The sequence below is a fragment of the Lynx canadensis genome, chromosome C1 (assembly GCF_007474595.2).
Source record: "Lynx canadensis isolate LIC74 chromosome C1, mLynCan4.pri.v2, whole genome shotgun sequence".
Taxonomy (NCBI): domain Eukaryota; kingdom Metazoa; phylum Chordata; class Mammalia; order Carnivora; family Felidae; genus Lynx; species Lynx canadensis.
Window position 1 is genome coordinate 1,030,809 of NC_044310.1, and position 137,016 is coordinate 1,167,824.

The window sequence follows — 137,016 nt, forward strand, 5'->3', positions numbered from 1 at the left end:
ACCAGGATGTGTGTTCTCAGTGTGCTCACGGCTGTTGGGGTGTCACTCCTCTCAGGCCCTCTCACTAGACAGAGCTGCGAATTATATGGATGTTTGTACAAACACACGTTTACATCTACAATTTTTCTCTTTGTTTATAAACATTGCAACTTATCGGTTCACGGAAGTCTTGCTGATTCCAATTCAACACACGATTCATTTATTCCTCTCCATATTAAAAACAATGTTTATTTTTGAGAGAGAGAGAGAGTGTGTGTGTGTGTGTGTGTGTGTGTGTGTGAGCTTGAGCGTGGGAGGGGTAAAAATAGGGGGAGAGAAAGAATCCCAAGCAGGATCGAAGTTTTCAGCGCGTGAAGCCCAATGCGGGACTTAATCCCATGACCCTGGGATCATGACTTGAGCCGAAATCAGAGTCAGATGCTCAACCGACTGAGCCACGCAGGTGCCTCATCCAGGTTAAGGTTTTAAAATGTCATCTTAGCACTTTCTTAACAATGACAGTTTGTGCCTGGCTTCAACCAGGTGTTTTCTTCCACTTCCCAGGGGGCAGGGGGCAGGGAGCAGGGGGCAGGGGGCAGGCAGTAGGGGGCAGGGGGCAGGTGGGAGCTGGGGAGGACTGGGCTGGTCCACTCAGGGAAGCAGGAAGCCGTCTGTTGGGGTCTCTTTGTCGGGGCTGCTGCCTCGAGCCTTCCAGCCCTTTTCCCCCATTGGGCCTGTGAGCGTCCCCCTCCCCCCCATCACTGCCAGTGCCCTCACCTCTGACCCTGAACACTGCTGGCTCCAAGGCCAGCTCCCAGCCTCTCAAGCCCTCCTCAGGACCCGAATGATGTCGCTCCTCTGCCGGCCGATGTGTCAATCCTTGGCCACAGGAGGTGGAAGCCACGTGGGGCAGAACTTGCTCTCCTTCCCTGTTGGTCCCAGCACTCAGCCCTGTGCCTGCAGGGGTACAAGTCCCACAGATATGAACACACACAGCCCGCTGCCCACACCGTGAGCCGGGGCGGGGGCGCAGGTGTAGTGGGTCCCTGCCCTCCGATGTGGCCTTGCCCGTGGACTGGACCTTCTGCCTGCCAGCCTGGTGCCTGGCCAGCGGCAGGGGGACAGGGGGAGGAGTGAGCCACCCCACCATCCAGCTGTGGGGGTGGGGTGGAGGGAGAAAGGCCAGCAGGGCTGAGACACCCCACTGGGTCAGAGAGAAGACAGGGAGCCTGGCGGGCTCTGTCTAGGCATGGCTGGCCTGGCCTTTGGTGGGCGAGGTGGGCTTGGCTGCTCCAGAAACGCCAACATCTTTCGGGGAGGAGGCCTCAAAGGCCAATGAGGAGGAGTTTTAGAGGTGATCCGGGCCCTTTCTGCTTCTCAGGGCTCTTCACCCCTCACCTGTCCCCTACTATGTACCTCCTGCAACTTGGGAAAAATGTTGGGCCCCCTGCCTGGCCCCTTCCTGGGACCCCTTCCCAGATGCACGCGAAGCCAGAGGATGTACAGGGAAGTGGTCCATTGGATCTGGGCGCTGCCTATCAAGGGGACCAAGGGCTTGGGGCCCCTCTGGGGGTGTCTGCTTGGCCAAAAGAACAGGAGAAATTCTGTGCTTGGCTGGAACCCCTTCCCAGACAGCCCTCTGGTGCCCCAACCGTCTCCTTTGGATTACAGGTTGCCCGAGCTGCATAGAATTCAAACCCACATGGAAGGAACTAACCTTCTCAGGTAAAATAGAAACGTTTTTGGTCCAAATGTGGAGCAAGAAAATGATATCCCAAAACAAGAGGTGCCTTTTCTTTGTTTTTGAAACACTCCTTTGGAGCTTCATGTTTGCACACATAGAGACGCGTCCTATCGGGGCTGCTGTTGCTGGGGGAATCCGAGAGAAGGGTGGGAGGGACAGCCCTAGGACACAGGCGAGGGGGGGGGGTCGTGTCCATGGAGGGGAGTGATCAGGTGTCCAGACTTGGGGCCACTGCACCCTGAATCTCAAGCCCCTCCCTGGCCCCCCCCCCGTGCCCGCCCGTCCTAGCTGCCTCCCCAGACACCTGCCGGCACCTCAGGGGTGACAAGGGCCATAGAGATGCCTGGTCGGCTCCCCGGGGCAGGTGCCACCCCCTAGGAGCGCTGGACTGGGGCCACTTTCAGCCTCCACTGGGGAGGTAGGAGCAGGAGGTGACAAGCTGAAGTCAACTGAAGGTCACTCAGGCTGGAGCGAGCATGGTCCTCACATGTCACCTAGTGCCCAGGTCAGCTTGGGTGCCCTTGTCCTGTGGAGGAAAAGGTGTTGCTGTGTAGCTTGGCCGGACTGTCCTGCACTGGGGTTGAGCACAGATAGAGCCGCCTCTTTGACTTCCAGTGCCTACCCGCTAGGCCTCAGCTAACATGCTGCCTCCTCTGGGGGCCATCTAGCCAGCCTGTCCAACTTGGAGCCCCTGGTCTTTTCCTGTCCTGCACTTTCTGGTTTGTCTCTCCCCCTTGACAGCCAGTCATGGAAGGACACACAGTGAAGTGTCTCCCTGGGGCTGCCTCAGGCGCCCTCCAGACGTGGAAGGGGCTCTCCAGCCGGGGGGGAGGGGCGGGGGAGCGGGCTGCAGCATAAGGGTCAGGCCACCTGTCTACGGACCGACCCCGGCCGGGCCCGGGCAGTGACCTGGCCTGTGCGCGCAGGGCACAGTTCCCGACTCAGGGTTGTGCATCGGAGGCACAAAGCCCCTGCCCCAGGGAGCAGGCAGTTCTGCACTGGGACCAGTGGGAGGCGAAGCTGCTGGCTGCCACGCGACCAGGGTGCACGATCGTGGGGTGGTCGGTGCAGCCGGTCAATCATCCGGGGGACAGGGGCGGGGGGGGGGCGTGCTGGGCCGCGCCTGCACGTGTGTGGGGGGGTCCCTGGGCCACGCTGCACCGTGTCTCTTGTGTGGCCTCCCTCGGGTGGGGCAATCCTAACGTGGAGTAACCCCCTAGACGTCCTCGTCATTCTATGGGACCCGGGTCGTGCTCTGCGGCGTCCCCGCCGATCGTGGGGTCCCCGTGGACTTGACGGCGTGGCGGGCGGCGGAGGCCGCGCCGCCCTCGACCTGCCCGCCCCTCCGCGAGTCTGCGGTTGTGGCGGGGGCCGCGTGTGGGTTTCGGGGCCCCGGCGGCGGCGGCGGTGTCGGCGGCGGAACCGGCGCCTTCCCAGCGGCGCAGGAAGCGGCCTCGGCCGGAAGGGGGGGCCCCGGGCGCCGCCGCTGCCCCCGCCGAGCGCCCTTCCGGAGGGCGGGGCCGAGCGGGGCCGAGGAGGCGGGGGGGGGTGGGGGAGGTGGGGGGGGTGGGGGGGCCCGAGGGGGAACCGAGCGGGGCCGAGTCCGGGGCGGGCGGGGCCGAGCGGAGCCGAGTCCCCGGCGGACGGGCCCGAGCGCGGCCGAGCAGGCCCGAGCCCGGGCGGGGTGGCGGCGGGGGGGAGGGCGCGTTCTTGGAAGAGCCGGGCCGGGAGGCGGTCGCATTCCTGGCCGGCGCTGGGCTGAGGCGGACGCGCGGCTCCAGACGGCGCGAGGGGCGGGGCGGCGGCGGCGCGGGGCGGGGCGGCGCGGGGCGGGGCGGCGGCGTGAGCTCAGCGCTCGGCGCTCAGTCCGAGCCGGAGCGAGCCGCCGGGAGGATGTGCGCCGAGCCCCGCGCCGCCGCCGCCGCCGCCGCCGCCGCCGCCGCGCTCTGAGGGCCGCCGCCACAGGCGCTCCCGCCGCCCCGGAAGCCGCGCGCGCGCAGGCGGGCGGGCGGGCCGCGGAGCCGGGCGCGGGCGGCGGGGTGGGGAGGGCCGGGCCGGGGCGGCCGGCTGCGGGCGCGACGCGGCCGGCCAGCGCCGCCGGGACGAGCAGGGAGGGGCGCCGCGCGGTGGGAGGAGCGGGGCGGCGGCGGCGGCGCGGCGCGCCGCGCGAGGACGGCCGGGGGCCCCGCGCCCCCGCTCCTCCCGGGCCCCTCGGCCCGGGCCGCCGCGGCGATTCGCGCCTCGCGGGCCGGCACCCTGCCCGCGCGCCCCCCGCGAGCCCCGGGCCCGCGAGCGTTGGCGTTGGCGTTGGCGGCGCGCGCAGGGTCATGCACCGCGCCTAGGGCCCGGGGGGCGCGCGGGGGGCGCGCGGGGGCCCGGGCGGCGGCGGCGGCGGCGGGCGGCGGCGGGGCGGGGGAGCGGGGCGCGTGGATGTGGCGCCGGGCCCGGGCGCCGGCGGGCTCCAGCGGCGGGACCCCTTCGCCCCCGCCCGCCTACCCCTTCGCGCCCCCGGGCGAGGCCGAGGCCGCGGACGTGATCGGTCGGGAGCAGGCGGCGGCGGGGGGAGGGGGCCGGGGCAGGGGCCGGGGGCGCCGCCGGGGCGCCCGGGGCGGCGGCGGGGGCCGCGGGGGCCCGGGCGCGCGGGAGCGGGAGCGGCCCGGGGAGCCGGAGCGCACCATGGAGGCGGCGGCGGGCGGCCGCGGCGGTTTCCAGCCGCACCCGGGGCTGCAGAAGACGCTGGAGCAGTTCCACCTGAGCTCTATGAGCTCGCTGGGCGGCCCGGCCGCCTTCTCGGCGCGCTGGGCGCAGGAGGCCTACAAGAAGGAGAGCGCCAAGGAGGCAAGCGCGGCTGCGGTGCCGGCGCCGGTGCCCGCGGCCGCGGAGCCGCCGCCCGTGCTGCACCTGCCAGCCATCCAGCCGCCGCCGCCGGTGCTCCCCGGGCCTTTCTTCATGCCATCCGACCGTTCCACGGAGCGCTGCGAGACCGTGCTGGAGGGCGAGACCATCTCGTGCTTCGTGGTGGGCGGCGAGAAGCGCCTGTGCCTGCCGCAGATCCTCAACTCGGTGCTGCGCGACTTCTCGCTGCAGCAGATCAACTCGGTGTGCGACGAGCTGCACATCTATTGCTCGCGCTGCACGGCGGACCAGCTGGAGATCCTCAAAGTCATGGGCATCCTGCCCTTCTCGGCGCCCTCGTGCGGGCTCATCACCAAGACGGACGCCGAGCGCCTGTGCAACGCGCTGCTGTACGGCGGCGCCTACCCGCCGCCCTGCAAGAAGGAGCTGGCCGCCAGTCTGGCGCTGGGCCTGGAGCTCAGCGAGCGCAGCGTGCGTGTGTACCACGAGTGCTTCGGCAAGTGCAAGGGGCTGCTGGTGCCCGAGCTCTACAGCAGCCCGAGCGCCGCCTGCATCCAGTGCCTCGACTGCCGCCTCATGTACCCGCCGCACAAGTTCGTGGTGCATTCACACAAGGCGCTGGAGAACCGGACCTGCCACTGGGGCTTCGACTCGGCCAACTGGCGGGCCTACATCCTGCTGAGCCAGGACTACACGGGCAAGGAGGAGCAGGCGCGCCTCGGCCGCTGCCTGGACGACGTGAAGGAGAAGTTTGATTATGGCAACAAGTACAAGCGGCGGGTGCCCCGGGTGAGTGTCCCTGCTGGCCGTGGGAGGAGGCTGGGTGTGCCGGGCCCCAGGGCCTGGAAGCTGGGAGGGCCGGGGAAAGGCTGGGGGGCCGTCCCGGGGCCAGGCAGGGGCTCTGTCCTTGCAGGCCGGGACTTGTCTTAGGGTTTGTTTTTGAGGAAATTCAGGGTGGCGTCAGTGTCCCCATCGACGGCTGCGTAGGAAGGTCCTCCGGCTCGATCCCCATGATGAGCCGGCTTGCTAGGGGTGGGGGTGGGGGGGTCCTCGTGTTCTGTGGCCTGGCGGGCACAGAAGCCATCGCTCAGATGGGCTGCGAAGGGCAGGCTTCAGGACTCAGATGCTCTCGTCCCGAGTCCTGGGAAGTTAGATGTGGGCCGAGCCCAGGCTGCAGCCTCAGGCCCTGGGGCCTGCCTTGGGGCCCTGAGGAGGTGTCCAGACCGAGTGGGCTCCCAGGCTCGCAGACAGAGAGGGCTGCCTGCCCATGGACCTCAGCAGACAGAACTGGGCCAGGCAGCGCCTGTTTGTGCCTTGAAGTCTTGGGAGACAGACTCAGAAACGAAGCCAGGTGTCCAGGCCGCGGTGGCAGGGGGCCGAGACACGGCGACTCCAGCTCTGTGCGTCTCCGTGGGCCTGCCAGGGTGTGAATCCTTGAGTCCCCCGTGTGGCGGCAAGGGCCACTTGGCCCTGGGCTTGGGGCCCTGGTCAGTGGGCACCTGGGGCCCTGAGTAGGAGTAGCTCGTGGCCCGCGATTTGTTTTGGACACGCCTGGTTCCTTGTCTCCCTCTCCCTGAAACGCTGAAGGGCGGGGGAGGCCACTGGCTGAGGCTCTGTTGTCTGCCCGGTGGAGGATCTCTGATCCGGCCGGGCAGCTTCTGGGCCACTGGACGCCAGAACCATTCACTGGGGTCCTCGTCAGCTCTTCATGCTGCCTTCCCCTCCCCAAGTGTTTGTAACTTTTCTTTTAAATATCCAGGCTTATTAAACTGCACGCTCGGAATGCTGCACTGGCTTAGCTATTCTTAGGAGGCCTAATTAATTCAGCTATTGCATCAAACTTTTCTTTTTCTAAATCTGTGAATAGATGCTCCCGCCCGGTTTTCTCTGGGCGCCCCTCCAGCGCAGTGTCAGAGTCTCGGTGAGCAGAGAGGAGGGGCTAGGGATGTAGGGGCCTGTTTGCCTGTGCTTGGGGAGAGGGCTGCCGTGTGCGCGCGCACACGTGCACGAGCGTTCGGTGGCATTTCTGCCCTCAGCTATGCCGGTGCCCAGGTGGCAGCCGTCCGCTGACTGTAGGGCAGGGGTTGTGCACGAGAGATGCTTTGAATCGGGGAGGATGCTGGCAGGAAAGGCCGGCTCGAGCCCTCGATTTCAGATGAGTCTGTGATGGGCGGCGTGATAAGCACCCCGTGTGAACTGGGGGCTTTTCTGTTTGGGGCGCCCGCTCCTTCCACCGCCGGTGTGGCCTAGGGGAGTCCTGTGTGCAGGGCTGTGGTAGGTGCGGGCTGTAGACGGTGGGTGAGGCCGTGGCAGGTCCCCCACCTCCAGAGCAGGTGGCAGAGGGCCTTGTCCGGTGGGGTGTGCCTGTGTTGGTGTCCAAGTTGCGGGGTGGGGGCTCGCCGGGGCTGGCCTTTTGTCACAGCTACAGTCCTGGTCCAGGGGTCCCTTGTAGCAGGCCCTGTGCTCCTGGGCGCGGCCGTCCCCAGGCTCAGGGAAGGCCCAGCCTGGGCTCCCGGGCCGGAGCGCTGCCTGGGGAGGAGGCAGGACTGTTTCCTGGCGCCACCGTCCGTGGAGCTGAGGCCAGACCCCATTTCTGCTCTGGCCTTTTCGACAGATGACCAGCGCCCTGTCTCCTTCCGTGCTTTCCCCCATGCTGCTTTAAATTTTACGTACCGATTAAACGGAAATTTCCCAAGATGAGGAGGACGCGCTTATCGTAAGTGGGTGGGGTCTCCAGGTCAGTGTCAGCCCCCGCTGTCCCGTGTGGTGGTGGCCTGGGCGTCTGCCCACGAGCTCTCGTGCCGGCTCTGCCACCTCGTGGGGTGCTCTTCCTGCTGGCTTTTTCTGCCTGTCCTGTTCTTGGGGCTCTGCCTGCTGTCTTGGCTCTGTGACCACGCAGTTGGGAGTCCTGGGGTGTGTCGTTCTCTTTAAATCCCTTAGCAGAGCCATGTGCTCGTCTGTCTGCGTGCCGAGGGCACCACGTGAGGAGGAAGGTCTCGGCCTCAGGGAGGGATGGGACCCCCCAGCTGCCTAGACCCCACTTGCTATGGAAGGAGCTGCCTGGGAAGAGCCCCCCCCCCCCCCATGCCCCGCCTATCTCCGATCGCTCCTTCCGGTCGCCTCTGACGGCTCATTTGTGGAATATGTTTTGATTTCTTCAATTACTTTATAGCTTAGTTTAATATTTTTGACTTAGCAGGGTTGAGGACAGCAGGGAACAAAGAATGTGCTAGAATTCCTCTCTGTAGGGGACATGACTCCCCTGGGGCCTTGGGTTCTGGTGAGGCAGTGGGAGCTGAGGCACGTTCCCGTGTTGTGGGGCTCGAGCCGCCCAGCTCTCCTGCCAGCCGGAGACTCGGCACCGTTCGCGCTCAGTGCCAGGAGGGCCGCTGGTCTCTGGGGGTCTCGGAGACCCGCTCACCTTTGCCCACCCTGCTTTGCCTGTGGCCGTGGCCGTGGTGGGTTGTCTGTGGTTGCCCCAGTGTGGAAATGAGCGTGGGGTGGGGCTCCGACCTCGAACCCGGAAACCCTGTGAAGGCGGCCTGTCTGCGAGTGTGGGTTGGCAGGCCTCCTTAGGGATGCCCCCTCACGTCACGGGGGCCTGCAGGAAGTGCTGTCGGCCGTGCTGGGGCCGTGGGGAGCCGTCTCCCGGCCTCTCCCCCCCCCCCCCCCACGGGGTGCTGCCCTGGGCGCCCTGTGGTAGGCTAGCCCAGCTGCGGGACCCCAGGGGATGGCTCCCACGTCCTCATTGCGTCTCTCCTGCTATGTGACCTCGAGCCAGTTGGCTTAACCTGTGTGGGTCTCCGTTTTCTTGTGTATGAGATGGGGACCGTAGCAAGTGGTGACTGGTGATGTTTTATTTCTCTAGGGTGTTTAGGTGTCTGGTGGGGGTGGGGTGGGGGTGGGGACACGTCATGTGTGGAGGAACACATGGCAAGGAGTTGGGGACCGTGGTGCCCTTTCCACCCCTGCCCTCCTCTTCTGCCCGACTGGCTCTGTCCCTTCCTCTTGGGCTTGTCTGATGGTGTCTGCGCTGAATTGCCCTGGTTGTTTAGCAGCGTAGGTTGCTGTCACAGGGGAGGACGTGGGTGCTGCCGGCTCAGCTGCTGCTGGGGGCCTGGCCTCTTGGCCCGCAGGAGGCCTCCTCGCGGGGTAACCAGGGCCGACCGCGGGACGGGGCGCTGCCTCCCTGGGGCCCGGGCAGGGTTGGGGCTCCTCGGAGATGCTCTTTGTTCTTCCGGGGGTCCCGATTCCCAGATCGGAGAGCCTGGCTTGTGCGGATCGTCCATTCGTCCTTCAGACCGCCATCAGAAGGGTCCTTTTGTAGCCTTGCTCTTGTCATGCGGCTCATTGTGCTCCAGGGGCCTGCAGGCCGATGGCCCCTTGGCGTGTGGCGTGAGGGTCCGCGACTGCATGTGTCTGGATTCCTGACGTTGGGACAGGTTTTCTCGTGTCACCTGCAACTTCTCCCTGGTCAGAGGGCGGGCTTCCTCAGAGCAGGGACCGGCCGGCAGCCCTGGGGATGCCGGGTCTTGTGGCCTGTCTTGGGGAGTGACGGCACCTGTTGGGTCCACAGGCCTGGAAGGGGGTCTTGGTCTGTGGACTCTCCCCTGGAGAGGCGTGTCTGGTCTTATTTAAGCTGATGTTATCATGGGAAGGAACAGTGTGAAGAGGGTGCTGCCAGGCTGGAACAGACTCCGACCCGCGCGCTTCCTTGGGGCCCCCTCTTGAATGGGGTGCTGTCCTTTGGATGCCGTCTGCTGTGTGGGCAGAGACTTAGCGACGGAGTCGTCTCTTTGTCCGCTCGTTCTGCTGTAGGTTTTTGTGGGGTTCCATGGTGATTTCCTGGCTGCAGACGTGTGGTTGAGAAGGTGGGTGCTGGCTTAGGTGACGCCCTGGACGGGCCTTGGCCACCCCCTCCCACCCATGCGGAAGGACAGGGTGTGCCAGAATGAAGGCTGGGGAGTCTTCTCCGGTGGGGGACGTGGCAGCTCAAACGAGCTCTGCTTCCCCCCCATGCCGTGGAATTGGCCGTGCGGGAGCGAGGGGCTGCTGAATGGCTGGCCGGGTGCCTCAGCCCGTCTGAGTGAGCAGAGGCATGTCTAGATGGTTCTCCAGGTGTGGTCTGTCCGCCTGTCTGTCTGCCATCCTGCCAGTTTCCAGCTGGGCCAGGCCCCCTAGCTTCTGGGGTCTCCCCAGGGCAGCAGCTCGCCTGGGGCAGCGGGGTCATTGAGTGACCTTTGCCTCTGTCCCTGCTGTCTCACTGGGGTCTGTCCGTCCGTCCGTCAGCTGGGGCTATGAGAGTAGGGTCATTGACTCTTGGCGTCTCGGTTTCTCAACCTTCCCCGCAGCCGGTTTGTGTAATGTCTGTCTGAGGTGCCGGGTGAGGGCAGACAGGCCTGCGCTGGAGGAAGTCTGGGGGACTGTGGCCGAGCCGCACCCCGCACCCCTGGCCGCCGGGGAGCGGGGGGGGGGGCTGGGGGAGGCCGTGCTTCCGGGGCCGGCTCTGGCCGTCTGGCGGGAGGTGACCGCGGGAGGTGGCCCAGGCCGGCGGCCGGACTCTTCACGGCGGCCCCGGAGACTGTTACACAAGCACCAATAATGTGTCTCTTTCTAAGGATTGCGAAAGTCAGGGAGGATTTCTCCACTGGAGGAATTATGCAAGTTTCAACTGAAATGTTTTTAAAAAGTTTCTTTGTTTTGAGTCAAAATATAGAGGCTGAATTATTTCCTTAAGGTCCGTGAGAGCTGCAGGGGGAGGAGAAGGCCTCCGTTCTTGCCCCAGCCCTTGCCCTCCTGGCTCGCTGTCCCTGGGGAAATGGGGAACCAGGCGGAGTTGGGACGGAGCCGGGGCGTGGCCTGGGGACCATGCCCATTGCTCCCCGCTTTCTGTTTATTGATCATCTCAGATGGGGGGGGTGGATCAGTGTCGCAGTGAAGGGACAGGAAGTCATTTCCTGGGGGTGTGGGGCGGTGTGTGGCGGGCGGCCCCTCCCTGCAAGGCCTCGCGTGGTCTGAAGCGGGTTTCGGTTGGTGTTGGGTTAGAGCCACAAACGGTGTCCATGGGAATGAAGTGGCGTGGGTGGTAGGGACCTTGGGGGGGGGGGGCTACATATGTGGCCACCCTGTTGCATGTGTGAGCACGACCCAGGTCCCCGCCCTGCCTGACCTCTCAGAGGCTGCCCCCCCCCCCCCCCCCCCCCCCCGCCCCCCGCTGCCCTGCCCTGCAGCCCAGGTGCGGTTTGTGCAGGCAAACTTGGGTCACGCTCAGGAAGCCTCTAGCACGTTTGCAGGTCTGGCGTGGAGTAAACAGTAGCTCTTACGCTGCTCTTCTGTGAATCAAGAGTCCGATTCTAGGGGAGCCCTGCTTTCAGAGCAGCGAGGACGGGCTGGAGGCCCGTTTTGCTGCATGAGACTTACTGTTTTTCTGGGCAGCATCACTGCAGAGGCTCGGCGAGGTGGAGTGGCCTTGCTGGTCCCAGCATGGGAGCCAGGAGGGGGGCCTGGGGGTGGGGGTCCCTCCAGTTTTGGGACTCACCACCGCTGGTGTCAACTTGTTTACTAAAATTAAGGACCCGGACCCTGGTGTGAAATGGAACTGGGATGGTTGGGGGACAGGAGAGATGTCTAGAAGAAGGACGAGAGTGGACGGGGCACCTGCTGGGGCAGAGATCCCTCTGGCTGCGTGTAGGTCTGCTGGTGACCGTGGTGCCCGGTACCCGCTGCGCGTGTCCTGGGCGCTGCTGTGGTCGTTGCTGGCAATTCTTGTCCCTTGGGGTAATCCTCGTGTCTTTCGTGTGGGTGGAGGCAGATGGGAGGCTTCGGAGGGGTCCTGGCAGAGCCCGGGAAACCCGTGAGATCGTCTGGGTGTTTGGCGCCTGTGTCTCATCTGACTTTACTGCTGGGACTGGGGAGGCTGCAGAGAACACGACTTGGAGACTTCCAGCTACGGGTCGCGATTCAGGAAGCGCCGGCGCCACGCTCGGGGCCGCGCAGCCTGCGGTGGTCGGGCCTTCCGCTCCGTTCCCCGGGCCAGCCCGCTGCGGTGGGCCTGGGATTTGTGTGTTTGTGGTTGTCAGCCTCATGGAGGGGTCAGGTTGGTCACAGCTGGGTCCCCAGTTCCGGGCCCGGAGTAAATACTCCTTGAATGACTCACAGAGGCACGAAATCACTAGTTATCGAGAAACCTCGGCAGCTCTGCTCCTGACGGCAAGGAGAGAGGGAGGGAGTTTCTCGGGAGTAGAGTGGTGTCCCTCAGGCGTCGCTTGTCCTGGCCGTGTCGTGTGTCGTCAAGAAGGTGGCTCGCTCAGATCTGCGCCGGGGGGGGGGCCTCCGATCCTGCTCTGACTCGGGTGCTTGGTTATTGCCTGTTGAGCGAAGGTGTTCTCAGCTCTGGCGCCGGATGAGCCTGGCTGTGTTGCCCACCTTGAGGGGGCTTCCGATGGCACGTTAGCTGGCTGCTTTGCAGGAAACATCTCTTGTTGGAAATAGGCTTCCCGGGGACCCGCTGGGGTGCTTGAGGTAGAGGGTCACCGCTGTGGCAGGGAGGAGAGGGGAGCCTGAGACGGTCAGCCGGGTCCCTGCGGTCTGAGGGCCCCAGGTGCCAGTGGGGCTCTCGTGTGGCCCTTGCCCCCTAACCGGACCCCGGAGCCCACGTGTGAGGGGGCAGGTAGGGGTGACAGTCCCATGATGGCGGCTCCACCGTGTGTCCCAGCTCCTGGCTCTGAACCTCTGGGATGGGGGTGGGGACAGTGCACGTGTTCTGGGGGCATCTGCTGGTGGCGGGTTGTCTGTCTCCCTGCCCCGGAGGCCATCTGCTGCGTCCTCACAGGAAGCTACTTGCTTGTGACTTGGTGTCTGGGGACCTGCCTAGAGTCTGGGTCTGGGGCACGTTCTCCCCTGTGCCCTCCTCTTCTCCACCGGGGCGTGCGGCGTGTTGGGGGAGGAAGCGTGTTTTTGGGGGGGGGCCGAAGGTCTGTCCTGCTTCATACGCAGGACACGACCCCCGCGCTGCAGTGTCCCCACAGCCCGGGTGAGCATGGCTACCCCCGCCGGGCGCTTGGTGCCGGATGACGAGAGAGAACCTTTCATGGGGGCCAGGCCTGCATTCCCTTGGGAGCAGAGCCAGCTTCTCATGCCCTGTCTCCATCTGTCCCCTGTCAGCTGAGTGTTCTTTCGGTGACCCCAGCCCCCTGGTGAGACCTGTGTGTGTGGGGGGGTGGCGGTGATGGGCGAGCCGGCTCCTGCGTGTGGCATTCGTGGCTCCTCCTCTGGCCCTCCTGGTTCCCCCTCTGGCCCTCCTTCCACAGAGCCGTGGGTTGGTCACCACTTCAGTCCGTGGTGCTATCCCCATGGATGCTTTTGTCTGCCTGACATTCTCCGTCCAGACCTGCTCCCCGCTACACCGAGACCGTCAGGATGGGAAGTGACAGTGGCTCAGCTGTGGGGACGTGGACACTGGTCTGCGATCCTGATGTAGGCTCTGTGCTGAAAGTGACACAGAAACCCCTGTTGTTTTTTTTTTAATTTTTTAATGTTTATTTTTGAGAGAGAGAGAGAGAGAGAGCGAGAGCAGGGGAGAGGCAGAGAGAGAGGGGAAGACGCAGAATTTGAAGCAGGCTGCAGCTGTCAGCACAGAGCCTGATGTGGGGCTTGAACTCACACACCACGAGATCATGACCCGAGCTGAAGTCAGATGCTTAACCGACTGAGCCACCCAGGCGCCCCCATAACCCCTATTTGAAAGACCCACAGCCCTGTTGCCGGCCTGGGCCATGTGGCGCCCCGTCTGGGTCCCTAAGCCGCCCTGGTCGGCTGAGATCCATGCGTCGCGCTGGTGCTGGGGCTGCCCTGGTCGGGCCCCTGCTCACAGGGAGCTCCCCTTCTCGAGGGGGGCGCTCTCAGCCTTGCGGTTCCTGCCGTGTGGCCCCTGGCCCCCACCGCAGAGCGAGGCCACGTGTGCCAGCCTGGGGCCTGTGCCTGTGTGTGGACGGTGAGCGCGGCCGTCCAGGCTCAGCCATCGCCACCGGTGAGGCAAGTGTGTTTCTCCAGTGGTCGGGCTGGTGCTCCCTGAGCACGTGGAGGACCCCGGATGGAAGGGGGCGGTCAAGTGCGCCACCGGGGAAGCCGGGAACCCTCTCCCCGGAGGGACAGGCAGGTGCGCTCGTCCCACGTGCTGGGAGCCTGCATGGGAGGTTGAGGCAGAGGTGCCGGGCGGGGGTGGCCAGGAGCAGCCCATGGTGGGATCTCCGGGCTGGCGACTCTGCCCCCTTCCCACCCCGGGCGGGGGGCCGGGGCCGCGGCCAGAGAGCGCTGCGGGGGTGAGGGTACCCCGGGCCTGGCGGGAAGTCCGTGCGGCCCCGGCGGGCGCGTGCGGGTGGTCCCGCCTTACCTGCTGCCTCCCCGCTTCCTGGCGTTACAACTGTGTTGCCCAAACCATTAAAAAAATGATGCTCCCGAGCTGAATGATATGCAAATGTAGTCAATTAAGCGAGGGGATTTTAATTAGCAGTTTAAGTTCATGTGTGAAGTGCCTTGCCTTAATTACTTGACAGTTTTGTTGTAAATTTGCTAAGTTTTTTTTGCAGAACTATCAAAACTGTGATTTTTTTTTTTTTTTTTTAACATTCTTGTATGCAGTAAGTGTCGCCCAGCCTGCCTGACCTTAGTGGATTTTGTCTCATTTTAGGAAGCTCTTTCAGCTTTGAGAACAAGGTAGGCCCGCGGGTTGCCTCGGTGCGGCTCGGCGAGCGGGGACGTGTTCCGTGTTTGTGGAACGCGGGCCGGCCGTGGTCTTGGGCTGGGGAAGCGGGCCCGGTCCTGGAGCGGAGGTCAGGGAGGGTCTTGACTGACGGGACCACAGAGGGCTGGGGGCTACAGGCCTGTGCCCTGAGGAGCTTTGAGGGGCCCGCACGGTGGGCCCGGGTCCCCTCGTCGCCACAGCGCCCATCTCGGTCCCTGATGCCTGTTGGGGGCCCGGGGGAGTTCCGGACTTTGAAGCTCCTTCCCAAATACGCAGGAGGAAGCCTCTCCTTCTGCACACCCCCCACGCCCCGAACCAGAGTGTGGTGTCCCCCCCCACGGGCTCAGCCGGGGCCGGCCTGGTGTTCCTTTGCTGCTGCCAGGCGAGCGTTCCGGCGTGGGAGCGGGTGGTCCTGTGGGGCTGGCGTTGGAGCCTCCTCCCCTTTACGGGAGAACGTGCCCTCACTGTTCTCCAGAGGGTCTGGGGTCACGGAGGGTCCCCTGCACCCCTAGACTTAATTGCCTGGTGGAGCTTGACGCCTCTTGTGTAGTTAGACGTTTTATTTTCTCACTTAAACGTTTTTATTTGAATCGTGATTGCTTTGGTGGATCTGTTTTCTCTCAGTCTCTGCGACAAAGGCTTGTGTCCTGGTTCTCTGTGTGATCCCTGGGGGGCTGAGGACCATGGCGGGGACCCAGCAGGGCGGCCCCACAGGGTGGCCTGCTGTCCCCGTGGCTCCAGGCTTTTGGAACCTTGGCCAGCGTCAGCCTCCCCGGCAGGTGTGAGGGGCCGGGGGCCTGTGGAGGGGGTGCAGGTGGCACCAGGGAGCTGGGCCGGGGGGTGGCAGGAGCTCGGTGGCCGCTCTGCGTGCCTGGGCCTCTGCCACTGTTGGTTACGCTTCACTGGCCTCGTGGGACAGAAATCCAGGAAGGCGGTGCCGGGCAGGGCTGCCCAGATCCCTTCCTGTCACTCCCAGCACCGAGATGGTGGGCGTGCGCCATCTGACGTGGGGCCCGGGAGGGGTGCGTCCCTTCCAGTGCCATCGGGGCGCGTCTGGGGATACGGATACGGAAACGGAAACGCAAGTTAGGACGGGAGGTTTCCCGCTTAGACCTGGGTGGCGAGGCTAGTGAGTGTGGCCCACACGCCCGGCCCAGCACTTCCCAGTGTCTTACGCGTTTGGTTTCCTCCGACTTCTCCCCCTTTTTTTTGCAAGGGGCTGTGCTCCTAACGTGTCCAGAGTCCGGACGGGTCACAGCCGTGGCGCCGTCAGCGTAGCTGACAGTAACGAAGGGATCTCCTTCCTGCCAGAGGCGCCCAGCCCGCACTCGGGTCCCTGCTGTCTCAGAAGTGGCTCTTCCGCGCTTGCTTTGCAGGGTCCAGGGCCACCGTTGCTCATGATTGAGGGGCCTTCTGCGCGTGCCTGCTGCGTGCACACGTGTGCGTGTGCCTGCCTCTGTGCGCGTGTGTAAGGCCACATATTTCCAAGTATTCTGTGGTATCGAGGGTTCCGGCATATATTATTTAGCTGCGTTTTTGTTACGAGTGAGGCTTCAGGGAGCGTCTTGCCGCAGACGCTTCCCGGAAGCCTCCGAGCACCAGCGTAGATGCGGGAACGTCATCTCAGACCGGCTGCGCCCCCCGCGTCCCCACGCAGGTTAAGAGGTACACTCTGCCTGCTCTGCTCTTCTGTTTCATTGCGACCCCCAGGGGACTCCATCCTGAACGTCCTGTGTGTGCGCCTGTGTCCCCGTGGAGCCGGCGTGGCCCCGTCACTGGCGCCTGTCTGCACAGGCCCTCGCCCGGGGGCTCCGGTCACTCGCTTGCCGCCTCGTTGCCGTGTGGCTTTGCCGCTTGAGCACATCGGCCTGTCCCCACGCTTGGGGCGGATGGTCCGGCTTCCCACGTGGATGACTTTGAACAGGAGTCGCGGATCGTCGTCGGCCCGTGTGCGCGTGCCTGGGGGGCCTGGGCCCCGAGTGACGTGGCCGAGCCGGAGGGCACCTAGATCGTGCTGGGCTGTCCTCGGAAGTGGCTCTGCCGTCCCCCTGCGGGGGGGAGGGGCCCCCGTGTCCTGTGCTGGCCGAGGTCAGCCCTCTCTGACGGTGTGTCTCCTTGGGCACGTGTGAGGTCAGGTGGGGGGGTTTCTTGTGGAAGATTCGGCAGATCAAAGGGGGCACCCGCTGGTGTTACTTACACACACACACAACACGCACATCTGTATCTCCTGTGCCTCCTAAATCCCGACTGAGGGGTGACCGCTCCGTGCTCTGACGCCAGGAGACCTGGGGTCCCTGAGAGGTTCTCGATTTTACACATTCCTGAAACTCGTTCTGTAAATGGCTTGCCAGTTTGTTACACGCCCAGAGAATTAAGAAGGTTCCTTTGCTCTTACAACCTTTGGTGGCTGTCATTCGGGATAACTTTGTTAATTTGAAGGGTGAAAATCTCATTTTTTAACTTCTTTCTACTGGCATTGGCCATTTTGTTATTTTTCGTGTTTTTGTAATTAGCCTCATGCATTTGCTTTGTTGTGGTAAAATATAGCTATCGTAAAACTTGCTGTTCTAGCCTTTTTTTTTTTTTTTTTTTTTTTTGAGAGAGCATGTGGGAGCTGGGCGGGGCAGGGGGTGAGAGGGAGAGAGAGAGAGAGAGAGAGAAAGAGAGAGAATGAATCCCTATAGGCTCCACGCTGAGCCCTACTCGGGGCTCGATCCCATGAACTGTGAGATCATGACCTGAGCCAAAATCAAGAGTGGGACGCTTAACTGACTGAGCCACCCAAGCGCCCTAAACTGGGTTGTTCTCTAATTGAGTTTTGAAAGTTCTTTACATAACTTAGGTATGTTCTTCACCCAACGTAATTTGCTAATGTTTTCTGCTAATCTGTGACTGACTTTTTCATTCTCTGAACAGTGGCTTTAGAAGAGCAGGTATTTTTAGTTTTGATGAAGTCCAAGTTACAATTTTTATTTTATTTATATATATGTACTTGCTGTTTGTTTATTTTGCGAGAGAAAGAGAGGGAGAGAACGAGCAGGGGAGGGGCAGAGAGAGAAGGGGGACAGAGGATCAGAAGCGGGCTCCGAGCTGAGGGCAGAGAGTCTGATGTGGGGCTCGAGCCCACGAACGGTGAGATCGTGACCTGAGCCGAAGTTGGATGCTCAATCAGCCGAGCCACCCACGCACCCCAGTATTTTTAATTTTTTGAGAAACGGCCGCACTTTCCTACGGTGGCTGCACCGTCGGGCGTTCCTACCACCAAGTGCCCGAGGGTTGCGTTTCTCCCACATGCTTGCTGAGGATCCGTGTTTGTTTTGTGTTTTCTGTGGTTTCGGTAAGGCAGCCACCCCGATGGGCGCAGGCGGGTGGTCGGTCGTCGCGACCCTGGTCTGCACGTCCCCGCGGTGGGTGAGGGGAGCGACCGGTGTGCTTTTTGGCCATGCGCTTGCCTTCTGTGGAGAAATGCCTGTTCAAGTCCTTTGCCCCTTTTTGAGTCGAGCTGTTTTGTTTTATTCGTTGGTGGGAGTTCCTGATGTATTCTGGATGTGAGTCCCGTCCGTTGTGGTAAGTGACGGTCCGGTGTCATGTCTCTGGTACGTATTGGGGCTTCCGATCCTCCGTTGGCGTCAGAGGCGGGAGCCTGTCTGTGCAGGAGACCCTCCGTGCCACCCAGGCAAGGGCGGGGACTGGGGTGAGGGGCTCTGGGTGTTTGGGGGGGCAAGTCTCATGGTGCGAGGACAGTGGCGGGTGGACCTGAATGTGGATGGCATCTTATTTTTGATTTTGTTTTTTAAAAGATTTCATTTTACTTCATTTATTTATTTAAAAAAAACTTTTTTTTAATGTTTATTTATTTTTGAGACAGAGACAGAGCACGGATGGGGGAGGGTCAGAGAGAGAGAGGGAGACACAGAATCCGAAGCAGGCTCCAGGCTCCGAGCCGTCAGCACAGAGCCCGACGTGGGGCTCGAACTCACGAACCGTGAGATCGTGACCTGAGCTGAAGTCGGATGCTTAACCGACGGAGCCACCCAGGCGCCCCAAAGATTTTATTTTTAAGTGATCTCTACACCCAATGTGGGGCTCAAACTCACAACTCCGAGATCAAAAGTTGCGTGCCCCACCGACTGGGCCAGCCAGGTGCCCCGTGGAGGTCATTCTGTTGCGGAGTGCCTGCCATGTGTGCGGCCTGTGGCAGCCGGGAAGGGGTCAGTCCACCCTCGAAATCCATTGTCTCCACAGCTCACACCCCTCTCGTGTGGACTTTTAGGTCCAGGCCTATTCTCAGCCATAGTTTGCACTAGTTTGGTTCTGTCGGTTCCAGGAGGCTAGTAGGGGTGACAGGTGGCCTGGGGGGTGCTGGTCCTCCAGACGGGCCACATGCTGTTGTGTTGCGGCACCTTGTGCGGGAGGCGAGTGTGTGTAAGTGACCATGGCCTTGAGGCTGAAGGGGGCGGCCTTGTCCTTTCTGCAGAGCCCTGGAGGGCCTGGCTTCCTGTCTCTTTGGGTCATGGGGTGGCCCCTGGGGCCTGGAAGGTTGCCTTGGCCAGGACACGTGGCATCCACGCTGCCTGTGCCCGTCCCTGGGGCTGCCCTGACCGAGCCAGGGACTCCACTGCCAGCAACCATTTCCGTGACTTGGTTTCCAGATGCCCCTTGACCCTTGGCCTCTGGGGTCAGGTGCAAGCTTGGATCCGAGAGCAGATTCCTGGTCCAGGTGACAGCTCTTCCTTTTCGTCTGGCTCTTAGCTGTGGGCTATTAACGAGGGCAGGGGTGCTCTGGGAAGGAGGCTCCTCGGTGTGTGTTTGTCAGATCCTCCCGGGGTTCCCATCTGCCAGGCGCTGGTCGGAGGAAGGCCTGGCCGTGGGAGCCTGGGCAGGGGCCCTGTGTCCAGCCTCAGGAAGGGTGGCTCTTTGGGTTTGGGTTGAAGGGGAAAAGTTGAAAATCTCTTAGGGGCCACTTGTCTGCTGCCCACAGCGAGGCGAAGGTCACTGTCCCCTTTTTTTTTTTTTTTTTTTTTAACGTTTGTTTATTTTTGAGAGAAAGCACGAGCAGGAAGGGGCAGAGAGAGAGGAAGACACAGAAGCTGAAGCATCTCCAGGCTCTGAGCTGTCGGCAGAGAGCCTGATGTGGGGCTTGGACTCAAGAGCCATGAGATTGTGACCTGAGCTGAAGTCGGACACTTAACCGACCGAGCCCCCCAGGTGCCCCAGAGGTCACTGTCCTCGAGTCTGATTTTCAGCGTCCTTTTCTCCTTCCCTCATCTCTGGATGAGGAGTAGTCACCGCAGCTATTTCCGGTCAAGTAGGAGTTTCTAGAAGTTTAGACAGGAACGGCAGAGCTTCCTGGGTGTCTCCTGGGCCCGGGTCCCGGCCAGGCCCCTTCCTCACCCTGGGGTCCCGGGTCGTGCCACTTCCCTGGGCCTCGGTGTCCCCTTCTGGAGCACGTGCTGGAGCGCCGTGCCGTGCGGATCTGAACCTTCCAGTACTCGCAGCGCCCTTTCTTCCCAAAGCCAGGGCGTCTGACACGGGAGGCGGCCGGGAGCCCGTCGGGGCCGCATGGCACGCGGAGGCTGGTGCAGTGGCTCTCCCCCCAGCCAGCTGAGCCGGTTGGATGGACGTCAGCAGGTGCTGTGAGCAGAAAGCACAGGCTGCGCCAGGCAGTGGAGGTCCCTGTGCCCGCGCTGGGGGTGTCCACGTACTGGGACCTGTGCTGTCCATTGTTGGTACCACCCCCCTCCCTGCGTCGGCGCCTCCCCTTCCCAGACTGCACGTCTCAGCCACCTTACAAGGGGCGGCGTCCGCTGTGGGGCACACGATGGAGCGTCTGACCCGGGCCTCTGCGTGTCAAGTCCGCACGGCCCCTGACTCACCCGCTGGGATGTCGGGAGCCCCCACTGTCCTGGGAGCCAGCAGTGGTAAACTCCTCATCCATAGCCTTGATCTGAATGGGGTAAAATTGACCCCAGAGCAATTCTTTTTTATTTTTTTTAAGGAGCCCAACTTGGGGCTTGAACTTGTGACCCCCAGACCAAGAGTCGCATCTGCTATCGACTGAGCCAGTCGGGTGCCCCGACCCCAGAGTGCCTCTTATCTGGAAAAACGAGGTTTCCCAGAAAGTGAAAACAAGGCAGTGGGCAGAGAGGCAGCTTAGAGACCGTGGTTCCCTGTCCTGCTCACGTTGGGTGGACAGCCAGCGACACCGGCCCATGGACCTGAGTTTTATAGCTGTCCTGCACCTAGGCCGGCGGCTGGGCCTTGGGGTTGCGGTTCTGTGCTCGGCAGTCCTGGCTGGATCAGAGGTGTTTCTTTCCACCTCCTGCTGCCTGTGTGTCCAGGTCCACGCGCTTGACGGGTTCCTGGATCGTTGTCCCAGAGAGCGGAATTGGAATTTGAGATCAGGTATCATAACCAGGGTTTGTTACAGTTCTGGAAATTGGGGATTTTCAGAGTTAGGGGTCATGTGGCTGTTTCGTTTCCGATGCACTTGGCTTCGTGTTGAGAAAAACCACCAAACGGGCTTAACTATCGAGGGAGTTGATCGTCCTGCACAACCCATGCTCAAATGTGGTACCTGCTGGGCCGTCCCGAGAGCACCGGGCGTGCGGTCTTGGCACGTGTGCTTGTGTTCCCACGTGTCCCGCTGCTGCGGGTGGCTGATGACAGAGTGGAAATCTGCCCATCTGTAGGCCTGCCGCCTCTCCTTGGCTTGGGACTTTTCATTTTGGAAAATCTTTAAGCCTCTGGTGGAGTTGTGAGAGCAGCTCTCACCGAGGCTCATCGCCGTCGACACCTCGCCGCGTGGGCGCACCTCTCTTTTGAGAGTGCGTCCTCGGTGCACGTTTCCTGACCGTGAGGACGTTCTGCTGTTGGCACGGCTTGTGACCTCCAGGGTGCAGCCTGTGGCCGGGGTGTCTTTGTCCCCGAGCCTCTTTGGGGTTCATACCTTTTTCATACCCCGAGCCTCTTTGGGGTCCTTCACGACGACGGTGCGCTGGGGGCACAGGGCGTCCTGTGGATCGTGCCTCCGGTCCGCGCGCCTGGCGGAGGTGGCGGGGGCAGCCCGCGGTGGAGGCGGGGGCCGCGTGCGGCTTGTGGATTCCTGCACCCGCCACTCGGCAGGGAGCCAGGTCGGCACAGATGGAGACCTGTCCCTGGATGTGGACACGTCCTCCAGCCGGAGCCCCTGCTGAGTGTGGGGTTGGGTCACAACAGGGCACATGTTGACGGCCGAGTATTTTTCTGCACGTGAACGTTGGCCTTTTTTCCGCGTCTCTGTCGTAGGTCATTTATAGAAACTGAGCCGCTTCCTTCCGTTCCGCGGTTTTCCCCGGCTCCTGGCTCTGCAGGCCTCCCACGAGGCTGCGTCTGCTGACACTTCACCGTCCCTTGCCTGTGTCTCTGCCGGCGGTGCCCGGAAAGGCTGGGGCACGTGGGCACTCCTGCTCTTCCTTGCTCAGAATGTTCTCCCGGGCTGGCACCCTGTGCCGGGAGGCTTCCCCAGAGGCCAGTATGGCCAGTGGGGTCAGGAGGGACAAGAAACCAGGGCCGGGTGGTGGCATCCTTCAGGTGCCGGTAGCCGTGGCTTGGGTTGCGGTGGGAGCACGGCAACTGTCATTTTTGTTTCCAGTCTTAAAACAAGTCTTAACCTTGAATTTCTGGAAGTTCTGTGAAGTCAAAAAGGCAAAGGTCCGGTGCCGTTCAGCTGGCCCGAGAAGGATGAGCGTGCTTTGAGAGCAGGGATCGCTGCCCTAGCGTCAGGGGTGTCCGGGCTCTCGTCGGGGAGCAGCCTGCGCCCCGGGCCCGACCCTGTGCCTGCGCCCCTGACCTCCGGGAGCAGCCTGCGCCCCCGCCTCCTGGTGTCCAGTCCTTTCTGGAGGAGGCGGTGTTCATACCGTGGTTTTTCACGCTCCCTTTGTTTGTGGCCCAGGGGCCGGGCTTTCTGAGGGGACGAGGCGGTCGTGAGCCGGGGTCTGTCACACGAGCACTTCGAGGAGACGGTGTGTAAACCTGAGTTGCTCCAAACCCTCCCTCGCACGCCCCATCCCCGAGGCTTTGGCCTCTGCCGGGGTCTCGTTTCTGTCCCTGAACACAGGTTCCCACCATGCGTGTATTTATTAATAAACGCCTGCATGCCCCACGGCCCAGCAGCGGGAGGCAGGGGCAGGAACGGGCCTTTTTGGGGGAATGAGGGCACAGGAGCAGCTGGGGCCGTGCACCAGTTGTCTGCAAGGGCCTGGGGGGGGGGGCGTGTGGGAGCGGGCGGCGGTCCCCCAGCGGGACCCGATGCTGTCCGCCGACGCCCCCCGCCCCGTCTCCGCCCGGCTGTCAGGGTCCGCGGCCCATGTCGAACAGAGGCCTTCGTCCCGGTGCTGGCGGGGCCGCCTTGGAGCCCACGCTTCGGCGGGAAGGAGCCCACAGCTGCCGGGTGGCAGTTAGGGGGCTGGAGGGGCGGGTGCCTTGCTGGCCAAGGCCTCGGCCAGGGTTAGTGCCAGTGGCCCCTGGATGCTGTGGGCCAGAGTAGACGTCACGGTCAGAGTGCCTACGGACTCACCTGCGAGTCACGCCCACCCTGCCCACCGACTTCGAGGGCTGCTCTGACTGCGGAATCCTTGCAGGCCGACGCCCTCACGCCTGCTGGAGTTCACCCCGCTGTTCGGCGGTCCCGGAAGGGCCTCTCCCGGGGGTGCCGAGAGCGAAGACGACCGGCCCCCTCTTTGGGCCCTGGGAGACCCTGGCTGCGACAGAGGAGACAAGGGCTACCTCGCATGGCCTTGGGGCTGCGGTCCTGCAGTGCTGGAAAGGCCTTCGTGGGCCCGGAGCTGTCCTGAGCCGTGCTGGCCGTTCTTGTTTCCGACGCCCTGGGTGCATTCCTGAGTGGTCTCTAGGTGTGTCCAGGGGGACGGCTGTTTCTCTGGGTCTTTTGGCTCCTGCTTGTTTGTCTCCAGATGATTCTGAAGTCTAGATTAGGTAGCCTCCCTGGACGTGCCTGCTTGGAAGACTGGCAGGCTGGGCCTTTGCACCCCCGCCCCCCGCTGCATCGCACTGGCGCTGTCCCCTGCCCAGTCCTTCTGCCCTGACACGGCCTCGGTGAGCCCGGTGATGGGGAGTTAGGACAGGTGTTGGTGCTGAGGGAGAGGCTGCCCCAGGCCCTCCTGCTTCACCCTGGTGCACCTCCTGCGTCATGGGTGCTTGGGGGATCCCTGCCCCGCTGTGGCCCATCGTGTCACCTCCCTGTCCCTTGAGTAGCTCTGCAGTGATGCTGCTTCACCCAAGAATGACCAGACGGAAAGCTCAAGACCCCATTTAGATCTTTATTTGTCTGCTGTTCATTTTAAAGTACTTGACGCTCAGTCTGGACATGTTGAGAATGCACCCGCTGGCTGAGGGACTGTCCTTTTGATGTGCCTGGCCATCGTGGCCACCTCTGGGGTTGGGCGGGGTGGACCAGGGGGTGGGAGCACACTTGGAATCTTCTGTTTGCTGCCCACACAGCGACGGCAGCTCTCCTTCCTCCAGATGCCTGTTCCCCTCCGTGGGCACTGGGAGCCCGTGGCCCCGCGCCGCCCAGAGTGGCCCGCTTGGTTGAGTGACAGAGTCTCAGGTGGTGCCCCTGCTTCCCAGGCTGCCGCCTCCCGGATGCTCTCTCCTCCTTTTGTGGCTGCTTAAGGGGTCGGTGGACGAGGTCTGCATCTACAGGGCGAATGGCACAACCCGGGCATCCCCCGTCCCGTCCTCTCCACTTGGCCTTGGGCAGCGACTTCCTGTTGTTCAGGCTTTGTCCTGTCGACCTCCTGTTTGTGTCACCTGCGCCGCTGCCTCCCCAGTCCCGCCTCAGCTGCTCGCCCCTGCAGCCTGCGCCCAGGCCCGCCGCGTCGTGTCTCACGTTTGAGGACTCCGTCCTTTCACTCACTTTAATAGCTCTGCGGTCACGTTCACCCTGATCTGGCATCCGACTCCTGACCTCACCCGCCATCTGCCCCGCCCTGGGGCCCTTGTGCCGCCCTCACTTCCTCTCTGCTCCGGGCCCTGCAGTTGGTGGCCTCTGTTTCCTGCTCGCTGGCCTCCTGTTGCCACTGGCCTTGGCCCACCTGGGAGGCCGGGCCAGTGCTGCACACGGTGCGTGGCCCGCCTCTGCCTTCCTCTGGAGCCTGGGGCCGGGAGGGTGGCCGCATGGGGCCTGGCCCGCCGTCTGGTGTGCGCGCTGGTCCCGGTTGGGGCTTGAGCTGGTGGTGTTTCTGGGTGGTTGGTTCTGTGTCCCTTTCCTCTGGAGCACCTCTGGTGGCTTCGATGGCCTTGGTCCTCACTGCTCTGTCTCTGTTACTTTCCAGGGCTTTCCTCAGCTTTATTGCCTAACTCTGTGTTCTTGTCTACTTTCGGGCTTTGTGATTTCATTTGTAATTTCTAAGATGTCCTTTTTTGGTTCTTTGTTCCTTTTGTGAAAACTTTTACCTGTCCTTGTGTCGTGGCTGTGTCATCTTGTCTCCCGTCCCCAGGGATGTTGACGGGTTTCTCTGAAATCCCGTTTTTGCCTTGTTTCCGAGCTCCACTCTCCCTGCCTTGGCGATGTCTGACCGTCGGGCCCGGCAGGGTGGCAGCACGCCCTTGGCCGTGGGGCCGGCGGCCTGCTCCTCATGCGGACTTGCAGACCGGTCCCTGACTTCGCTCCCTTCAGACCTCCTCTCCGCCCCCGGGCCAGCGGACCCGGTGCCTTTCCTGGCGGTGCCCAGGGGTCTTTCCCAGAGCCTTGGGCCCTTGCCCCCTCCTCCCGGCCCCTCCTGTCGTCACATGTGCTCAGGGTCAGGACTGCTCCTCCTTCATTGGATGGGAGGGGTTTGCGCGACTTTATTTTTAAGAATTTATTTTTAAGCAGATGTACACCGTGGGGCTCAAACTCCCAACCCAAGATCAAGAGTCACATGCTCCACTGACAGAACCAGCCAGGCGTCCCGTGGCAATTAAAAAAAAAATTTTTTTATTTTGAATTTAAAAGATTTTTTTAATGTTTATTTTTGAGAGAGACAGAGCGTAAGTGGGGAAGGGGCAGAGAGACAGGGAGACAGAATCCGAAGCAGGCTCCAGAGAGCACAGAGCCCAACGCGGGGCTCGAGCTCACAGACCGTGAGATATCACGACCTGAGCTGAAGTCCAACATGTAACCGACTGAGCCCCCTCCAGGCGCCCCCGTTGGCAGTTTTTGAAAGGAGAATGGAGTCGAAGCATTTTTGCGTTTTCGTCTTAAAACTGTTTTTTGGGGGGCACCTGGGGGGCTCAGGTGGTTGAGCGTCCAACTCTTAATTTTGTCTCGGGTCACGGTCCCAGGGTTGTGGGATTGAGCCCCGTGTCGGGCTCCACACTGAGCCCATGCTCGCTCGCTCGCTCGCTCGCTCTCCCTTCCTTTCCCCCCCTCTGTCCCTCTTCGCATGCACGCGCTCGTTTCTCTCTCTCCTCCCCCACCCAAAAAACGGTTTTCTTCTTTCAAATGATGCATTTTAATCATTATATTTTCTCCACGTGTTTCCTGGATTCGCAAAAGGTGTTGGTGTTTTATTATTTTTTTAAGGTGTTGGCATTTTAAGCATGGAGGAAGGAAGGGTGCAGAGAGCTGCTTTGGAAAGGAAAATACAGCAATGCCAGTTACTTGTGATTTTAACCAGAAGTAACCCTCCGGTACCGGGACTGACTTTCTTGGAACGTTTCCTCGCGTGTGTGCGTGCATTTCACACAGGGTTCACCGTCCTTGAAGGTCGTCAGGGTCTGTGGCTGAATATGGTTTCCACTGAGGTCTGGGAGAGTGACAGACCCCAAAGGCTGCTTCATCCCCAAGGAGTGACCGAGTTCCAGATTCTGTTGAGGGAATGCAGAGTGAAGGAAGGATGTGAGCTCAGACGTTCTAGAACCGTTTTTTTATTTTTATTTTTTTATTTTAAAAAAAAATTTTTTTTTTCAACGTTTATTTATTTTTTTGGGACAGAGAGAGACAGAGCATGAACGGGGGAGGGGCAGAGAGAGAGGGAGACACAGAATCGGAAGCAGGCTCCAGGCTCTGAGCCATCAGCCCAGAGCCCGACGCGGGGCTCGAACTCACGGACCGCTAGATCGTGACCTGGCTGAAGTCGGACGCTTAACCGACTGCGCCACCCAGGCGCCCCTAGAACCGTTTTTTTAAAAGTGGGTTGAAACTCTTTGTCAAGAAGTGAGGCTTGTCGGGAGGAGTCTCATGATCTTTACTACTTGTTTGGGAGGTTTTTCTCTGGAGTGCCCTTTAGTACCCGGCTGTTTATCAGACCGCCCCAAGGCCTGTGCCGCCTTCTCTGGGGAGTGTGGTCTGGAGCTTTCTGTTAAACGTTTGCTTTGCTTTGTTTGTTCTTGGCTCTGGATCAGTCCATCGCTCTTGCTGGTTTTCTAGGCCAGTAGTTTCTTAAACTTGAGCTTCAGAATTCTTAAGAATGGCTGGCTTCTGGGGGGTCTTACCCCCGGAGTGTCAGATTCCTAGGTCTGAGACAGGTTCTGAGCGTTTGCATCCCTAATAATTTCCCTGGTGATCCTGGCTGCACTGTGGGGGACCCCTTGGGAGAAGCCCTGATCCACAGTGCTGCCTGCCCGGCCCTAGGCCAGATCCAGCCCCCACCCGTCTTTGTAAATAAAGTTTTATTGGCTCTCAGCCACGCCCCTTTTTGTTCCCAGTGTGGGCTGCTTCTGTGATGAAGCAGCAGCTTCAAGTGGTTGTGAGTGGTTGTGAGTGAGAGCGCATGGCCCTCAAAGCTAAAAATACTCCCGATTTGGCCCTTTACAGGGAAAGCTTGCCAATTCCTGATCTAGAGAAAGAAATGATTTTAATGCACTGCTACTGTATTTTTGTGAATCTTTATGGGATGGAAAGGATATGTTTGGGATCAACCACAGAAGAAATGGTAACCTTATGCTGCTAGTTTATATTTGTCGTGGACCCGTGGGAATTGTTTAAGACTAGAGAACAGTCGGGGCGCCTGGGTGGCTCAGTCGGTTAAGCCTCCGACTTCAGCTCAGGTCGTGATCTCACGGTTTGTGAGTTCAAGCCCCACGTCGGGCTCTGTGCCGACAGCTCAGAGCCTGGAGCCCCTTTCAGGTTCTGTGACTCCCTCTCTCTCTGCCCCTCCCCCGCTCACACTCTGTCTCTGTCTCTCTCAAAAATAAACGTTAAAAAAAAAAAAAAAGACTACAGAACGAATGAGTCCTGGACTATGAAGGGTCTGGTTGGGATACTTGTCGTATAGTTATTTTTTATTTTATTTTATTTTATTTTATTTTTTAAGACTCACTTCTTTTTGAGAGAGAGCGTGCAAGCGGGGTGGGGGGTAGGGGGGGCGGGGGACAGAAGATCCCAAGCAGGCTCCCGCACTGTCAGCACAGAGTCTGATGGGGGTCTCGAGATCATGGCTTGAGCTGAAATTGAGTTGGATGCTTAACCGACTGAGCCCCCCAGCGGCCCCCAAAACAGCTTTTTTTTTTTTTAATCTTTTTTTTTTTTTTCAACGTTTATTTATTTTTGGGACAGAGAGAGACAGAGCATGAACGGGGGAGGGGCAGAGAGAGAGGGAGACACAGAATCGGAAACAGGCTCCAGGCTCTGAGCCATCAGCCCAGAGCCTGACGCGGGGCTCGAACTCCCGGACCGCGAGATCGTGACCTGGCTGAAGTCGGTCGCCCAACCGACTGCGCCACCCAGGCGCCCCCAAAACAGCTTTTTAAAGATATACTAAATATAATAAGCTGCATGTAATTAAAGCGTGCGGTTCGATAACTTTGGTAAGTGTGTACACATGTAAAACCATCACTAGGGTCCCGATAAGGAGCCTGCCCATCACCCGCGCAGTGTCCCCGTGCCTGTTTGTGATCCCTCCTTCCTGCCCCCCCTCCCCCCCAGGCAGCCACTGATCTGCTTCCTGTCACCAGAGAGGAGTTTTCCTTCTCTAGAGCTTTATATAAACGAAATCTCTCTCTCTCTCTCTTTTTGGGTTTGATTTCTTCCACTCAGCATAATTATTTTGAGATTCTTCTGTGTCGTTTGTGTATTTGTTTAACTGCTGGGCAGCGTTCGTCGCATGGATGTGCCGCACCTTGTTTACGCACACACCTGTCGAGGTGGCCGGATCCTTTTCAGTTCTCGGCGAGTCAAGTGAAGCTGCCGTGACCGTTTATTTACCGGTGTTCGTAGGGACACACGCGCTTCTTTCCTTTGGCTGCGCACCTCCGTGGGGAGTGGCTGGGTCAGGGATGTAAATGCATGGATGTTGAACTTTCTAGTAGGTGTGCGGTGGTATGGCCTGGTGGTTTTGTGTCTCCCCGATGACTGGCGATGTTGGGCTGCTGTTCGTGCGCTCGTTTGCTGCGCAAAGATCTTCTGTGATGAAGCGTCTGTTCGGAATCCTGCCCGTTATGGAAGGAGTCGTTGCCCTGTTGTGGAGTTTGAAGACTTGTGTATGTGTTCTGGGTGCACGCCCCTTTCACATCGATGCCTGGCGGAAATCGTCTCCCTCTGTGGCTTTCTTTTTTAACAGCGTCTCTTGGAGAGTTGGCTGTGAAACGTTGATCAACTCTGAGTAATCAGTTTTGTTCTCTTGGGTCGGGCCCACGGTGCGCTAGACGACAGATCTTTGCCTGACCCGGATCACGGAGGCCGCCTCCTGTGCTTTTTCCTGGAAATTCTGCAACTCTAAGGTTTACGTTTAGGTCTGTGATCCGTTGGGGGTTCATCTTGGGTCCGCCGCGAGGTGCGCGTCCGAGCTGAGCGTGCGCCCGGACGTTCCACTTGGTCCCGCACCGTTTGCTCAGGAGTCTGCTCTCTCCCTGCTGGATTGTCGCTGCACTTTGGTTCAGAAGCCGTTGTGCATGTGCGTGTGGGTTTCTTTCTGCACCGTGTTGCGTTCACTTGGTCTGTTTGTGTGTCTTTTTATCAGCACCCTGCTGGTTTTGATTACTACCGCTTTCTAGTTCCTGCAGTCAGGTGATGTGAGCTCGCCGGCGCCTTCTTCACGTTGGTAGGCCTCCTAGGCCCTCTGCGTTTCCATCTGAATTTGGGAAGCAGTTTGTCATTGCCGTGGAAAAAAAACCTGCCAAAAATGTGATTGGGATTGATCTGGGAAGAACTGACATCTTAACAATTCTGAATTTTCCAAACTGTGATCAAGGCAGTCACTCCGTGCGTTTGTTTTAAATTTCTCTCGGCAACATTTCCCAGTTTTCAGCGCATAGGCCGTGATGCCTTTTGTCAGATGTATTGAATTATCTCTAAGTTTTTCTTTTTTGGTGTTACTGGAAGTAGTATTGCTTTTTACTTTTTATTTTAAAGGTTTTTTTGTAGTTTCAAGTTTTTATTTCAATTCCAGTTTGTTAACATAGAGTGTAATAAGAATTTCCAGTAACGTTGCTCAAAAAAACATTTTTTTAAGTTTATAAATTTTTTTAATGTTTATTTATTTTTGACAGAGAGAGAGAGAGAGAGAGAGAGAGAGAGAGCGAGCATGAGCGGGGGAGGGGCAGGGAGAAAGGGAGACACAGAATCTGAAACAGGCTCCAGGCTCTGAGCTGTCAGCACAGAGCCTGACGCGGGGCTTGAACTCACGGACCGCGAGATCCTGACCTGAGCCGAAGTCGGACGTTCACCCGACCGAGCCACCCGGGCGCCCCTGAAGTTTATTTATTTTGAGAGACAGAGCAGAGGAGGGGCAGAGAGAGGGAGAGAGAGAATCCCAGGCAGGCTCTGTGCTCGAGCTCACGAACCGTGAGATCATGACCTGAGCTGAAACCAAGAGTCAGACGCTCCACCGACTGAGCCACCCGGGTGCCCCTCAAGTAACATCGCTTTTTAAATTTCAGTACCTGGTTTTACGTTGCTGGTACGGTTGGCTTTTTGTATACTGACCTTGCCTCCTGCAGGCGACCTGGCAGCTCGCTCCTGAGTTCCAGTAGCTTCCTTGTCGATTCCATCATAGTCACAGATGATAATGTCACCTGTGAATAAAGCTAGCATTACCTCTCCCTTCGCAGGCCTGACGCCTGTGACCTGTCCTGCCTGGTCGCACTGGCTGGCGTCTCCAGCGCAGAGTTGACCAGAGGTGGTGCGAGTGGACATCCGCGCTCCCCGTCATAGGGGCTGGCGTGCCGCGCTCTCTCACCGCCAGGTGCGTTAGTCGTTGGGTTTTCGTCGGTGCCGTTTATCAGACTGAGGGAGTCCCTGCAGGCCCGTCCTAGTTGGTCTTGATCAAGGACAGGTGTTGGATGTTGTCAGATGCTTTTTCTGCGTCCACTGAGATTATCGATACGAGGAATAAGTAACTCGGTTTATCGATACGGTGAATTATGCTGATTTTGAATGCCAGCTAAGTTTATTCCTGGAACACATCTCCCCTCGTCGTGGCATATTACCCTTTTTTAAAAAATCTATTCACCTGTGTGTCTGTCTTTAAAGTAAGCTCTGTACCCAACGTTGGGCTTGAACTTCCAACTTGGAGACCAAGAGTCACCAGCTGAGACAGGCGGGTGCCCCGGTGTATTATCCTTTTACGATATTGAAGTTTGACTTGGTAAAATTTTGTTTATAATTTTTGCATTTATATTCATAAGGGATATTGGTCTGTGGTTTTTTGTTATGTTTTGGTTTTCTTGTAATGTTTTTTGTCTGGTTTTAGTATCACGGTAATGTTAGATTCATAGAATTATTGGGGAAGTAAGTATTCCCTCTTAAATTTTCTGAAAACTACTTCTCTCTCTCTTTTTTTTTAAAGAGGGTCATTCCTTTAAAACATTTTTTTTAATGTTTATTTTTGAGAGAGATAGTGTGAATGGGGGAGGGGCAGAGAGAGGGAGACACAGAGTCTGAAGGAGGCTCCAGGCTCTGAGCTGTCAGCACAGAGCCCGATACGGGGCTCGAACTCACGAACTGTGAGATCATGGCGTGAGTCACAGTTGGATCCTTAACTCACTGAGTCACCCAGGAGCCCCCCAAATTCTTCCTTTTAAAAATATCTGGTGGCAGGACTCCTGGGTGGCTCAGTCGGTTAGGCGTCCGACTCTTGATTTTGGCTCAGGTCATGTCTCGCGGTTTGTGGGTTCGAGCCCCCTGTCGGGCTCTGCGCTGACAGTATGAAGCCTGCTTGGGCTCTCTCTCCTTTTCTCTCAGCCCCTCCTGTGTGTCCTCTCTCACAAAATAAATAAACTTAAAAAAAACAACAACCCAAAATATACATTTGGTAGTACTTAACGGTTGAAGGCCATCTGGGTCTGGAGGCTTGTGGAGAAGGTTTTAACTAGATGGGGCTGTGCAGGCTGCCTGCTCTTGGTCAAGGGTTTGCTCTCCAAGTAATTGGTCACTTTGTCTATGCCGTCAGCTTTGTCGTCATAACGTTGTTCTGTTCGTAATGTTCCCTTGTTAGTTTCTAACTAGCTAGAGAAATAGTGCTGAGGCCTTTCATGGTCCTAATGCTGACTGACCATTTTTAATTCTTTATCCCCCCCAAGCAGTCTAGCTGGAGGCTTAGCAATTTTACTGATCTCCAAGAATCGGCTTTGGTTTCACTGATTTTCTCTGTTATTTTTCTGTTTTGTACTTCGTTGATTTTTGTCTTGATCTTTATAGTTTTCTCTCTTTGACTTGCTTTGGGTTGAGTCTGTCCTTGGTTCATAAGTTGGAAGCTGGCTCAATTATGTAAGACCTTTCTTCTTTTCAAATACTTGATTTTCTCCTAAGTCCTTTGTCAGGATTTTGCACAGATTCTGATGTGCTGTGTTTTCATTTTCATTCCATTCAAATACTTTTATAATTGCCTTTTGATTTCTCCTTTGACATATGGGTTATTTAGAAGTGTGTTACTTTGCCCATATTTGAGAATTCTGCAGCGATTTTTTGTTGTTGTTTTCTAATTGAGTTCTGCCTTGGTCAGGGTACACGGTTCGTATGATATGGGCCCCTTTAAATGTACTGAGACTTGTTTTCAGTCCATAATAGGCTCTGTCTCGGTAAATGTTCCCTGTGCGCTTGACTAGGACCTGCGCTGGGGGCGGGGGGCTCTGTAAATATTGGTCAGGTCAGATTGTTGATGGTGTCGTGTGGTGGTGCCGTTGTGTCTTTGCCGATTTTTTTATCATTGCCCGATCAAGTTTTATGGAAGAGTGTTGAAGTCTTCTAGTGTAGTTGAAGATTTGTCTCTGTGCAGTTATATTGGTTTTTGCTTCATGTGCTTTGTAGCTTTGTTATTTGGGGCATTAATATTTGTGCTTTGTGTCTGGTTACTTGACTTTTGTATCCACACGATCCCACTCCTCGTTGTCCCTAGTTAATGTTCTTTGCTCTGAAATTGACTTTGATACTAATATAGCTATTCCGGTTTTCTTTGGGTTGTTGTGAACATGGCAATCTGTTTCCATCCTTTTTTTTTTTTTTTTTTTTTTAAGATCTTATTTTTACGTGATCTCTGCACTCAGTGTGGGGCTCAAACTCACAGCCCCAAGATCGAGAGTCACATGCTCTTCTGACTGAGCCGGCCGGCCGCCCCTGTCCTTTGTGAATTCTTATGCCTGTGGCCGTTCTGGTCAGTTTTAGTGGCTGACTCTTACTGTGGTTCGTGTTTTCCCACTCGTTTGGCTGCACATCTTTTGAAAGTGACGTCTGGTGCTGCACGTTCCTGTGTCTCTGTCGGTCTTCTCGGGCTTTGTCCTGAGGTGCGGTTGAGCTACTTGGAGATAGCTTGGCCTTTACCGGTCTCTCGGGGTTTGTTAGGTGTGTCCAGAGCAGACCTCCTTTCAGGGCTAACTGGACAGAGCCTTTGTGAGCGGAGTACCGCCCCAATTCAGAGGTTTCCCAGCCTGCCTGGTGGGAGCCTCGGGTCCTGCTCCCACCCACCCTGTCGGTGCCTGTGTCTGTTCCTTGCACACGTGTTCTGGTCTTTGCTACCGCCCCCACCCCCCCACCGCGTGTGTCCCTGGACCGCCAGTTCCATCTCCTCAGCTCCACCGAAGCCCTCGCGACGGTGAGCTGGGCGGGTGGAGGGCTCGGCGCGATTGCTTCCGTATCTTGGGGTGACTGTGCTTGGTTGTGTGTGCCTTGAGGGCAGGCGGCTGCTGGGCCTTGTCTGGCTTTTGGCGCCCCCAGATCCTGGGGGCAGGGGTGATTGGCCCCTGTGACGCCATCCTGGCTGCAGATGGTTCCTCTCGTCTCCTTGTGGCTGTTGTCCCCCGCTGAAATCGACTTGCGGTTTCTCCGATCAGGTACTGTCTTCGTTAGCGACACTGGAGAAGGAAGGCACAAAGTAAGGGAGCTGCTGTCCTTTTGCTCGCTGCGCACGTCGGCAGCACGGGAGGCGCCCTGCACAGGCAGGGGCTTCCGGCAGAGGTAACTCACGACTTTGGGGGCGGGCGCCTGGGTGGCTCAGTCGGTTAAGCGTCCGACTCTTGATTTCGGCTCAGGTCGTGATCTTGTGGTTCTGTGAGTTCAAGCCCCACGTGGGGCTCTGTGCTGAAGGCTCAGAGCCAGCTTGGGATTCATTTTCTCTCTCCCTCTGTCTCTTCCCCTCCCCCACTTGCACCGTCTGTCTCTCTCAAAAAATGTAAATAAACTTATAAAAGACAAAACGAACAAGAAACAGCTCAGGACTTTGAACGACAGACCCTTGGGGGTGACCTCAGCTGGAGGAAGGAAGGTGCGCAAAGCAAGCTGAGGTAGAAGGTTCTAGAAAATCGCTGAATTGTGCTGACTGGCGTGTCCATTGTGAGCGGGTGTATTTTCCTTTTTGCAGTAATTTTGGCTGCATTAAATTCGTTTTGTTACCGTCTTCATTACCGCCTTTTCAATTTTAGTCGGAATTGATGATGAACAAAGTACCATGATTTTGACTATTCAGACTAGCAGCTGCATCAAGCCAGCGCTCAACCAGCCTAGTGACAGGCGTGGCGCTCCTGTGCTCTCGGTGACACCTGCAAGGACGGTCTGTGTCCACGCGCTGTGGTGACACCTGCAGGACCAGGGTTGGTGTCCTGAGCTCTCGGTGACACCTGTGAGCGCAGACAATGCCGGCAGTCGAGCTGGCTGTTGGGGCAGGGGTGCTACCCTTCCCGTGAAGCGCCACTCACAACTGGGGGGCTCAGCCTGAGCAGAGATACAACTGAGTATTTTGGCTTGTTTATCAACATGTCCGGACAGTGGGGTCCCTTTAAGAGTGAGCAAGTTCACGTTCATGGTGCTCTTCAGGGAGGAGCAGGGCAGTAAGGGTGACCCGTACTCTGTCAGGTGAGGGTTGTGGCCTTTAGAGACCACCTCTGCCTGGAGCCTTCTCTTAGGGCTGAAGGCACGGTCGGCGGTTTGGGGGCTTGGCCGGGCTGGAGGGGGTGCTGTGTTCTCATGAGCTGCCTGGGGACAGGGGGCTCTGGGGAGCGACGGGGCAGCGCTCCTCCGCTCTCATCTGAAAGGCGTTGGGTGCGTGAAGTGGGTGCTGGGCAGTGGCCGGACCACCAGGAAAGGCTCGCTCCGAGGAGGGAGCACCCCCCCGTGGCTCTTGACGTCTCCGACCCCGTGCCCGAGCATGCTTCAGGGACGATGGCCTGGGCATCCTGGTGCCAGGTTGAACCATGAGCTTTGTGCTTCCAGATCGCTCTCGGTCACAGGTCCACGGTTCTGCTGCCCGTGAGTGGGTTCTCTGAGTGGAAGCACCTCTCGCGTCCGAGGACTTGGAAGCCTCTTGTCTTGGTTGGCGTTCAGAGCTTGCATCAGAGGCCCCCTCAGCGGGAAGGCCGGCTGTCTTCCCGAGCGGCCTGGGCCGGCCCCAGCTCTGTGGTCGGCTCTGTGCTCCGTGGCCACTGCTCTAGGGACGGCGGCTGCCGGGGCTGCCTTGGTGGGGGCCTTGCGGGCACGGTGGCTGCCACACCCAGCAGCTGGCCCCCCAGCAGACGTTGCTCACTCCTGCCAACTGTCTGTCCCAGGGCGCTGGGACTCAGGACCCTTCTGAGGGTGCTCCACGGAGCTGCTGTCCTTCCCTGAAGAGTCCCTGAAGACCCCCACCCCCACCCCCACCCCCCACCCCCCACAGCCGGGCCTGGGGCAGCAGCTCAGAGAACGAGTTGTAGGGCAGGGCCTGAGGCCCGGGAATCTGGTACTGTGTTGTATGCGCTCATGTTCTGGGTCTTTCCTGACAGCTGGCTGGCTGCCACCGCTGTGTGCACCCCCCACCCCGATTCCTTCGTCCAGGCTTTTGGACGAGGCCACGTGTTGGTTCGGCGCCTTGAGCGAGCACACGGGCAGGGGCTCGTGCAGGGAAGCAAGGCCTTGAGCACTGGTGCACCTGAGTGTTGCACAAGGCGCCCAGCACGCAGGGTGGGGAGGGGACGGGCGCTGGCCGCCTCTCGGCTGTCGAGGGGCGTTTTGCTTCCTGCGTTGGCTCTCTGCTGTGTAAGCAGGACCCTCCCAGGCTTGTGGCTGTGTGGGGGGCTGTGTCCAGGTCCGCAGGGCCTTGTCCCGCCTCCACAGGTGGTGCCTAGCTGACCGAGGCCGAGAACTCTGGAGAGGGTGATGAGGAAGCAGGCGGGGCCGAAGAGTCTTGCCCGGCGCCCACCACCCCCGCCAGTCACTCAGAGAGGACCGTCCTGAAGCACAGTGATTTGGTTTGGGAGATGGGGGTGAGTTTTCCTGCTGGGTTTATATCACGGTTCTTTTATAACACGGTTCTTTCCCTGGTCGTGTGGGGTGTTTTACCTGACTTGCCTCAGGAGGGCTGCAGAGCAGGGGGGCCGGGGGGCCCTGCGCATGCGTGGGGTAGGGGTGTGGGGGCATTGCCAGCCCTGGTGCTCCTGCCCCAGAAACGGCTCAGAGCCGGCCCAGCTGGGCCGTAGCTTGGGGGTGGTGCCGGCTCGAGTCCGTGGTGTTGGGGGGTCCATCCACCACTCAGGACTGTGACCTGCTCACTGCTGGTTTCGATGGTCCTCTCACACTGGGGCCTCGGTGTGGCTGTGCTGTTGGGGATTCCAGGAGAGCACACGCCTGACTCTCGAGCCCTGCTGAGGACCTGCTGTGATGTGCGTCCCGTGCCTCTGGCCAGCACATCCCTCGTAGGCCGCTGCCCTTAAGGCCTAAGGAGGCCACGCAGAGCCTCGGGGGCTGGAGGGCAGGCTGGGGCAGGCCCGGTGAGGGCCTGGGGAGCTTCCGAGCTTTGTGAGAGGACCCAGATTCGAGATTCTGCTCCCCGGGCCGGGAGTGACCGTCTAGCTGGTGGTGGACTTTATGGTGATATGAGCACGGACTTGGAAGGGAAGCACACGCAGGAGGAGCTTGGGGTGGCCGAGGGCGTCCTCCGCCGGCCCTGTGCACAGCAGCACAGGGATCGTCCTCGTGCGCTGCCAGTCCCGCACAGCACAGGGACTGTTGGGGGGTCAGGGTGGGCGGCACCCTCATGAGGAAGGAGCGGGTTTGCTTTGCTGGCGAGCACTAGCCCGGGGCAGCAGAGGCCAGTGTCTGGCTCATCTCTGTTTTTCTTCGTGCCCGTTGGGAGGGGACACACCCGGGGTGGGCATGTGAATCCATGCACGGCCCTCCCCCCTGTTGGCCGCGCCCTGGGCGGTCGCAGTGTCTGCAGGAGAGCCCATCTGCTGGTGGGTGCGGTCACTCTGGGGCCTCTGCCTCTTGGGTTTCTATCCTTTCTGGTTCTCAGCGTGAGCAGGTCTGGGAGATAGCGATCACTCCGCCCGATGCCAAGGGCTGGATGCAGCCTGGTGACCTGCGCCGGCCCCCTGGGATTGGGGGTGTGGCCGCAGGTCCTGGGCTCTGTCCCCGTTTACAAGAGGTCAGGCGGTCACAGAGGGTGATGAGGCCTGCGGGCCCCGGGCCTCCATCTGGTGATTGTAAAACGGGCAATACACATTTTTGGAGGGGGTATGGTGGAGAAACAAACTGCAGACGGTGTCAGGGGCCGCCCTCTCTGTGCCCCCCCGCCCCGGGCAGACACCTTTGTGGCCTTTTTCTCCTGGTGTCTATGCTGAGGGTGAAAAGTTCAGGCCGTCCCATCTCCAGAGGGGCTGGGGGTGGGGCAGAGTCACACGCCCGCTTTCCTTCCTCCTGGTCCCTGAATCATGCGGGTGGCTGGTCCGACTGTGGGAGACCCTTGAGCTGAGGTGGCGGACCCGTGTGCCCTGCTGGGCTCTCAGCCGGTCAGCTGTGGGGCCGGGCCTGGGACGGGCAGACAAGTTCACCTGAGCCCCCTCCCCTGCTCTGGCCCTGCCATCCGCAGGCTGGGGCTGTGGGGATGACCGGGACCGTCCTAGCGGTGGCCCGGCTGGCCCTCACGCTGCCACCGCCCCTTCCCCGCCGGCTTTCCCCGACCCGTTCAGGAGGATGGCACCTGACCCCGGAAGTCTGCTGGGGCTGTTGGGTGACGTCCTTTCCGAGACGGCCTCCTTCCTAGGGGTGCGGAGTTGGGCTACGTGAAGCCCCATGTCACTGGCCTTCCTTAAAGGAGGGCCTGTTTGGGTTCCTGTTACTGCTCTGGGCCGTCTGGGGATGGGGGACCAGCGTGGGGATGCGCAGCACGCGGCTGGCGGCTTTGTGCTCTCTGTCTGCCCCACAGTGACCCGGACGTTCCTTCCCTGTATGTCGAGCGGCTCCTGCCCCCAGAAACCTTTGTTCCTGTGAGCCCACCATGCTGGGGGTGCCCTGCCACTCCTGTGCGCCCCTCCCCCCGGGGCTCTGATGCAGCCCTCGTCCTCTCTGAGGGGCTGCTGGTGGCTGCCTGCAGCATGGGAACTCGGGGGACCCTGGGACACCCCCCCAACCCCCCACCCCCACTCCAGGTTTCCTGCTGAAGGGCCAGGAGGTGCTGACGACAAATGTCTTGGCTGGAGAGGCTGGTGTGGGGGAAGGGCAGCCTGGCCAGGTTCCCAGAAAGCCACTTCTTGAAAAGGGACCCCATCCCCGATGCCACAGTCAGACCAGGTTCAGGGAGGCTGGGGGAGGAGGGCTGAGCCTGCCCCGATTGGTTGTTTCTTTTTCTCCAGGGGGCAGTGGCCCCATGGGCAGGTGCAGGGCCAGCTGAGCCGAGGGGCCCGGGGAGGGTGGCCTGGCTGTGGGGGCGCCCCGCCCCCACCCCCTTGCAGGCCCTGCAAAGAGCCGGGTCGAAAGGTCACTGCCTTAATTTTTGTTGCCGCCTCTGAGTTCCCACGACCCTCGCCCTCGGCACAGACGGGCAGGCTGGGAGCTTTGACAGGGCCTTTCAGGGGATGAAAAACACGCCAAAAGGTCAGAATCGCAAGCCACCAAGGTGAAATGTTTCAGTAGCTTAAAACTGGCGTTAGGAGTTGCGAGCAAACACACATGTGGGTCCAGGTTTCGGGCAAGTGGAAACCAGAGCTCGTCCTAAAGCCCAGTGGCCTGGAGATAAACAGACGGGGGGCGGCTGTTCCCTGGACCCCCCGTGCGAGTGGGGCTGGGTGTGGGGGTGCGGGCCGGCCCAGGGGTCCCAGCGGCCGGCGTGCGGGCACCAGCTCGGGCACAGGGAGGCGTCCTTTGTGATTTAAAACCAAATGATGGAGGGTGAGTTAGTTCATGTTTCTGCATTGTGACTGATGGTCCCCAAAGCCCTTAAATTAAACACTGCCGTGTCTCGTAAATATTGTCCTTGCTGTAATTACATGTTTGATCAAAACCGAGTCTTCCCTGTTGCTGTTTTAGCGTGTGGTCTGCAGGGTCGGAGTCTGATTTCTCTCCCCTCTCCTTTATCCACATGTTCCGGCCCTGTTTCTCTGGACCCTGGAGCAGACAGGCTACTTCTGCTCACGGGAGGATGGCCGCTGCTGTGCACCCCACCCCCCAAGCAGCCCTGGACCCCACGTGACCTCCACGTGACCTCCCCCCCCTCCCCCCAGCTCTGTGCAGCCCGCCTTATTAGATGTGTTTCTTCCTGGGGGGTGGGTCAGGTGGCAGGAGCCCCTGGTCTTGAATCAGGGGGGTGCCTGGTAGTAGTAAAAGTGATCACCGGCCAGAGGAGCACCTGAAAACACAGGCTGCTGGTCCTTTCCACCAGGAAGACATTTGTTACGTTGCCAGCAGCCCCGAAGCCCAGATGTCTGACCCCCAGGCTTGCTCTTCCTCACATGGCCCCCGAGGCCATCTGGCCCTTCACCAGTCAGTGCCAGTCCCGGGGTCTGTGCCGTGAACCCGGGACTAGGGCTCCCGGGGCTCCACACCCCAGGCTTGTGGGCCGCTCTTCTGCCTCTTGGCCCCGCTTTTCTGTTTGCATCATTCTGGTAGATTCTTGGGCGTGCTGGTGTAGACAGGTGTGAGCCAGGCTTCTTGTGCTTGCTCTGTGGGTGAGGCGCAGCTGTTGCACGGACCTTCCCACGGGCGAGACGGGCGAGACGGGGCAGGCTGCCTGCTTACTCTCTACTCTGCGCCTGCGGTGGGGTCCTGCGGTGAAGTCCGAGGACTGGCTGCACCCTGTAGGGGTCGGAGCGCTGGCACTCCTGAGGCACGAGGCTGGGGTGGAAGAGTGACGACACACGGTTCCTGTGGATATGTCACCCTGGTCGGGGTTGGCTGTCCAAGCTGGCTGCAGGCTTGGCCGCTAGGGCTGCTCTCGGCAGTTGTCTTCATGCGGCCGGGTGCTATGGGAAGGAGCCTCGGATTTATAGGCTTCAGAGAAGTGGTGAGGAGGTGGCCGGGCCACGTTCTGGTCACGGAAGCGGGCTGTGCCATTCTGTGCTTGGGAGGACGTCTTGACCCTGCTCCATCGGGCGTGGCGTCCTGGGGGCCGAGGCCCGGTCTGGCCCCGGTCAGACCCCTGACCCTGGGAACCTGCGGGGCAGAAAGGCTGCCGGAGGGGCGGTTGGGATGTGGTGTGCAGGGGGATCCGGGGAGCGGTGTGCTTCAGACCCCTCGCACCCCCTGTCTGGAGGAGGGGAGTGGATGGGGGGGGTCTGGCTCTGGGGGAGCAGCCGCAGGACTCGTGTGCCGGGTCGTGGCCCCTGGCAGGGGCTGTCGCAGCTTCTCACCGTGTGGGACTGGCCGGGCAGCTTAAGGGGTGGCCTGCGTGCTCCGTGCTCCAGAGGGGAGTGCCCGGCCAGGAAGGAGGGGCAGGGGTCGGGGGCTGTGGTCAGGGGGCATGTCTTGGTGTCATTCTCCAGACCTGGGTGTGGTTGGAGGTGGCGGGTGGCCTTCTGATTTTCTGGAAGGGCCAGGTAGGGGTGCTCCCCTCCTTCCTCCCTGCAGCTCAGCCCCCGCCTGGCTCCCAGTCGTCTGTCTTTCCTTTTTCTGTATTTGTCGGGAATGGGAGATTGTTCACAGGCTAGAAGTGCTGAAGTATTTGGGGAAACCACCCTCACACCTCTGTTCTGGTTTCTTCTCTGAACTGCCAGAGTGTTTCTGCTACAAAGCTTGTGTGCACTTTCCCGTGATTTGGCACAGATGGGTGCCACACGCTCACGTCCCTCCGTCTGCCCACGTGATGCCTGAGGTTCTGTGCCCACACTGGCGGTGTGTGTTCTGGTGTGTGGACAGCCTGTCCCCACCCCCCACCCGCCCCGGGCTGCCTGGCTCGTGTCCATCCTGCCCCACGCAGGCAGCCCCGGTGACGCCTGGCCACATGCAGCCTGCGATGCGTTTCTAGAAGTGGGATGCCAGGTCAGGGACCCAGGAGGTGTGTCAGTCAGTGGGACTTGCACGGGCGAGGGCCACTCCCATGAGACAGGCCGTATTCTAGGCACTGGATGCTGAGGAACACTGACTACACCCTCTGGCCCTGCTTCTCTTGCCATATCCGTTTTTTGTTAAGTTAAAAAAAAATTAAGGAGTGCCTGGGTGGCTCAGTCAGTTAAGCATCCGACTTCGGTTCAGGTCATGATCTCGTGGTTCATGGGTTCAAGCCCCGCGTCGGGCTCCGCGCCGACAGCTCAGAGCCTGGAGCCTGCTTTGGATTCTGTGTCTCCCCCTCTCTCTCTCTGCCCCTCCTACGTTCGCACTGTCTCTCTCTCTCTCTCTCTCTCAAAAATAAACATTAAAAAAAATTCCAGTTAGCGCACAGCGTAGCGTTAGGTTCTGGCGCACAACGTAGTGACTGCACATCCATGTAACACCGCCCTCATCATGACAGGCGTGACCGTTCATCCCCGTCAACCTGCTTTACTCTCTGGGAACATCAGTGTGTTGTCTGTAGTTAGGGTCTGTTTCATGCTTCACCTCTTTTCCCTTTGCCCATTTTGTCCATTAAATTTCACCTATGAGTGAAATCCCATGGTATTTGCCTGTCTCTGACCGACTGAAATATTTTTTTTTCTTACTGACTTTGCTTGGTGCTGTACTCTCTGGTTTGTCCACGTTGTTGCAGTCGGCAAGATTTCATTCTTTTTTAAGACTGAGTAATGTTCTATTTATTGCGTGTGTTTGTGTGCACATATAAGCATACGTATGTGTTTGTGTGCATACATAAGTATACGTGTGTGTATGAGCGTATGTGCGTACGTACGTATACGTAAGCATACGTGTCTGTACAAGTGCATATATAAGCGTACGTGTGCGCACGTATAAGCGTATGTGTGTGTGTGTGCATATGTGAGCATACATGTGTGCGTACATACACATACATACACGCACCTGCACCACGTCTCGCGTGTCCTCCGGTGGACTCTTCAACTGCCTCCGTATCTTGCCTATTGTTGGCGATGCCGCAGTAAACATAGGGGTGCACGTGTCTTTTCGAGGGAGTGTTTGTTCATTTTGTTTTGTTTTTAAATGTTCATTTTTGAGAGGGGGAGAGAGACAGAGCATGAGCAGGGGAGGGGCAGAGAGAGAAGGACACAGAATCCGAAGCAGGCTCCAGGCTCCGAGCTGTCGGCGCAGAGCCCGACGCGGGGCTCGAACCCACGAACCGTGAGATCACGACCTGAGCCGAAGTCGGACGCTCCACCGACTGAGCCACCCTGGGCGGCTCAGGCGCCCCTCGAGTGCGTGTTTTTATGTTCTTTGGGTAAATACCCAGTAGTGCAGTTCAGTGGTGTACGGTATTTCTATTTTTAACTTTTTAAAAAGTATTTATTTATTTTGAGAGGTGGGGGAGGGGCATGAGGGGGTGGAGAGAGAGAATCCCAAGCAGGCTCCGCGCTGTCAGCCCAGAGCTCAGCGTGGTGCTCCGTGTCACAAACCGTGAGATCCTGAGCGGGGCTGAGATCAAGAGTCGGATGCCTAACCGACTGAGCCACCCAGGCGCCCTCGTATTTTTAACTTTGGAGGAGCCTCCACACTGCTCCCGAGTGGCCGCACCAGCGTGCGCTCCCCGCAACGGTGCACGGTCCCCCCGTCTCCGCATCCTCGCCGACACCTGTTGTTTCCCGTGTTGTTGATTGAAGCCAGTCTGGCAGGTGTGAGCTGGTGGCTCCGGTGGCTGTGAGTGGCATTTCCCTGATGATGACGGGTGTGGGGTCGGCACACCCATCCTTTCGCCCTGCCTGTGGCCGGCGTGTGGCTGCGCCCGCCGGCCTCCTCTTCCAGGGGGCACGGTGCCTCGGTCATGTCGCATCCGCGCCGTCCTTTGCTTTCTGGTGGCTCAGTTTCCTGGGTCAGGCACCGCTCACCCACCTGGGCGGAGACGGCCACGTGGGAGACAGCCAGGGTTTGTCCAGCCAGACGGGATCATCTTGGGGCCCCACCGTGGGAAGGGCAATAGGCTGACTGGCCTGGGGCAGAGGTGGGAACCCTGGTCAGGTCCCGTCCTGAGAGACGTTTCGGGAAGGACCACAGGCCGTGTGGGTCCCCCGCTAGCTTGTGGAGTCACAAAGCTCCCTGTTTGTTTTCCCGCGAGGAGGACGCCCCCACCACCGGGTGTTGCCGAGGAGGCTCCTCCGAGGTAGGCGTGGCGGGACCACAGGGTACTCGGTGGTCCTCCGGCCTGCTTTCAGGCTGGGGTCTGAGTTTGCACTCTCAGGTTGGGGGGCTGCCCCTCTGAGCCCCTCGGGGCAGGAGAAGGGTTTAGGGGGCTTGGTTTTTCCATAAACATTCTACCGCGTCTTTAAGTGTTTGCCAGAAGCTGCAGAGGGGGCCCGGCCTGGGGTGGGGACAGGACCGTGCAGCCCTGCCTGCCCCGGGTTCCGTGGGAGAGGCCTGTGCACACTGGTCCACAGTCCCCGGACACCGTGGGCCGCGGAGACCCTAGGACCGAGCGGTTTCATTTGGCTGGTTTGGGCTCTCCTCTGTGATCCTGGGGAGTTGTCCTGTGAGAGCCTTCGTGCACAGGAGCCTCTAGGAGCTGGTGTCTGCTCAGGCCCCCAAAACCTCCTTCACTCGCTGCACCACCCACAGCCCAGGCACGAGGCCCGGGTTCCATATCCCCCACGTTGAGCTTCTAAAGGGGGTCTGCCCCGCCCCTGCGCCTGGGGGCCCGGCTTAGCGGCGTCACACGGTGGGTCAAGGCACCGGGACCCCTCTCCGCTCTCTGAGGTCATCTGCTGCAGTCAGAGATCATCTCAAGAAAGGAGCCTTATGCAGGCGGCCCAGACCCCAGAGGCAAGTCGGAAGCCTGGAGGCCACCTGCTCCTGCTGCCTGGGGCGGCCCGCAGGGACTCCGCATCCTGGGGCCAGTGGTGCGTGTGGGCTGTGCGCACGAGGGGTGCCGTGGTCTCCCCTGCGGGCGCGTGGAACGGGCGGCCTGGGGCAGCTGTGAAGGTTGGAGCTTCCCGGGAGTGTCGGCTTCCTGGTGGCTCTGTTCTCACGACTCATCGGCTCTGCTGGTTTTCTGTGGAAGGGACCGAGACTTCTTCCTGTTGCTTCTGTCCCGATATATTCAGGACCCGGCCTTTGAGACCTTTCCCGTTTGTTCTGGAATCGGGGGTCCTGGGGGTCCTGGGGCTCCTGTGCCCCTGGTGTGTTTGTAATGGGCGTCGAGTGTCGGCGCCTTTTGTCCTTTGCTTCCCCGGCAAGAGGGGTGTTGAGGTGACTGAAACGCGGGGAGACTCCAACGAAGGGGCCCAGGGGGGCAAGCGCAACTGCAGAGCATGGCCTGTACTTCTCTGTCTCTCCTCCCCCGGGGGCAGACCTGCCTACCGGTCCTGTTCTCTGCTTCCTGCCTCAGTGGCCCAAAGTAGCTGCCCGAGCCAAGCCTTCACGAAGTTCAGCCTGCCAGTAGACGCCGGTGGGGGCGGGGGGCTGCTCTTGAGATAGGGTGGAGTCTGTGGCCACACCTGGTCGCTGGAAGTTTGAGCCTGTTAGCTGAACAGCAGTGAGCGGGCTGTGGGCGCGCGTGCCGGTTCAGGCTTCAGGCTGTTCATCCTTGCTGGGAGGCTGTGAGGTTCAGCAGCTAAGACGGGGGGGGGGGGGCGGGGGGGGGTGGAGCGGGAAGGCCCTGGGACCAGACTAGTGGCCTTTTGAAAATCTGTGGATTTGTATAGCTGACTTAAAGACCACTCCCAGCAGAGAAATCCCTATGCGGTGGTGGGTCCCTAACCAGAGCGGGCGCGTTGTCCTCAGAGCAGTGGGCCTTTCCTTCTTCTCCAGAGACCGATGACGTGCTGGGCCCATAGGCCTCGGGAGAAGTGGGAGGAGACTGCGTAGAAGCCAGGGTCCTGGGGAGGGGCTGTGCAAGTTCAGCAAGCCTGAGATAAGCCGTCGGTTTCCTGCGTCCGAAGTCCAAGCTGCGGGCCACCACGTGGCCTCCATTGGTTAGTTCTTGACAGGTGCGCAGTTGGCGCCCCAGCAGACGTGCAAGCCAGGCGCGATGGCCCCTGTCCATCCCCTCTGTGTCTGCTGGCAGGGCACAGGTGTGTCCAGGGAGTGGGCGTCCCTGCAGATCAGCCCCGGCCTTGGGGTGGGGACCCTGATTTGTCTCGGCCAGACTAAGCTGGGCTTCCTGTGACAGCTGGGCACGCCCCTCTCCGTGCAGGGAGAAGCCATCCAGGCCTCCCCACGGCTTGGGCGCCCACTGGAGGGGCGGTGCTGTCGGAGTCCTGAGGGCTGTGTTCCCGGTGCCTTGCACCGGAGGGTCGTCACTACTGTTGCGGCCCTTGCCTTGACCCCCAGGAAGCTCAGGCCAGACACCCAGAGCTTTGTGGCAGCATACAGGGAAGGTGTCTGAGACAAGGTGTTCCTGCGGCCTTTGGCAGGAGGTGGGAGAGGGCAGCTGGGTGGAGCCATGCTTCTGCTCGAGGCCGGACTGGCCTCCCTTGGCCTTACCTCCTACCTTCACACTGCGGGTGTTTCTTGAGCAACTGCCATGGGCCTAGTGTCTCTGAGGCCCCAGGGCCGCCCTCGGGGCTTCCTCCGAGCCCAGAGGGGAGTGGAGATGCCAGAGACTGGTGGAGCCCTCCCACCCCCACCTCTGTTGTGCGTGACCCTTTGGGGGGACTTAGTGGCCAGTGACTGGACAGTCACCTGAATTCCTGCCTACCTGGCTCTCGGTCCTGGAGAGCTGTCTCCCCCAGCCCCCCACGAGACCAGGCGTGCGTTTCGGCCATCGTCCCGAAACCCCCGCCTTCTGGCTACTCAGCCTTCCTCCTGGGGAGTGTGGGCCTGACGGACACCCTGGCGGGAGGGAAACCACTACAGAGGGGGCAGACCCCCCCCCCCCCCATCTGCCCCCTTGGCCTTCTGCGAGCACCTTCTCTGGGCACCGTGTCCGCCACCTCCCCCCCCCCCCCCCCCCCCCGCCTTTGCGCTGGAGGGCCCGCCCGGCCCCCTCCTTCTCTGGGCACCGTGTCCGCCACCCCCCCCCCGCCTTTGCGCCGGGGGGGCCCGCCCGGCCCCCTCCCTGTTCCTGCTGCCTGCTCTTCTCTGGGCTTGCCAAGAATGTTGGGAAATGGGGGGGCACAGGAAATGCCTCCTTCCCTCCGAGGACAGCCCCAGCTGCAAGTGGACGGAGCGGGGGAGGGGCACGGCCAGCGGAAAGTTGTTCCCCCGCCAAGGCAAACCCGCAGTCCCAGCCCTGCACACAGAAGGGCTCTTTCTCCCTAATTCTGGTCCATTGTGAGTGTCCTGTGGGGGAGACCGAGGGCGGCCTGCGCGGCCTGCTTACTCGCGGCTCTCCCGAGACAGTGAGCTGTTTCCTTTCAGCTGTTGAAAGGGGGGTCCTTTAAAAAGCAGATTCGGTGGGGACCCCCCGCCCCCAGCCGTCTGTGTCCTCGGCCGAATAGGAGACACTTGGCGCCCCACAGCCCCTCCTGTCACCATCCCCAAGAGAGGGGCCTGGGCATGCCCGGTCTTCACCGGAGGAGCCTGGCTTCCTGGAAGTGTGCTCTCAGGGGTGACTCCCCCTGCACAGCCCGGCGGGCTCTCGGCTGTGGGGTCCCGGTGGCCTACAGAAAGTGCTCCTCCTGGAAGCGCCCCGGGGGCTGCACTGCCCGACCCCTCACCCACCTCAGACGAGCCTGGTCTACAGCACGACCCGGGAGAGGCTGCTGTTGGATATTTAAAAACAAAACCGGGAGACCCTGATCCGTGTAAGTAGATATTCGAAGTGCGGCAGTGCAGGAGGTGAGGGTCAGCGCTCAGGGGTCCCGGGTGGGCCGATCCCCGCAGGGAGCAGAGCCGGCCCCAGGCTCGGTGCAGGGGTCACCGCCGGCGGTCTGTGGTAGATGGGGCCTTCGGGAACCACGGACGCCCTTGTTTTCCGTGAGCCCGTCCCAGCCGCCTGCTGCGTTATTCCAGGGTCTGCGGAGGGGCTCCCGGCCTTGCCGCCCAGCCGGGCCGCTGACGCTGCCAGATGGTTCCCTGGGAGACCCCGCCCTTCCCTGCGTGGCCTTTGGCTCCATGCCGCGAGGGGCGTAGACACCAGGAGGGGGCGGTGGGTGGTCAGGTGGCAGGCCAGACCCCCCGGTGCAGGGATGTCACCGGACACTGGCCTGGCAGCCTTGGCGAGTACCTTGGTGCCTTGAGCCCAGGCTGCCGCCATGTGCCAGGCCCGCCGTCCTGGGCGGGCCTGCTCCCAGCCCCCCTCTCCTGCTGGTGCCGGGGGCCTGGAGTCCGTCCCTGGACGGTCAGGAAGGGGGCATTGGGGGTCTTTGGGCCTAGTGACCAGTTTCGGAAATCTAGGAGGCGTTCTGTTTTACAGGCCGGTCCCTGTTGTAGGGCGGGCCGTGTTCTCCCTGCGTCGGCACCTCGGAGGTAGCGGAGCCTGGGTCGACCCATTTCTCAGAGGGAAAAGCTGGTGTGGTCCGAATTCTTCTCAGGTCTCCTGCCTCAGGCCTCTCTCACGCACACCGTCCTGCCCTCTTCGGGGTCCCTGTGAGCCAGGGTCCACGTGGGCCTGGTGTCGCCCCCACCGCCACCTCTGTCAGGGCTGCAGGCAGTGCTGGCCCAGAGCCCCTCAGGCTTCTTGTCCCCTGCCCACCCCGCCTCAGACAGGAGGGGCCAGGCTCCCTGGAGACCTTGTTTGAGAGTGACACGTGCATTTTTGCAGAGTGTGCTGTTTCGCTGGGTTCCTAGGGAGAATGCGCATTGCTCGGGACGGACCCTTGTGGTGGCCCTGCTTTTCTGCGCGCTGGTCAGAGCCCTGGAGGGTCCAGTGCCTGCTTCTGGGCCGTGTCCGCGATCAGAACGCACTCCTCTCGTGGCGGACCCGCCAGCCGTCTTTCAGCCCTGGCGCTTGGGACGCTCCGCCGGTGACTTTGCCGGTTGCTGGCCAGCCTCGTTGCCACGGCCCGGAAGTGGAGGCGGCCCTGCGGGCCCGGCAGCGCCCCCCTGTCCTCTGGGCTGTTGTGTCGGTTTCTATGGAGAGAAAACAAGGAGGCGCTGCCGCCACTGCTGCGCGGAGGAGGCGGAGGAGGGGAGGAGGGGAGGAGGCGCTGAGGAAGCAAAACAGCTCTGGCAGGGGCGGGGCCGCCTCTTCCTGGCTAGGACAGAGAAAGTGCTGGTCTCCAGAGCCGCCCTGCAGCCCCCCTGCAGCCCCCCTGCAGCCTGATGGCTCCCTCTCCCCTACACACCCGCCTCCTTTGCTGACTGCCCTTGGGGGGGATCTGCCCCGCGACCGCCCCCCGCCCCCCGCAGCCCCTGTCTGGTGGCGGGAGTGTCCGGCTGGGTGGAGACGGTCCCACAGGGTCTTGCCAGTGCGCCACGGTGATGACCGGTGATGGCCAGACCAGGGTCTCTCTCCCTTCCTGCCCACACTTCCCTTCCGATCCCTCGCACCCAGCCGCAGCCTCCTTGCTTGGCTCTGGGTCACCCTGCTCTGCTCAGTGCTATTTGCACGTACGGTGTGCCAGGCACCGCAAAGGTAAGGGGCCAGGGCAGCGTCCCCCTGCTCATCTGGGCCACCAGCTCCACAGGTGTCATCTCCCAAGGGCCCCTCCCCTGCTGACCTGCGATCCACAGCAGGGAGGGTCCCCAGGCCTCTGCCCTGCGGCAAGGTCTCCTCCTGGCCGGGAACTTATGCACTTACTTATGCTGCCCAAATACCTCCCCGGGGTGAGTTCCCTTCCATTACCTGCCACCCCGAGGAGGTCTGGGGGTGGAGAGGTGGGCCCGGACGTGGCGCTCCTCTGTGTCCCTGGCCGGAGGGTGGGTCGGTGCTCGGTGTCCGTTCTGAGACTATCCCCGCCAGTGGCCAGTGCAGAGAGGGGAGTTTAGGGAGACATGCGTGCTTTTCTCCACGAGCGCACACGAAGCCTTCCTGGTGACAGGAGCAAGAAACGGTTGTACTTTGTAAGTTGAACTAGGAGCACAGAAAACCTTTTTGATCTTGCTGATGCGTAGTTTTATTCCCGTGTGGGCCTACTGGAATATTCTTGAGCCTCGCTGGGCAGTTTGATGCAGCGTGCCTCTCTCTGGCTCCGGTTCAGAGGTGGCCTTGGGCGTAGCAGAGCCCGGCAGCTGCGGGCGGGTGTGGCCTCTGCTCTCACTCTCTCCAGTGAGTTTCCATCTTCCCTGACGTCAGCTGGATTTTGCATGGATTTGCAAGGTGTTAACAAGTGGGCTTAAAACTCTGGCTCTGGAAGATTTTGTTTTGTAACAGATTAGAAGATGGCTTCCAGGGTCCCGTGCCTGGTGTGAGGGGAGGCTCAGCCTCGAGGCGCCGGGCTGGGCGGCCTCTCAGGCGACACTTGCGGGTTCTTGCGGGTCCGCTTGAGGCCATCCTCTGTGGGAAGCCTTTGCCCAGGATCCTGAGGGACCACGGTGGCCACTGCTGAGGCCGTGTGACTGCAGGCCCCGCATTGATGTGCACGTCAAGGACCGTGCGGGGCCCCGGTCGGGGAAGCGAGAATGTGCCCAAACCCAGACACAGAAGGTTCCCTCTCCTCTGCAGTGTTTTCCAGCTTGTCGCAGTGGTTTTCATTGCTGTTTAAGGTCCTTTCCAGTAAAGGAAAATTAAAAAATTTAGGTTACTGCCCTAAGTTTTACTGTTCGGCTTTATATCGTGCAATGCCAGGGGCGCCTGGGTGGCTCAGTAGGTTGAGGTCGTGATCTTGTAGTTTGTGAGTTCGAGCCCCGCGTCGGGCTCTGTGCTGACAGCTCAGAGCCTGGCACCTGCTTCGGATTCTGTGTCGTCTTCTCTCTCTGCCCCTTCCCCGCTCATGCTCTGCCTCTCTCTGTCCCTCAAAAATGAATACACGTTAAAAAAAAATTATATTGTGAGATGCCAGTTTTAAGTGCACACACGAGAGTATGTAATTCGAATGCAGGGTCACTGGCATCACACAGTCTGTGTTCTGTGCCTGGAACACGCGTGTGTATTTCCTTATTACCCGGAACAGTGGAAACACAGCACAAAGCTGACTCGGCCATTTCTCTGTCACTTCCTGCTACACGCACGCGCCACCAGTACCCTCAACCCTGCCCGACCCCCCCACCGCTTCCCTACACATTCAGCTGGGCAGGGGGACCTGGACGGCCCACGGCTGCGTGTGGGGCGGCGCCCTGGCCTCCTGGGGCTGGGAGTGCCCGACGGCGACGCAGGGTCTCACCCCTGACTCTGGCTGCTTTACCTCCCTGGAGTCACCAGCTCCATGCACGCCCCGTTGTCCCATCAGACTCCACGATACAGAACATTCTATCGAAGAAGAGGTTACCGAGCATCCCTGGACAACGTCCGCAGAGCATTAAACCCCGTGCGCGCACTGCCTGCCCCTGGAGCCAGCCGGGGGGGAATGTCTTAACTTTCAGATTAAGAAACCATCAGAGGCCCAGCTTGCGAGCACCCAGAGGGCAGGCCTCCCCAGACCCTCTTTCCCACCCTCCCCCTGCCTCCGGAGCTGCTGTGGAGGCCAGATGTCCTACAAGGGGTGCTCCGCTCCTCACGTGGGCGTTAGGCTCTGGGGGGCCTGGCGGACTTTCCTGTTCCGAGTGGACGCCACTTGGGGATGTGTTTTTATTTAGACCCTGAAGACTGGAAAGTGTTGGCTCTGCACAGGAGAAGTTTCGTGGCCCGAGGGAAGTGGTGATCTCCCGGGGTGGGCACCTTAGACTCCTGGAAACATCACCCACGGACTCTGTGCCTCGGGCCCCGCCTCGAGGGGGACTGCTGGGTCTGCCCCATGGACGCAGGGCCTGGAGCCGGGCAGTGCTCCCCAACCCCCCAGCCCACTGCAGGGGGCACCTCCCCGAGTGTGTGTTAGCTGCAGGCTTCATCCTGGGGGGGGGGGCCAGCCAGGGGGCTGTTTTAGAGCAGAGATGCCTCATACTTCTCGCCCGCTACTTGGTTTGAAGCCTTCGCTCTTGGTGGCTTGCAGGGTGAATTGCCTGCAGGGTCGCCACTGAAATGCAGGTCTGGTGGGTGAAGTGCCTCGGATGTCACCGTTCCCGTGTGTGTCTCCTGGGCGTTAGGGAGGGAGGCGTGGGGCCGGGGCCTGTGGGGCCCTGCGTCTCCTCCGGTTACCCCGGGGCGGGGGGCTTGCCCACCACTGCCCAGGGCTAGCAGCGGCTCTCTGTGCTTGGATGGAGTCAGAGGTCATACTTGGTTGGCGGTAGTTGGCCTCTTGGGGTTGGGGCAGGGCCCTTGGGAGTCAGGTGGTAGCCAGCCGGGATCTGGGATCCAGACGTGGGCTGGAGTTTGGAGTTCTTTGTCCTTTGACCCCCCCAGTGCACCAGCCAGCGCTGTGCCCGTGTTGCAGGCGCGCACGCAGATGCGGCCGCCCCGCTGGGCCGGGAGTATCTCTGCCCCCTCCTCCAGGATGCCCGCCGCCAGGTTCCTCCTCCTCCTCCCCCCTCCCGGGCCCCCACGCCAGCCCTCCCGCGGCTCCGTCATAATCGAGCTGTTATGCATAATTCATCGAGGGTGCTGAGCCTTGGAGCCTTTGTGCGTGGGAAGAGGGGCTGAGCGGATGGAAGGCTTTCTCTGCACGGAGGCTTGGCAGGCTCGGGCTTGCTGGCTCTCCAGGCCCAGCTGCTGCTCCTGCAGGGGTGGGTGACGGGGTGAGATGGCACCTGGAGAGGTGCGTGGCCGGGGACATGGCCCTCACGTGGGGCTGGTGGCCTCGGGGGTCAGAAGCTGCGGTAGGGCCGCCTCTCGCGTGTCCTGTCTGCCTGCCGGTTCCTTTCTCTGAGGTTAAACGCCTCCCCTCTGCTCCTGGCCAAGGCCCTGGGAGAGGCACCAGCGTCCTGAGACCTGTGGCTGGCGTCAGGTTGAGAGTTTCAAGGAGTGAGAAGGCTGTTTACTGGAAGGCGGCCAGAGGCAGGAGGCCGCCGGGTCCCCGAGGCCTGCGGGTGTGGCTTCGGCTTGAATTCCGTGTTGGCTGGGTCTGAGGGTTCAGCAGCGTCTCTGTCCGCCCCTTGGCCGGCATCTGGGCCGATGTTCTGCAGGGACGTGAGGGGGTGTCTGTCTTTCCAGGGCCACCTGTGACCCTGCCCCTGCCAGCCTGACTGCTTTGTGTTCAAAAGAAGCGTCTTCTCACGTTTTGCTCTGTGAGAGGCCCCTTAGGCCCCTGGGGTGGGGGTGGGGGGGGGCAGAGCTGACCTGACCCCTCCTTGAAGTCGTCGTCGGGATCCCCTCGTTTCAGACTGCGTCACCCACACCCCATATCAACCCCCAAAGTACCTTCTCGCCCGGCGCCTTTTCTCTGAGGCCTTCCACCTCTGACAGATGACAGGTCACACGACACATAGTATGCGCGCCCTCACACGCTCGCACACGCTGGACATACGTGCGCACGCCCACACACACCTTACAAATGCACATCCGCACACGTCCTATAGGGGCGCACCCACGTGCCCGCACACGCTGTACATGCGTGAGCCCAAACTCCTGCACACAACATACATACGTGCGCCCTCGCGCCCACGCAGGATACATATGCGTGCGCCCACACGCCTGCACACACTACGTACACGCACACGCGCTCGCCCACGTTCCTTGTGTGAGCATGACAGGTGTCAGTGTGAATCAGGGATGTGGTTTTTGTCCTGAGCACAAGGTCAGGTGACGGGGGCGTGTGGGAGGTCACCTGTAGATTTAAGGAGAGCAGCCGAGGGCTGTGTGGGGTCCACACCCCAGACAGGGCTTGCAGATCCCTGAAGGTCAGAGGGTCACCAGGACCTGCAGGGAGGGCGCTGTCCACGTGGGAGGCGGTGGAGACACCACACAGGTGGTGAGGGGGGCAGCGCCACGGGGGCCCACGCACGTCCTGGTGGCAGGTGCGGGAGGCGAGAGAAGGGGCTGGTGACGGGAGCCCCCGGTGGGGGAGGGGTGGGTGGGGGTCAGGAGGCAGGAGGAGGTGGCCGCTGCCCTCTCTGCCTTCAGTGTTCCCTGTTGCTTCCACGTCAGAGGCAGGGACTGGCCGGGGCGGCCAGGGGCCGCGGTCAGCTGGGGTGTCCGCAGGAAGGTTCCCGGGCAGCTGCAGGCCGTGCTGCCCCTGGCCCTCCCTTCCTGGGCTGGGTCTGCTAGGGCCACCTGAGTTTGCTGGTTGTTTGTGCGGAGGCCGGTGGGGGAGGAGGGGCGGCCCTCCTTCCGGAGGGGCCTCCGTGGGGCACGGGCCCCCCGCCCCGGTTCTTAGCCAGCCGGCCGGGGGAGCCGCGTGTCCTCCGCTGCGGCCCGCACTCTGTGCAGCGTTTGCAGTGACTCTGGTGACTCTGGATGGAGGGCGTGTTTGTCTTCGTCGTCTCTGGTGGGGGCGGGAGGCCGGACGTGACAGCTGGGTGCTGGGGAAAGACCCTCCTGCTCACCAGCTCCCCCAAAACAAGAGTATTGGGGAGCATTAAAATAAGCCCTGAAACAAAAACCATCGATTTTCAGAATGGCTTCATTGTTCTTGGAGTTCTGTTTTGTTCTCAGTCCTTCCGACAGTTACTTTCCAGTGACTGCTGAGGAGAGGGTCCATCCCCCCCGACGTTGTCCCCCTGGGCACCCCCCACGCACCTTCTGATGCTACCGGTGAGGTTCTGCAGGGGCGTGGGGGGCCCACGGGGTCAGGATGGACGTTCTGCGTGGGAACCCATTCTCCGTCTTGGCTCCGGTGGGCATCTCTGATCGGGGTCCCGGACCCCCTGGCCCGGTGGAGGTGAGCCTCCCCCTCCCCTCCTGAGAGCAGTTGGGCCGCAGGAACGGCGCATGGGCCCCCCAACCCTCCCGGAGCCGCCCTCTGCTTTTGAGGGTTTCTTTGTGTTTTGACAGACCGGCCGGTAGGTGATCCCCGAGCCCGGCGGGCCCTGGAGCCTGCAGCGTCCTTCCATCGTGGTGCCAGGCCAGGAGCGGCAGGGGTCTGGGCGTCCTTGGGGAAGGAAAGTACCAGCTGGTGCCATGAGTGTCAGAGCCCTGGCGAGGAGGGTTTCTGGGCCTAGTGAGGTCCGACTCCTGGGCGAGGGGCGCGAGGTCTAGCAGTCGGTACCTGCGTTTCCTTAGAGGGGACCGGCTTACTCTCAACAGCGTGGAAGTCGCAGAAGAGTTGACCTACTTAAGTTTTTTTTAAAAGATCAAGGTGAATCTTTAAAATTGCTATTTTCACTTCATTTTGAGGTTTGGCGTTGTCTTGCAAATTTAATCTGCTTCCCCTGTACCACAATAATCAGAAATAGGTTAATTTAAGTATAATATGAAACATGAATTATCCCGTGGAAAATATTAATGGTACTTATAAAAATAGCTGTGCAGATTCTAGAACTGTAAAATCTTCAGGAACAGTCCATAATGTAGATCTTGGGCTGATTTAGGGTGGCTCCGGCTGGGGATTTAGAGTTTACCCGTAGGAGATGGTGGAACTCTGTCACAGAGCATCTCCTGTCCCGTTAGAGGACATGATGGGCCAGGAGGCCCTGCCCCTGCTCAGGGGCCGAGCAGGGATCGCAGGCCGGGCGGGGAAGAGGACGCCATCCCGTGCTGTGCCTGGTGGGCTCTTCCCCGGGGGGTTTGGCGGGGGGCTCCCTGCCCGTCGCAGAGCCCAGCACGCCCCACGGAGGGAGATCCCAGCAGCACGGGGCGGCTGTGGGCGGTGCGTGGCAGGCCGCCTCTCGCCCACTTTGTGCCTGTCCGTGGACAGGCAGGTGTGACTGGAGTCCCCCCATGTTCATGTGTCCTTGTGCTCAAGGATGTGCCGACCCCTGGACCCACTGAGAGTGCCACGTGATCGCCGGAGGGCATGTGTTGGGGACATTTGTTCCCGTTGCTCTCAGGACCCAGCTTCCGTCACGGGCCCCCGCGTCTGTGGGGATTTGCCACATCGGATGCTGATGTGTCCCCACACGTCATGGCCCCAGAAACACGCCCACTTGAACTTGTCGGTGGTGGCATGACGGTGTTGACCTTGAACCTGGAGTGTCAGACTTCCATTCTGGTCCCCCTTCTGCCTCACCTCTGAAACCTGAGGGCCTGCCTCTCCCCAGTCCCGGAAGGTTCTTGGCCACCGTCCCCGCTCTCTCCTCCTGGAATCCCTCCCCGTCTCTTCACGTCTGTTCCCACCTCTCATGTTTTCATCTCGTTTTTCTCTGCGCTGCGTTTGAATAATTTCCTTGAGAACTATTTTTATTCTGGAAAGTTCTGCTTTTTTCCAATCTGTGTGATCTTTTTTGATGTCTTACTCTTTTCTCGCATTTTTTTCTTTGCGTGTTTACTCATTTTGAGCTAGGGCTGTTACAGCATTTCTACCGGTTGCTCTAGCGGACGAGGCCCTGGGGGCCGGCCCGCTCCCTGCGTCTGGGGCCGGGGCCGGGTGCTGGCCCCGGACTCCGCTCATCTCCGCTTCCACCGGGGGCTCTCGGAGGTCCTCGCGGGTCCGTTCCGTAGTCCCGGGTGGGCTGGGGACTCGGCAGTCTCCTTCCTCCCAGTACAGGCGGTTGGGGGTCTGCCCCTGGTGGTCGCCGCGGGCTACCCTGGGTTAGTGTGGCTGACGCATCACAGGGTTTTCGTCATCTTTGGTCCCGGGCGCTTGGGCTTTTCCTCCTGAGCTCAGCCCCATGTCATGGGGGTGTTGTGCTGTGTCAGAGAAGACTGTGACGTTTGGAGTGGTTGTGGAGGACGACTCCGGGCCCCTCGACACTGTGAGGCTGAGAAGCGGACGTGGCAGGGTGCCCCCCACCCCTCCCTGTTCTGTGGGGGTCTCCGCCTGACGGTCTCCTTGCTGATGTTTCTATGAAGAGTTTCCGTCTCTCACTTTGTGGTCTTGGCTTTTTCCTGCTGACCCACGAGTGATGGGAAACCACACAATGAGTTGGACAGTCGGGCCCCCAGCACTTCCGCTGGCCCCCTCTGCTCCCCGCAGAGCCCCAGCCCTGCGCCCCCTGTGGCCTTGCTCCGGAGGGTGAAGCCCGCGGGCTCTCGTCCCTGGGCTGTGGCAGTCTCGGTGAGGTTGATGTGATAGAAGGTTCCGGTCCCCTGGAACCTGCGGGCGACCCAAACGCTGGGCCCCGCCTCACCCGCCTCTAAACGTGCAGCCGGTTTCCAGTTGGATATGTCACTTAGTGGTTGAATTGCGTTAAAATCTGCCTGTTGAAAAAGAATTGGTTTTTAATTCAGCATCTAGGAAATGGCTGCGTGTGTTCAGGCTCCTAGATGTGGTTTTCCTGTGACATCTCTACCTGCTAAAAACGCTCCGTCGCAGTCAGACACAACGTTGCTGATCTGCGAGAACTTCAGGCACGTTCTCACGGTGTGGGGTCTCCGAGGCTGGGCCGAGCGCTGCTCTGTCTTGTGCGTGGTTCAGGAGGCAGTGACGGCCCCACAGAGGGGTCCTCTGAGCAGGCTGCCCCCAGGTGCCAGCCCCGCGGCCCTGGGTCTTCGGAAACTGAGGGTCGGGGCACAGACGAGGGACCATTAGTGTGGGCGCTGGTGGGGAGGGGAGGGGAGCGGACGCTGACCCGACGGCGTGAGGGTGGGCGCCTCGGGCCGGCGCAGGGGTCACGCACACGTTCGCCCGGGCCTGGCGCTGTGCGTGGTGGTCTCGAGCGGCACCGTCTGGGGATTGGCACCAGGTTGAGCAAGCCAGCCGGGGTGGGGCTCCCGCGGTGCCCACCGTCCGGGACACCAGACCGCAGGGGCTTGGGGAGGTGGGGGTCAGGTGGGCCTCGGGAGCCTTGTGGACCCCCTCCTGCCCTGAGCCCCCGCGTTTGCGCACAGCACACCCTCACCACACCCCGCAGCCATGGCCAGGGCCACGTTGTCATCCTGGAGTCGCCCTGGCTGCCCAGCTGGGCGCCGAGGCCTCGCCCGGAGCTCACATAGAATGCCTGGCCCTTGCCCGGCGCACAGTGGCCTCTAGGAGCCCGTGTCCCCCCGTCTCCCTGAGCCGGCTGCCCCTCGCACTCTCCTCCCCTCCCAAGAGCTGCCTGCAGTCCCGGTGGCTCAGCCCCTCCGCCCCGCCGGCCGCTGTCCTGGCACCAGGTCCTGGCGCAGTGGGAGCAGGCCAGGGTCTGTGCCAGGCCACCCCGCCTGTCATGGAGCCCTTGCCGCCCCTCCGCCCACGGCTCAGACAGGGGCATCCTGTGGCTGGGACGGGGCCAGACCGGAACGTTCCCTGACCCGTGACGGGCGCTCCTTTCCGCACGGGCCTTGTGTGTGGGACCTGAGCCTCGGAGGGAGCCACGTGGTGGTGGTGGTGGTGGTGCCGAGGAACCCGGTTGTCCTGGAGGGGCCGTGCCCGTGTCCTGCTCAGCGGCTCGCTCTGTCTGCTAGGAGGGTGGGAGCCGGGGAAAACCATTGACCTTGGTGGTTTGGGTTTTCAGCCAACAGTTCATTTCACTTATTTTTTTTTTAGAATTTCTTAATAGTTTTATTGAGATATAATTCATGTAACAGAAATCGCACCTTTTGTAAGTGTACGGTTCGGTGGTTTTTAGTATATGCGACCGTCGCCATTATCACCTTCTAGAGTATTCTCGTCACCGCAGAAAGAAACTCCGGCGCCCTCACTCCCCTCCCCCCACACCCAGCAACCACTCCGCTTCCTGGCTATGGATTCGCCTCTTCTGGGCATTTCATTGAAACAGAGTCACACAGCAGGCATGGGGCCCTCTGTGTGGACTTCTCCCTGAGCATCGTGCGCGTCCAGGCTTCGCTCCTTCTGAGGCGGAGCGCGGGTCCAGGCCGTGCACCTGCCGGTCCGCTCCTCTGGGGGGAGGGCGTGTGGGATGTCTCCGCGCCGGCTGCGGCGCATCATGCTGTGTGAACACTCGTGTGCAAGTGTTCGTGTTGGACGTACGTTTTCAGTGATCTTGAGTGGACGCCCAGGACCGGGCTTGCCGGGTCATAGGCTAATTCTTTATTTAACCTTGTGAGAAACCACCTAACTGTCCCGCAGCGGCCACAGCCCTTCACCTTCCCGCCAGCGGTGCACGGAGGCCCGGATCTCTCACCGCGTCCCCAGCGCTTTGTCCTGCCCCTCTTTTAAAAAAGTGTAGCCATCCTGGTGTCACGCGGCAGCTTGCTCTTTTTGTTTTTATTTAAAATAATTGTTTTAATGTTTATTTATGTAGAGAGGGAGAGAGAGAATCCCAAGCGGGCTCTGCACTGTCAGCGCGGAGCCCGACGTGCGGCTCGATCCCTCGAGCCGTGATCATGACCTGAGCCGAAACCACGAGTCAGACGCTTGATCGACTGAGCCACCGGGCACTCCACACCTTGTATATTTTTAATCATCTTTTTTTTTGAGATAATTGTAGATGGACGCGACCGTAAGGAATAACAGAGACGTTCTCTTGTATACTTTATCTAGACTGCTCCATCGGTAACACCTTGCGGAATCCTAGTACGGCTGACCCTTGAACAACACGGGCTTGAACCGTGCGGGTCCACTTACGTGCGGGTTTTTACTCAAGAACCACGTTGGAAAAATTTTTGGAGATGTGCGACAGTTTGGAAAACTTGTGGATGAGCCATGTAGCCTGGAGATATGGAAAAAATTAAAAAGTTAGGTATGTTGTGAATGCATACGATACATTTAGATGTTGGTCTATTTTATCATTTTTGCAATAAAACTCAAGTCTACAAAAAGTTAACATTTATCAAAACGTATGCACACGACATAGTCCCTACATGGTGCCATTCACAGCCTCTCCTTACACAGCCACGAGCGGAGTGATACTTAATACAAGACCAGTCATGTGTTAGTTGGCTTACTGTCTTGTAACTTTGCTTTCAGAGAATTAGCGTAGTTGTCCCCTCTCTCCTAATTGGAGAGACTGCACACTGTCCTGTCATCACCGGTAAACGGTCTTAAAAGTGGAACAGCGTTTCCAATTCTATAGTAAGACTAGGACTGGGGGCGCCTGGGTGGGCTCAGTTAAGTGTCCAACTCTTTTTTTTTTTTAAATGTTTATTTCATTTTATTTTTGGGAGAGAGCACGTGAGCGGGGGAGGGACAGAAAGAGAGGAGGACAGAGGACCCGAAGCCAGCTCCGTGCTGACTGCGGTCAGCCTGACGTGGGGCTCGAACTCACGAACCGTGGGATCGTGACCTGAGGCGAAGTTGGACACTCAACCGACTGAGCCACTCAGGTGCCCCAAGTGTTGGACTCTTGACTTCGGCTTGGGTCGTGACCTCGTGGTTTGGGAGTTCGAGCTCCGCATCGGGCTCCGCGCTGATAGTGCCGAGCCCGCTTGGGATTCTCTGTCCCTCTGTCTGCCCCTCCCCTGCTCGCTTTGTCTTTCAAAGTCAGTAAGTACGCTTTAAAAAAAAAAAAAAGAATACAACTGTAACCCTAGATGCCGTACAAAGCGTCGTAACGATTCCTACGTTTGTGCCCTGGTTGGGCGCCAGAAAGCGGTCCCGTCTGCTTCGTAATCAGTGCGTGCATCGTTCTGCTTGTAAATACATACGAATTTATTTTCCACGCCACCTTGTCATCTTTGGTGTCAGTGCTAGTAACGCGTGTAACATCTGCAGTGTCTCCTGTCACAGAAGACAACATCGATGTAGGTCCCGAGGGACGGTTCGTCTTGTAAACAGTCCACGGGACTACGGTATCGGTATCGACGAATACAGACCCGCAAATGCTTTTCCTCCTCCTTTTGATTTGCTTAGTAGCGCTGTTTCCCGTAGTCTACCTTGTCATAAGACGCAGCGTGCGATACACGGAACATACGAGATACGTGTGGACCCGTGTTCGTGTGAACGGTGAGGCCTGGTCGTTCAGTCGTGGGGACTCACGGGTACACGCACATTTTCGACGGCGTGGACGGTCGGTCACTCGGACGGCCGTTGGGCCCGTCTTCGCGGTTCTCTCGGGGCTTCGCTGAGGAGCGCGGCCCCCGGGTCACGTCTGTGGGCGCCCGCCTCCCTCGGCGGCCGTGCCCGCCACGCTCCAGGCCCCCCTCCCTCCCTCGGCGGCAGCGTGTGCGGTTTTCATTTGCGTTTCCCTGACGGCCGTGGTGCCGACCCTCTTCGCGTGCTCGTTGTGGGTCTCGTTTGGCGGGAGGTCTGGTCCCGTCCTTTGCCCCTTTCGTAGTAGGGTACTTGGCTGAGTTTTGGTTCTTCGTGAATTCCGATCCCGGTCCCTTATCAGGTACCTGATCTGCACGTCTTTTCCTCCCTTTCTGTGGTGGTCTTTCCACGTTCTTGGTGGCATCTTTTGAAGCCCAGAGAGGTCTTGACCTTGATGAATTTCCGCTTTCCTATTTTATCTTGTCCTCGGGCTTCGGTGTCACCTGAGCGGGTGGGCTGTCGGGGAGGCTGGGGCTGTGGCTGCGTCCCCAGCTCTGCCAGGAACCCTGGCGGGCGTCTGCGGGCCCCCCCCCCCGTAGACCTTGAAGTCCCGGAGTTTTCTCCGAGCCTGGTGCAAGGAGGCCGTTCTTTGTAGAGAAGCCGCACAGAAGCAGTCTTGGGCACGAGAACCTGAAGGGGCCTCCCCACAGGGGTGCTGGGCCAGCGGCGTGGGCCGTCTCCACTCGGAGAGCTCAGCGCACGTGTGAGAAGCAGACACGAGGCTGGGGTCGCGCCCTTTCCAGGGAGACACTTTGCAGCCACATAGGAGATCACATAAGCCAATCACGGTGGCGGCGCTACAGAAAGGTTCTGAAAGAAGCCGGCCCGGGAGCGGGATCTCGCGCCGCGCTCGGCCTCTTTTGCCCGTGACTGGTGGCCTCGGGAGCGTCCACGCAGGACGTGGCTCTCCTGGTGGCCATTCTTTCCATTTCTAGAACGTGAGCGTGTGGGTGATGCCACCACTGGGTAGCGCGGCCTCCGGGGGTGCGCCCCTGCGGCCTGTCATCCCGGCCTCCCGGACGAGATCGGCCGTGCGCACGGGCGGCCGGTGACCTCGCCCCCGGGCCTCAGCCTCCGCGGGACACGTTGGCGCTGTCGGCACCTCCCAGAGACCCTTCCGCTGGAAGCAGAACAGTCCTGGGTGTCCGAGGAGACTCCGCCCGCCTCCTGGCACGGCCGCCCCAGGCCTTCGGTGCGGGACAGTCCGGACCGACTCGACCGCTCCAGCGACCGTGGCTCGAGGCCGTGTGTGGGCAGCTGCTCGCGGGTCAGACCCGAGGCTGCGTCGTGGGCCCTTGGAAGGCCTGAGGGGACACGGGCAGGAGTGTCCTGCACTACAGCACGGACACCCGGCTCTGTGAACTTCCCGTGGGGGTCCCGTTGCCCGGAGGGAGTTGGGACGAGGCCCTCAGGTTAGTCTCTTGGCACGGGTGCCCACTCTGCCGTCCGGTTGTGCAGGACGGAAGCTGGCTCCGTCGAGAGGCCGACGGCCTGCCCGACGCCCGGCTGCTTTCCTGACGGTATCTCGGCCGCACACACACACTGTGCCGCTCGCGGGGCCTCGGCAGCAAACCCTGGCTTCGTGCAGACACGGGGCCCTGTGGGGGGTGGACGCCGGGGTTGGTGCTGTCCTTTTAACAAGTTGACGGTCGCCGTGCAGGACGACGCTTTGCTCTGCCGAGTCGCTCTGGTGGCGGCTCCGGTGGGGACTCCAGGCGCTCCTCCACACCCTCCTTGGGTCAGGCATCGCCCTCGCTCCCGGGCCGAGACGTGGCGTGTCTGACGTGGCCGTCCGTGGTGGTGGCCTGGGCGGAAGTGACGTCTGTTGGCCTTGCAGCCGCTTTGCCGGGTGCTGGTCTGGTGTTCTCCACGCTCTATCATTTGAGTCTCAACTGTGCCTCTTTGCCAGTGAGGCCTGTTCGAGGTCTGTGCAGTCGGCCTCAGGGTCAGGCTGCCTGAGGCCCAGGCCGGGGGGTCTCAGCGGGGGATTTGTGCCGGTTCTGCTCCTCTAGGCCTCTAGGCCTGTCTTTGTTTGCTGGTAAATAAACGGGAAGTAGTCACCCCGTGTGGCCGCCGGTGTTTGCCGAGGCCTCCAGGCCGCCTTTTCCACCGTCTGGCTGCAGCCTCCTTGGTGTCTAGGCGTTGTCTGGGGACCCTCTGCCATCTCCCTGTGGAGCCTGCTGGCGCCGTGGGCCTTAGTGTGAGGGTCCTGCTCAGGGGCAGCAGCGAAGCAGCCCTCCCTCCCTGGGGGCATGGGGAGTCGGGAAGCTCCGTGTCTGAGGCCCCTGCTCCACGGCCCCCCCCTCCCCCGCCCCAGGTTCGCATGCTGCTTCTCGTGCAAAACCCACTGCTGACAACGTGACTGTGGCCTTCAGGCCTCCCGGGGGCGACGCAGGGTCCCCTGGAGCCCCAGGCCCCTCAGCCCTCATTTTCTGTGCGGTGACGGACAGAGGGGCCTCCCCTAGCACCGTCACCTCCTCCTTGTGTGGCCTGCCAGCAGGTAGCTGCCCCAGACCTTAGAGTAATTGCTTGTTCTTTGAAGACCGAAGATCGCCCAGAGTGGTGGAGGCCAGCCCCTCTGCCCGTTGCCACGGCCTTCAGCGGCACCCTCTGCCTCAGGCACCGCGGGAACTTCATCCGTGAGCCCGACGACCGTGACCTTCCCTGGTGTGGCCAAACCAGGCCGAGAGAGGTGCCGGCTGCTCGGCGCTGGGACGGCAGGGCCCTCGGGGGCCGCTGGGTGGGCGCACACCTCCGTCTGCCAGTTTCGTTTTGATCGGGGTGTGTGAGCCCTCTCTGCAGAGGTTGGCTCAGAGCCCCGTGTCCGAAGGCTCAAAGCAGGGACTGTCCGCACCGATTGGCGGTGAGAGCGACAGGGCTAGGACCTGTTGTTCGGCTTCTAATTAACAGTTAGGCGTAACAGGCAGGGTGGACGAGCACAGTGTCGGGAGCACCAGGCTGAGGCCCTGCAGCGGGGCACCGCCCACAGTGACCGTCCCTGCCTTGGGAGCACCCTGGCGGTCGAGGCGGCGGGGTCTGCCCGTACTCTCCTGCGTGGCGACTCTCCGTGGGGCTGGGCTCCGCTGGAGCACAGGTGCGGAGGCCGTGGGGGATTGGCCACTGAAAGGCTGCAGGACGTGTAGACCACGGGCAGCCCTTCTTTACAGCTGCTCCTGCCAAGGTGCCGATGGCGCGTGGCCTGGCCGTGGTTCCGGCAGGCGGCGGAACACCGTGCGTCCAGGAGGACGCGCATGGTCTGAGGCTCCGTGTCGTTATGGGGCCTGGTGAGTCCTCCCACCGCCATGACGCCAGGAAGGGGCTCACCTCCTGGGCCCTGGGGAGCCTCGCCTGGGTCTGGACATCGGTCCTTGGTCCTGTTGGGCCCTGTGGGGTCCGGCCCACAGTGAGCTGGGGTCTTGGGAGGTTGGGGATTCTGCCCCTCGTCCCACCTGTGACTTCGACATTCTCTTTCCTGATCCCTGGGGAAGTGACCAGAATTCTGCACCCGAGGCAGCAAAGGGTGTCAATGTCAGACCAGATGTGTCGGCCGTCACTTCCTACGCACACGCCACCGGAGAGGGCTTTTTGGCCACTGTGGCTCCTGTGGCTCAGCTCTGCAGCCTTACCGGGTCAGGCTGTGCCTGCCCCTTGCCTGGTGCTGCTGGGTGAAGCCGATCGCTGCCGCCGAGCCCTCGTGGGTCCCTGGCTCTGTCCCAGCCACCGGGGCCTGGCCCTGCTGCTGTGCGTTCGGGAACCCGAGAGTCATTTCCTCTGTCGGGACGCCTTCGGTGGGGATCCGGAGCTCTGGGCCCACGGACATCTCCGCACAGTGGCCGGCTACGGTGACGATGCTCCCAGCCAGCACCTGGCACTGTTGGGCCAGAGGGGACCTGGGTGGCAGTTGATGTCAGCTCCCCGTGTGGCACCCAGGGCGGCATGTGTTCCTGGCCTTGGGGTACACGGCCAGCCAAAACACAAACCAGACAGTCCCCGGCTGTGCGGGGTGGGGGGGGGGGGCGCAGTGCCACGCACCCTGTCCAGCTGAATGTGTCATCCAGTGCTCTCGTGAGCTCTGAGCGCACACCTCCACGGTGGGGAGGCCTGGCGCTGTGACGCGTGTCAAGGGTGCCTAGACACGGCACGGAGAGAGGGGGTGGGGGCTGGGGAGGCATCTCAGACAAGGGGGGGAGGGAGCCTTAGATCCTGGCCCCACTGGCCTGAGCGGTCCCTCAGCTGTGGGAGCCGGTGCGGAGGGCAGGTGCTGCAGCCGCCACTTACCCCTGAACACACGCTTGCTCCTGGACATCCGTGCCCCTGGCGGGGCCGGTACCCAGCGGGCACTGTGCTTCTGGTTCTGGGAACATGGGCAGCTCCAGGTAGGACAGGCGGTCCCGATAGTCGCATTCAGATGCTCAGTCCAAGGTCCACACACCCCTCAAGTGCCTCTGAGTAAAATTTGGGCTCTGTGGACCTGGGTGGGGACGGTGACTTTATTCCCACTGACTTAGATTGACGTCTCCTGCCGGACAGCCCCCTGGGCCGGCTCTTGTCCCCCCCCCCCCCCCCCCCCCCCGCGAGCTGTGTATCGGAGGCCGCGTGTCTGCAGGGCGTGGCCTTGTCAGCGCTGTTCTGTGTTCAGACGGTCCTGTGGCATCTGTGCACGGGAGGTGCTCGTGCTGGTCCCGGTGCCGGTGCTGGTTTTGGAGCTGGAGCTGGAGGCGCTGTGCACGCCCGCAGACCAGCCCGGCCTCGCTGGGGTGGGTGCCGATCTCGCTGCTGGGCCCTCCGGGTGTCCCTCTGGCTCTGCCTGGCACTTGGGTGGGAGCTGTGTCTTTACTGGTGCGTCACCCCAGAACTGGGTGCCTGCGTGACGCTTAGCGGCTGTTGTGGCAGCCGGAGCTCCGCGCCGAAGTCAGACCGCGCTCTCGGGCCTTGGGCCGGCGCCATCGGCCGGCCTCTGGATCGTCTCCTCCCCTCCTCGTCCCCCACATACTTTTTTTTTTTTTTTTAAGGACGTGCAGGGCGGCACACGAAAAGCGGTACGTGGGGGTGGCAAGGCCGGCAGCCTTGGGAGGCAAAGCGGTCGTGAGCTCGCTCCCCCGAACGCGTGGGGCACAGCCAGTGGCGTCTCTCCCAGGGCTCTTGCCACTAGGGGTTCCCCAGATGCCAGGTCAGAGCTCCGCGCCCAGGCCTGCTCCAGTGCTGCTGGAACACGGGGGTTCTCAGCAGAGCGTAGGGGAGCCAGTGGCGTGGAGCCCAAAGACCTTCTCCCGCCCCGCCCTGCCTCTGGGCCGTGGCCCAGGCTGTCCCTCTGTGCATTTGGGGCCCGGGCGCTGAAGCGTGGCCTTTGCGAGCGTGAGGCCCCCAGGCCGATGCCGGAAGCCGCCGTGGCTTCCGGCCGCCACTGGCCCTCTCGTCCACCCTGCTCTTCCCTGCGCTGGTCTTGGGTGGTGGCCGAGAGCCCGGCAGCCGTCCTGACCCCACTCCGTGTGTGTCTGATGGAGCCTCTGTCTCGACTGACACCCTGGCCCCCGTTGACGTGAAGGTCAGGTAGCAGGGTCACACCTAACCCGAGTCTTGCAAACCTGCAGAGGCCCTTGGGCGTGAAGCGTGCGAAACCCCCGTGTGGGTGTCCTTTCCTCCTCTGTGAGGAACGCGCACAGCCGCCGAACAGTCCTGGGCGTGTGCCTGTGCCGTCCACGGCCAGCTCTTCGACGGAGCGGCTGCCCCGTGGCGGGATGGCCCTCGGCGCGCTGTCCCGGAGACCGCACGTGTCCTGTGCCGGGATGTGGCACAGGACACGTGCCCTCGCCCTTGTGGGGGGCCACCAGTGGGTTCCGGGGGCAGGCCCCCCCACCGCCCTGGCCGTGTCCTAGGCCCGGAAGCCTGTTCCCTCCTTGAGGTCTGTGGGCCCCCGGGATCTGGCGTGGAGGCCTTGAGAAGGGTCAGAAACCACAAGCGAATGTCCTTACCTGCTTGCTGATCTCTGGCGGAGTAGGAATCACTGGGCAGTTTTGTCCCTGATCATCTGCCATCCCTGGGGCCCAAGTGTGCCCTGCTGGGGACAGTGGCCTTCCAGGCCCGAACAGGTATGTCCTGGCCCAGCTGTCTTCCTGCTTCTCTCTCTCGTCGATAGAAGGGGCTCACGGGGGTTTTTCTTGCTATAGGAATCTCAGAGGAGTCATTCCAGCTCCGTGAAGACACCTCCCTCTCCTGGGGTTGACGGAACTCGGGGTGGGTGGGGGCGAGGGAGGCTCTGGCCCTTTCTCCAGAACTGATGGGCTGGTTTTGAGCGCTGGGTGCGCTGGCAGGCCGCGTCCCTGCCCGGGAACCTGCCCCGCTCTCCCCCGCCGCGTGGAGTGGGCTCTGGCCAGTGGGCACCGGGCGCCACCCGCCAGCCCCATGCGTGTGGGGGTGGCCCCGTAGCCGGAGCCGTGTGACGCCCCCGGAGTCTCCCTGAGGGTTCTCAGAACCTGCAGGAGCCGGCGCCAGGCCTGCGGCTTTTCTCTCGGTGAGAACTCGGCCTGTCTTCTCCCCTCCCGGCCTCCTATCTGCTCCGACAGGAAGCCCCACCCCTGCTGGCGTGACTGACCCCCGCTCCCCTGTCACAGGCGGCCGGAGGCGGCCGGGCCGCGCAGGCAGACGTCACCGGACTCTTGCCCCTAAAAAGCGCCACCAAGCCGTCTTTCTTTCCTGATTGTTTCGCATCTGAGCAGACCGTTCACAGCCGTCTGTGGGTTTGCCCTGAAGCGCGTCCCCCTCGGCTGCAGGGCCACAGGCCTTGGGGCATCTGCTTCTGCGTGAGGACAGAGGCCAGTGTGTCCCTGCACGGAGTCCCCCCCGCGCCTGTCTGTCCACCGCGAGGGGCTGGGTGCCCCGCGAACCCGCGTGCAGGCAGATGTGCTGGGCTTGGTCAGGCCCTTCCTCTGGGATCCTCGGTCCGCGGGCCTTGTGCCCGGGCTCCAGTCAGCCCTGTGTCTCTTGAATTTTGTGATGACAGCCCGATGAGGGGGACACCTTGCCTGACCACTTGCCCTCCCCCTCCCCCATCTCCCTCCCGGGGCCAGTTCTGTGCTACAGCATTTCCCCACCTGTTCCAGAGCAGGGAGGAGCCCTTCCCCCATCAATCCCCCCCCCACCTCCCTCTTGGCCAAGGCTTCCCCGCACCTGCTCCCCCTGAGGTCAGGCATCATCCTGGCGGCCTCAGGTGGGTGACGGTGTGTCCGCCTTGCGGTACGGACCCCAGGACCCCAGCACAGCCGCCCCGGGGGGAGGCACGGTCCATCTCTGCGGACCGTTTGGCAGGAAGAGACCCCATCTCCCTTAGGGATCCTGTGCCATCAGGTGGCTCTCCTTCTGACACCTGCTCGGGAGGCCACGCCCACCATCACGTCCGACAGACCCTTGGGTCCCTGGGAGTCTGGGGCAGCTTCTCCAGCCTCCAGCAGCAAGGTGTGAGGAAAGCAGGAGTGTGGCCTGTGTCCCAAAGCTGAGTCGTTCACTTGGTGGAAGGGGTTTGTCCCTTTTTTTTGAGGATGCTTGCTTTCCGGGTTGGGGGAGCTTGCCAGAGGGCGGCTGCCCCCTCCACCCCCCAGCCGATGGCAAGCGGTCGAAATTCTACTCGTCACCCACAACACTGGGGACCCAGGGACAGAGTCCCCCACACTTGGCCCGTGAGCCTGCCTGCCACCTAGTATGGCCACCAGGAGGAGGTCAGCGTCTGTGGCTCCTGTTGGCTGTTGGGGCTGTGGCCAGGGGCTGTCCCCTCGAGTCCCCACCCTGAGCCCGGCCTGGGCCCCCTGCCCTGGGCCTCCTGTGGCCGTCGGGGGAGGTCACGGCACCGTAGCCCCACAGGTAGCGCCGCAGCGCCCGTTCTCGCGGAAATGGCTTGTCCTGCCGGAGTCCGGGCCGCGCATCACCACACACGCCTGGTGCTCAGAGCGTCGATGCCCTCGGGCTCCGGTGACAACTTTTGTGTCATTCACAGGTCTCCTCCGAGCCCCCGGCCTCCATCCGAAAAACAGATGACGCCCCCTCCCAAGTCCCCACGTCTTCTGAGAAGGACAAACAGTCTGGCTGGCTGCGGACCCTGGCCAGCTCCTCCAGCAAGGTCGGGCGCGGGGCGGCGGGTACAGGACGTGGGGTGGTGGGTACGGGGACGTGGGCGGCAGGTGAGGGCACGGGCACGGGGCTCTGCGCTCCTGCCTCTGACCCCTGGCGCCTCTTCCAGCAGAGCCTTGGCTGCGTTCACCCTCGCCAGCGCCTTTCCGCTTTCCGACCCTGGTCCCCTGCGGTTTCTGCGAGTGACAAAGAGCTCTCCCCGCACCTTCCGGCCCTGATTCGAGACAGGTGAGTACCTGCCGTGCCGGCTGCTGGCGGTCAGTAATTATCGGTGGACGAGACCTTTCCTTGACGTGGCCGCCCGGAGTTGTCCTCAGACAGAGCGCGCGTGATTCGAGCGAGGCCGTCACCCTGCGCGTCTCAGGACCGGCACCCACCCCTCCCGGGTGCCCCTTAAACGCCTGAGTGCACGGTGGTGCGCGCTCAACATGGCTGGTGAAGGGGCCCGAGTCTGTGGGCCTGGCGCTCTTTGTCCCCGCCTGCGGCTTCGCTCTAACCCGCGTCCGCGTGGGGCCGCGTGGCGGTGGAACTAGCCCCGTTCCGGCAGGAGTCCCAGAAGCGGGGGTCCTGTTGACTGGCGTCCGGGTGGGCACGGCCAGAACTTCTGCTTGGGGTGCGGCCAGCGGCCGTGCTCCAGCTGCCCCGGGGCTCTGGCTCGCGCCTCCTCCTTCACACCCTCCGGGGGGGGGGGGGGGGCGCGTCCCACCGGGAGCCTTCACGTGCTGGCCACCGTGGGGAGGGGGGTGGGGGGGCAGACGCCTGTGGCCCCAAGGTCCCCCCACCCCTGCAGCTTTTACTCCTACAAGAGCTTTGAGACGGGTGTGGCCCCCAACGTGGCCCTGGCACCGCCGGCCCAGCAGAAGGTCGTGAGCAGCCCGCCCTGTGCCACCGTGGTGTCCCGGGCCCCCGAGCCTCTGGCCACCTGCATCCAGCCACGGAAGCGGAAGCTGGCCGTGGACACCCCCGGAGCCCCGGAGACGCCGGCGCCCGTGGCCGCCCCAGAGGACGGCAAAGACTCGGAGGCCGAGGTGGAAGTGGACAGCAGGGAGGAATGTACGTGTGGGTCGGGGTCCCTGCCTGCCCCGGGGCGCCGCCGCGCTGCGCGGAGGTGCGGTGAGCGCTCTGCTAACGTCCGCTTCCCCTCCCGTCCCTGTGTCCGCAGTCACCTCCTCCCTGTCCTCCCTCTCCTCCCCGTCCCTTACCTCATCCAGCTCCGCCAAGGACCTGAGCTCCCCGGGCATGCACGCCCCGCCCGCCGCGCCCGCCGCCCCCGAGGCCGCCGCCCCCGCGGACACCGCGAGCGGCGGGCTGGAGGCAGAGCTCGAGCACCTGCGGCAGGCCCTGGAGGGCGGCCTGGACACCAAGGAAGCCAAAGAGAAGTTCCTGCACGAGGTGGTGAAGATGCGCGTGAAGCAGGAGGAGAAGCTGAGCGCCGCCCTGCAGGCCAAGCGCAGCCTCCACCAGGTGAGGCCGCCGTGCGCCCCGCCGTCCCCTCGCAGAGCCGGCCTGTCGCTCGGGGCGCCGGGGAGGAGTGGGGGCTTGGCCTGCCGCCCGAGGCTCGTTCCCTAAAGCCCCGTGTCGTCAGAGAGGGAACGGGTGTGCAGGCGGGACCGGCTGGCTCCAGGCACGCTGGATTCTAGATGATTCCACTCAAGTGACTGCTTCCTGTCCGAGAAGGTGCTTGGGGCCTAGGGTGTCTGGGTCCCGCCTCCGTAGGGGCGGGCGGGGCCTCCGCCCCGACTCTGCGGCCTTGCCCGGCGCACTCGGGATCGCGAGTTCACACCTCTGCGGTGGCGGTGGCGTCTGGCAGCTTCACACGTGGGCTCTAGCACAGCACGGGCCTGCCGGTCCCCGGGGCGCCGGGTCCCAGACGTCTCTCCCGAGCGTGTGTCAGGCGCTCGCTCAGAACGCCCCTTCCCTGGTCTTGTTGGAGGCGTGATTTCCCACACGCGTGCTCGCTGGCGCCTGTGGCACGGGGGCGGCCGTCTCTGGTGGCTGGAGAGGGACGGGCAGAGGCGGAGGCGCCGAGGAGGGAGGCGGGGAGCCTGAGCGGGCGCCCGGCCTGGAGGACGCCCGGCGGCTGGAGCGCGCTGGGCCGAGGGGCTCTGCCGGGAGGGGTTGGGGCATCCGGGAAGGCAGGTGGCACTTGACGCCCGAGGGGGAGGCTGTGGAGAGGGGCCAGGGCGGTGACCCCAGCCCGGGTGTGTGCGCCACCCTCCCAGGAGCTGGAGTTTCTGCGCGTGGCCAAGAAGGAGAAGCTTCGGGAAGCCACGGAGGCCAAGCGCAACCTGCGAAAGGAGATCGAGCGCCTCCGGGCGGAGAACGAGAAGAAGATGCGCGAGGCCAATGAGTCCCGGCTGCGCCTGAAGCGGGAGCTGGAGCAAGCGCGGCAGGTGCGGGTGTGCGACAAGGGCTGCGAGGCCGGCCGCCTGCGCGCCAAGTACTCGGCCCAGGTACAGGCGGGGCTGTGGCAGGGGCTCGGAGGCATCACCTGGTGCCTGGGTGGCAGATGGGGAGACGGGCTTGCGGGGCCCGGGGCCGGACCGTCGGCGAGGCCACGGGGCAGGCGCTGTGCTGGCATCTTGGGGTCCTTTCTCACCTCGAGGGGTCCACCACAAGCTTAGGGGACCACGGGGGGACCGGCAGGCCGACTGGGGCGCTGCACGCTCTCCTGGGCTTTGGAGTCGGTCCCCCGCAGGGAGGTGTCCTCTGGCTGCACACGTGGGCGCTCTGTGCCCTCTTCCCTCCCGACCACGCCCCTCTTTGGTGGTTTCCCTTGAGAAGCCGGCTCTGAGCCGGCCCCCCGGCGGTGCAGAGGAGCCCCAGGCAGCCCCAGCCTCACCCCACACAGCTTCAAACGCCTCAGCACGTCCGGATGGGCCGTCCTGCCCGGCCAGGGATCGGGTGCGGGGCGGTGGGCATGGCAGCCCCTCCTCCCCTTGCCTCACCGGTGCTGGGAGGGTCTGGTCTGGGCTTTGGAGGGAAACTGGCCTCAGGACGTCCAGGGCGCCCCGAGGCAGCTGCTGGGGGGGGGGTGGGGGGAGGGGGCCGGTAGTTCCCACCCGCCAGCGGCTCGGCACACCCGTCTGGACTCGGGTCACGGTGCCCCCGGAGAGGCCCTCCCGGGCCCCGGCTGCCGCCTCCCTCGCTCAGCGGCACGCGTCCCACGCGGGGGAAGGAGGGCGGCTGGCGCGGCCGGTGGGGGGCAGGTGCTGACCCCCGGCGTCCCGTCCCTTCCAGATCGAGGACCTGCAGGTGAAGCTCCAGCACGCGGAGGCGGACCGCGAGCAGCTGCGGGCCGACCTGCTTCGGGAGCGCGAGGCCCGGGAGCACCTGGAGAAGGTGGTGAAGGAGCTGCAGGAGCAGCTGTGGCCGCGGCCCCGGCCCGAGGCCGCCGGCAGCGAGAGCGCGGCCGAGCTGGAGCCCTAGCGGAGCCCGCGGTCGGCCGGGTGCGGACGCCGCGGGGGGCGGGCGGCCCCCCCCCCCCCCCCCCCCCCCGCCCCGCCAGCCGGGGGTCTCTGCGCCTGCGCGCGCCGGCGGCCCGCCCCCGCGTCCACATAGCACAACGTCTTACTGTGCCTATAACCAAGCGAGCGTTTGGAACCACATACTTTTGGAATCCACTGCAAAATTTTCTACTGGCCAAGTTCGAGTGTGCAAGCCGGGTTCCCAGCGGAGCCGGGGGCCGAGGCTCCGTGCCCGCCGCGGTCCTTCTGCTTGCCGGGACGTCCTACCATTTACATTTTTGTTATAAGCTATTTAAAACCAACGAGAAGACTTGATACTCAGAAAAATCAACAGGTTTTTTAATGACTAACTTTTCAAAGCCCCACCAACACGTGACGCCATCTGAGGACCTGCTAAGGGAGCCGGGGCGCCGCCCCGCAAAGCCATCTCAGCTCGTCCGCGCCCGCGCGAGGACAGGGAGGGTTTTCTCCAGAGTCTATTTTTTCAGCGACAAGGACCCAGGCCGCCCGTGCCGGCCGCCGGCGCCCCGAGCCGGAACACTGCCGCCTTCCGCCTGCCCGGGCGCCGCTCACCTCCGCCACCCTCCCCCGGCCGCCCCTGTCGCGTCGGGACTGAGGCCGCAGCGTCGGAACAAAAACAGCATTACTTCACTTTTTTTTTTTCTTTTTGTTTGTTCATTTAAACGTATATTTAGAACTGCACTTTGTCAAAACTCTTCCCTTCTCTTTTTATTCCCCAGTTAACGGAGGTTTTTACTTTTCAAATATTGCAGACCCATTTATAGAGCAGTCCACATCCTAAGTGCTCGAGTGTTTAGAAACCCCCTCTGGTGCTCGGTTGAACAAGGGAATCACAAAACGGAAATGCAAAAGCTGAACTTCGGGGGGTAGTTCTGTGCCTTCCAGCATCTTGTACAGCAAATCCTGACTCGTCTTTTTACCCCCGAGACACCTGTCTTCAGTCGCGATCGAATCTGCCACTATCAGAATAAGTTACTTGCATTTATTCCAGATAATCTCGTTTACTCTCAACTGTTCATGCAAATTGTATAAGGTTTTTTATGCCCAAGCTTGAAAAATGATTTCCCAGTAGACAAGAGGCGGCTACCCATCCTGAAATTACGGTATTTATTTACGTGAGAAAGATCTTAGCCAGGATTCTTCGCTCGACCCCGTTCCAACGCCGAGGCAGCTGCCAGCGCGCACGGAGGTGGGGACCGCTGGCTGGCGCAGGTGCAGACGCCGCCCGCCGCCGGGACCAGCAGAGGCTTGGTGACCGTGTCATCTGCAGGGTTCTTGCCCGTGGTTTACCGGGGGGGAGGGGGGAGGGGCGCAGGTGCTGCTGGACCCCCCTCCTAAAGTGCAATGCAAAAGGGACATCATATATATGCAGCGTTTGTTTGGATTTTTTTTTTTTTTTTGCTTTTGTTTTTCTTTTGCAGTTATGAAATCTGTATGCATGGAATGTTAAACCTCTGCCATATGTATACCCATCGATGGGCATTATTACCGGGCCCTGTGAGGGGCCGGCTGTGCTACACAACACGCAGAATGCTGTGTTCAGCCTCGTGTTTCCGGAGTTGTGTTTTTTCAGTCATTTCTTCAAGGGAAACGAAATGATTTAGCTGGAGCAGACCTTTAAGTGTGCTTCTGTGTGACTGTGCTCTGTTGCCGAGTCTGAAAGTCGTGAGAGATCAAAGGGCCCGTGGGCCTGTCGCCCGGGCCGTCCGTTTGCTTTTCGGTTTTTTAGGCCCCAGCGGGCGATGAGCTTCTCTAAGTTCTGTGCAGGCACCTTCCCCGCCCTCCCCGCCCCCACCCTTGCCCTCGCAGTGCCCACCTCCGGTCACCGTCTAGGCCGTTGGGTCCACGACCCCACTTGCCAGCTTTGCCCCAGGACGTTGGGAAAAGCTGGCCAGGCCACGGCAGCTCGCACCCCGCCCCCCCAGGCCCGCCCCTCTGTCCCTGTCTGAGGCTCCTGCGGCCTCGCCAGAGCTGGTGCGGCGGGGACCGGCTGTCACGGGCTCCCTGGTCACCAGCAGCTTGAGCCTTCCCGGGCGGCTCCCGGGGGCAGCTGGGGGGCATAGGCTTGTTCCGGCCGCTTCCATCCTCGGGGGTGGGGGGTGGGGGGGGCCGGGCCGAGGGTTCGCGCAGCCGAAGGGAGAAGGGGGGTCTTGTAGGCTGTTGGCTCTCCCTGTGTGTAATACCCATTACCCGAGCGACTGTGCACCCGTTTAATTACTCATTATTTCTATGCTGAAAGAGGATTTTTAACGAAGGGAAAAACAGCAATAACATTCATATCTTTGGAGCAGCTAACTCACACACATAATATCCTGCTTTTCGTACAGAACGAGCCCCGTGTAAAAACAGTCCCTGTGTAAATACCTGTCCTCTACACTGTCGTATCTCCCGCGTATACGGTGGTTCCTTTTTCAGAAACTCTTTTCTTACCTGGTAGTTGTCCTGTTTTCTGGGTTGTTTTTAACTGAGGAAGAACAGAGCTCACCTGCCGGAGGGGACGGACCCTCTGCCAGTCCCCGCAGCACCCTGCGGGCTCCGTCCTGCCCGCCCCTGCCCGCCCACCGCGTCCACCAGGCTCGAGAGGCCGTCTTGTTCTTGCTTTAAGTCAGGAGTCACAAGCGACATTTTTTTTCAATTAAGGAAAAAAACCACAGCTCTACCTTTGTACCTGCCGGGAGCGTCTGCATCGCCGTCCGCGTTTTCTCCTCTGCTGCTGCTAATGACAACATGGTGACTTACTCTACTATCGAAAACTATTTTTATGTAATTAATGTATGCTTTCTTGTTTATAAATGCCTGATTTAAAAAGAAAAAAGAAAAAGCTTGGCATATTTATCTACTTCGCTGTGTACCCGTTAGTCCTTTGGCGCCCCTCCCCCAGACAGAAGACATTGTACAATAAAGGACTTTGAGCGTATGCGGAGGACAGCCATGCTTGGGCCACCCCACCCGCCCCCGGCCACCACCGGGGCCTCAGCCCGGGGAGGGGAAGTGGGTGTCTGCCCGTCAGACCGCGGGGGGCCTTCGGTGTCCGCTGACCCCGAGTGGCGTGGGGCGCGGGTGGGCAGCGGGGGTGCGGTCTGACTCTCTAGGCCCCCCCCCCCCCCAGCCGGCTCTCTGCACCGTGGACCTCAGCTGGAGGGGACCCAGCCTGGGGTCCCCTCAGCGTGGATGGCCGGCTCCCCACAGGTGGCCCCAGCCTGCTGTCCCGAGGGAGAAGCAGAGGGACTCCGCTGTGCTGGGCCCTGGGGCGCTGGGCTGCCACCTCAGCCCCTCCTAGGTCACGTGGAGGTCATTTTGCCTCGAGGGACGCCCGGGTCCCAGCCCCTCTGGTGCCTCCGCAGCCCCAACGGTCCCGGGAGTCCCCCGGGGAGGGGTGCAGGGCAGGCCGCAGTATGGGCGGCCCGGAAAAGCCCACTCTTCCTCGGGGCCAGGCTTCTGTCCAGCCTCGCCTCTGTCGGTCACTCGACGGGCTCCCCAACGCGCCAAGATCCCAGCCCCTCGTAGGGTGCCACCTAGGGTCTGCGAGAGAGGCTGGGCTGGGCGCAGGTCAGGAGGGAGGGCTGTGAGCTGGGCCCCGAGCCACAGCCCCCCACCGCCGCCCCCTCCTGCTGCGCATCAGGCCCCGGGGCCCTGCCTGGGGTCCTGGGCCCCGAGGTGTGGACGGCAGACCTGACCTCAGTGGGACTCTGCCGAGGGCCACACGGCACACCCTCTGGAGCCCACCCCTGTTCACCGCTGCCCCCTCCCTTGCCTGGGTGTCCCCCGGGCCCGGCTCCCCGCTCCTCTGGGGGGGCCTCCCGCTGAGCTGCATGTCCCCGCCTGGGCAGGGCTGGGCACCCGTCCAGCTCTCTCCGTTAGGGGGGGCTGCCCCTCACTGTCTTCTGGGGTCTCCTGAGTGGACAGTCGTCCGCTGCGGTCTGTTGGGTGTCCCCGGGGGCACTGCGAGCAGAGGGCTCCTGCAGCCAAGGCCCTACCGGTGCCCGGTGCCAAACACTCGTCCCTCCCTCCGCCTCACGACCAAGCCCACCAGGATGGGCGGCAGGACCTTGGGTGACCTTGCAGACTTGTCCAGACCTGCCATCGCCATGGGACATCGATCCCTACCACTGAGTCCCCTCCCTGGGGCCTGCCAGGTGGGCATCTTGACCTGGGCCCTGTGCCTGGCGAGGGCCTTTCCGCGTCCTTCCCCAGGGCATCTCCCCAGGCCACCGCCCGGGACCCGCAGGCTCTCGGCCTCCGACCCGCACCCGCCCTGCGAGGGTCCAAATGCTGCCGGAGGCCCTGAATGTGAAAAACGAGGGGAGGGAGGCAGGGGGTGAGAGGCGGTCCTGAAGGACTGGAGGCCCCTGGGGGGATGGGGAAGGAGGGCTTCCTGGGGGCGCAGGCCGTGCGCAGGCTTCGAGAGGCAGCTTGTGGCCAATGTGGTGCTTGGCCCGTTCGGGGCTTTGGAGCTGGGCCGGTGGTGGCCTCGGAACATGGGATGCTGGGGGTCACTTTCGGGTATAATTTGACTTTAAAGGGCCCTGTGCACCCCGAGGCGGGGCGGACAGGATAGGGGCTGCCTAGTTGTCAACCCCCGTCCCAAAGCCGCTCTTAAGAGGTCACGGTGGGAGAAAGCCCCTCCCCAGTATTCCCAGCAGCCTCCTGCCTCCTTGCGCTGCCTCTGGGTCCCCTGGCTCCGGACCGTCCACACCGCCGGCATGCCGGCCAGGGGCTCTTCAGGGACCCACGAGGCTGTCCCAGAGCTTGGCCTCGTTTGTCCAGAGCCCTGGCCTAAGTTCTCGGGCCCCTCCCCAGTTGGTGCTGGTTTCCAAGCCCCTCGAGGCCCTGGGGATGCGGCGAGCCCAGGGCAGAGGAGGTGCTCCTGGGAACTGACTCAGGTCCCTAGTTTCTGGGCCTGCCCTGTGACCCCCCACCCCCAACTTTCACTTCTGCCTCTGTCACCAGCAGCCAGGGCCCCACCCGCGGCCCCTGTGCTCAGCCGTGCCTGCCTGTCTCTGTCCTGGGATCTCCGCCCCTCCTCCAGTCTGTTGGCCCCTGAGCCACAGTCTGGCCCCCGGGGCCCCACCCACCACCCTGTGGTCAGGGGGGCTGACCGCAGGCCAAGAACTCGCACCCTTATCTGGGGAGGCGGATGCCAGGCGCGCCCTCCGTGGAAAGAGGAAGCCGCCTGCCCATTTCCAGTAACAGCTGGTACGGCCTCCTCCCCTGAGCCCCCTGGGGGGAGGACTGCGGGGTCAGGCCCTGGCGCTGAGTGTGGTCCCCAGCCTCCACCCCACCCCCACCCCGGCTGTGGCCAACAGCCCCCCCCCCCCGGCTCGCCCAGCCCGGAGCCCGACCCACCTCTGCTCCCCACGACACCCCCTTCCCTGTCTCTCTCTGCCTGTCCCGTCACAGGTCACCCCTTCTTGCTGGCCAGGAAGAGACAGGCTGGCGGGCTCCTTGGGCAGCTCCGAGACACAGATCGGGGTCGTTCATGAGACCCCCAAGGCCCCACACCCACACTCTGCCGGCCAGGGGCCTAGGCACACTCTGGGTGACCACCGCCCGCAGGAAGGCAGGGATCCTGGAGGAAAAATGGGCAGCTGGCCCACCCTTTTGGAGGGTCCCGAAGGACAGTCTGTGACCTCGGGAAAGGGTGGGGCTGTGACCCGGCTGCGCCGGCCTCGGCAGGATGTGAAAGCAGGGCCTCGGAGAGGACCCTGACCCTCCCCACAGAAACCCACCGTGCTCTGCGCCCTCCCGTGTGCCCTGCCCACTGCCAGGCAACCCTGGGAGGGGTGGGGGCAGAACTTTGGGGGCCTGGATGCCTGCCCGCCCCCGCAACCCCTGCCACAGCGATGACGTGAGCTGTGCAGGCCTCACACCCGCGGCCATCTGTGCCCAGACCTGGGCCAGGGGCTGGGGGCCGCGAGTGCCGGGACTCTCAGCCCTGGAGCAGGTGGCCCCTCTGCGGGGGGTGGTAGGGACAGGCAGGTGGAGCCGGCCTGGCTTCTCTTTGGAGTGTCCTGTGCCCGGCAGGTGTCTGTCAGGGCCGGGGTCGGGCCTTCCTGCTCCATTGCCGGCCCTGGAGCCCTTACCGGCAGGAGGCCTGGCCCAAGCTCTTACCCAGCCGAGGCCACTCCTGCCACAGAAGCTGATTTGGCGAACTTCAGGAACAGGGCACCTTGTGAAGGCTGGGGCCCGAGGCCGGGGCTTGGGTCCCCTCCTCACGAGGCCCCTGTCAGGGGACATCGGAGTCCGGCGCGAGGCCCAGGCAGGGTGGGAGAGAGGGGAAGGCGGGAGAGGGCCCAGGACATGGGCCCAGACAGGCGGGGCCGTGTCTGGGTCCTCCGTGCAACGAAGGTTGGCCCTAAGCACTGCCGTGGCGTCTGCACGCTCGCGTGCGTGGGAAAGCCAGGTTGGCTTGCACACGAGCCGGCAAGGGACAGGTGCCACCACTCCCCTTCCAAGTCTCCCCCCCGCCCCCCCATGAACTTCCCTTCCCTGTCTCAGCCCCACCCAGGTAGCTGGGCATCCTTGCCCTCCTTTCCTTTTCTGGGGCTCCCTCCGGCACTGCGGGCTGCAGGCATGGGGCAGGGTGGTGAGTTCCCATGGGGTCCAACCCCCCCCACCCCCCGCCCTTGGTGGAGCTTTGACCTGGTGGACGTGTGGCCCACACCCCCAACTTCCTGTTTCTAAGAAAAAGCAGTCCCAGAAAAGTCTTCGGTGGCAAGGGGGGGAGGGGGAGTTGGGGGGGGGGAATCTTTGGAGGCTTCTGGCCAAGGTCTGGGGAGGCGCTGGGAGGGGTTTTGTTTTGTTTTGTCCAGAGGCGGGGGGGTGGGGGGGGGGACTCGAGGAGAGCTGCGGCGGGTGTGGCCTGGCTGGGCAATCACTGGTCCATCACTGTCCGGCCATCTGCCTTCCCTGGACACCTGCTTCCCCAGGCAGGAAGGCAGCGGTCAACTGGGACAGGGGCCCAGGTCAAGGCTCCTCCGCCCCGGCGTGGCCGCCTTGGGTCTAGTCTCCCCAGCACCCATGTCAGGATATGGGCCACCCCCCACCCACCATCCTGCAGCTGGCAGTGAGCAGGGTATGCGGGGGGAGGGGGGGCTCCCCCAGTCCGAGTTTACCCCCTCCCCCCCCCCCAGTCAGATGCAGATTAGGCTCCTCTCCCACACCCCCCACCCGGGGGGAAGGGCCGCCGCAGAGAATCCTCCGTGGAATTAGAAAGCTGGTTCCAAAACATTCCGAATTCCTGCTCCTTCCGGCCGGGCCGGAAGCGCGCCTGGGGAGGGGCGAGCAGGGGCGGGGGCTGCGTGGTCCCCGGAGGCCACGGGGCCGACCCTCCTGGGGTGATCGTGTTGCACGGGTCCGGATGGGCCGAGGACCTGGACTCTCGTAGGCCTCGCAGGCCCCTAGGGGGCAGGGGGCGTCGCCCGCGACCGAGTCCGCGCGAGCCCCCCCCTTCCGGGGGGCCAGTAGGTCCCCACTTCCTTCCGCCGAGTCACCTTCTGGGGTCTGGCGCGGGGTGGGGTGGGGGGCGAGGGCCGACATCGGGGGTCCTGCGGCCCTCGCCCCGCGGCCTCGGTTTCCTATCATGCGTCTGACGGAAACCCGCCACTGCGCCCCGCGGGGCCGCCCCGCCGCCCGGTTTCACTTCCCCCGCCCGCCTCCCGGCGTCGCGTCCCAATTCCGTCCGCAGCCTGGGTCCCGGGCGCCCCCGCAGGACCCGCGCAGCCGGGGCGCAGGAGCGAGCTGGGGTTCCCCGAGCTCCCGGGGGCGCGCGCAGGAAGTGCCCCCCGCGGGCCGGGCGCGGTTAGCCCTTCCGGTCCCCGCTCGGGGCGGGGGTGGGGGAGGGGCGGCCCGGGCAGGCGGGGGGCCGGGGGGGGGGGGCCCCGCTCCGAGCCCGGCGGGCGGGGCGCGGGCCCGTCCACGTGTCGGGAGGCCGAGCCGGGCGGCGGCCCCCGGCGGCGGAGGCGGGAACTGCAGCCCCGGCCGGGCGCGGGGAGGGCGCGTGTGCGCCGGGGACGGGGATCCGCCCTCCCGGGAGGGCGCCCGCTCGGCCACCCCTCCCGCCTGTGCGGGAGCCCGAAGGAGACCCGGTCCTTTAAGCGCCCCCTCCTCCGCCCCGCACCTGGCGAGGAGCGTTCCCGCTGGTGGAAGAGCCCCCTTGCCCCCCACACCTCTGCCCCTTCCCGGGGCTCCATAGAGGCGCTGGGCCCTGTCCCCGCTGGTGGTCCGCACGCGGGCCCCGAGTCACCGCTGGGGGACGCACCACCTGGGTCCAGTGGCTCTCTCTGTGCCCCGCTTCCGTCGGCCCCTGGGGGCCGGGGCCAACTCCTGGGGAGTGGGGGCCTTGGCAGGTGTGACCACTGGAGACCCCAAGAGTCACGGAAGGCCACACGGTGACCTATGACGCCCTTAGAAATGCTCCCCCCACCCCCAGCCTCTCCCTTGCTCCTCAAGGACTGGCCTCCCCTGCCCTGGACTTCACTCACCAGGATGATCCCCTCTCCACTACCCTGCTTCTCCCCCAAGCTGCTGGGACCCCACCCAGTCCACACCCAGGCCTAGCCCGCCTGCCCTTCTCTATTCGGCAGAGCAGGCCCAGCCGCCCACACCTGGCCTCCCATTCTTACCACCCCTTCTCCCACCGTGCACCTGCTGATCACCTTTCCTGATCGGCAGCTGTTTGGTGCCCCAGGTGCACCCCCAGCCCTGCCCCCGGCATCCTCCTAAAGGCCCTCTCACCTCCTTTTCTGCCTCACCTTTGCCCCCTTTCCTGGAGCGGGGGGTCTTCCGGAGTGGGCTCACTGAGGATTTGCAGAGGGAGCGAGGAGGGAACGGGGCCTCCCCGGAAGGCCAGCCCCACCCCTGACGTTGGCCCACGCAGGGGCGCCTGTGGTTTCCGTGGCCTGTGGCCAGCACCCGTGCTGCAGACAGGGCCAAGGAAGGTTCGGAGGCTTGGGGGGGCAGGTAGCACCCCTCCCACGCCCTTCCCCCGGCGCCCCAGGAGGGAGGCCCTGCAGACTGGGGTCCACCCTGCTGGGCACCGGAGCGACGTTTGTGGGGAACACTCTCCCGCTTCCTCCTGTCTCTGGTTGTGCGGGGGGCAGGGCTGGGGGCCGACGGTTCTCTGAACTGCTGGGCGGAGTTCCCAGGAGGAGGGGTACCTGGAGTTTCGGGGAGCATCACCATCCGGGGGTCACATGGGGTGGACGGCTGGCCTGGTGGCTGAGCCCGGCACATCTGGCAGGCTGTGCCAGGCTGCCCGCTGGCCGGCCGGCCGATGACAGCCCTATTTATAGTCTGCATCAGAAAACGCCCCTGACCAGGGCGGTGGGGTGGCCGGGCTGCTCCTCGACACCCGGGGCCTCGTGCCAAGAGGAGCCCAGGCTGGAGCGGCCCCGGCCTGTACGGGCCGCCGCCTGGCCCGCTCACTCCCCTTGGCCACCCCCGAGGCTCGCTGACGGACCGCGGCCGCCCTGGGCCCGAGGCCAGGGGGTCCCCCAGGGTTACCTGCGAGGCAGGGGACCCAGGGCAGCTCCTCCCCACCTGCTCGGGCCCCCAGCTGGCTCCCAGGGTGTCCTGTGCTGACTGTGGCCCAGGCTTTTCCATCAGAGAGGCTGTGGGCTGGCCCTCGGTGGCCATCTCCTGCCCTGAGGGGACAGTGGCAGGAAGGAGGACGGCCCCTCACAGCCACATCTGTTCTAGGTGCCGAGCGCCGCCCGCCCCGGGATGGTCTTGCGGAAACAGGCCCCGTGGTCCCCGCGGGACGGAGGGCTCCCGGGGTGCTGGGCCTCCTTCGGCAGGCAGTGGGCCGGGCCTCCCCGGAACCTGTCTGGCGGCGGGCACCGGGCACCCCTCAGGAAGCCCTCCCTGGGAGGAGGGGCTCCACACAGCCGGCCCGGCACCGAGACTGGGCGGCCTGCCCGGGCTTTGCAGAAGGAAGGCCTCCCCTGAGAGTCCTGGGTGACCCGCCGGCCGGAGCGGGGAGAGGAGGCTGGGCAGGCCGCCTGCGCAGGAGGGGCCCCCTGAGCCGGGCGCCAGGCTGGCGCGGGGTGGTCTGAGAGGTCGCGCTCGCCAGGGCCCTGCTGGGAGGTGGGCCGGGCAGAGAGGGACAGGCCCCTGATCCGTCTGCCCCTCTTTCTGTCTGGCTGCAGAACTCCGAATGAAGAACGAACACGTCCTCTTCCAGGCAGTGCCTTGCCAGGTGCTCAGCATGGGGTTATCACTCTGTAAATGTCCCCCGAGCAAGTGGACAGCAGGAGGGACCCTCGGGGGAGAGAGCGCGGCCCAGGGGAGAAGGGTTTCGCTTGCAGTCGGGGAGGGGCTGAGACCAGAGCCGCCTCCCCAAGCCCCCTGGGGGCTGAGTAGCTTCTTGGGGTGTAAGGCATGTGGGGGCAGCCTCACGCTACCCGCTACCAGCCCCTGCCCGCCTGCCCCAGCCCAGTGGCGGAGGTGGCTCTGGGGCCTCGGAGAAGCCTGCCTTCCTCTAAGGAGAAGGCCCTCGGGGTCTCCCGGGAGGGCCTGACGGAGCCCCTGCCTGTCTGATGGCCACTGGGTCAGGACCCCGGGTCTAACGTCCCCCCGGCCCCCCCGCCGGGTCAGCACCGATTCTGGGAGCAGCGACCAGGCCCAGGTCCCTCCTTCCCCCACTGAGGACCCACGTGACGGGTGGGCTTGCAGGCGCCCAGAGCTCCAGATGAGCGCTCTCCCACCTGGGCCCCGCCCTAGGCTGTCCCCGACCCCGCAACGGCGAGGGGTGAGGGGCCTTCCGGGACCGGTCGCCGCGTCTGCCGTGCTGCCCCGGAGGGCCCAGCTGCTCCCTCTCGGCCCTTCACCTGCCGGATGTGAGGGCCAGGCCAGCCTGTGGCCGGGACTCTGCTGACCCTCCCTCTTTCCTCGTTTTCTTGGGAGTTCAAACTCCTTGCGGGTCTGTCCGTGGGACGCTGTGAGGACTGGGACCCGGCCAGGGGGCAGCTGCCTCTGTGCCCACCCGGCGTGCCTGCTCACTGGCTCAGACACACCACTGTCCCCAAGGGCACGTCCACGCCGTCACCCAGGAGTCCCAGCAGAGGGTGGGCAGTGGGACAGGGCAGGGGACCGCTATCCTGCCCAAAAGGGGGCCCACGGGGTGTGAGCTCCCCTCAGGCCTCGAGTGGGTCATCTCGCTGGGCCGCAGCCGCCTCACTGGGAAGCTGGTGGGGGCGCAGGCGTGGGGAGAGCCCTGGGGGACCCACGGGGCCAGTGCCCGCTCTCAGATTTGCTTGGAAGACGGAAAGTAGGAGGGTTCGCGGGCCATGCGTCTGCAGGACCGTAGGGCCGGCCTTGCTCTGCGCGTGCACGCGTGCGCTCGTGTGTGTGTGCGCGCGCGCGCGTGGACTCGGGGTGGGATGGACCACGCCTGCCCGCGTCCAGAGGCCCTGGGGGCCACAGTCCCGGTCCGTGTGGGGTGGCGACTCTGAACTTGCGCCCTGGGCTTTGTGACTCAACCCCACAGCGCTGGTCTGGAATGAAAGGCCAGAGGACACCCCTGGACAGCCTGGAAAACGTCGCAGCTCTTCTCTTCCCAGCACATTTTTCTTCCTAAACTCAAACATTTTTATTGTTTTTGACAGAAGGGAAGTTTCATCTGGAAAAGAGGAAAGGGCTGCAGGCCCCGTTGCCGAGGATCCGGGCAGACCCGGGAGGACACGAGGCCCTGACGGGCTGTTCTAGCAGACCTTGGTGCGTGTGGCCCTCCTAACTTCCGGCTGCCCACTAGGGGCTCTGCCCCACTGTTGACGCAGCCGCGTGTGGACACGGCTCCTACGACAGCTCACGGCCACAGCCCCACCCGCCTCCCTGTGCTTCCGGAAGGACGCAGTCCCCAGGGCCCAGGCACATTCTGACCCAGGAGTCGGTGGTTCCCAAGAATGGGTCCTTTCTGGGGACTCGCTGCTGGGGACACCGGCCAGCAATCCGTCCCCTCCTAATGGACAGAGGCGGAGGCCCTGCTGAACCAGGCTGGCAGCGTCTATGGCCACTTGAGCTCGTGGAACCAGAAGGCTGGCAGGTGAAGCTTGCTCCAGGTGACACAGCGGCCACCCCACACCTCAGGCTCAGAAGCACATCAGTTCCTTAGTTACGGAGGCTCTGGAACCCCCCTCCCTCGCTGACTCTGCGGTCAGTGGCCCTCTGGCGGCTGGCTGGCTGGCTGCCTCACCGGGTCTGGAAGCCAGGACCGAGCAAGGGGTGGTCCTGGGGTTCAGCAGGACAAGATCCATCTGGGCTGTCCATTTTGGGCAGTCATATTGAGGGAAAAACTGGACGGGAACCCTAATAAGCAGAGAGCAGGAAGCACCAAGTGAGGGCACGGCTGCCAGGGGCCTGATGTTGGCTTTGCCATAGGGATGCCTTCCTTGTCTGCTCCCTCTTGCCTTTAGTAAGAACAGTTATTCCATGGGAAGCTACCTCCTAAGGACAGGTGAGCCTCTGCTCCATTCATCCATGATCACACCCATCACCCACCATCCTCCCTCTCAACCACACATCCACTATTTGTCCATACACCTGTTCATCCATCAGTTTACCCACACTCCTATCCACCCACCCACCTAGCCATCCATCCATCCATCCATCCTTCCTTCCATCCATCCATCCTCCCACGACACCCTAGCGGCCATCCAGCCAAGCCCAGCCAGCCAGCAACGGGGGCCCAGCTAACCCACCCAGCCAAGGCGGAGCCAGGGCGGCCATCCACCACCCACGAGCCAGCGAGCCAGTCCAGCAGCAGCCAGCCAGCCGGCCGGCCAGCCAGCCAGACATGCCGCACAGCACCAGGCAGCCAAGCCAGCCAGCCACCACCCGTTCTCCACCACCACCATCCGCCCATCCACCCACCCATCCAGCCACCACCACCGTTCTCCATCCATCCATCCATCCTATCCATCTTCCATCCATCCACCAGCCATCCAGCCATCCGTTCTCCATTCTCCCAGCCGTCCATCCATGATCATCCACCCCCTCCAGCCTTCCATCCATTCTCCATCCATCCTTCCATCCATCCATCCACCCTTTCTTCCATCCATCCATCCTCCCATCCACCCATCCATCCATCCATCCATCCTTTCTTCCATCCATCCATCCATCCTCCCATCCATCCATCCATCCATCCACCCTTTCTTCCATCCATCCATCCATCTACCCACCACCTACTCATCCATCCATCCACCCTCCCATCCATCCATCCTTCCATCCTTTCATCCATCCTCCCATCCATCCATCCATTTATTCATCCATTCTTCCATCCACCCACCCACCTATCCATCTATCCATCCATCCATCCATCCTCCCATCCATCCATCCATCCATCCATCCTTCCAGCTACTCAGCTACCAGTCTCCCTGCATACCTCCTCTGCCCAATGTGTCTCCAGTGCCTCCCATTCTGCGTGGCACAGAGCAGGTGCTCTGAATTCACCCATTCATTCAACGAGTATTTGCTGAGGGCCTCCTATGGGTCACACGCGGTGCTAGATGCTAAGGCTGTGAAAGCGAGCAAAAGCGACCACACATCTCCCTCTGGACATTGGGGAGCAGACAAGTGAAGGGCATGGCGCGTCAGCCCCGTCTGTGCAGAAGACGTGAGGCGGGAGGCAAGAGCAGGAAATGTTGCTGACGGTGGGGTGCGGCTTCAGAGCTGGTGGCCAAGGAAGGCCTCGTGAGAAGGTGAGGCGAGCAGTCTCGGCAGCGCAAAGAGCACGTGCAAAGGCCCCGAGGCAGAAACACGCATGGCAGGACTGAGGGGCCACGGGGGCCAGTGTGAGTGCAAAGCCAAGAAGTGAGGGCAGCGAGCGTGGAGCCAGCTCTGGCCGGGCTGGGGGTCCTGGCAGAGTCTTGGGGGTGAGCCCTGACGGCCCCCTGCTGTGTGGTGTCGGGAGTGGGGGAACGAAGTCGGGCTGGGGATGCACTTTGAAGCAGGACGGAGAAGACCTGCCTTGGACCATGGAGCAGGGGAGAAGCAGATCAGGGAACAGGGGGGGCTGGTGTGGGGTGCTCGTCTGCAGTGCCCTCGGGGCCGGAGGGAGGCCGTCCAGTCACCACCCTCCCTGAGCCTTGCTGCTGGCCGGCTGCACCAGGGCCAGGGGCCAGAGGGCGTCCCTGGGGCTGAGCCCCCGCCCGGCGATCAGGGAGGTGAGGGAGCAGCCCGGGGCGCAGGTGCACGGAGGAGGGGCGGGTGGCCCCGCTGTGAGCGCTGGGGTGGGGGTCCTCATCCAGGAGGGAGAAGGGCGCGGGGTCTGCGGGGTTTCTGGGCCGGGAGCAGCCGTGTACTCTCATGGGGGGGGGGGGCTCTGGGTGCTCCTCTCCCACTCCTCATTTCTCAGGACGAGAAGTGGCGGTGGGCCTCGCGGCTGAGGGGCAAGTCTAGCCCCCCCAGCACGGGGTGCACACAGGGTGAGCCCAGGCGTGGAAGCAGGAACTGTGCGCCCACTCGGGAGAGGACGCAGGAGGAGGCCCCGCCACCTGCCCAGAGCCCCCCTCTCCCGGGCACCGGGTGCATTTCAGAGGCAGCTGTAAACTCCGAGAAGTGTCCCTTGCCCCGTCCCTGCAGACACGAAGCTTGTTTCTGGAAAGCCAGTCACCTGCTCACTGCCTCTTGATTTCTCCTTCGGCAGCCGTTTCCAGTGTCCCCAGGCTGTTTGCGGGGCGGGGGGGGGGGGGGGGGGAGGAGGGGGACTGAGCCGCCCTCCAAGGCAGGGGTTGTGGCGGGAGGCAGCGCTTGCTCTGACGGCTCAGTCGGGCCAGCGTCGCTGCCAGACTCCGTAGCAGGGGGACCGGGACCGTCCCATCCCCAGCCCGGCCTGGGCTCAGCCCGGGGCCCGGGGGTGCCAGGCGGAAGGGGGTCCGGCACGCACCCGGCTGAGCCTCCACGGGTATCCTGGGTGTGCGGGAAGGGGCTTGCGTCTGGGCGAGGCACCTCTCGGCAGTCAGTGCTGAGCATTTTATTAAAGCCAGTGGCCTTGGGGTGCACGAAAGGGGGCCCCTCCGGCCCCCACTCAGGCCACTGGGAGGAGGGTGCCCTTGAAAGGCAGGGGTCTCCCTGGGGGAGAGAGGACACTGGTGGCTCTCGGGCGCATGGGGATGGTTCTTCTAGCTCAGGGATTCAGGGCCTTCTCCAGGGATGTGGGGCTGCCGGTCCGTCCCCTTCCCCGAGACCCGAAGGTGTTTGAAGGCGGTGGGCAGCACGTGGCCCAGGAAGGGAGGGTCGGTCACATCGCGGATCATGACGACATACTCCCCTGCAAAACACGGGCGCTCAGACTCGGTCCCCAGTAGTCCCCCCCTGTCCGGGCCCCTGCCCTGGCTTCTGCCCACCCCCAGACCCTGCCCAGGACCTCAGGTGTCCTCCCGGGCCCTGCGACCCCAGGACCTGGCGCGCGGAGCACCCCTCACCCCCGATGGGGCTGCATGACTGAGTGCAAGGATTCTTTTGAGAAAACTCCCCATCTTTGTAACAGAAAAGCAATTCATTTCCTCTAAAATGTTTTTTTAAATAATTAAGCCTCTGAAGACACCGTCGTCTGGTTCGTTTGAAGCCCCCGCCCGGCCGGGCTCAGGCCGGCGAGGTGGGGCGGGGGGGGGGGGGGGGGCGCCCTCCAGGGCGCCCCGGGGATGGAGAAACACTTTCCCTTCTGCAGTCTGTAAACTGTCTGCAGAGCTTCAAAGTTGGAGAAACCATAAAAAAGAAAATAAGAAATAACAGAAAGTGTGGTTGCCATAGAAACCGTCCTTTTCCCCTCCCCCGAGCCCGAGGGGGCTGGCACCGGAGCGTGGAAAAACCTCGCTGGGCTGGCCCGGGCTCACACCAGGAATGCGGCCGCAGCTGAAACGGGGTGCAGGAGGCGGCTCACACCGTCAGAGAGAACATTCCAGCGCCCTGGTCTGGGAAGCAGGCACTCCCCTCACTGCACAGTCACCGGGGGCTGTGGACACCCTGTGTTCTGGCGGGGGGGGGGGGGTGGCAGGACGGGAAAGAGCCTCGGTGGGGGGTGGGCAGGAATTTGCTGGGCTTTGAGTCAGTTCCTTCAGAAATTCGGGGGGCCTGGGCGGGGGCCCGCGTTCTGCAGCCCCGGGCACCAGGCCTCCCTGGCCGGCCTGGAGGAAAAGCCGCGCATGGCAACGCCACAGTGTTTCCAAGCAGCCGGTTTCTAGGTGTTCCCGGGAACACGGCTACACCAACCTGCGGCCAGCGCGCTGGCTGGGGGGCGAGCTCCGCGGGCAGCGGCCGCAGGACCAGGCCCAGCCCTCGGCTCACCTCCCTGCCGCGCTCTTCTCCCCGAGGACGGCAGGGGGTCTGGCCGGTGGCCACCGTGCCGGCCTCAGAAGCCACCCGAGGCCCGGCCCACGCGGCCCGGCCGTGGGCCCGGTGCCCAGCGTCCCCACAGAGGCGGCACGGCCACCCACCGGCTTCACCCCTCGAAGCCGGAAGTCGCTTCTCCTCGGGCCCGGCCCTCCTCCGGCCTGTCGCCCATCGGACCCCGCAGCTGGGTGCAGGGGGCGCCCCCTCTGCCCACGCACGAGGGGCCCAGGGTCCTAAAATAGGGCGACCACAGCACCAGCTTTGCTGGCGTCAGCAGACTCACGTGGCTGCTGTTGGGACTCCTAGCGCCGGCCCGCACGGCAAGGTGGGGGGCGCTGCCCAGAGCCCGGCCCAGCCCTCCCCCACACAAGGGGGGGCTCCGTGGGCCACAGGCTTCAAATGCACGAAGGGTTGAGGGGGCCCAGACCTGGAAGCCTGCTGGCCTTCCGATCGGGACCCTGGACACAAGGAGCCAGGGACGTTCACTTCGCCCGTGGGGACAGAGAGGCCCCCCACCCGGCACCCGCGGCCATTCCAAGGGCCCGGGGAGGGCCTGGTGGAAGCCCATCCCCCATCCGTGCCCCCTCCACCTGGGGTGCCTCTGGGGGAGCCCAGAGGGGCGTGGGGAGCGGCCGGGCCGGGAGCCGCCCTCTCTGATTCCCTGGCTTCCAGAGTCAAGACGAGTGTTGGATTTAGGGGTGCGTTCAGAGGAAGGGAGTCTTTCCAAAAGGTCGCCGACGATGATACATGTGGATTGTGGGGTGGTGGGTGGAATCGGCCCCACCCCCCTCTGTCTCCTGCCGGCCACCTACCTGGGAAGGCCGCAGCCGCGGGCTCTGCGGTGGCCGCCCCGTCAGGCCTGCAGGGAGAGGAGAAGGAAGCCCCTGAACCGCAGCCCCGGGGCCCTGAGGACAACAGAGACCCTGCTGTTCCTGCCTGCCGGCCTCAGGCGGGCACAGGTGTGACCGTCCTGTCCTCCGAGGCCCATCTCTGCCTCCCGAGGGTGGAGCGTGCCCCCGTCTGGACAGCTCTCTGCCCCTGGGCCCGGTGCCTCGCCGTCTAAACCCAAACATGGCCACAGAGGCTGGAGCCCATCCCTGTTTCCACAGCTCTGCAGGATCGAAGGTTCTTTGCACGGAGCCCCCACAGTGCCGAGCAGAGAGGCCACTCGGAGAAGGGCTGGCACACCGGCTCTGCTTGGAAGTGACTTACCAGTGGTGTTTATTTTCCAGCGGCAGCCGGGCTCGGCGGGGCCCTGGTGCGTCCTCCTGTGTCCCCCTCAGAGGGACCGGAGGCCATTGGTACCTGGGAGCCTCACGGGAAGGGAAAGAAAGGGTAGCAGGCAGAGACAGGCTGTGCGGAGTTCCCTGGGCCTGGACCCAAGTCCGAGGGACGGAGACCCTCACTTCTCACGCGGTGGCCGCGTGGTGGCCACAAGAGGCCCTGACGGGCAGCCCGAGGCGGCTCAATCAAGCCCAAGTCTGAGGGCTTTGACCTGACCGGGGGTTTCTGCCTGCCCGCAGGGGTGGTCACCAGGAGGCCACCTTGGGGACATGAGGGTGCCGACCCGGACCCCCAGCTGCCAGATGCACCTTCTTGGTGGGACAGAGGCCCCAGAGGGACGGACTGGGCTTTGCCCTGAAGGATCTACCCGGGGGCCTTGGGGGGAGCCATGGGACTCCTCCCACCCCGGCCTCCGTGGCTGGTGGTGGTTTCCTGTTATCAGAGCTGGGGGTGGAGGACGGGGGCTCCCTGGCATCGGCTCGGCGACCTGCCAGGCTCCAACCCCTTGCCAAGCTTAATTACCACGGGCATGGTTTGGGTGATAAAAAATTAAAGACAAAAGATTTTAAAATTACTTCATTTTGAGCGGGGGAAATGGGCCTTGGCTGGGACCCAGGAGCCACGTTACAGATTCTGAAATGTGGGTGAGGAGGGGAACGCGGATAAATAATTCAGCACTAAGAATAACCAGAGTCTGTCAGCCTGCCAGAGTCAAGAGAAATAGACGGGGTTACAAGAATCCTGAGAGTTTTTACAGAACCCCCAGGGCCTTGAGAAATCGGAGGCCGAGCTGGGAAGCAGCTGGGGAGTCTCGGTGTGAGGAGAGGCCAGAGGCGCCGACTGATCAGCGGACGGTTCTCCCAGACCCGCGGGGTGGGGACTTGGCGTCCTGGGAGGCGGTCCCGAGAGGCCACCTGCTGAGGGTGCACCGGGAGCCCTGGGCCGCAGCGTGACAGCAGGAACACTAACTGGGCACTGACTGTGTAGACAGCACTGAGCTGAGCCTCCAGGAATCGAGGTCAGAGCCAGAGGAGGGAACAGGCCCCCTCTGGGAACCGGTGCCGGCGCCTCCTGGGCGGAAAAGGGCGCTGGGAGAGTCGGGACCCAGGGGCCGGGCGGGGCTGGGGACCCAGGGCTCCAGCCTGGTTTTCTCTTTATCTGTGGCTGGCGTCCTTGTCCTCATGTTTCCTGTGCTTGGGGTTCCTTGTGTCTTGAATCTGTAGGTTTATAGTTTGCGATGAGTTTGAAAACACGGTGGCCGTTATTTCTTTGACCGTCTCTTCGGCTGCGTCCTTCCCTTGCGGCACTTGGGAGCCTCTGATTCCGTGCGTGTTTGGCGGAGAGGAGCTGTTCGGCAGTTCAAAACGCTCCGCTCATGAAGTTCAGCCCTGCTTCTCTTCCTGGGCTTCATCTGGGGGGTTTCTGTGGCTGTGCCTGCAAGTTCACGCCCCTCCCGCCCACCCCTGCCCACGCACATCATCTCTGGGGGGTGAGCCCACTCCTTCACGCCTCACGTCTGCCGAGCGTGGCCGGTCTTCCCTGCTGGACACACAGAATCCAGTGACGACGTCTCATGCCGCCGTCTACTGGCTCTTCCATTGGTGTCCTTTCTGGGTCGGCTTTGATCGGTTCATTTTTCCTCATCATGGGTTGTACTTTCCCGCTTTCTTTGTGTGCCTGGTAATTTTCGGTCAGATGTCAGACATTGTGAATTTTACTTTCTTGGCCACTGGCTGCTTTTGTATTCTTATAGTCTTGATGCTGTTTGGTTACTTAGAGACGGTTTGATCCTTTTGGGTCTTGCCTTTAAGGCTTGCAAGGTGGGGTTCGAGATATGGTTAATTATTCCCCACCACTTAGTACTTTTCTGACGTCCTGTGAGTTGAGGTCTTCCGGACTGGCCCCTGGACCCAGCACTCTTCACAGCCCCGTGTGAGCTCCGGGCAGGACTTGCTGTGACCCTCTCGCTGGTTTTCCTGGCACGTTCAAGCATGTTCCTCGCGCTCTGCAGATCTCTAGGACTCCCCTCTCCCGTGCTGCCTCCTGCAAACTCTAGCTGCCTTAGCTTCCCGGGACTCCCAGCTCCTTCTCTCCCCTCGTGGGGACCCCTGAGCCTGCCGGGTCCCCTCCCTGCACTACAGATGGTAATGCTCTGGGAAGTGAGCTGGGGCCTCTCAGCGGCTCCCCCTTCATCACCTGATACCCAGTGTCTTGAAGGCTGGCCATGGTTTCCTGGATCTTATCCGGCTTGTTACCTGTTTACCTGTGGGAGGGCAAACCCAGCCCCTTACGGTCCTGCATTTACAGACCAGACTGAGACGTGGTGCTCAGATGGCCCCAACTCGTGTCTCCGTGGCCCGAGGGCCGGGGCTCCTAGTGGAGGGCAGGGCGTGAGGCCTGTGTGCCTGCTAGTCGGGGTTGTCCTTCCAGGGCCCCCAAGGGGCATACTGTCCTGACTGCTTGTGTCGCTGTGAGGTGGGGCCTGGACCAGTGTGAATACTCTGTGGTGAGGTCCCCATGGTGGGTCTCCTGGTCCCCATCAGGCCTGGCGGGCCTCACCCGTGGGACCAACGGCCAAGCTGGCATGAGGAGGGGACCGGACAGCCTCCTTTCAGGGCCGACAAGTAACCTGCAGGTTCCTATCAGGTTCCTATCAGATACCTGAGTGGCCCACAGGCCCAGCTGCCCTCCCCTCGGCACCGCCGGCCCTGCCGCTCCCCCTGACCCGTGCCTTTCCCTTTCCGTAGGACCCGAGAGTGTCCTGTCTGAGCCGAGCCGAGCAACCTCGGCAGGCTCTCCTCACTTCACCTCTTCCAGGACAAGCGTGTCTCAGGGCTGCACTGAAACACCATGCAGCCCCCCAGGGACGCGCCTCGGGACTCCGTCCCACCGGAATTACCAGCAGCATGTCTGACCCTCAGCAGAACCACTGCTGAGGCGAGGCCCACAGCAGCCCGGGCACGCCCAGGTGGGCGGAGCTCTGGAAACGGCCATAATTGAAGAGGAAGCCTGAGGCCGCCCAGCCAGACCCTGGCCCAGTGGGACCGGAACCCGGCGACCTGTGCACGCTCGTCCCTTTCCTGGGCAGCTGAACAGAGGGGGGCCGCTGGGGAGGGGACGTCAAGACCCCGCAGTCAAGCACACGGTGGGTGGCAAGAGAAAGGGCTTCCCTTGGGGGGAGCCAAAGGTCCCTGGCAGCCTGTGTGACCCGGGCCTGTCCACCCACAGGCCCACCAAGGGACCTGCAGGGCTGTGGACAGGGTGGCCCCGTGGCCCGGCAGAGGAGGGCCGTTGGCTACAGACCCGACTTAGGGCTAGGGGGCTGGGGAAGCAGGCCCGCGGCTTGGTCAGGCCTGGTCCTGACCCTGGCTGTCATCAGTTTTTCAGGCTGAGGTGGGCACGTGGGCAGGGCATGGGGTGTGGAGGCCCTGAGACCTGACCTGGGCACGGGGACCAGTCTGCCTGGGGCTCAGCATGGCGAGAAGGCACCCATATCCTGGCCGGGGCGAGCTCCCCGCCCCGAGCCATCTAGGTCAAGGCCCCGGGTCCCAGCCTCTGCCCACAGCCGTGTGGGCATCATGGCAGTCCTCCGGTACCGATGGGATGTGCCGGCTTAGGGAACCGGGGAGCCACGGAGTCCAATGCCAGTCAAGGCAGGGATTGGGGAAAACTGCCACCCCGAGGGCGTGTGGTCCTCAGGGAAGCGACCCGGCTCTCCCGACCTGCTCACGTGGGACGGGAGACCCGGGGCTCTCTGTGGCCCCCACACAGAGCCCATAAGGAATTTCCAAAATCAGAACATCAGCTAATTGTTGGAGCACGGCTGGCCCGGGTTTGGGGCTGAGCTGGAAACCATCACCACTCCCGGGGGACCCCTGGGAAACAGGAGCCTCAGGGCTGTGGGTCCTGAGTGACGGCCACGGGCACGGACACGGGGTGCAGTGGGCACGCAGCCCCGGCCGCTCCCCCTCTGCAGAGCGTGTTCTGCTCCACGGGCCACCAGGGGCACTCGGGTCACACTGCCACAGTGGCCCCTGCAAGTGAGGCCCCTGCTTGCCCAGGCGGGAGAGCGGCCGGGGGCCTCGGATGGCGGGGCGGGAAGGGGACGTGAAGGTGTCCCCCCCTGGCCTGCAGTGGGCATGTAAGGGTTAAGGCCCCGCCTGCCGCCAGCCTCCAGCCTGTCATGCTGTGCTGTGGGGGTGGGGTGGGGTGAGGGCGCCCCATCAGCCCAGCTGTTCCCGCCTGGGCCTCACACCTGCTTCCGTTTATTACTCCTGCTCGGACGACGGGGCTCAGTTCTCCATCTTTAGAGTTTCTGAGGAAGCAGAGAAACCCATCAGTCTCTATGTCTGATTTTCCATGAACACGCCCGGAGGAGCCTCCAGCCCGGGGGGTGGCGGTTGGGGGGGGGGGGAGGCCGGGCCCACTCTGCCAGGGGCCGGTGGCCAAGGAAGGGGTGACGAGGTCCCCAGGGGACCAGAGCCCTCTGCCTGGCTCCCTCTTGTCTTGGGAGCCCTCCCCCACCGTGCTGCCCTGGGGCTCATCTGAGATCAAGCTACCCGTCCCCCCGGCCCCGCACTTTGCCGGGACACCCCTGGGAGCAGGGCTGCCCTACAGCAGACACATTGCCCAGTGACGCAGGCCGCAGGCCGAGGAAGACCCTCCTAGCTGAGGGGCCGGCGTGTGCCAAAGGCTGGCGGGGGGGCGGGGGGTTGCTGTGTGTGGAGAACAGGGCGGGGGCACAGGTGAGCCGGAGGGGGTGCCGCAGGGCGGAGGGGCTGAGGGCTTCACCCCGGACCTTTGGGTAACGAAGCGCGCACTCCAGTCTCCTGAGCTGAGCCGTGTGTAGGTCACAGAGCGGAGGGAGAGAGGGTGGGAGGCACCCAGAAGTGGCCCCAGAGGCGGCCGTGGTGCAGGGAAGGGGATGCGTGAACCCCACCCGTAGGGCAGCGCGGGGCAGTAGCCGGCTGGGCCCCGCGAGGAGCCAAGAGGCTGATCCGAGGGCCTTCCCGATTGGACCCTGCACTGCCCCCCCCCGCCCCCACCCCCGGCGCTCAGACGCGGGACAGGCCACCAGCCTGAGCCTGTCGTCTCTGGGACCCCGGTGACCCTGGAGGCCCCCGCCCAGGGCCCTGCTCTTCCCTGGGAGAGCCCGCTGTCCACCGCACGCTTCTCGCTGCATTCCTGCGGAGACATTCCTGGCATATTACGGAATTTCACAACATGACACAGGGCCCCGTCAGTTCCTGAATGATGTGGAGTTGTGTCAGCTGCAAAAGACGAAGTCTGTTGTGTAAATGTGGCTGCGAGTCTGCCCAGCCGCCCGTGAGAATTCCACTGAAACGGGGCATTCTCCCCCAAACCCTAAGTGCGTGTCTTGTAACAGCACAACGCGGCGGCCAGTCTGCCCGGGGGTGGGTGGGGGCCTCGGGCCGACCTTGCCCGTGACTGCTCACTGCCGGCTCAGCACTCGGCCAGCCCGGAGCCTGATGTGCTGGCCGGCACGGCCCCTCCCCTGCTCACCCGGAGAAAAATGGGTTTAATTAAGACTTCCGCGATTAGTCACTTCATCAGTCACCAGGCCAACACAGATGGGGCCAATTACTGTTTTTACTTGAATAGATATTTGGTGCTGGCAACCCCTCTGGGCAGGGTCGCGCAGGTGACCGCTGAGCACCTGACGCAGGCCTCTGACCTCTTGGGGGGGCTGTCCAAGCCTCCATCCCGGGCTCCTCGCTGACCCTGCTCCGGGGACACGGGTCCACCTGCCGTGCCCCCTCCTCTGCCCTGGGGCCTGGGTGCTGTCCCGTGAGACCACCACTGGCTGGCCCCGCCGAGACCCGCAGATGCCCCGGGCAGGGGCCTCCAGGGTCAGCCGGATCCAGTCGGGCAGGCCCGGCTGGGGCCCTCGGAGCACAGCCCCAGGCCCTGGGGATGCAGCCTCGCCCCGGGCCGTGGGCACAGAGGGTCAGCCTCCGGGCTCCTCGCAGGGCCTGACCAGGGACTGCCCCTCCCTGCTCCAGGATGGGGTCCGTGCGCAAACCCCGAAGCCATCTGCAGACGACCCCCAGGCGGGGTCCACACGGAAAGCGCCCACGTGACCCTGGGGAGGTGGGAAGTCAGGTCCCAGACTCTGAGGGAAGAAGTCAGGGCCATGATTCATGCCATTTCCCGGGACACGGCTCAGGGCCCCCGGGACAGGGCTCAGGGCCCTCCCAGCAGGGACCCTGCTGAGCATGGCTCGCTGGGGTCTGTAGTGAAGCACTCCAAGAGGGCTGGGGGCTGGGGACGGGACCACATGGCTGCACCTAAGTGCCCCCGTCCCCAGGCGGCACGCCCCACGAATAAACGGTGAGAGCACGTGTGCTGGAGGGTAGAAGCCACTGCGGGCCCAGCGGCCTTGGCGGGTGACCCTTCACCTCCCTTCCCTTCACCAAAATGCACAAAGGTGATTGTCCTCAGTCACTGACGATACCGCAGAACTGCGCCTGGAAGCTGGAGGCAGCCAGTTCTCTCCCTTCTTTTGCAAATCAAACCTCCGCCAGCTCTGAAATGACAGGGTGGTGCGACCTTCTTCATCTTTGTGAGTATGGAGGCACCTTTTTCAGTCATTTCCATCGGGCGAGCCTCCTGGAAGTCTACACTGGGCTGCTCAGCGGGCAGGGTGAATAAACGAGCAAACGACTAGTGGACTGTGGCTGCTGGGGGTCACCAGGCAGAGGTGGGCAGCCCAGGGCACACAGGTGACCGGGGGCGGGAGGCTCGGCGAGGACGCAGAGGCGGCCCCCGTCCGTGAGGCCGCACGTGGGCACGGGCCACACTGCCGCCGACCCTGAAGCTGACCCGGGTCACCCCGGGCGGGCTGGCGGCTGCCCGGACCGCTTCGGACATTCAAGTCAGCCCCGTGGCCCCGCCATCCCTCGGCCTGCGGGAGCTCTTGGACCGTGCCGACACCCACAGGCCATTCTGCACCCCTGGACCCTGGGCGCGGGGAGGAGGCGGTGTGCGGGCAGAAGCCATCTGCACACACCCCCACCTCGCCCCCACGGAAATTGTTAACACCTTGGGAACCTTGCGTGGGGACCGTGTTTGCCGACTGGCCGGGGACTGGGGACAGGCAGGAGGCAGGCTTGGAGCAGTCTGTCACGGCTTCTGCCAATATCTCATCTCATCTGAGTGAGTGGGAAGGAACCGTGCAACAGGGAGGGGGCTCTGGGGTCGCTGGGGGTGGGGCAGAGGAGGCAGGTGGAGCCTGGTGGGGAGAGGGGGCTGCCCCCTCCCGGCCTTTGGCCTCCACGGTCCTGCCTTCCGCCCTCCAGGGGGGCTCATTCTAGACCGGGAGGCAGGCTGTCAACCCACAACCAGAAACACAGACTTCTAGGCCGGGATGCCTGGCTGGTCTGTGGTCCATGCGTTTGCCTGAGGCAGCCTGGGGTGGGGGGGCCGGGGGGGAGAGTCGACAGGGCCCTGTGCCCCATTTCGGGGGCTGGGTCAGGCCCAGCAGGCCCGCTCCCCATTACAGAAAGTGGGGTCTGAGTGGTGGCCTCCCCGGGAAGCTGGGGTGTCTGTGAAATGACATCACAGCCCATCCTCAGCAGGGGTGAGGTTGTTGCGTGCCACGTGGGGGCTGGAGAGGGGCAAGGACTTTTGGGGCAGGGAGTGCCAGAGCCTCCCTTCCCCTGCCTCCCCCGTGGGTCTGGCGTTCTCAAATGAGAGCCCCAACCCGGGACCTGGCAGCCGAGGGCTCCGCAGAGTGGTCCCCCGGTCCCATTCACATGGAGGCAACCGCCCTGCAAACACCCTGACCCTGGGGGTGGGCCAGACTGGAGCCACACATCTGAGACCCCGAGAGGGCCTACCTTAACGCAAACCAGACCCAGGGGGAGGTCCGGGGCCCCTGATCTGCCCGAGTCCGCCTCGGTTGCTAGAAAGGATGGTTTTCTTAGGATTCTAAAAGGTGGGCTTTTGGGGTCAAGAGCCAGGTTTGGATGCTGGTGTGGGATGCTGGTGCCTGAACCAGAGTAAGGAGCCGGGGGGGGGGGGGAACATGGGGACGGTCCACATCCCCGCAGCAGAACTGGTAGGGGGTGCTGGGGCAGATGCTGGGGGCCTCGGGGGGGGGGCACAAGACACCCAGATCGGGTAGGGGGCCTCGGGGGCACAGAGCAGGGGCCCTGGAGAAAGTGGCTGTTCGGGCAGTGGGGTCTGAGGCAGGTGACGCGCCACACGGACCCTGTGACAGGGGCAGGGGAGGTGGGCTCTGGGGGGCGCTCGGCGGCCACAAAGGGCTTTGCGCGTCACTGCCCAGACCTGTGCCTGCAAACGGGCCCTGGGGTGGGGCGGCCCGAGCCCCCAAGTTCCCACTGAAAGCCATCCCTGCTGGGGTCCTCTACTCGGAAGACCTTGGAGCCCCGGCCACGGGCACCGGCTCACAAGCAGAGCCCTCCTGGGACGGCGAGGACCCCGGGACGAGGACCCTGAATTTCAAGCACCAGAACCGACAGAATGAGCGGGCGCTGCCTCCTGCCCTCAGGAGAAACCAGCCATCGAGGGCCTTCTCTGTGCCGGAGGAAGATGGTTCCTCGTCCCACAGCCCCCAGCTGCCCCCCGCCCCCCCCCCCCCCCCCCCCCCCCCCGTTACAAAAGGAAGCAGTAACTCTGCCCCGGGCACGGATGGGTCTGTGCGTGTCGACGCGAGTTATTCCGCGCGCGTTGCAGCTTTGGGTCACACGTGCGTGCCCGCGACCGAAGCGCGGGCTGAGTGTGTCGTATCACTGTTCAGCAGGATCTTGGCTTTTTTTTTTTTCTTAAAATCTGTGCTTCTCCACTTACTGTGTGAAGCGGGCCTCATACTTGATTCACAAACCGTGACTCAGAACGACACAGGGTGGCACCTTCCCCTGGAAACAGCTCGTCCCGGCTCCGCCTCGCGAGTGGGATCAAAGGCTTGTCAGCCTGCCGATACTGTGCCAGCCTCCGGGTGTCCCGGCCCGTCCCACGCCCGCTGGCGTCACCGATGAGCAATCTAACTGCGGAACGTCCGCAGGCCGCGGCGGCTCGGGACAGATGCCTCGGGCCCTCCTCCCGCTTCTACTCAATGCCTTATTTTCCTAGGGTTTTGCCGTTGGGTCTGTGCCCAAAGGCCTCTGCTCTTTTGTGAGGCTATTTCGACGGGTGCCCCGGAGCAGACCGCGTGAAGAGAGATGTGCGTGTCCCAGGCCACAAGAGGCGCCCCGGGCACGCTGGCCTTGGCCACTGCCCCCCCTCCCCCGGGCTGATGACAAGGCTACACACAAGGGTCAGAGGCCTGCCCTTGCCAGCAGGTGGGCGTCTTCGAAGGCCTGGCGCCCCTCCCTCAGGGGCCCCGTTCTCCCCGCCCCGCCTGCAGACCTGCAGACGGAGGGGCCGGCTCCCAGGGTCCCAGCCACAGCTTCCCGATGTGCTGCTTTCAGCCCCAGCTCTGCTCTGCACCCCCCAGAGTCCCCATGGAACTGCAAACCGGGTTGGGGACAGGCCGGGGGTGCCGGGGGTGCCGGGGGGCAGGAGGTGAGCTCAGTCCCACCTGAGCCTTGGGCCACACGGCCTGGCAGGGGACAGGCTGCTCCCACAAGCAGTTGCCAGGAGTGATTTCTCTGGAACTCAGCCTTCCTCCTGGCAGGGCCCCGGGCTGGGAAGAGCGTGTGGCCGAGGGACTGGCAGAGTGGAGTCTCCTCGGCCCCCACCGTGGGGCTCGCAGCCCCGACCTGTGTGTCTGCTGCAGGACGGATCACGGGCCTGCGGCAGGTATGTGGCGGGCCTGTGGCCGCCTCTGCCCACCCTGTGGGCCCCTCCTGGCCTCCGAACACAATCAAGGAGCATCGTCCCTTCCGTGGGCCACCCGGCTCCGCCAACCTGGACCAGGGCCCGGCTCCCCTGAGGCTGGGAGCCTGGCCTCTCCTGCCGTCTAGGCCGCAGAAGTGCGTGCAGTCCCTGGGCAGACGGAGACCATGCCTGTGGGGTCACAGGGTCGCCCGCCTGTGGGAAACCGAGACCCCGGCCCCTGCACGGAGCGCACACCTGGGGGGCCCCACCTGTGGTCCCGCTGATGGCGAGGCCGGACCAAACCCCCCGAATGCCCTGAGTCGGTCAGTGTCTCCTACCTGCTGCCTCCTGGCGGGTCCCGCGTGGTGGGCGTCCTGCCGGGACCCAGGCCCCCTCTGGGCCTGCCACCTGCCTTCTGGAAGGAGCAGTGGGGGAGGGTTCAGAGGGGCAACCAGCACATGGGCCTCGGTGCCGGGCACCGTGTGGACAGAGCCCTGGGGAGGGGGGGGGTGTCTCCCTGCCCATACCTCACGGGGGTCGTCCAGGAAGAGGATGGGGCTGTACCCGGGCGGGGGGGGCCCAAGGCAGACGTCCGAGAACCGGGCACAACCTTGTTCCACTCGCCTGCAGTCCTCAGGACAGTGGGGCTCGCATCCCCGGGCTTCTCCTGGAAGGTGAAGGACAGAACATCCCTCAAACAGCACAAAGCTAAGATGGGAAAGAACCTGTCACACGGCCCCTGACGCAAAGCTTCTGTAGCTCGGACGGCCGGGGCACTGGCCGTGTGGCTGGGGGGATGGGAGGGGGCACAGCCTGCTCTACACCACGCAGGCTCCGTGTGGGTGTATTTTGGGGCCCCTGGCCTCTTGACGCCCCCTCACCTGGGGTCCACCCTGAGAGCCCTGCAGGCTGGTGCCCTGGGGCTAGGAGGGTCTCCTACCACACAGCCCATTGCCTGAGGCCCTGGGCGCCAGGTCAGGACCCAGAGAAGGACATTTCTACGTCATGGCTGCATGCTAAGGTGATGTCGGACCAGGTCCAGGAAGAGTGTGGAACATGGGGGCCGCTGGCAGCCACCAGCCCCCACAAGGGGCGAGAGCCCCCAGGAGACCCCCAAATCCTCCAGGCTGGGCTGGGCCCTGCAGGAGGTACCCCCACCGTGGACCCTGTCCATCCTGGCTTTCCCTACTCCTCCCCTCCTGGTGTCCCGAGGTGGGACGGGGCGTCTCCTGGCGGTCCCCTCCCCAGGCTCCGCCGCACTAGACAATGGACCTACAGCCCTGGCTGTCCCCTCCTTCTGTCCCTTGCACAGAAAGCTGGCTGCTGAGACGGGGTCGTGAGGTTGGTGAGGGCCACCGGCACTGACCCAGACACGTGTGCGTCGGGACCCGCTATCCTGTGGGGGCTGGGCTCCCAGCTCTCCTGACTGACCTCTGTCCTGAGGTCCCTGCCGGCTCTCACACAGGGAGAAGCCACCAGCAGGAGCTGGTTGAACCGCAGGGAGGGGGCTGGATGGGGCCGTGGGGACAGCTGGAGGTGGACAAGGTGGGCTGGACGCTCCCGCCAATGGGGGGAGCTCAGTGGGTGGAGGGCATCTCTCATCTGTGCCCTGGATGGGGCCCAGGGGCCGTAGGCATTAAGTCCCCTTCCCTGGAGCCCAACTTCTGCAGGGAGAGATGCCTACGGGCCCCAGAAGTATTTCCAAATTACAGGTAGGGAATTATTTCTCTCAGAGGGGTCTTAATGTCATCATTATGGCGCATTATAAAAAGTAAAGTCTTTCCTTCTGCAAGGACATTCTTTAACTAAAGTCCTTCTCTCCATTAGCTTTTGCTGTCCCCACACTATTTATGTCCTGGGCAACGACTGTGAACCGCGTTGCTGACGGCATGATTTCTGTTTCGGAGCGCAGCGACGGTTTCCAGCGGGCCTGAGAGGAACCAGTTGTCTGTTATCGACGCCTCCGGCCAACGAAGGCCCCGGCTCTGTGTCCTAATACCCCTGCCAAGGTGACCGTGCAGGAGTGGGTCCCCAGCGCCCGCCTCCGACAGCAGCGGCGTCAGACCCGACCTGAAATGTGCCAGTTTCCCTGGGCGGGGGTGGCCGGGGGACGTGGGCATGGGGCCCGGAGCACGTCGCCTCCCTGGGCTCAGGGGCCCGACGACCACGGCGCCCGACGCACCGACCCGGCACCAAGCAGCTGCCCGCGGATCCTCACGGGACTCCCAGGGCCTGTCGGGGCTGGGGCTCTGTGGTCACAGCCCCGTGGTGAGGAGCCCCGGGCCCAGAGAGCGCCGCGGTGCTGGCCTCCCCGCCTGCCCGCTAACACCACGTCACCCAACGTGGCCGGTAGGCGCGTGGACGACCAAGTTCGGTTCAGCCACAGGCTTGACATTCTCCATCACCTCCTGCCATTCATTGTCCCCGGACGAGAAGCGGCTCCGAGACCCCTTTTGGTCGAAAGCCAGAGAAACCCAACACCAACGGGCTTAAACCAAAGCGGTGGCACGTCCGCGGTGCGAGGAGGGGTCCCCGAGATTGGGCCGCTCGGGCCCAGGAGGCCTCTGGGCGCCGAGGCCCCTTCCCCACAAAGTGCCACGTGGAACTCGTGCACCTGACCACCCCCTCTCCTCGGGCCATCCCCGAGTCTCAGATGTGACGCCGCCTTCCCAGAACTGGGGCTCAGCCTGCAGCCGCCGCTCCTGTCCTGTGCCCCCCGAATTCAGCCCCAGCTCTTCCCGCTAGAGCTGCTCTCGCGGGGCTCCTGGGCTGATCACAACGCTGTCACCGCAGCCTGGCCGTGCTTGGGCCCCGCGTGTCGGCCCCTCTTTTTGCACACGGCCCGGTGGCCTCCTTTGCCTCCGTGTCTCAGCTGGACCGTGGCTTCTCAGGTCGTGCGTCCAAGCGGTCCCTCAGCTTGTCTCTGCCCTGCATGTGCGATGTCCCAAAAGGTCAGGCCTCCTGCCGTCCCCAGCCACCCCGACCGTGTGTGGACCGCAGCACAGGGCGTTTGTGGGGTGGGTGGTGTCCCGGCCAGGCCAGAAGCCTCCTATGCAGCTTGTGCCCCAGCCCATCGTGGAAGGTCAGGGAGAGACCTTGTGGACACTGCTTGCCCACTGAAAGAGAACAGGGCTCTCTGGTCGGCTTAGGAGTTTAAAATCCACTTAGAAGTGCGTCCTCTCAGAGTGCCCTCTGTCCCGGAGCAGGGGGGCCCGCAGCCCAGGGCTCCACAGGGTTTGTTGAGAATCTGGGTTTCCCACAACGGGGGGCCGCTGTCCTCGGCCCTAACATCGGTGCACCTTGCCTGGGCACCAGTGGCCGCAGCTGACCCCCACCCCCCACCTCCACTGCTGGAGGCCGGTCTCTTTTCTCCCCCGTCTGTGCCCCTTTGGGTGGGCACCTTGCTGCCCGTGGGGGTGTCCACCACATTTGCCCAGCTCCCGCCTCCTCGGGTCAGTCACCCACCTCCGCTCCCTGCGGACACCTGCACGTGCTGTCCCCCAGACCCAATTCCTACCCCAACTCCGGCTCGCTCGACCAGAAATGTGGACGACATCACCGATGTCCCCCCGTCCTGGTCTCCCCTCAGCCGCCATCACAGGGCCCAGCCTCACACCTAGCACAGGGACTCACCACTGGGTGAGACCCCCCCCCCCGACCCCAGCCCCAAACTCCCACTGACCTCCTCCTGCGTCCTGAGCACATGCCATGCCCTGTGGCCACAGGACTTCCGGGGCTACTCCTCACGTCTCGTCCTAGCTCACGACCGGGCCGCCACACTGAGCCTCTGGACGCTTGGCCCCTCTGGCCTCTGCTCACGCCCTGCCCCCGGGGTACTGCTGCAGGCGTCGTGTCCCGGTGGCCCTGGCCCTGCCACCATCCATCTTGCTGCCACGGGGTGGCCATGTGCACCCCCATCACTCACGCATTCCTGCGGCCCCTTCCTCACCTTGTCTGCCCCGTTGGCAGAGCAGATCCCCCTTCCCGGCCGCGCTCCTGGCCGGAGCCCCCCACCCTCCGAGAGAGCTGCCTCACCACGCACCAGAGTCTCAGGGGACCCATTGTTCTCCTCAGCCTGGGGACAACGTGGGGACAGCGTTCTGGGGCGAGGGTCCCGCCCTGGCCTGCAGGGGCCCTTGGAGCTGGTCCTGGCCTCTCTAGGGGGGCACTGGCCAGCCTGGCTGACCCTCGAGGCAGGGCCCCTGCCCAGAGATGCCGACCCCAGCTCCCAGGAGTTATTTCCGAGGCCTCTGTGTCGATTTTAATCATCAGCAAGATAAAGGTCACTGCTGCGTCCGGGGGGGCGGGTGGGGGGCGACTGGTAACGGGAGGCTGCACCGCGGGGAGATCGGCGCTTGACCTCTCTGGGAGGAAATGTCGATTAATTATCTTTTTACAGCCAACTCAATTAGACTCCCTAATCACCTGTGTAGGACGCGGAGACAAAGGCGGAGCGCGGCCCGAGTAAACAAGGCTGCGCAGGCCGGGCCGCGACCGTCAAACGGCCGCCGGGGGGGCCCCGGGCGGAGAGCCAGCCACAGGCTGGAATGTTTTCTTCATTTATATGAAGAAAAAAATAAAATGTTATCGGCCCTGAGGGGCCGAGAGCCGTCTCACGTGGAGGTGACCAGACACACCGCGTTAGTCTTTAGGGCAGAGGCTCAACCGGCCAAGGAGCTGCTACCTTCCAAAGGCAGAGCGGCCTGTTCGGCGAGGACTGGCGGGGGGCCGGGGTCTCCATGGCCCAGAGGGCGAGGAGGCAGCGTGAGTGCTGGGCAGGGCTGGGGGGGGCACCCTTGGGCCCCTTCTTGGGCCCCGGTCTCCAGACGAGGGCTCCCTCGAGGCCGCGCCCCCCCCCCCCCCCCCCCCCCCCGCCCACCACTCGGTTTGTCCAGAGGGCGCCCGGGCCCGAGGCGAGGGCTGGCCCGACGTGACCACGGGGCGGGGCCTTCCAGGTGACCGGATGTGTCCGCACGGTCTGCACCCAGCATGGAGGCGCCCTGGGGACCAGCCCAGAAACAGGCGTCCCCGTGTGGGGTTCTCGGGCCCCATCTGGGCTGCAGGATGGAGGCCCCGCCTGCGGGCAGGGTTTGGTTCAGGTTTCTCTCCAGAGGTTTTCGAACCCATGAGTTTCCCAAGGAGCCCGTGTGAGAGCCAGGCCTGCAGGCAGCTCACGGCCGGGCCTGGCCGGGCAGGTGTTTAGGAGCCCCGCGCCCTGTGGTGGCTGCGGTGGACCGGGACCCCGGTCCCTCGGGCTGAGCTCGGCAGGGCCGGTGTCTGGGGCCACAGCACCGTTCCTGACGAGGAGCCTGGTGCCCGCCTTCCCTCCCTTTGCTGAAGCGTAGAAAATGGATTTGACACAAAGCCACGGTCCCCGTTGGCCCGTGTCCTTTCTGGATGCCCAGACTCACTGCCCCGTCCCTCTTCCACACGTGCGTCCTGCCGAAGGGGGCTGTATGTGTGCTCCGCAAAGTGGCCAAAGCCTCCTCCTTCCAGAAATGCCAAGACACTTCCTGCGACCCCGAGGGCATGCGTTACCTCCAGGCTCGGCTCCTGGGCTCGGTTGTGCTGGAATCGCAAAAAGGACTCGAAAGGGGCCGGGACTCTGTGGTCAAACCCGCAGGACGGGGGGAGGCACTGATTTGGGGTTCTTCCTGAGCCTGTCTCTGATGTCCCCTCATCCTCGACTCCGGGAGCCTCCGGCAGCCAGGCTGTCTGTGCCTGGCTGGGCAGAGCGAGGCCAGGCTGCCCCCGAGGTGACCAACGGGGACACCAGCCCTACAGGGCTAGGCAGGCAGCCTGACACCACACAGGGCTCCCCCGAGGGGTCTCCTGCTCATCCAGCGGGAAAGCAGCAGAGGAGCGGCCCTGGGGACGTGGGGTCTGGACACCGCGGCTGACCTCCAGCTTGGCTCCTGCGCAGGTATCGGCCGGGAGGCTGTGCCTGGGGCCGTCTTCTTGGGCGACACACGCGGCAGTCCTGGGGGCTCTCGGGACAGACCTGGGCAGAGGCCTCGGGGCCCACGAACGGGCCTGGAGCGTGGCAGCTCTCCAACGGAGGGGGCCGCCTGCAGGTGCGGACAGCGGCAGGACAGGCCGGGACAGTGGCTTGGGGCTCCCGGCCAGTCCGGGGTCTCTGGGGTCTCTGGACCCCGAAGCTCGCCTCCCACGAGGGCTGGAGTTGGCCTTGGGCCGGGGTTGTGCCGATCCCAGCAAGACAGAACTCATGGCCCCGTGTTCTTTCTGGGAGGGATGAAAGGAGGTTTGTTGTGTCTCTAGGAGCTGCCGTCGGGGGAGACGCGCCGCGGGCAGCAGCCTTTCCTAGGAGAAGGAAGCTGGTCCTGAGGCTTCCAGAAAGGCCTCGAGGGGCCTGCGGCCCACCAGCGGAGCGTGCTGTGAGGGGCTGGGCACTAAGGAGCCGGCCGTGACCAGGGGTGCGGGCACACGCTTACACACACCCCCCACACGGGAGATGTGCACACAGATGCACACGGTGCCACACAACGGTGCTTACACATGCAGGCCCACGCTCAGCACACGCCTGGCCCACGGGCCCTCAGTCCCAGGCTGACCCTCGGCCAATTCCCACACCTGCATGTCTGGCTGGCCATGGGCAGCTCCTCGGGGTGGTGCCGGGTGCCCGGAGGCTCCCTGTCCCCACACTGCCCTGCCATGGGGCCTGGGCCAGGCCTGCCCCACGCCCACCACCGCCCAGGAGCAGAGACTCCAGCAGACCCCTCCCCAGAAACTTGGCCAGGGGACCCTGGACAGGTCAGAGAGCAGGGTGCCGCCGGCCTGGCCTCCCGCCCTCCTTGAATCCCCTGCCTGAAGTGGGTCCTGGATCCCAGGGGCTGCACCCTGTCCCAGGAGAGACCCCCACCCCCACCAGCTCATGCAGGGGCCTGACACCCACTCCCAGGGGACAGAGGCCCGTAGGCAGCATTGTGGTGACCAGAAGGCCACAGGCTCTGTGACGTGGAGGGGGGGCAGATACAGTGGCATAAACCGCCCCAGGAGAGCCCCCGGGGCCAGGCTTCTAGCAAGCAGGGCTGTGACCACAGGAGACTGGGAGCCCCTGCCAGCAGGTCCCAGCAGGGGCCCCAGCGCAGGCTCCACAGGGGCAGCTGGCGAGGTGGGACACGTCCCCTCCCCTCTGTGGCTCAACTGTCAGAGGCTAAGCCTGAGGCAGACGAAGACACAGACGAAGTCTCCGTCCCTGGCCGGCCTGGTGGCCCTAAGCGGTCTGGGACCTGTCCCTAGGCCACAGGGAAGGGCGCCCACCCCGGCCCACTCTGCCCTGAGGCAGGGCATCCTCACTGCCAGTGTCAGCATGGAGACCCCTTCGGGGGGACAGGCCTCCGAGGCCGCGGTCAGGGGCGAAGAGAAATCCAAGCTGGTTCTGGGTTGCTGAAGGCACATCGGTGCCTTCTAGAGCCGTGTTCGCAGCCGCCCCCCCAGGCACATCCATGCGGGCGCAGGCTGGCCACCACGCGAGATCTCGGCACCTGACGCAAGCCCAGGCCAGCCTCCCTCCCTCCTTTCTCTCCGGGGCCCCCCGGAGATCTGCTGTTAGGGGTCCCGGGGGTGCTCCTGGGGCTCCTGCCCTGTGGCTGTGCCCACGCAGCCCCAGGACCCATGAGCGGCAGGTGGAGAGGTGCTGGGGAGGGTGGCCAAGGCTGTGGGAGGGGCTCACTCCGCGGGCTGTGGTCTCAGATCGCGTGGCCCCGCCACCCCGGGGGTTGCTCGGTTTCAGACGGACGCAGCCCCTGACGAGCCAGTGTATCCCCTGCTCACGGCACTGCCTGCGGGCACCGGAGGATTTTCCTGTACTTGTCTGGGACGAGCCCCCCCCCCCCGCCCCCCGTAGGATTCCTCCACAGGAAATTCACGGCACAGATTTCCCTTTAAAAGCAAGGATCTTTCATGGTAGCTACGCCGCCATAATTAACCATAGACAATTAATATTAAAATGCATTACCTCCCCCCTCCCCCCCCCAAGGCAATGAAATTCCCAGAAGTTCTCTGCTATACATTGCGTCGCTTATTGGCAAGACTGCATTAGCAGCAAAGGGCACCTTGATTTTTAAAATCATCTTACAATTAGGGATGATTCTTCGCAGACCGCATCTGATGAATGCTCGAAACCATGTGTTCAACAAATGGAAAAGAGGGACCACTCAGATCGGTTGGAAACATTTCCTGGGAGGGTTTTGTGCATTTCACTCTCTCACACACACACACGCGCGCGCGTGCAACGTGAGGGTCTCGCCCTCCTAGGGCTTTATCGGGTTCCCAAATCCAATTTACGGGGATTGTCTGGGCCGAGTGGCCCGCCTGCCAGTGTCCCTGCAGCCACTATCGGCACCTGCGGCAGGACTCCGAGGGCTCACACTGCCAGGGGGCGAGCGGACGCCCCCCTGACGCGATCAGCACAAAAGGGCATCCCGCTTAAGGCCGAGGGCGGGAACTACAGAAGGTTAAGCGTCTAAATATAAAAATCTCTGTGAACCGAACATCATTATCAGCTTTGTTGCTACCACGTGGGGGCTGCAACGTCACCAAAGGCTGCGGGAAGCCTGGCGCCGGTCCACGCCTATGAAATCGTCTTTTCTTCTCAACGGAAAGCAAAGTGCTCGGAAGTTAAAAGCCATGAGGCGGCTGACATAGTTCGTATCAAAGGGAGAAGAGGATCCTGAGCCCTGCGTGGCGACACGAGGCCTCCGGGAAGTACTTTCTCTGCTCGTTTCACTTATTCGTGTGATTAGAAAGCAGGCTTTTGGAGGGTTTATGTCCTGAACCGCCCTTGCAGGGGTGAGGAGGAAGCCGAGAAGCCGGTCCCCGGGGGGCGTGCGCGAGGCCGCGCTGGAAGGTGCCAGCTGAGCCCGCCACGGGGCCGCCGCGCCCTGGTGCCCTCGTCAGCTCCCGCCGCCGGGGGGCCCCGTCTCCCTCACTTCCTGCCGGTCTCACAGAAGGAGCGTCTTCGCCTCCAGCCCCGGTTTTACGAAGCCCGTTCGTCACTGCCACACAGTCCCGTGGTGGGGCCGGGGCGTGAGGGCGAGGGCTACGGGGGCGCGGCGCGCGTAGGACACCCTTCCTGCAAAGGGCTGCGGAGGGAGGGCACCCGCCTCCCGCTTCCCCGTCAGCCCCCGGAGGCGGCGGAGGCCTTGGCTGCCGGTGGGTTTGCTCACGCGGCATCCAGACCGTCAGGCAAAGGTGCTGGTTGACGGAAACGGCCATCCTCCCCTGGTTCTCCGGCCACAGAGCCTGGTCTTGGCCGGCACATTGTGTTCCTCGTCTCCTCGAGGCCTGGTGCGGTCACGTCACCAAGTTCTGGCCGACGACGTGGAAGCAACGGCACGTTCTTAGAAGGGACGCGGCTTAAAAGGGAGGGCCCTGGCTCCTCACGCTTCCCCCTCCCAGCTGCCGGGAACAGGGGGCATGACGACTGGCGCCTGTGCAACCTTCTAGGGCCACGAGATGACGCGGGAAGGGCGACAGAGCAGCGGCAGAGGAAACAGAAACAGGGGCCCCGGTGACCATGGGGGACGGCACCCCAGCCTCTGAACATCCACACGAGAAGCGAACCTCAATGGAGTTGAAGCCGCCGCTGTGCTGTCGGAAGGGGGCTCGAGAGTGAGCTCAGGAGCAGGGACCCGGAGGCGGGGCTGCTCTGAGAACACGGAGGTTCGCTCCGTGTTCCCTGTATGCGTGGGGGCTGCCACACGACGACACAATTTTGCTTTCTTTTGGAATAACGCTCAGAATAAGTTGAGGCTGTCTGTCCCCAGAGAGTCACAGAATGAGCCGCTTTGGTTAAAACAACAACAAAGACTTCCTTCTTTCCCGCCCAAGCAGCTCCGTGTCCCGGCCGTTTGGGTTTTCCCCACTCCCACGCGGGTCTCAGGTACCACCCGGCTGCCCCGCAGCTGCCGCCTCCTGGACCCCACAGAGCGAGCTCCCCTGGTCAAGCTGTGATTATCTGGGATTTTCTCGCTCACGGCCGACTCCTATCCTACCTGCGGCAGCAAATTTGCACTGACTTCATTTCCTGTTTGCAGACGGCGGGCCAGTGTGTCCATGACCCAGGGCCACCCCGGGCCAGCTCGTCCGAGGGCTTGGGCCCCTGTGGGGCGAGGGTGCTCCGGGGCAGCTGAGCGGGCAGGACGCAGTGGCAGTATCCTGCAGAGAGGCTCGGGCGACCCCTCCTGACCCAGGTGTGCGTGTCCCTGGCGCCCCACCCTGTGAGGGGACGGGAGGGGGTCACGAAGGGGTTGGCGGTCCTGGGAGCAGATGCCGCTCACCATCGCTTTACAGAAGAGGAGACAGGTGTGGAGAGGCTCGGCCAAAAAGCGGCAGAGAAGCAGCCACCTCCCGGGTCAGCCCCCAGGGCACCTGGCAAAGGACCCGGGGCCTCGGGTCCAGCTGCAGAGCTCGAGCGGTTCTCATAGGACCCAAGGCGTGTTCCCCTCCGTCTCCCCAAAGGTGATTCTCTACGGCTCCACGCCCGCGTCCTAGCAAAGCCAGAAACGTCTCTGAGCGTGTCGGCAGTCGGACACCAGCCCCGTGAGCACAGGGTGAGGCCCGCTCCTGAGCGGCGAGCACCCCAAACCCGCACAGCGGGCCGGGCCCGGGCCGCCCACACTAAACACCCGGGCGCGGATGTGGGCCCCCCTTTCCGGGCTGGGTTTCCACGGAGACCTCATCACAGGCTCTGAAATCCCTGCCGATGGAAGAGGCGCCCAGAGGGTGTTTTTACGAAGAAACATGAGACCTACTCTGCCCTTTGGCGTAAAGTTGCTTCTATAAACCGAGTGGGAAGCAGACGAGGGGTCGTGGCCAGCCCCCCGGGCCTCCCCCCACGAACCTCGGGGCCCCCGCCGGCCGCTGGGGTGTGAGGCGCCCCCACACAGAGGGCCCGGCCCGGGCCCTGGTGCAGAACACTAGTCCCCCCGTTCTGCTGTGACCTGGGAGCACCCCCTGCGGCATCCAGGGCTGGGGTCCTGATGGCGGACCGGCCCCTCTTCAAGGGCTAAGGAGAACGTGAAGGTCCCCGCGGCTAACATGCGCGTGAACTTGCCCGGTGGGGACCCCGGAGTCCCGCTGATGACCGTGCCCTGGTCCACAGGACCTGATGCAGCTGCTTCCCGTGGCGAGGGGACCAGGCGGGACCCACGGCCACGCTCACCGGGACGCCTCCGGTAACGCACATGCTCCCCCCATTAGGACGTAAGCGGTGGGGCTGCATCGGCTTGTGTGGGACCCGGGGTCCCCGGACACGGTGAGCTGCAGAGATTAAACTCTGATTTACCTCCGGAGCTCCAGTGCTCTGCTTCCGGCAGTGGTTCCAGAGGACTCCATGGAGAAGCCGGGCCAGGTGTCCACGGCAGCAGCTGCCAGGCACCAGGAGCCGTGGGGCCAGGTGCATGTGGAGTTGCTGTGTGCTCCGGGCAGAGGCGGAACCAGCCGGAAAACCAGGCAAACGCTGGCGACCGTTAGGTCTACAGACGCCTGTCCCGGGCGGGTGGGGGCTGTCACGAGGGCGCGCTCCCGTCCAGCCACAGACCTCCTGGTGACAGTGGCCGAGGCAAACCGCCAAGGTCTGACAGATGCAGAAACAGGCCCGAGGCCCTCAGCCCAGGGGCCACACCGCACCGCCAGGCTCTTGTGCACCAACAAGACAGCCGGCAGTGACCAGATGTGCATGTGGCGAGGGCAGGACGGCCGCCATGGCGGTCCCCGGGCTGCCGTGCCCCAGCGCCACCACGGGCTCTGGGCTCACACAGTAAGAACGTGCACCCGAGGGGTCTGGTGCCCAGGGCGGTAGCTCCCAGCCTGCCTTGTAACCCACAGCAATGGCGACCGGCCTGCTCGGGTCTGGGCACTGCCTTCCTGGGACGTTCTGTCCCCTCCAGGGCCACTGTGCCTGAGTTCTCAAGGGTCAACTTTATTTTCCTCCTGCCCAGGTTCTGAGGCGCCCGCCATCAGCCCACACACCCCGAAGCACTCACGTAAGCTACCGCCAACCAGCTGGTCAGCTCCACTCACCGGGAGGGCCACCGGGGATGTCCCTCTGGCCTCGAGATGTGTCTGATGCCGCTGCTGGCTCCCGGTCTCCCCTGGGGAGCAGTGGATCTCCTCTGGCACTTTCCAGGGCAGCTCTGGGCTCCAAGGGCCCAGACTTGGGGCTCCACAGAGGATAGGCGATGCACTCAAAGCCACTGCAAAGGGGACAGGTGGGACCGGGCTTTGCCGGACGCCAAGCTGAGAGGGACATCTGGCTGTGGGGGACACGGTGGCTTAAGGGTCCTTCCAGGGAGGAGGGGACGAGGCGACCACTCGGAGACTAACGTGGTGGGAAGCAGGGAACGGTGGGGGGGTGGGGGACGGTCTGTCCGGGACCACTGGAACCACGCCGCAGCCCCAGCCCACCTCCCCCTGGCCCTCTGCCTTCGCTCCTGCTCCACTAGACAGAGCGTGTCGTGTCTGGTGGTCACTACTGTGTCCCCAGTGCCCTCAGAGTCCTTGGTGTGGGAGCCACGTGCGGACGGGCCCGGGTCGAGTAGTTCTGGGCCATTCCTCCTTGTCTCCCACCCCACACGGGTGTCTGGGGTCGCCCATACTCACAACGGGGTCTGGAAGGGTGTCTCCGGGTTGTCCTTGTCCACTTTGAAAAAGCTGACCTCTGAGTAGGCCGGAAGCTGCACGTACCTGACGCCAGCCGAGATCTTCAAAACCCGGCCATCCTCGCCTTGGGAAGGACAGAGAAGCAGGCTGAGCCAGGGAGGGACAGAAGAACCCGGGTCTCTCCCTCCCTGGTCCTGGGCCGGGCACCATGAGGACCGTTGCAGCAGACCCCCCCACGCGAGCAGGGCTGGCAGAGGCCACGGCCGTATCCAGCTCGCGCTCCCTGCCCACCGTCCCGGCTCCTCTGCCCCCCTGGCCCTCAGCTGAGCCGTCCACGCTGCCCAGCACCGCCACCCCTCACTGGGGATCCCGGGCCTCAGGGCACCTGGCTGTGCCTCTGGCTGGGGGGCTCTCCTTGTTGGCCAGCCTCAGGGTTTCACCTGCTCAGGGGCGGGGGGTTGCCCTGGCCGAGAGCAGTCACACTGGAGGCTCGCCTTCACCGCGGTTCCACCTCTGGGGAGACATCGCTGCTTGTGGCCCAGCCCCCACCTCGACCTGGGGGATGGCTCCACCCCCCTGGTCTACACTCCCGGGGCACTCGGCACAGGGCCTGGTCGCGTGGACTCTGAGCGGCGTCCGTGACGCATCATTCAGCCCCCGTGGAAGAGGGGACAGAGCAGGACAGATACTGCAAGTACTTTGACTTGGAAGGAGGGGAGTGGAGGGCGGAGTTGAGGATCACATCCCAGTATGGTCTCATCGGCCTCCGCTCTTGTCATGATGGGGCACCCGGGACCAATCTATGCTCCTACCTGAAGCAACCAAAAACGCAGACAAAATATAATGATAACGTGATGGTTTTCAAGATCCAAGGACAGTGGTCCCTGAGATGGGAAACAAAGGGTGTGGACCCCATAACTGCCCAGGTCACTGCCTTGAGAGAAGGTGGACCGGGTACAGGGAGAGGGACTGGCAACCCCAGGAACCCCCTCAGTGAGGACACAGGGCTGAAGGGGGAGGGGGGGAGGACAGGCACATAGCAGGAGTCCTGGAGTCCAGAAGGCAGAGGAACAGAGAAGCGTGTGGGGCCTCTGGGTGCACAGCAGAGCACAGGTTGGTGCGCCAAGTGCAAGGAAATGTCCCCAGGCCAGGAAAAGACCCAGGAAAAGACAGGGCGGGAGGCTCTGGGCTCCCATGGGACAGGAGCGGTGCTCATTCCCATTGGCCAGGCTGGGAGACCCGGACGTCATGGCACACTGGGCAGGGTTCTCAGAAGGTCTTGCTTCCGCAGTGGGGATGACGGGTCTCAGCGGGAGCTCTCCACCACACCTAACACTTCATAAAGGCAAAACCTGAAAGGATCGAACGATCTCCAAGGAAGCCAACTGTACCCCAGAAAAAAGGCCAAGAGTACTTATGGGAACACAGAAATATCCAGCCTCCAAATGGTAAATTTTCAACGTCTGGCACCCAGTCAAAGATGACCAGGCGAAGAATGACGAAAAGTATGGTCCATAATGAGGAGGGATCACCGTCAAATGAAACCAACCCAGAACTGACCCAGATGTTAGAATTAGCAGGAAAGGACACTTTCTCAAAGTTATTACTATAACTGGACTCCATGCATTCAAAAGATAAGTAGAGACACTGAAGATATAAAAAGAACAAAGTTGAACTTCTAGAAATAAAAACTATTAGATAAAAAATACACTGTATGTGATCAATGGCCGATTAGACATTGCAAAAAAAAAAAAAAAAGATTCATGAACTTGAAAACATAGCTACAGAAACTACCCAAAATGAAATACCAAGAGGAAAAAGGAAAAAAGAAAAAATAAATAAAATAGGAAGGTAAAGAAAAAGAGGGGAGAAAGAGGGAAGGGGAAAAAGAATCCATGAACAGTGAGGTGACTTGAAATGGCCTAATATATGGGTAATGGAGCCTCTAAAAGAGGGGAAGAAAAAGCAGTGATGGAAAATTATTTGAGGAAATAAAGGCTGAAAAATCCCAAAATTTGATGAAAACTATAAACCCACAGATGCAAGAAAATCAACAGACCCAAGCACAAGAAACATGAAGAAAATGACACCATGTCACTTCAAAAATAAAACTGCTCAGGGCGCCTGGGCGGCTCACTTGGTTAAGCGTCCGACTTTGGCTCAGGTCATGATCCTGCAGTTCGTGAGTTCGAGCCCTGCGTCGGGCTCTGTGCCGACGGCTCAGAGCCTGGAGCCTGCTTCGGATTCTGTGTCTCCCTCTCTCTCTGCCCCTCCCCCTGCTTGCAACTCTGTTTCTCTGTCTCTCTGACTCTCTCTCAAAAATAAACATTAAAAAATGTTAACAAAAATAAAAAATAAAACTGCTCAAACCAGTGATAAAGAGAAAATCTTACACTACCTCACACCTGTCAGAATGGCTAACATTAACAACTCAGGCAACAACAGATGTTGGCGACAATGTGGAGAAACGGGAACCCTCTTGCACTGTTGGTGGGAATGCGAACTGGTGCAGCCACTCTGAAAAACAGTACGGAGGTTCCTCAAATAATTAAAAATAGAACTACCCTACGACCCAGCAATTGCACTACTAGGCATTTATCCAAGGGATACAGGTGTGCCGTTTCGAAGGGACACATGCACCCCAATGTTTATAGCAGCCCTATCGACAATAGCCAAAGTATGGAAAGAGCCCAAATGTCCATCGCTGGATGAATGGATAAAGAAGATGTGGTATGTATATACAATGGAATACTACTCAGCGATGACAAAGAATGAAATCTTGTCATTTGCAACAACCTGGATGCAACCAGAGGGTATTATGCTAAGCGAAATTAGAGACAGACAAATATCATATGACTTCACTCTTATGAGTACTTTAAGACACAGATGAACATAAGGGAAGGGAAGCAAAAAGAATATAAAAACAGGGAGGGGGACAAAATATAAGAGACTCTTCAATATGGAGAATAAACAGAGGGTTGCTGGAGGGGTTGTGGGAGGGGTGATGGGCTAAATGGGTAAGGGGCACTAAGGAATCTACTCCTGAAATTATTGTCGCACTATATGCTAACCAATTTGGATGTAAATTTTTAAAAATAAATTAAATTAAAAAAAAAGAGAGAAAATCTAAAAGCAGCCAGGGAAAAAGCAAGTTTGTACAGAGAAAACACAGATACAGACGACAGCAGACTTCTCTTTGGAAACAGCATAGACAAGAAGTCAATGGAATAGCACCACTGTCCTGCTGGAGGGTAAACCAGAATTCTATACCTGGTGAAAATACCTATGAGAAATGAAAGCAAAATCAAGATGTTTCCAGACATATGAAGGTGGAAAGAATTAATTACCAGAAAGCACATAGGACAACAAATGTTAAAGGCTAAGTCCTTCAGGCAGAAGAAAATGGTACCAGGTGGAAATCTGTATCTATAAGAAGGAATGGGGAGGACCAGAAAGGGTAACTACAGGGGCAAATTGATGAGATTTCCTTTTTTATTTGTTACGTATTCTTTGAAAGATAAACGACTGTTGAAACAAAGGTAATAACAATGTATTACGCAGTGTATTAAACATATGAATGTAAAACATATAAAAACAATAGCATAAAAATTGGGATTGCAGAAAAAGAAGTATATCCTATTGCAGAGTTCTTATGTTATATGTGAAGTAGTATGGTATCACTCCAAAGCAGGCTGTGATAAGTTAAAGATGTAAATTGTGGTCCTTAAAGCAACCCCTAGAACAAAAAAGCAAGGAGTAAGAATTAATAAGCCAACAGAGGAGATAGGATGGAATCAGAAGCAATACTCAACCCACAAAAGGTAGGAATAGAGTGTAAAGAGGGAAAAAACCAGCCAGGGCAAATAGAAAACGGTAAAATGGTAAGTTTGAAACTGGTATATAAATAAATACATTAAATGTGAATGGAGTAAAAACTTCAATTAGAAGTAGATGTGGTTAGAACGAACTAAAAAGCAAGACCCAAATATATGTTGCCTACAGAAAGCACACTTTAAAGACTTAAGTAGGTGAAAAGTAAAAGGCTGGATAAAGATACTCCATGCTGATATTAGTTAAGAGAAAGCTGGGGTCACTATATTCATAGTCATATTCCTACTTCATAGGAAGTAGATGCCAGCACAATGACTATGCTAGGGATGAAACAGGTAATTTTGGGGGCGCCTGGGTGGCTCAGTCAGTTAAGTGTCCGACTTCGGCTCAGGTCATGATCTCACTATTAGTGGGCTTGAGCCCCGTGTTGGGCCCTGTGCTGACAGCTCAGGGCCTGGAGCCTGCTTCGGATTCTGTGTCTTCCTCTCTCTGCCCCTCCCCCACTCGTGCTCTGTCTCTGTCTCTCTCAAAAAGCAATAAACATTAAAAAAAGAAAAAGATAATTTTGCAATGATAAGGGGTCAAGTAATTAAATGCCATAAAAATCCTAAACGTTTATGCACCTAATAACAGAGCTCCAAAATACACGTAGCAAAAAAATGATAGAAACGAAATCAGAAATAGACAATTCCCAATTATAATCACAGATTTCAATATACCACAGTCAGTAATTGACAGAACAAGTGGACAGAAAATCAGCAAAGATACGGTAAATCTGAAGGGCAGTAACAGTAAAATCCACTTGACGGATATTTATAGAAGATATTTATAGATATTTATTTACAGATTGATATTTATTCTACCCAACAAGAGCAGAAATCATGCTCTTCTCAAAGTGTACACGCAACATTTACCAAAACAGAACAAATTCTGTGAAAAAAGTCTCGATACATTTAAAGGGGTTCAAGATATACAAAGTGTGACTCTAACCACATGGAATTAAGTCAGAAGTCAATTACAGAAAGATCTGAAAAATCTCTAAATATTTGGAAATGAAACAACACACTTCTAAATAACTCACGTGGCAAAGGGAAAACCAAAAGAAATAAGAAAGCATTCTGAACTGAATGAAAATGAATACACAACATGTCAAAATTCTTGGGATGCAGCTAAAGCAGTACTAAGGGGGAAAGGTATAGCAAACTCTCGTATTAGCAAAGAAAGGTTTGAAATAAATGACCTTGGTTTCCATCTTAAAAACTAGAAAAAAAGAGAGTGAATTAAACCCAAAGTAAGCAGAAGAAAGGAGATACTAAGATCATAATAGGAATTAATGAAACAGAAAACAGACAACAGTAGAGAAGTCAATGAAACCAGAAGTTGATGGTTTATCAATGACACTGATAATCTGTAGCCAACTAGTCAGGCAAAACAGGAAGACACCAATAATCCACAGTAGGAACAAAAGAGGTGATATCAAGGCATTAAGTGGAGAATGAGGAAATATTAGGAACAAGCTTATGACAATAAATCTGACACCTTAGATGAACAAACATTCCTTCAAAGACGCAAAACACCCAAGTTTGTCAAAGAAGAAACATGGAACTTCGGGGCGCCTGGGTGGCTCTGTCGGTTGGGCGTCTGATTCTTGATTTCAGGTTAGGTCATGATCTCATGGTTCACGGGATCAAGCCCCAGTTGGGGCTCTGGGTTGACGGTGTGGAGCCTGCTTGGGATTCTCTCTCCCCATCTCTCTCTGCCCCTGCCCCACTGTCATGTGCTCTCTCAAAATAGATACACTTAAAAAATAAAAAGAAGAAACAGATACCCCCAATAACCATATATCTATTAAAGCCATTGAATTAGTAATTAAAAGTCTTCCCACAAAGAAACTCCAGACCTCAATGGCCTTCATATTGAATTCTACCAAACATTTAAGAAAGAAATGAAATTATTCAACAAGACTCTTCCAGAAAATTGAAGAGGAAGTAATTTTCCCAGACTCATTCTACAAGGTCAGCATTACCGTGATACAAAAACCAGACAAAGATATTAAAAGAAAAAAAAATTCAGGGCACCTGGCGGGCTCAGTCAGGGGAGCATGTGACTCTCGATCTCAGGGGTGTAAGTTCAAGTCTCATGTTGAGTGTAGAGATTACTTAAAAACAAACCTTAACAAGGAAAATAAAAAAAATTCAAGACCACTATCCTTCATGAAAAAATATGCAAAAACTCTAAACAAAATTTTAGTAAATGGACTGTCTAGATCATTCAAGGCCAGGAAAGAGCAGTCTTTCAACGAATGGTGATGGGACAACTAAACGTCCACATACAAAAGAATGTAGTTGGACCCCTGCCTCACACCACACAAAAAGATTAACTCTAAATGGATTATCGTTCTAATGTTTATTTATTTTTCAGAGAGACAGAGACAGAATGCGAGTGGGTTAGGGGCAGAGAGAGAGGGAGACACAGAATCCGAAGCGGGCTCCAGGCTCCGAGCTGTCGGCACAGAGCCCGACCCGGGGCTCGAACCCACAAACCGTGAGATCGTGACCTAAGCTGAAGTCGGACGCTCAACCGACTGAACCACTCAGGTGGATTATCGTTCTAAATGCAAGAGCTAAAAATATAAAATTCTTAGAAGAAAATACGGGAGAAAATTTTCATGGCTCTGAGTTAAGCAGTCTTCTTAGATATGGAACCAACAGCATAACCAGCAAAAGAAAAAAAGTACGAGTTGGACTTCACCAAAACGTAACACTTTTGTGTTCAAGGGACACCATATCAAGAGACTGCAAGACAATCCATAAAATGGGAAAAAACATTTGCAAATCAGATATTTAATAAGGGGACTTAGCTCCAGCATAAAGAACTCTTAAAAAAAAAATGTTTTATTGGGGCTCCTGAGTGGCTCAGTCAGTTAAGCATCTGATTCTTGGTTTCAGCTCAGGTCACGATCTCATGGTTTGAGAGTCTGAGTCCCTCATCAGGCTCTGTGCTGACAGTGTGGAGCCTGCTTGGGATTCTCCCTCCCACTCTCTCTCTGCCCCTTCCTGTTCTGTCTCTCTCAAAATAAATAAATAAATTTAAAAACAGTTTTATTTATTTTTGAGAGCGTGTGAGTGGGGGAGGGGCAGAGAGAGAGGGACAGAGGATCTGAAGCGGTTCTGTGCCGACAGCAGCGAGCCCAACGTGGGGCTTGATCCCACGGACCTGTGATATCATGAGCTGAGGCTCAAATCAATAGTCGGATACTTAACTGACTGAGCCACCCGGTCGCGCCCATAAAGAAGTCTTAATAACTCACAGTAAAAAGGACAAGTTACCCGATTTTTTAAGTGGGCAATGAATACGTATTTCTCCAAAGCAGATGTACGAATGGTCAATAAATACATGAAAAGATGCTCACATTCCTCCTTGCTAGGGATAATGCAAATCAGAACCACAAGGAGACACTGCTTCACACCAGGTAGGATGGCCATGACCCAAACGACACATGATGAGAAGTGCTGGTGAGGGGGTCGAGCGCCTAGAGGCCTCAGTCATTGCTGGTGGGGACGTAAAATGCAGCCTAAAGAAAGAAAACACATCCAGACTGGAAAGAAAGAAGTAAAATTGGATGTTTTTGTAGATGACGTGATCCTCTATATAGAAAATCCTAAGAAATCCTCAGAAAAAATAGCAGAACTAACAAGTGAGTCCAGCAAGGTCAAAGGATATCAGATCAATATTTAAAAATGAATTGTAGTCTAGGGGCATCTGGGTGGCTCAGTCAGTTAAGTATCTGACTCCGGATTTCGGCTCAGGTTGTGATCTCGAGGTTCCTGAGTTCAAGCCCGGCATTGGGCTCTCACTGTCAGCACACAGCCAGCTTTGGATCCTCTGTCCCCCTTTCTCTGTCTGCCCCTCCCCTGCTCATGCATTCTCTCTCTCAAAATAAACAAACATTAAAAAAAAAAATCAATTGTAGTCTAGCAATTTCTGAAATGAAGATAAGAAAACAATTCCAGGGGCGCCTGGGTGGCTCAGTGGGTCGGGCGGCTGACTCTTGATTTCAGCTCAGGTCATGATCCCAGGGTCGTGGGATCCAGCCCCAAGTCAGCTCTGCAATGAGTATGGAGCCTTCCTGGGATTCTCTCTCTGCCTCTCCCTCTGCCCCTCCCCTGCTCGTGTGCGTCCTCTCTCTTTCTCCCTCAAATAAAATTTTAAAAAATTCCATTTACAATAGCATAAAAAGAACAAATATTACAAGCGTATTAGTAAACAAATTATAATTATAAATTAAATAACCAGCAATAAGTTAGCATTTATTAATAAATTTAACAAAAGAAGTACAAGACTTGGACACTAAAAATTACAAAGCTCTGGTGAGAGAAAGCAGAGGCATCAATAAATGGGGAGATGTTTCCCGCTGGTGACCTGGAGTGCTGTCAGCGGTGGTGCCTCCCGGCCAGAGTCCCTAACAACATCCCAGGAGGGTTTTTTTTTTCTTTTTTTGGCAGAAATTGACAAAGTTGATCCTAAAAAATTTATATAAAATACAAAGTTCCCAGGATAACCAAAATAATTTTCAAAAAGAAAAACCACATTGGAGGAATCTCCAATTTCCAAACTCACTATGGGGCTACAATAAACAGGACGGTGTGGTGGCACAGGGACAGACGCAGGAGCCAATGGAACGAAATAGAGTCTGGACATAAACTGTCATTCTTTTTTTTTTTTTTTAATTTTTTTTTAACGTTTATTTATTTTTGAGACAGAGAGAGACAGAGCATGAACGGGGGAGGGGCAGAGAGAGAGGGAGACACAGAATCGGAAGCAGGCTCCAGGCTCTGAGCCATCAGCCCAGAGCCCGACGCGGGGCTTGAACTCGCGGACCGCGAGATCGTGACTTGAGCTGAAGTCGGACGCTTAACCGACTGAGCCACCCAGGTGCCCCTAAACCGTCATTCTTACAGTCAAGCAGTTCGAGACCCAGGTGCCAAGGCAATCCAGTGGGGAGGGGACAGTCTTTTCAGCATGTGGTGCTGTGACAGCTGGACAGCCACACGAAAAGAGATGAATTTAGAACCTGATCTCATCCACAAAAAGTAGCCGAAGACGGATGGCAGAAATCCAAGAGCAAAACTTTTCCCAGAAAACAGGAGAATATCTTTGTGTGCTTGGGTCAGGCTAGGAATTCCCACACAGGTTACCAATATCATGATCCACAAAGGAAAAAATTTACTCATTGGACTTCATCAAAATTAAAGCCCTTTGTACTTCAGCAGATAGCATTAAGAAAATGACGAGCCACAGACTGAAACTATTTGCAAAGATGCACCTATAGAAAGACTCGTATTCAGAATACGTCGGGAACTCCAATAACTCAAACCAGAAGAGGAACACAGCCTAACTTTAAAAAACAGGCAGCATGTTTGGATTAACATTTCTCTAGAGAAGATACACACGTGGCCGATAAACACACGGAAAGCTGAAACACCTCGTCAGCCGTGAACTGTGGGTCAGAACCGAGAGGGGCACCAAGATGGGGCGCCCCCGGACGCCCCCTCGGGCCGGCTGTGCACGCGCAGGGTGTGGGAAACCCAGCCCGGGCCCCGCCGACCGCGTTGTAAACTGTGCGGCCACTTTGGGAAACGGCCTGGAGGTTTCTTTAAAAATTTACACGTAAATCTGCCACGTGACGCGGCGACCCCACTCGTGAGCGGATAACCGAGGGACAGAGCACACGGGCCACCCAAAAACTTGCGCCGAGCACTGCCACGTGGGTGCACCCCAGCAGAGTGTGCCGGTCAGAAAAGCGGAGCAGGTGTGAGGAGAGGGGTGGGGTGGGCAGGGGGCCGCAGGCAGGAGGTGCGAGGCACGGTCCGAAACAGACGGCGTGGCGCTGCTTGCCCGACTCCGGGAATTTGCTAAAGATCATCGAATCGCTTACAGCACAAAGATTTCACGCTAGAAAAATGGCACCACAATAAAGCCGTGAAAACAAACCAGCTGTGGGGGCGTCTGGGAGGCTCAGTCCGTTAAGGGTCAGACCCTTGGTTTCAGCTCAGGTCATGATCTCACAGTTCGTCGGTTCGACCCCCCCACGTTGGGCTCTGCGCTGACAGCGTGGAGCCTGCTTGGGGTCCCCCCCTTCTTCTCTCTCTGCCCGTCCCCTGCTGGTGCGCAAGCGCACGCACTCTCTCTCGAAATAAATAAACATAACAAAATAAAATAAACCAGTTGTGACTGTCTTTGATCCGCGCCGCACACGGGGGCTTCCTGGTCAAAGCTTGCCAAATTCGGGCGAACTAACGGACGTTAGGAATCCCAGGCACGCGTTTTAGTAGCGGTGGTCCTGCCCGGCCACGCACAGGGACCGGTGACCGTGCGGGGGCCCTCTCCGCACCGCGCCCTCTGCTCACGGGTCACGGGTGGGACCGGCTTTGGGAGGTCAGCTGGTCCACGCTGTGCGTTGCTGCCCCGCTGGGTCCCTCAAAGAGCAGCCCAGATGCTACAGGAGACCTGCCCTCCCGGATCACCCACGGAGGACACGGGAACTCGCCCCCGCAGACGCCAGCGGTGCGTAGAGTCACCCTTCCTCCTGTAAGACGACCGATGGCCACGGGCACGCACAGAACCACCCCACACGCACACGATCACTGCACACGTGCACAACCATCACACACGCACAACCACCCCACACGCGCAACCACCCCACACGCGCACAACCATTGCACATACAACCACCCCACACGCACAACCACCCCACACGCGCACGATCACTGCACACACGCACAACCATCGCACACGCACAACCACCCCACACGCACACAACCACTGCACACGAACACAACCACCCCACATGCTCACAACCACCCCACACGTGCAACCACCCCCACACGCGCACCATCACCGCACACGCTCACAACCACTGCACACGCGCACACGCCCGCCACCTGGAGGCCTCGCGTGCCTACTGCCTGTCTGCCGAGGCTCCCGTGGCGAGGACCTCCAAACAAAGAATCTGCTGGTGTCCGGGTACTGGAAGCCACTCGTGGCATCTCGTCCCTAACCCTGAGAGCCCGACACCTGTTTGTCCTTCCGAAAACGCAGTCGTCACCCTGCAGACACTCACTCTCGGCAACTTCCCCGCTGTCCTGCTGTAGCTGAACGTTCAAGTCGAAGGAAGACCCCTGGGCCACGTCTATCACCTCCGGACCCAGAATCACGATCCTCCTGGCTTGTGCTGGGAGACAGCAGAGCGGAGCACGGGTGAGCGGGGCACGGGGGACGTCGTCCGCTGGAGCCCACACCCCCCACGCAGGCCCAGCAGCCTCGATTCCCAGAGCTCTGTGGGGAGAGGGTTATCACTCGCCGCGGTCAATCCCCTGCAAGAGCCACCTGACCGAGTGACCTGGGCAGTCGCTAGAACGAGACCGTGACCCCGCCCTGAGGGTCAGCTGTGATTTTTAAGCAATTCCCACAAGTCCACCGAAGAGACTGCAGAGGGCCACCAAACGGGGAAGGGCTGTAAGCAAGTGGCTCATCAGCATTTGGGTCTGTACACCGTGGAAGGTTCCGGCACATCCTCTGCTTGGTTGGGACTCAGGCCCTGCACGCCTTGTGTCTGAGTCAGGGGCTCCACGTGTGTGGACGAGGTGCTACGGCCACCTGCCGGGGAGCTGGCCTGGAGGGCGACCCACCCACAGGCTGGCCCCCACCTCCTGGATCTGCTGGGCGTCCTCTGGGGTCTGAGCGGCCGGAGACAGTGTTTTCAGCGTCTGCTTCCCCCTGAACCCCGAGCCCTGGGGGGCTGGGAAGGATCCGGGAGTCCCTCCAGGAGACTCCCCCTGACCTAGGCTGCCACTCCCCTTCACAGGACCTGAGCCCCCACCGAGGAGTCCTTCCCGGCCTGGCGGGCACCTGCCGCGGCCTCTCCCCTGCAACGGGCCCTGGGGACCCACCTGAGGTCGTGGCCGGTCAGCTCTGAGTGAGCAGCTGCAGCCCGTGACCCCTGGCCCCCGGGGTGGCACTTCTGTCCTGGAGTCTAACAGGAGGTCACCTGAACCGGCGAACAGAGGGAGGGGCCCCTGCAAGCCCTCTGCTCCAGTCACGGTGCAGAGAGTTCAGGGAGGGGGACAGGTGCCCGGGGCCCTGCGGGCGGGGACCCTCTGAGGCTGGGACCCTCCTGCTCACAGCGGGGCCATGGCTGTCCGAGGTCGGACTGGGGCCTCTGCCGGTCACGGTCACGAGCCCTTCCGAAACCCGACTGGAATGTGTTTCTTCTGAAGGGGCTGGGGTTCTAGATGAACTTCACCATCACCCCCAAACACCTCCTGACCCAACTCCCCTGTGCCGGTGCCTGGGGCCGCCTGAGGGAGAACTTACAAAAGGACCTTGCAACGCCGAGGGGGGGGTGTGGGCACTTACCCGCCGGGTGGCCATTGATCCACATCCCGCGGTAGACGGCCCCGGAGCAGAGGGTCATCCTGCCCAGGCCGCTGAAGACGTCACCGTGCCACTGTCCCTGCAGAGACAGCCGTGTGCACTCAGAACCCACAGAGGGCACGTGTGATGCAGGGGGAGGGGGTGGCCCCGGGGTCCCGGGGACCCTTCGAGGGCGGGGAATCACGAGCTGCTGCTGTGTGGCCACGCTGCCCTGCGACCGAAGTGTAAGGAGCCGTGACGTTTGGGAGCAAGGACACGTGTACAAGATGCCAACGAAACACCGGCTCGGAAAGGGGGCCCTTTCGGCACAGAAACCCTCTCGGTAAGGACACCGCACGTGTGCGGGCCGGAGGGCTCCCTGACGACGGGCAGGCCCATCGAGGGGCCTGCTGAGTCCCCGCAGCGCACACCCCACTCTGCCGCCCTCACAATAAACCTCGCTTTCCGAACCACACACACAACAGGGCAGAAGAATGAGAACTACGTCACTTCTGTGGGAAACTTCAAGGGCCTGCTGGTACTTTGTTTGACTACGAATTACTCCTTCTGGAAGAAAACTCAGCCGAAGGCACGTTTGGTTCCACGCATCCTTCCGTGGGAGCTGATCGGGCTCCGCTCCCCCGCCCTGCCCTCCACCTGGGCTGGGCCACGGTCGATGCCCGCGTGGACGGCGCTGCCCACGGGCCCCGAGGGACACAGCGCAGCTGAGGCCGGTGCCGGCCTCTCTCAGGCCCCCAGGAGGGGCCACGGGGCCGTGGCAACGGCCCCCGGGGGCTGCGGCCCGGCACAGCTTGGACGCCCCAAACCTGGGAAGGAGCCTCCCGCGGGCGGCCTGGGGAACAGAGTCGCCGAGCACCAGGGCTTTGGAGTCAAGTCACCGTGAGGGGTGGAGGTCCGACCACGGCTCACCCCTGGGCCGGGGCTCCGGACAGCGGGCAGCCCCCCGGGCACCCGGCAGGGGCGGCGACCCGACCGCCGCGGCCACAGGAGGGCCGGGGCTCCAGGTGGGCAGGGGCAGGCCGAGCCCAGCCGCAAGGCCTGGCCGTCCCTCCCGCCCGAGACCCAGACGGCAGAGTCGGCCTTGCGGCTGTTCCCGGTCTCCCGAGGCTGCACCTCGGGGATGCTCGGTGCACGCGGGGCTGAGGTCGCGTCCCCCAGGAAGTGGCCCCCGGGTGCAGGCGACGGGCCGGACCAAGCCCGCGGGCGCTGCTCTCTCATCCTGGACTCGGGGCGGGAAGCCCACCCGGCAGCGGCAGGGGCGGCTCCGGAGACGCCTGTGAACACCTAAGTGACCATCAGCGGGTGCCGAGCGCACAGGTACCCGCGTGGGGACGGGGGCGCGGGCGCTTCCACCTACATACGTGTTCTGTGCGTACCTGCGGGCAAGCGTGTTGCGTGTCTGCCTGCGTGTGTGTGTGCGTGGCCGGGCAGCGGCACTCTCTCACGGTGACGGGCGAGGTGATCTGGGCGGGAGCCAGCAGAGCAGCGGTCCCGGGCTGAGCTGTGGTCCGTGGGTCGAGGTCGGGGCAGCGCTGGGAGGGCAGGGTGGCTGCCCCCGGAGCCCCCGGTTACCGTCTGCTTGCTGGGAAACCCTTTCCCTCACGACACCATCCCCAAACCTGACGAGTTACCAGCTTCAGCTCGGGCGACAGACCCCTGGCTGGCCACACGAAAAGCCCACAGGAGCCACACCAGATCCACCGCCCCCAACAGAGGGGCGCCCTTCCGCCTGGAAACCTCTGGGCTCGGGCCCGGGGCCCGGCGGCAGCAGGTGACACAGTAGGATGTGGTCAGGCCCCAAGGAGGCCGGGGCAGGGGTGGTGGCCACAGGTGAGGGCTGCGTCTTGCAGAGCGACACCTCCCTGTGGGGCCCCGCGGCCTCGAGGCCTCCCTCGGCCTCGTCGCTCCGTCCCACCGACGCGAGAGCTGCTGTTTCTGCGCCCCCTTGTGCTCTGGGCAAGCCTGCTACCTGCCCTCACCCTGCAGCGCTCGTCCCTGTCCCTGGGCAGGCATGTGGGTCACCCCACCCTGCGGGGATGGGAGCAGGGCCCCTGGAGCCCAGCCATGTGCTCACGTGCCCTCCCAGGCGCCGGCCCCATGCCCGCACCTCCCTCTCTGGGCTCCAGACGCTCCCGCACACGGACCCAACCCCGTAGCCCCGCCCCGCCCACGGGGGCACCCGAGACTCCTGGAGGCAGGGGCCGCAGCTCCCACGGGTGGACACTCTTGTAAATGCTTCCTGGCTCCCTCGGGCCTGCATCAGGGCCCAAATCGACACAGGCCGAAGGGCCCTCCAAATGGCGCGATGGCTGCTGAGCCAGTCGCCCGCGCCCGCCCACCTCACAGCCATTTCCGCCACGACAGCCGCCGCCTCTCGTCCCCGCTCGCACTCCCGTCCACCAGGCCAAGCACCGGCGCAGCCTTGCCTGGGAAGCATCGGACTCTCGGGTCATTCCACACCCAGGGCCTCCGAGGAGGAGGGCGGCCCGTGGGCACAGGCGCCCCCGTCCCCCGGCGACCTTTAACTCGCCTGCTAGAACCTGAGCCCAGACCGCAGCTCCGGGGCAGCTGGGCTTCCGCGGCTTCAGTGCAGAACCACACTGGGACGAGCACACTCGGGTGTGCCACGCAACTCAGCCAGCGTGGGACCTTTTCTAATTAATGTCATAAATCATACCTGCGAGAGCCCTGCCCTTTCTCCGCCGACACACGCCCGAAGCACGAGTCACCACTCCTCCAACTGTCTCCTGGAGGAGGCTGGACCCCCACGAGGAGGGGCGAGTGCATTCCACCCGGGGCGGGGGCTCCCTCCGCCCAGGGAGCTGGCTGGCGCCCAGGCCGGGGCTGCTGCACGGTGGGAGCCATCCCGGGAGGAAGCGCGGGGCCTGTGTCCACACCACAAAGACCGAGGGAACGGGGTCCAGTGTTAGGAGACGGTCCCGCGGGACGACGGTGAGGCACGCCTGTCAGCCGCGGCTGCGGGGCTCCCCTAGGACCCCGAGGGTGATGCTGTGGACTGAGCAGCTGGGCCCACCTCTGGGCGCCCAGGGCTCCACAGGATGGGACCCGCCTGTTTGGAGCCTCCTTGAACAGAGTGGGGCCAATGGGACGAGAGATTCGTGGCTTGTGCCCACAAGTGACGGGGATAAATTGTGTGAGACAAGCGCTCGACTCTCTTCTCATTTAAGGAAGCGCTCTGCTTGACCGACGCGACTTTTCTTTCGGAGGGAAAAGTTGCTGTGCTTTCGTGGTTATCGCTTCTGTGCCGGCCCCTCCTCCGTGCTCCCTAGTGCTCCCTGAATCTGCAGCCTGGCACACTGGCGGCCACTCAAAGAGGCATTCGCGGTCTCCGCGCCATGCCAAACCTCGGAGCTGGAGCAGGTGACCACTTCCTTTGAGGTCACGGGCTCGCAGACCAGGTCGGGGTGGCTGGGGTCGGGTCACATATGAGGAAATGGCCGCGGGCCACCTGCCCGGGCCCCGCGACTCTCCAGGAGCCCCGGTGTCCCCGGCTTGCGGGACGGCCTGCAGGGGTGGCAGTGACCGCACAGGCTGGCACGACGGTGGCATGGGTGTGCGCCCCACTCTCGTCTCCCGAACACCAGGGTCACAGGGTGTCATGCTTGACCTCCGTGACCCTGTTCTAAGTTCCCGGGATTTCACGGTGTCAGCGGTGGCTCTCGCTGCCTGCCCGCGTCCGTTTCTGAAGTCTGTGGACATCTGAACCTCACGTGGAGCCTGTAGCCTGGCGTTGGCTCCCGCGATGGCTCCGGCAGCCCAGACCCTCCTCCCACACGTGCTCGAAAAGGCCCAGATGCCTCTTCTGTGCTGCGTGCAGCGCCCCCCGGGGTCACGGCCCCACATCCCTGGACTGTGAGGGGGGGTGTGGGGACACAAAGGCCCCCGGCGCTCCTGCAGACGCAGGGGAGCCGCCAGCAGGTGAAGACACACATAAGGCCGGCCACCTGCTCCCTATGGCAGGCAGGTGCACCGAGCAGCAGGCCTCCCTCTGGGAGAGCCAGCACGGAAACGCAGCCAATGTGCACGGACAGCCCGGAAGCCAGCAGCTGCCGGTGGGGACCATGCCGCAGCCGCACAGGTAGGGAGCGCTCGGCTGTGCGAACAGCTCGGCCTGCCTCCACTCCGCGGGAGTGCGGCTCGCCCCCACGGCGCTATCGGCCCCCAGGCCCCGTCCGCTATTGTGCATGGTACCCACACTGGTCGGGGCAGGTTTTCCGGAACAGAGAAGGACAGATGCTGGTGGGAAAGTAATGTGGCACAGCCGCCGTGGGAACCGTGAGGAGTTCCTCGCACATCCAGCAGTGAGCTACCCCGCGGTCCAGAAGTCCCCGTGGTGGGTCCACGGCCGCAGAACCGGGCGCAGGCCCTGTGAGGGCTGGGCGCCACCCCCCCCACGCGCACGGCAGCAGGCGCTCGAGGAGCCGAGGGGTGGGAGCCGCCCCGGTGCCCACCGACGGAGGCACGAACACGACGTGGTCCCTCCACGCCGGGGAGGATCATCCGGCCCTAAAGAGGGAGGAACACAGATGCCCTCGGGGGCACCGTGCTCCGTGACAGCGGCCCGTCCCCACAGGACAGACCCCGTGGGACTCCGGGGACGCGCAGTACACGCGGGGGTCAAATCCACAGAGAGAGTGGCGGGGTGGGCGCCAGTGTTTCATGGGGCGGAGCGTCCGTTTGGGAAGGTGGAAGGTTCTGGAAATGGGCGGCGGGGACGGCCGCGCAACTGTGTGAACGTGCTTGATACCTCCGAACTTCACGCTTGGTGGTTAAGACGGTACGTTTCAGGTCAGGGGTATCTCACGAGATACACAGATCGTTTTCAAGAGGGCCGACTCCTTCCCTGCGAGGGCCCAGGGGGTCGCCCACACCCTCACGGGAGATGCGCCTTGGGGTGGCGCCCCGCTCCCTGCGGCGGCTCCGTGTCTACCGATCACCGATTACCGGGTGACTCCCGATGCCCGGAGGTCAGAGGTCGGGCGGGAGGTGTCCCTACACCCGGAGAGGCCCGCGCTGGACCCGGGAGCCCGCGCCTTCCTCATCGGCCAGGCCCGGCGCCAGACTGTGCGAGGACTCTGTGGCGGTCCGAAAGGCGTCCTGGCAGCTGCGAGTGAGGGCCCTGAGGCCGCCCTGTGGCTGCAGCCTGAGCCCACCCCCTCCTGGCGTGGCCCTCCTCCTTTGGCCCCGTCCGTCCGTCTGTCTGTCTGCACGGCCAGCTGGAAGCCAGCTTAGAAAGGGGCTGGAGGGCAGAGGATGGACCCCGGTGCCGGCCCTTCCTCCGGGACCCGTGTGCCACTCAGGCCGTCAGGTCAGCGCCTGGACCGCAGGGGAGGTGGCTGCTCATGTCCCTGCCATCACGTGCGTATGGGGCTGCCCAAATGGACACCGCCCAGCACGATGGAGGATGGGTGTCCCAGCAGCACTTGGAGCTGCAGGGGGCAGGCGGACTGTCCGAGGTTCTTGGGCAGAAGGCTCCGGAAGGTTGGGACGCTGCCCAGCAAAAGGAAATGGAGAGACACGAGTCTGCATCCCGGGGAGACGCGGCCTGGAGGGACCAGGCTTCCACCTCCACTCATTTGAGGCGCCCCACGCCTCCCTCAAGGGCGTGTGGGGGTCCCGAGGTCTGCAGGCTGGGATGGTGTGGCTGGAGACACCACGGGGCGACTGTCCAGGCAAACACCTCCTCACTCTGGACGAGGCAGCCTGGCCATCGGGAGCTGCAGCCCAGGGCGGTTCTGTCGGAGACCCGGCTCCCGGCCCGCAAGTCGGAACAAGATGTCTCCCGAGTGGGAGAAGCCCCTGGCAGGCCTGCCGAGGCCACGCTGCTGGCAGGGCTGGGCTGCCCCCTGGTGGATCGCCCGGCAGGCGTCCCGGGTCAGCCCGGGGAGTGGGGGGCTGCTGCCCGTCCCCTCCTGGCTGAGCCTCGACTTGCAGGGGAGGCCTGAGCGGGGGCCCAGGTGGGCAGCCACAGCCCCGAAGGGAGGCCATGCAGGCGGCGGAGGGTCCGAGGGCCAGAAAAGCCTCCAGAAACAGGGAAGTGCTGGGGGCTCTAAAGAGCGTGTTGCCCTGTCCGGCCGTTGGGAGCCTGACCCGGGTCCTAGGCTGTGCCGGCTGTCCCCGAATGTCACAGGGATGTGAGCGAGCCCGGGCTCCAAGCCAGGACTCCCTGATGTGGGAGGCCTCCTCTGGGCCTGTGAACTCACAAGGCCCTTGAACTACAAGATGGGCAGAACTGAGGCGAGGGCTGAGGACAGAGCCCGGTGCCTGTGGCGAGAGGCCTAGCGGCCAAGTGGCAGATTCTGGTGTCCCCCAGCCTGGGGTGTGGCCGTGCACATTTGTGGAGGTGACTCCAGGTGGGGCGAGGACCCTGGGAGGAGGGCCTGCCCTGCGTTTCTCTTCCCTTGCAGCTCCGGAGAATTGAGGCGGACAGTCTGTGGCCCCATAAGGACGGACGGACGGACGGACGTCCCCTCGTGGAGAAGCAGCAGGTCACAGCAGCACCTGCAAATGGGCGCGGTGCAAACCACCAAGCACACCAGCCCAGTCCAGCAGGGCAGCAGCAACGTGGACGCGGGGCCCCTCGAGCACAGGGGGCGCTGGCCTGGGTGCGGTCTTACCGGGGCAGATCTTGCTTCACGAGCAGGGAAGGCAGCCAGCCGTGGGGGGCTTCCCGCACTACAGGCCGGCGTCCGGGCACCCCCGCCCCTGCCCCAGCCACTCCGTCTCCACCCCGGGCCGGGGACCATTTTATGGCCTCTCAGCCCCAGAGCCACCCTTCTTGGCCGCCTTCGGGGGGCGGAAGCCGGACCCCTTGAGGTCTCTGTCGGCCGGCTGGTGCGCCGCTTCGTCAGCAGAGGGCGCTGCAGGGGCAGCCGCGAGCAGCAGCACCTGGGCTCCCAGAGCCGGGTTTAGTGGGCGTGTCACAACCACGGCGACAGCTCCATCGGTCTTGAAGCCCCCCGTGCGCGCCACGACTCTCCCTGCCCGAGCCAGGTCCCGGGTCCATCTTTGGGGGCGTGTCCGGGGCCACCCGTGCGTCTGCTTTTACCCCGCCTAGCGCTGCACAGCCTCTCGCCAGCTGCCCGTGTCCATGTTCACGCACTGGTGTGGTTTGTCCCCCAGCGGGACTCGGCTCTGGGCACCACTGCCACCTGACGGTCCCGAAGCCGGGGGTCCTTGCTTCTCCTCTGGCCTTTGCTTCAACAGCCAAGCTGTCAGCACGGCCGCGTCTTCACCTCCGAAACGTCCTGATGCTGTTCTCTGCGCCCCATCGCCTCTCCTGACGGTGGCTCCGACTAAGAGCCAGGCGGGCCTCTCCCACAGAGACCACAGCGTCACCCCTCCGGCCCTTCCCGAGACGCTCGGAACACATTCCAGCCCCGCTGAGGCTCCAGGGCCTCCCAAGCCGGCCTGCCATACCCTCTTCCTCCCGCCCACACACGAGGACACATCAGGGAGGACGGCCAGGCCCCTGGCCACCCACCTGCCTGCAGACCCAGCGGGGCCCCTCATCCAGTCTGGCCGCCGACCGGAGATACGCATCCCTGGCTCTGCCCGCTTTGCTCCCGGCCGGGCATGCGGGCCAGTGTCCATAAAAAGAATGATGAATTCTGGGGTCTTGACGAGGTCTTTGGATCTGCCTGGGTCTCTCTCCCCCACCCCTCGTAGCGAGTAACCCCCCTGTCAAACCCGAGGGGCAGTGCCTGCAGCGGTGAGGGGGGACGGGCCTCCTCGTCCGCTTCCGCACATTATCAGTGGGGGCATCCCTCACCAAAACCCTCTTTGCCCGCACCGAGGGCATCCTCAAGGGACTGAGAAATTTCACCTCATTTCCACAGGCAACAGTGCGGGTTATGGCATCTCAGGAGCCAGTCAGGAAAGGTACTGGCCGGGGCCCTTCACCGCAGCCCTCCGGGCCCCTGCTGGGGGCGGGTAGCAGCACTGACACGCACCGGAACACTCCGGAGGCCAGCACAGAGGGCCTGGGTCCCGCCAGGTCCCCAGATACCTCATAGGTGGAGCCGTCGGCACAACGCAGCACCCCGTGCCCCTGACGCTGGTCCCGGACCCAGTCGCCTTCGTACTCGTCACCGTTCCTGGGGACACAAACACAGGGGCTGCCGTCAGCCTGGGGAGAGCCAGGTGGCGGCGCTGACTCAGACCGGCTCCTCCGACCGGGGCTCAGCAAGCGCCGCCGGGACGGAGGCGAAAATAGGCTCTGAGCAGATGGCGTGAGCTCCTGCCTCGCCAGGGCCTGCTGCGGGCGGGGGGGTGGCGGGGGGCTGTGGCCTTGGCGCCCGCTCGCCTGGCCCCCCAGGTGAGTAAGACTTGGAGAGGCTACCGGAGAAGCGGGGGGGACCTGAGCGGAGCCGCGGCCGCCGGATTTAAAGGCAGGCAGGCAGGCCTGCTGCCGTGGAAGCCTTGGCTCGTCCTCCGGCCAGGGCCCCGCACCCGCCTCCCGGGACGTCTTCTCTCCTGCACACCCCGTGAGCGATGTCCGTAACTGAGAGAACGGTCAGAATCCTACCAAGAACTCAGACCGAACCTCGTGGACCGGCGCTGGGGGCTGGGGACAGACGGGTGGCGTACTCACCGGAAGACCATGTGTCCTTGGCCGTGTCGCTGGTTGTCATGGAACCACCCCCAGTAGGCTTGTCCGTCCCGGTCCACCAGACGCCCGTATCCTAGGGAGTGAGCCCAGGCACCCAGTGTCACCTCTTGCGTCCTGCCAGGTGGACCTACATCCCTGACGGGGCTTTGCGGGCCTCCTGAGGGCGGGTGGGTCGGGAAGAAAGCTGGGGTCGGCGGGGCCCCGGGAGCCAGGCCGTCCTCCCAGGCCAGGGCCGTCGGGGCAGGAAGGGCAGATTTGATTTAGGGTGGCCCCAGCGGCCACCCAATGGAAGTGGCTCTGGGGTCCGGCTCTCAAAGGTCCTGAGTGAGGGTGGGAGGGTGTCACTTAAGGACCCCAGCCCCCCCCTCCCCAGAGTCTGAGGCCGGAGTGCCTGCTGTGTGGTGGGGCCCACACCATGGCCTGGCCACTGCAGGTGTGCACGTGAGCCCGTGGGAAAGCCGCCCCTCACAGCCATAACAGCAGGGCTGGGCCCCGAGTTACAGACTCAGAGGCCCTCGGCCTAGAGGCCAGAGGACACGCTCGTGAGGACAGGGCTTCACTGTGTCGTTCGGGACAGCTCGGAAACGCGTGCGGACACCATGAAGGCACCATCGGACCTCGTGGCCTCTTGGCCCGGTTCTGGGTGCTGGTCTTCCAGAATAGTGAGCGCTCTGGTCTTTGGGCCTCGGGGGCACGCATGCCACCCCCAACTGCTCCCTTGGGGCAGAGTCCACTTCCCCCCAAGCATGGCCTCTTGACTCGCTCTGTGAGCAGCGTGACCTCAGAGGGCCTGCACCTTCTCGCCCCCCAGGAGCCCCGAGGCTTTTAGGCCAGGAGGGCCCGGGAGCTACCAGCCCTGCTCGAGTGCCGTCACTGAGGCTGGAGGGGAGACCCCACGTGAGTGCGGAAGCTTTCCCAGCAGGGCCGGGCCAGATCGCAGACGCCTGGGGTTGTGGGCAAACAATTAAGTCGCGGTTGTCTTGAGCCACTGGATTTAAACCACAGTGGTGGTTAACCGACACACGACCCTTGTCACAGCCACAGCACACGGGGTCCCCGGGCCATGGCCCCCACACGGAACTGGGGGAAAGGCTCCCAGGCCCCGGGTGCATGTCAGGCTCCCTGGGCAAGCTCAGATTCCTGAGCCCACACGGGCCCCCTGAGTCAGATCTTGGTGAGGGGTGCTGGTGTCCAGGGCTCCCCACACAGCACCCTGCCACACTCAGGAAGTTCTGGTGGCCGTCAGACCTTCTCTCATGCCGTGGGAGAGCTCCCCTTCGTAACATCCACCAGCTTTGTACTTCATGACGCCACGTCCTTGAGGTTCTCCCAAAACAAACTGTCCCGAATAGGTGTTCCCTGGTGCAGAGGAGGAGGGGCACAGGCATCCAGGGTTAGAGCTGTTGCCTGTGTCCTTGGTGGGTCAACAGTCAGACCCCCCTGTCCCCAATCAGTGGCGGCAGGCGCCATTTATTTACCTTGGCTGACGAGACAAGGTATGATTGGGTAGGTCTGGCCCTGTCATCCTGGTTACCGTAGGGGTGTCGGTTCCCTCCCCTCCTCGCCTGTGGGAGCAGACCTGTCCTAGGACGACCCTCTGTGGCATCCGTGAGCCCAAGGGAAAGGCCTCTCTGGGTCAGTCTGTGGAGTGAACCTTCCCTCCCAGAGAAGCGGCCACCAGGCTTGCCTGCGAGGGTCTGGGCTCCTGGAGCCGTGGCTGACCCTGCCCCAGGGGACGCTCTGCTGACTCAGGACACCTAACGGAAACCAGGAGCCCACATTTCACAGTCGGAGGGGCCTTCTGCAGCCGGAAGCCAGGTACAACTTAGAGCAGATGGCTTATGAGGGAGGAGTTAGCATGCCCATACCTGTCCCCACCGCTAACCTGATGAGGCCCAGATCCGGCAGCCTTCCCCCGTGATCTCCCCGTCCGTGAACTCGCCTTCGTAATAGCCCCCATCTTTAAACAGCAGCTTCCCCCGACCTGGGGAAAGATCAGGATGTGAAGTCAGACCGAAGTCGGAGTGACTGCTGGCACACGTGTGTGGCCGGGCTCGTTTCTCAGAGGGAAGAGCGAGGCCTTGAGGCTCTCAGGTCTCTGTCTTTGGCTCCGTCTCTGGTCCCACACCTGCTCTCTGCAAACTCACCCACATGCACGCTTATCAACAGAAATGTTTCCGAAACATTACGAACACCCGCTATCTCAGCCAGGATGACTGCAGAGCCATCAGAGTGCAGAGGAGATCCCACTCCGGCCTCTTCAGTGGGGACGCTACGGTCACCTGGCCTCCATCAGCACTGGGGACGAAGGGGAGTCTGTGACACAGGGCAGCACTCAAGAAAACATTTAAAAAAGGGGAATTGGGGTGTCTGGCTAGCTCAGTCAGAGAAGCGTGTAACTTTTTTAAAAATTTTTTAACGTTTTATTTATTTATTTATAGCAGAAAAAAATCTGATGTTTTCTGAGATATGTATTAGTGTTCTTCCATAACAAATTATTACAAACAGAGTGCTAAGACAACAGAAACTTACCATCTCACAGTTCTGTAGGCACAGGCCAGAATTACAAAATCAAGGTGTAGATAGGGTTGGCTCCTTCTACAGCCTCTGAGGGAAAATCTATTCCATACTTCTCCCCTAGCATTTTGCCAGCAATCCTTGACCTTTCTTGGCTTACTGATGCACCCCTCCAGTTTATATTTCTATCTTCTATTGCCTTGTCCTCTGTGTGATCTCCCCTTTTCTTCTCTTATGAGGAAAATCATTTTTGGATTTAGGATTCAACTTAGTCCAGGATGATCTCATCTTGAAATTATTCACAATCATACCTGTAATGGTTTCTTTTTTTTTTCCTTCAATATATGAAATTTATTGTCAAATTGGTTTCCATACAACACCCAGTGCTCATCCCAAAAGGTGCCCTCCTCAATACCCCTCACCCACCCTCCCCTCCCTCCCACCCCCCATCAACCCTCAGTTTGTTCTCAGTTTTTAAGAGGCTCTTATGCTTTGGCTCTCTCCCACTCTAACCTCTTTTTTTTCTTTTTTCCTTCCCCTTCCCCATGGGTTTCTGTTAAGTCTCTCAGGATCAACGTAAGAGTGAAAACATACGGTATCTGTCTTTCTCTGTATGGCTTACTTCACTTAGCATAACACTCTCTAGTTCCATCCACGTTGCTACAAAGGGCCATATTTCATTCTTTCTCATTGCCACACAGTACTCCATTGTGTATATAAACCACAATTTCTTTATCCATTCATCAGTTGATGGACATTTAGGCTCTTTCCAGAATTTGGCTATTGTTGAGAGTGCTGCTATAAACATTGGGGTACAAGTGCCCCTATGCATCAGTACTCCTGTATCCCTTGGATGTTTTATTTTTTGAGAGACCGAGAGAGACAGAGCACGAGCAGGGGAGGAGCAGAGAGAGGGAGACACAGAATGCCAAGCAGGCTCCAGGCTCTGAGCTGTCAGCACAGAGCCTGACGCGGGGCTCAAACCCATGAATGGGAGATCATAACCTGAGCCGAAGTCAGATGCTCAACAGACTGAGCCACCCAGGTGCCCTGTGTGTAACTCTTGATCTCAGGGTTGTGAGTTTGAGCCCCACATTGGGGTAGAAGTTACTTAAATAAATAAAAAAAAAAAACTTAAAAAAAAGTAAAAGGGGGAACCATGAGGTCTTAGACACAAGCCTCCCTGCCCGGCCTCGAGGAAGAGAAGCAAAGATTTCAGACAAAAGCAAAAAATGTCTTGTGTGACAATGACACAAGTCAAAAAGTTAAAAATATAGAAAACACTAACAGTCAGTAGACACAAAAAGAACTCATATAAAAAAAATTCCAAAAGACCAGTTCTCCAGGAGAAAAACGGGCAGAGGATATGAGAAGGCAGAATCCCCAGACAGACATGCCCATGAACATAAATGCTTAAATGCGGGAAAGTCTGGGCCCACCTCTGGAGAGGACTCCCCCGCCTCTTACTGGGCACTTTCTCTTCTCTAGTGCTGAGGTGTTTTTGTTTGTTTGTTTTCAAAACTAGGTAATTTTCTTGATCATCAAAAGTAAACCATGAAGACAATTTTCAATTTGGCCAAGACAGATGAAAACCCTGGGGAGGATTTTACACTTGTGGCTTCCCCTGCCCAGGGTGCCCCAGAGCCTGCCAGCAGGCGTTGGCGGAGGGGTCTCTCAGGGCCCTGCAGGGACTTTCCTCGACTCTCATGACAGGGAGCGTGGGGCCCAGCAATGCTGCTCCTGCAGCCACCTGCCCGCCCAGGCACCCCAGGAAATGGGCTGTCGGTGCAAGGTGGCAAGCGTGGGAGTGGGCCACAGATATTTCTTACCATGTTTCTTTCCTCCTTTCCATTCTCCTTCATATCGAAAGAAAGAATTCGGGTACACGTAGACACCATAACCTGATTGTTGGAAAGAAAATGGACGTGTGAGCACGTGGTGACACAGGTGACCCCGCTGACAATCAACAGACACTAGAGAGGGGTGGTCTCTGGGCCCTGAGGGGAGTGTGCAGGATGCGTGCACAGGGTCCTTGAGAGGCTGCGGCCTGGGGAGGGTCTGGGAGACAGCTGCTGGGGGAAGG

General features: G+C 61.6%; 2 protein-coding genes and 2 long non-coding RNA genes across 5 annotated transcripts in view; 1 reads left to right on the forward strand and 3 right to left on the reverse strand.

Annotated features, from left to right (window-relative positions):
• The first annotated feature begins 4,359 nt into the window (after positions 1-4,359).
• SKI (SKI proto-oncogene) lies at positions 4,360-74,287 on the forward strand. Of its 2 annotated transcripts, none has more exons than XM_030324700.2 (7): positions 4,360-5,368; positions 67,858-67,980; positions 68,101-68,219; positions 68,782-69,044; positions 69,154-69,455; positions 70,214-70,444; positions 71,232-74,287. In XM_030324700.2, the coding sequence occupies exons 1-7, from the start codon at positions 4,400-4,402 to the stop codon at positions 71,418-71,420; spliced, it is 2,196 nt and encodes a 731-aa protein (XP_030180560.1). In that variant the 5' UTR covers positions 4,360-4,399; the 3' UTR covers positions 71,421-74,287. The 2 variants fall into 2 exon arrangements, with proteins under 2 accessions (XP_030180560.1, XP_030180561.1); XM_030324701.2 differs by having other exon boundaries at positions 68,104-68,219.
• Positions 57,414-66,407, reverse strand: LOC116738241. Its single transcript, XR_004343940.1, has 2 exons — positions 65,843-66,407; positions 57,414-58,551 (listed from the first exon to the last, which is right to left on the reverse strand). It is a non-coding gene; the product is annotated as an uncharacterized LOC116738241 (long non-coding RNA).
• LOC115520395 lies at positions 72,111-75,168 on the reverse strand. The gene is made up of 2 exons (XR_003970783.2): positions 74,140-75,168; positions 72,111-72,813 (listed from the first exon to the last, which is right to left on the reverse strand). It is a non-coding gene; the product is annotated as an uncharacterized LOC115520395 (long non-coding RNA).
• An 11,415-nt stretch (positions 75,169-86,583) lies between these two features.
• MORN1 (MORN repeat containing 1) overlaps positions 86,584-137,016 on the reverse strand; it is a 51,016-nt gene continuing 583 nt past the window's right edge. Inside the window, exons 2-14 of the mRNA XM_030324702.1 lie at positions 136,763-136,834; positions 134,302-134,400; positions 133,665-133,775; positions 132,399-132,489; positions 131,814-131,901; positions 123,767-123,863; positions 122,472-122,582; positions 111,518-111,641; positions 110,939-111,111; positions 99,421-99,560; positions 99,232-99,308; positions 88,621-88,667; positions 86,584-86,747 (exon numbers count right to left, since the gene is read on the reverse strand). Coding sequence (XP_030180562.1) covers positions 86,599-86,747; positions 88,621-88,667; positions 99,232-99,308; positions 99,421-99,560; positions 110,939-111,111; positions 111,518-111,641; positions 122,472-122,582; positions 123,767-123,863; positions 131,814-131,901; positions 132,399-132,489; positions 133,665-133,775; positions 134,302-134,400; positions 136,763-136,834 — 1,379 coding nt within the window. The 3' untranslated portion in view covers positions 86,584-86,598. The remainder of the gene's footprint in view (positions 86,748-88,620; positions 88,668-99,231; positions 99,309-99,420; positions 99,561-110,938; positions 111,112-111,517; positions 111,642-122,471; positions 122,583-123,766; positions 123,864-131,813; positions 131,902-132,398; positions 132,490-133,664; positions 133,776-134,301; positions 134,401-136,762; positions 136,835-137,016) is intronic.

Coding starts and splice junctions, on each gene's coding strand:
- SKI (XM_030324700.2), top strand. CDS start 4,400: ATGGAGGCGGCGGCGGGCGGCCGCGGCGGTTTCCAGCCGCACCCGGGG. Junction 5,369..67,857: donor ACAAGCGGCGGGTGCCCCGG/GTGAGTGTCCCT, acceptor TGTCATTCACAG/GTCTCCTCCGAGCCCCCGGC. Junction 69,045..69,153: donor AGTGGACAGCAGGGAGGAAT/GTACGTGTGGGT, acceptor CTGTGTCCGCAG/TCACCTCCTCCCTGTCCTCC.